The sequence below is a fragment of the Quercus lobata genome, chromosome 3 (genome assembly GCF_001633185.2).
Source record: "Quercus lobata isolate SW786 chromosome 3, ValleyOak3.0 Primary Assembly, whole genome shotgun sequence".
In the NCBI taxonomy this organism is placed as follows: Eukaryota; Viridiplantae; Streptophyta; class Magnoliopsida; order Fagales; family Fagaceae; genus Quercus; species Quercus lobata.
The window spans coordinates 29904999-30049177 of NC_044906.1; the positions used below are offsets into that span (position 1 = coordinate 29904999).

A 144179-nucleotide genomic window follows, 5' to 3' on the forward strand; every position below is an offset into this window, starting at 1 on the left:
AGAAATTTAGGACACAAACCCATAACACATCAAAAGGAATTGATTGTATGGAAATAACAAATATTAGCTACTTATAAACCAACAGCTTAACTATAAATCAAGCAAAAACCAAAAGGTTTTCTACGGTAACATTTTATAAAAAGCTAAAGCAATTTGGATAAAATATGAAAGCCAAAATATAGGTTACAATTGGATTTAAGAATTTAAAATCAAGTGATTTAAATAAACAATTACTAGTATAAATTTCTTTATAAGTATTTTGAAAAAAAAAAAATAATGGATTTGAGCTTATGGGTTTTACCCCAACAAAATCACTTGCATTATGAATTTGAATTAACATCATCACTTAATCATTTCAAACCCACATATTAATAAGTCTTAAATCCATCCATGCATGTCATATATAGAAATAATCAGTACTTTTCATTATTCAAGCCACTTCCGCTAAAAACTGAAAACCAATTCCTCCTTAAAAATTCCCATCCAAATGAACCAATATGAAGCTAATATCCCCATAAAATAGCAAGCCATAATTCCTTGGGAATTCTTACAAGCTATAGGTGATACTGTCAGAATATTGGTTAACATTTTGTAATAGCTGCCAAGTTGTATAATTGGCCTAGTAGTTAGATGGGAATTGTATTGGACATGCTGATATTGTATTAAGCACATGGCTTGGAAGCTGTTGGTAGTTAGTTACCTATACCTATGCTAACTGGCAAAGGGGATCAAAGTTAGCTACAACAGAGTTAGTTACCGTAGTTAGTCTTAGTTGAGCTTGAGGGTATAAGTCTGATTGTAACAGTAAGAGAAGGCATTGAAAATAAAAATTCCAAACGCTAAATTTGTTCTCTTATTCATCTCTAATCTCTTCCATCTTTCTTAGGAGACCCGGTTGTCTTGAAATCAACCAGAAACACCATTATCTGTTGTAATTACACAATATCTTAATCAAATCTTAACAGATTCTCACATTCAACAATTGATCTTCTCAAAAGCTACCATTCTAGGTAGAAATGGCAGTATCGGCCTAGCCACAAGAAACTCCTTGCACCATAACACAGGCAAAAAAAAAAAGGCTAGAATGATTGCTGATCATAGAGCAACAACTAGATTGACTTCATTTCTCATTCTCTCTCCCTGTGGTAAGTAAATTTCATCAGTCCCTGATCAGGAGTTCAATATACTGAGGTTTATGGCATTACAGCAATCTGCAAGATTCTATGACCTTTCCTTCATTGTTGGTGGGCAGCAAAGGAATTTCCTACAGGCCCCTTCAAAATGTGCATGAAAGAGATATTGATGAGGTGGGCTCTGCTAGTGCCTCCATCAGTATTGTTCATCCCAGTTGATGACACTGTGGATGCTCTGATTAAATGCATATGTTGCACCATCTCCCAAAAGTATCCATTTCATTGTTTTATTTAAAGAAAATCATTAAAAAAATTGCTGCCATGTCCAAGACTCCAAGTTATAACTGGCCACGTTCAATATGTATCAAACACTTATGTGGTTAGCCTTTCAAAGTGTCTGCCTCCTAGATTGGTCATCAAAAGAAGTCTAATTTTAATTTTTTGAGAGTTCGAGGGGTTGATGCAAAGAGTAGTCTTCATTTTTTAACAATCTAATACTTTTGAAAAAGTTACTACTTCTAATATGAAGATTAAATAAACATTAAAAAAATAAAAATAAAACCTCAGAGAGAAGACACACTGAACTAACAGTCTAACACCATCTATGAAATGTAAACATAGAATACAAATTGAAGACTTAGATAATTTGAGTGCCATCAATCTATACACAATTGGACCAGCTAATAATAAAAAAATATCTGAACCTGAAGGCCAACACACGCGCGCATATATATAATAAAACTTTATTGAGATGGAGGAGAAACTGCAATGGCCGACATATTATAATGCGAGGATGATACCTTTTTAGATAAAACTAAAAAAACGTCTACGACAGCATCGAACTCAAGAAACATCTAAAGGTGACTAATAGGTTGAGAACGAACCATATCTTTCCTGAAACTCTGGTGTGCTCTGTAAGAACTCCAACCCTGGATGAGTTGCTAAAAGTTCACGAAGAACAGGTTTGAAGTCATCCTGTTGTCAAGTTGGAAATTCTTAAACAATGGAGAAATAGGGATTATGGTAATAAGCCACAAAACATCAATAAAAAATCTGATAATTATTTAATACCAAAAATAATAAAGTAGTTAATGAATGCAACTGTATACAATGTTGCAAATGTATCTCACATTTTGAATTAAAAAAAAGAAGAAAAAAGAAGAAGAAAAAAAAGGAGAATAAATAGAGATATACAACAAAACAAATTACCTGAGTAAGGAATTTGATATCCGGTTGCTTCAAGATGGTATACATTTGGGTTGCTATATCCATTGTCAACTTATTTCCAATGACCCAGTACTGAACAAATGCATCCCTACAACCAAAAAAAAAAAAACGTTGCATAGTGCTCATAATCTATTGTTCCATAACTAGCAATGAGGCACAACAAAAGCTAGTGCTCAATGATACTAGAAACAGAAGGCACTTTGAAAATTTTTAAATAAAATGAATATAAACAAAAAACGCGTATTAAGCCTAAGATTGTGGTTGTAAGCCCTACTCCAGTCAAGTAGCCTTTCTCATCTGAGGAAATGATTGTAAATTATTGCTGTTGTGGTTGTTGTCTTCTTATTATTACTTTTAACCATATCATGAATTAAGATTGAAAGTGGGTAATATTATAATTAATCAAGTTATCATTCATAAAACTATAACTTGGTGTCCTTCACAGCAATTTAGTGTCCTTTTGTGTACAAGCTTTTGCTTTTAGCATTTAGCTTCATTTAGCCTTTTCTGTGCTTAAGTCAAGCTTTTTAAAACCTAACTTTTTTCTCACTTTTTCAAAGTACAAGCATACTCTAGCCCACTTTCAGCAAAAGAAAATCAACAAAAACCCAAACAAGCTTGTTTCAAACACACACTTAGCTGTGAACTAAATAAGGGCTTTCACATTCTAGGTTCTTTTTCTAAGTCATAACTGATGATGGAAATTAGACCAATTCATGGGTACGGATTCAAATTATACACATGGCACCACAAAAGATGCCATTACCATTGGGTTATCACTTGAACCCCTAGGATTATTCCAAGTTCTAACTTACAATAGGAAACCCTAATTGTTATTGACTTGGGAAATTCCAATTATTGAATTACAAAAATTATACTTTGAGAAGTTAAATAAAAATAATAATGAACCTAATTAACTACTAATACCTAAAATAAAAATACAATTGACTTCCAAAAAGAAATAAAGCAAAATTGAAATAAAATTTTCTTTGTGCTTCCTGCATCAATGGCAATTTCTGGCACACTCCTCAACTTGCACAGTCACTTGCACTAGTTGAATACACAGCAGCTAGGGGACTTCCAAGATGAGAAGACCGCTGCATGTCTCCATGACCAAAAGTTAGTAACATATACGGCTTTGCTGTGATAGTCAGGTTGATATAAATATCACTCCTTCAAAAAACATATATCATCCAAACATCCAATAGAAGTGATGCCTCTAGGGGTTAAGTGTCTCACATCTCTTATTTGCACCATTCTCTTTTTGAGATGCCTCTAGGGAGCAGCTTCTGTATATCAGAATGGTATTGATTTGCCTTGAAGTGGTCCCAGTAGGCCAGGTAGATAATATGGCTGAATTGACGGATATTTTATGTTGTAGAATTGGCTCTTTGCCAATGCCTTCGGGGGCATCTTTCAAGGCTATTATTGTATGGAATCCTATAATGGAGAAGATTAAATGCTTTCGAGCTTACATGTGTATTACCCCTTGTTCTTTACTATTCCAAAATCAATGGATGAAAAGATTAGAAAGGATTTAGGCAGTTTCTTGTGGGGTGCTTCAGAGGAGGTATTCAAATACCCATTGGTGGTGTGGGATAAGGTATGTTTTCCTATTGACGTTGGTGGCTTAGGGATTAGGAAGATTGGGAATTTCAATCAAGCATTGTTGGGTAAATGGTTATGGCGTTTTGGGCATGAAGTTAATCATATGTGGAGCCGAGTTATGGCCTAGAAATATGGGGACAAATGGGATGGATGGATTACAAAACCAGGTAGAGGATCACATGGATGTAGCCTATGGAGCAGTATTAGAGAAGGATGGGACACTTTTTTTTCCAGCATGTGGCTTTTGAGGTAGGTGATGGTGCTCATGTAAGGTCCTAGTATGATCAATGGTGTAGTCATCTTCATCTAAAAGATTTGTACCCTGGCTTGTTTGCCTACACAATTGATAGGGAAGCCTCAGTCTTTTGATCTATTGGATTCTCAATTGGATGGGGAGGTTACCAGCTGGAATGTATGCTTTCAAATGGATTTTCATGATTGGGAGGTGGAGATGGTGAATTCCTTCTTAAACCATATTCACTCCTAGGCATAGGTGCCTACCAGGGGGGTGATAAGATGAAATGGTGTCTAGTAGGGAGTGGAAGTTTGATATTTGTTCTTTCTATAAAGCTATCCGCAATGCTAATGGCATTAATTTCCCCTGGAAGAGCAAGGGTATATGGCAAGTCAAGGCCCCCCAAGAGGGCAGCTGTCTTTCTGTGGACTGCAGCTTGAGGTAAATTCTTACTATTGAAAACCTTGCCAAGAAAGGCTTATCTTTAGTAAATCGGTGATGCTTGTATCAGTGCAGTGGGGAAATGGTGAACCATCTATTGCTTCATTATGATGTTCCTTATGCTTTGTGGAATGAAGTACCTGTTTGGGGTTCAGTGGGTAATACCTCTAACAGTATCATCCCTTTTGTTTGAGTAGAGGAATTAGTTTAGGAAGCACTCTTTGGAAATTTGGAATGTAGCACCTTCATGTTTGATGTGGTTAGCGTGGAAAGAAAGCAATTCCTGCACGCTTAAGGATACTGAGAGCTCCCTAGATCAATTGAGATCCTTACTGATTCAAACCTTGTTTGAGTGGTTTTGGGCTTAAGGATTTTCACATTGTAATTCCAATTTTGAGTTTCACAAATCTCTTAGCTTTTCCAATTGATTCTTTGCAATTTCTGTAGAGACTTTATGTACATCATTGTGGACATGAAGAAATTCTCTTTTTTAATAAAACTTTATTACTTGTCAAAAAAAACCTGTAAAATGCCCCCACATTCACATTTCAAAGCCAATTTTCTCTTCTTGGGAACTTCATAATCTACATTGGATTCCTCCAAAGCCTCAAGTAATTCACCCATATTTCTGTACAGTGTCTAACACCTCAAGATTTCTGCTACAATACCAATCTGATACAGGATTCACCAAAACTTGGACTAAAATGAGAGACGAATGGCTTGGCTTGCTGTTGAATAGCTTATGCATGAATGGTTAAAACAGAAAGGCTTTGAGAAAATATTTTGAGTTTGATGGGGATGTCTAAGCAGTTCTTTTTATGTTCTGGAAGCAGAACAGAATTGAACTTTTAAAAAGCAGGAAAAGAACAAGAGAAAATGAAAGGAGAAAAAAGGAGGGGAGCAGGAAGAGAATGAAAGAAAAACCATGCAATCACACTAGAAAAATCAATGCAATTGCATGCAATCGTATTACCATGCAATTCAGGGTAATTCGAACTCTCAATTTCCTTGGAAGGGTGTTTGGAAACCTAAGATTCCTAAGCGAGTGGCCTTCTTCCTGTGGACAGCTGCTCACGATCGGATTCTCACGTTGGATAATCTCAAGCTTAGGGGTCGCATTTTGACAAATTGGTGTTGTATGTGTTGTTGTGATGGGGAGTCAGTTGACCATCTCCTCCTTCACTGTCCTGTTACTCATACCTTATGGACCTTCATGCTTCAGGCTTATGGTATTCATTGGGTTATGCCAGGATCGGTGGCGGGATTGTTGTCTTGTTGGCATCAGTGGCTCAGGAAGCACAACTCGAATATTTGGAATTTGATTCCAAGGTGCATAATGTGGACTGCCTGGTTGGAACGGAATCGTCGCTCCTTTGAGAACAAGGAGAAGACGTTGGATGAGTTGAAGGTTTTAAGCCATCGTAGTCTTTTTAAGTGGTCTCGTTGTTGGGGTTTTACTGAGTCTTCGTCTCTTCCAGAGTTTTTGTCTTCCCTTAGTTTTTCTATTTGATTTCCCTCTTCTTTGTTTGGCTGTTTGTTTCTTCTGTTTCTTATTGTTCATCATCATGAACATCTTGTATTATTCATCTTTTATTTATTAATAATAGTTCTTATATTACCTATCAAAAAAAAGAAAAATCAATGCAATTGCAACTACAAAGGCAACTGACCAATAAGGAAAAGCTTTAAAGCTAAAATTTCTCAAAGTCAAATGTGTCACAGCCCCAAAAAGCAACTTAGATCTCTTCTGTAAACTAAAAGCCCAAACAACCACAAGCTATATTTCCTAAATCAAATCCGGTCAAAATCCTGACCTAAATGGCAGAAACTTCTTTTTTTTTTTTTTGGGGGGGGGGGGGGGGGGGGGGGGTGGGTGGGTGGAATTAATATAATAAAATCCTAAAAGTTCAATCTTACAGAACTCTAAATAGATAGTGTTACAGGAATTCGAAACAGCAACTCACTATGGTAATTAGCTACACAGCAACCATAAACACTTGACGTTCAGCCAAAGAGGGTTCAGGTTGATCATACATACAGAAGATATGTTATGATAATTGTCTAACCAGATAATTAGACTCCATTCACAAGTACTCCAATGAACACAAATTGTGGTGTCAGACATGTTGATGTATAGCCATCTAATGCCTTGTTTTTTTAATAAGTAAATGATATTCTGAAAAAACTACCACATGAACAATACAAAGCACACGATAGCCTAAAGACTTGTATCCAAAGAATTACAACTAAAGGATATCAAATAGCATACTCAGTGACAGTTCCACTGTCGCTGAGACCCAGGACAGTTGACCATTCACAAAGTAATCCTAGAAGTGAAGCCTAAACTACACTTCCAAAACTTCAACAGCTTCAATGGTATGGGAATTCCACTCCCCCACTAGCCACATTAGACATGAAGGAGCTAAATTCCACACAGTGGACAAGCGTTTTACCAAATTAATCCCTCCAAACAACCAATAAATCAGATACTCTATGCAGCAGCACCAAATTAACTTCAAAGAGATGAAATATATAGGCCCCCAATGCATAGGCATAATAAAAAATGAAAGAGAAATGATACGTCCACAACATTTTTACAATAAATCTTAAGTGGCAGGTTGTTATTGGTTGTTATTGTTGGGTAAAAAAAAGAAATCTCAGTGGTAAGTTCAAATTTGAACCAATAACAACTAACCACCTATGATTTGTTGTCAAAATGTTATGAAAATGTTGTGGACGTAGCACTTCTCAAAATGAAATGACAAATTATCCATTGAATACCCACTACACCTACACAAACAGCACCAGTCTACTATTGTGATTCCTCTCTTTCTAAGATTATCATTAGTCACTTATCAAAAAAAAAAGATTATTATTAGTCAAAATCTCCCCCCATGCTGCTGTGATGCTGTCCACACAAAGAAAAGCTACCCTGCTTTGGGGATTTGCCACACCAACTTCCTCTCCATAAGAAAGAGATCTCCGTTAGTGTTTGCAGTACACCATAGTAAGACCATACATCAAACACCCCTGTACCTCACAAACTTTATCTCATTCTGTCAAGACCCACCTGCCTTGGCATATTTGAATACAGAAATTCAAGCATGGAAGCAACCAAGTCCAACTCCCAGTCATTAAACTATTTTATGAACCAGACATCCCAAAGCTTCTCCCTCCCTCGGTATTGCATTCCAAGTATGAAGATATGAAAGTGTCTTGGTCAACTACCAAAGAGTAAAATAGCTTTTGTTTCCCTGTACATCCACTCCCCGTGTACCAAGGTAGCTGTTTTTTATAAAACTTTGGATTATTTTTTAAATAAAGTTTACTTACCCATCAAAAAAACTACCAAAGAGTAAAAGGTCAGATACAGCTACCAAAATTGCACATGTTCTCCATTCCCCACCTCAAAACAGACGTGGCTATCAAATCCACCCTCCACTTGTTAACAAGAGAGCCTCAATATTCTTCATTTATCCTGATCTAAAGGTTAATTAACTATAGAAAAATTCTACTCAAATCTGCAAGAAGTTCAGTTTAGCATAACCTTAAACTTACGAAGGGGTAGAAAGATATCTACGCACCCCCAAAACTAAAGTTCTTATTAATGGTTGTAAGCTTCTAAGAAGTGACAGCATTTCTCTAATTAAATGCACCTAACCCAACAGAAGATGCTCAAAACCAGTGTTTGGGGAAGAGACAAGAAGTTTAATCATTGTCCAGATAAGTGGACAAAAGAGCATTCCCTAAAAGTAGGGGGAAGCAAGATCTCTGAGAGCTTCCAGTGGCAGAAAGAAAACCTTCAGACATTTGAGTTTTCATTGTAAAATACTGAAAGAATATTCTTTTCAATTTTAAAGAGAAGCAAACATAAGGTTATCCAAAATACTTAATAAAAAAAATTTATCATTACAATATAATAAAGAGCAGGGGAGATAAAACATAGTTAAACCCTGCTATTACTTTCTCCAACAATGACCAGAAGTGTATACCTTGTCACCAAACCAGTGCCATTAACGTCAATCTTTCTAAAAAGGGCCGTGGAGAAGAATGATGGTAGCTTGCAGACTTCCTTAGTTACTAATTTAAATTCTGACATTACAAAGAAAAAATTAGTAAATCAGTTCCAGAATTATTACCTAAACTAATAGCTTATGTATATCTCACCATGCATCTGGAGTCCATCCAAGTGCCCATGGAAAAACCGATTAATTCTCATTAAGCATTGCTCTTTTAATTCATTTGGTGGTGGACGACCATTTTGAAAGTAAAACTGCAAACATTGCTAGTAACTATGTTAGAAACTATCATCAACATACCCGAAATATCAGTTTAGCAGACAACACACAGACAGAAACAGCTAACTAGAGGATGGAAATAGCAAGTACTGCAGCCAGCTTATTTTGAACTGAGAAGATCAGAGTTTCATCAAACCTGAGGTATCAATTCTTTAACCGGCTCACTAACCACTTTCAGGGGTGAACTTAAAATAGAAGGTCCAGGCCTCTGTTTCATTATCCGAGGGGAACCAGATGAACTCCTCGGTGAAAGTGGAGGAGCACTGCCTGCAGGAAACATAGAAGGCAAAGAATTGCTTGTGGAAGCACGTGGACTAGAAGAATTTCCAGGGACGTTCAAGGGACCACCCGCCTTTGCTTCATTGAGCAATAATGTTACCTAAAACAAGAGAAGCATGAAAAATTAGATTACACCCCATACATTGGCTTTGAAAGGAAGTTCATGTTAGCTTTTTTTTTTTTTGATAAGTAAGAAGAAAATATTATTAATAAAAGAAAAGCAAGAGAAACACAAAGAGTTCACGGTAGTGAACAATGGAAAAAAGAAACAACAAGACAAAAACAGCCCCTAATCTATTCTAATAGAAGAAATAAAATCCGTAAGAGAAGAACAATCCGAGAAACCCCAACAACGAGACCAATCAAAGAGGGTCCTCTGGCAAAACTCTAATAACTGAACCACAGTTTTCCCCTCATCCTCAAAAGCCCGCCGATTCTGTTTAGACCAAATAGTCCACATTAAACAGCCTGGGACCAAATCCCAAATATCAGAACTATGCTTCCCAAGCCAATGAAACCAATAGAATAATAAGTCCTCGACTGAACCTGGCATGACCCAAACGATCTCAAACACCCGAAGCATATTCATCCACAAAGAATGAGCTATCAGACAAAAAAGTAATAAGTGATCCACAAATTTTATGTTAGCTAATTAGGAAAGCAAGAAATAATGGATAAAAGTACAGGCAAATTAAATTTACTAGGCCACCACATCATGCAAATCACCACCACCACCAAGCTACTACTAGCACCAGCAATAGAGTTACTAGCCACTTGCCCAACCAACCTCATATCACATAGAACAACTTAGGGAATTTGTCTATGTGGTGCTTGTCGTTGATTAAGGTTTAGGAGGGTTTGGGGACCTAGCATTTAGAATTGTAAAGAAAGGGTTAAAGCTCAAAATTAGCTAGAGTGATGAGTTTTTTTACACTATTTGATAGAAAACACACATGGGGCTTCATGATTTTGATCAATAAGAGGAAGGGCTTGACTGGAGTTGTAAGGAAGAAGGAAAAAAACAAAAATTATATGTTCATGGATTGTTAGAACAATACTATGAACAATACCACAAGAGAGAGAAAAGAGAGAAGAGAATATGAGAAAAATAACCAGAAGGCTAACATGCCTGAATACTAAAACACTAAATATTTTTATAAATCAAATCCATATATTCTTCAAGTACATTGAGAGTGTGTTTGTGTGTGTGTATATAAATAAATAAATATATATATATATACACACGAGGACTCTTTCTTGTACAAGTAGTATTAGGACCAATGTCTTAAAAACTAGACTGTTTAAGAACTAAAAAAAGAGAGATTCAAGGTTTTAAGGTCAGACCAGGGTTCAACCAAAGGTTAACTGTAATGATGTCATAAATAATTAAAGAATATGCAAATCCTACATCGAAAATTTGAGAGGGGAAGGCTTTAAAAATAAATGTTGCAAGCCTCGTATTGAAAGAATGAGGGAAGATACTATGATTCCACCTCAATTAATAAAAGAGAGGTTTTAATAAGAAGTGCTACACATCCCACTTTGGAAAAATAAAGAAAGATGTTATACTTCTTCCTCTATAAATAACACACTCCTTCAAGTATTTCAAGTATTGAATGCATGGGCTAACTTTTATTAGGCTTTGAATTTTCAAGTTAAATGAATAGCTATGGAGATACATGGAGGAACAAGACCATTTATGGAGAAAAACTGTAGATTATAATATGGAGCTTTTCTGGGTGGATGGTGTAGAGATGTTGCTAGAGGACTGGACTATATATGGGATGAGTCTTTGGAAGCATATAAGAAATGTATGAACCTCTGATCTTTCCATGACGGGGAGCTGGATTCTATGGTTCAGTTTTTAGAACTATTATATGCAGCCTGCATCTAAGAAACATGGACACTCGTCACACTCCTGCATGCAAGTTCTCTGTGTTGGGAGGAAAAAAAATATTTTATTTAAAAAAATTCCTCTGATTCTACATATGTTTTTAAAGATTTTTAAAGTTGTTAATTTGTTATTATTTTGAAAACATAAAAATATGCCTAATATATATATGTGTGTGTGTGTGCGCGCGCGCGCACGTGCGAGGGTTGAACAACCCCAGCAAGAGAGCAGTGGTGAAGAATGTGGGCAGGTTTTCTGTTTCTTGTTTACTGAAGAATGTGGAGGATGGCTTCCAGTGGGTTTTGAAAACATTTGATAAACAACAGAGGGCTACATGGACAAGATACAGTTGTGGTGGAATGGGTACAATTTCACTAGCATCCCTAGTTTTGTGTTAGCAAGGAAACTGAAAGCTCTCATGGAGGGTATGAGGAAGTGGAACAAGAGAAAATTTGGGGATGTGGGGTTGACAAAAGAGGAGCTTTTGATTGAGTTGCAATTGTTGGTTGGGAAGGAAGGTGGTGATGGGTTGTCCCAGGATGAACAAATTACAAGGGAGGAGTTGACAACTGCAGGCCTTGAAGCAGCTAAACAATGATAAAACTCTAGGTTTGGATGGTTTTACAATGGAATTTCGTAACACCGCTAGAGGGTCCTCGCATGTGAGGTTATGGCCCTTTTTAAATAATTTCATGATTATTGTAAGTTTGAAAAATCTCTTCCCTAAAAAGGTTAATACTTAGAATAATAGGGATTTTCAACCTGTTAACCTGGCAGGAAGTATTTACAAATTGGTAGTTAAAATGTTGGCTAACAAAATGAAAGTAGTATTGGAGAAACTAGTGCCCAAAACACGTGATGCAATTGTGAGAGAATAGTAGATTTTGGAATCAGTTATTATGCTAGTGAATGTCTTAAGAGTCAAATCAAGAGCATGATACCAGGATTGATATATACGTTAAGACTTTGTAAGGGTTTATGATCATGTGAGCTAAGAAGCATTATTATATTTGCATGGAAGAATAGGGTTTGGTGCTAAACGGAGGGGACAGATCCAATCAGATATTACATTTTTTTTTATAAGTAATAAACTTTATTGATATCAAAAAAAGGACATCCTAGTACACAAGAAGTGTACAGGGGTCAACAATCAAGAATAAAAATTACAAGAATCAATAAAAACAAGAAGAGAAGAGAATGATTGGTTTCGCAAAACAGACAACCAATCCAATAAAGTTCTAAAGAAAAAAAGCTTGAGGTCAGGTATGGATCTCTCAATATCATCAAAACATCTACTATTTCTTTCCTTCCAAAGACACAACATTTAGCAATGGCAAATGATTCTCCATATATTCCCATATTGATGACGAGCAAACCGGCCTAGCCAGCAAGCTAGAAGCCCGACAATTGATTGTGGCATAACCCAACTTACTCCAAATAAACCAAAAACCACAGACCACAAATCCATAGCAACCAGACAATGAAGAAAAAGATGGTCAACTGATTCCCCATTACACTTGCACATATAACACCAATCCAATATCCAAATCTTCCTTTTTCTCAAATTGTCAATTGTCAAGAATTTTCCCAAAGCAGCAGTCCAAACAAAGAAAGCTACTAAAGCAGGAATCTTCTGCTGCCAAATGCTTTTCCATGGAAAACAAAAATCAAGAGATCCCACTAGAAGACTATAATAATCTTTAACCATAAACCCCTTACTTCTATTTGGTTTCCAACACATCTTATCCTCCCCAACCCCCCTTACTGATGAGCCATATATTGTAACCATGAAGCTCCACATAGCATCCAATTCCTGAACATGAAAACCCCTACAGAAGCTTACATCCCAAAAAAGGACCCCATTAGTTAACTTCATAAGCTCAGCCACCCTTGCCTCTTTATTTCTGCAAAATCTAAACAATTCTGGATAATTGACAGCAAGAGGTGTCTCCCCACACCAATAGTCAGGCCAAAATTTTACCCTTGACCGATCGCCAAGATCATACAGAATGTAATGAGATAAGTAAGGCCATCCCCAACTAATATTTTTTCATAAACCAACACCATAAGGACCAGAAACAGAATTGGAACACCAACCACCCCATCTATAACAATATTTCACTTCTATCACTTGCCTCCACAGGGCATCCTTTTCAAGCCCAAATCTCCAAAGCCACTTCTCAAGCAAAGCTTTATTAAAAAGTCTCACTTTCCTTATCCCCAAGCCACCTGAAGATACAGGAGTACAAACAACAGCCCATTTAACCAGGTGAAATTTACGTTCATCCCCTACCCCCCCCCCCCCCCCCAAAAAAAAGAAATTCCGCTGAATTTTTGCAATTCGATTAGCCACAGCAGTAGGGATAGGAAATAAAGATAAAAAAATAAGTAGGTAAATTTGATAGAGTGCTTTTAATTAAGGTAACTCTACCTCCCTTGAATAAATACAAACGTTTCCATCCCACTAATCTCCTTTCCATCTTCTCTAGAATTGGGTCCCATATTGTCTTATCCTCGAAATTCCCTACTGGTGAATGGCTCTCCCATGGGTTTTTTAACAGCTCAAGCACCTAAGGAAAGGTAATCCTCTTTCTCCCTTGTTATTTATTCTGATGATGGAGGTGAGTAGGATAGTGTAGGATAGAGGCGAAGGGTTACATTTCTGAGTTTTGTGTTGGCAATGATTCTGTGGTTGAGTTAAAGATCTCTCCTCTGCTATTTATTGATAATACGAATTTATTCTGTGACACAGAGAGGGAGCAACTTACTTATATAACAATAGTACCAACTTGCTTTGAACAGTAACCAAATTTAAAGTAATCTGAGTAAGTGTAAAGCAATCCAGGTAGGAATGTACTTAAGGGTATAAATGAGGTGTCTAATTTGTTATGTTAGGAGTTGCCAATGAATTATTTCGGTAAGCCTTTAAGTTCCTTTTTCAAGGTGAAAGCAATGCGAAATTCCATTTTAAAGAAGATAAATTGACGATTGTGGGATGGAAAAAATTATATCTTTCCAAAAGGGGGATAAATGGCGCTAATTAAGAGTGTGTTGTTGAGTCTTCATACTTACTACCTATCTTTGTTTACCATTTCGTCCCACACGTCAAATAGATTAGAAAAATTGCAGAGAAATTTTCTCTAACATGGGTCAAGGGATGCAGTTGAAGTTTCATCTTGTGGATTGGAACACATTGTGATTCCCAAATGCATGCGGAGGCTTACAATTGCACAAATTGGGCAATTTTTATAGAGCTTTATTAGGAAAGTGGCTGTCACAGTTTGGGGAGGAAGAGTCAGCCTTAAGAAAGCAGATTTTGCAGTAAATTAAAGCATGGGGTGGAGGGGATGGCTGGATAACAAAGCCAGTGCATAGCACACATGCTTGTAGTTTATGGAAGGCTACTCGAGCAGGTGGACTACTTTGTTAGTAATATATGCTTTGATGTGGGAATTGGAGATAAGGCGCATTTTTAGCATGATAACACGCCTTCAAAGTTGGTCCCTCTCAACTCCAAATCTCCAATAATCATTATGAAACCCCAATCCACCTCCTCCAATGAAAAGATGCCCCTTCCCCCCCCCCCCCCAAAAACTTAAATTCCACTCAATGAACTTGGACACCACCTAATTCAACGACAAAAGGTCTCTTTTTAAGTTTTTCAAACTATTTAGCAATGTAAATGGCCATAGTAAAGGCAACATAAAGCATGTGGGAAGACTGGATAATATATTCTTTTACAAGAGTGAGCCTCAAATAAATAGAGTGTCTTCTAGCTTACAAGTCTCTTCTCCACCTTTCAATAACAGCATTTCACACTGTTTGTGCCTTAAGAAGAACCCAATAGCGACCACAAATTTTTTTTATTGGTAATTTACACATGCATCCTAGTCTTGAACCCATAAACTCACCCTCCACCTAGAACTTATAAGGGGAGAAGGTGCTACATCACTAAAAATTCACTTTGATTCAAATTTAACCTTAAATTTGACTCCACCTCAAGATAAGGAACTCCACATCAGAGGTAACCAAGTTGTTCAAGATTTTCCGAACATAAAATAGTATCATCAACAAAAAAAAAAAGTAAGATGGGAGATTTTCATAATTCCTCTGCTTCTGTCCCCAAACTTAAATACAACTATGAAACCACCCTCCAAGGCTTTAAGTAAAATCTTGCTTAGAATCTCCATGCCATTAAAAATATCCAAAACCCATAATCTGCTCCCCAACTTACAAACACCCATCTACTTTTCCTACTCCACCGAAAATGAAAGACGGGAATTTGAGAAACTAGACGGCTAAAAGTCCCATGATCTTTCTTAGTTACACTTACATATCACAATTCTGAAAACTAACAACCGAGTTCCCCATGAATCCAGATCCTCCCCTGTGCCTAAATGATCAACCAGTCCCTCCTCAGGCCATAAAATTCTCAATTCCAGCAAGTAAATCTCAATCAAATACCAATCTCATTAGTACCAGAAGTTAAAAACACATAATTACGCGCACAAATAAATACATACATTACTTCTCAATTTATATCCATACCCACATTTCTTTCTTTTCTTTTTGTTGATAAGCAACAGATATCGAATACCATACTCGTAAATTCTCAAATTAATAAAAAATGAACATAACCAAGGCTCAAATTCTCGAAAGCAAATTATACCTGACGAATAGAATCAGGAAGCGAAAGCCATTGCTCGAAGAGCTTCTCGGTAAAGACCGGATTGGATTTGAGTGCCAAAGGAGAAACCTCGGAGAGCTGCAAGAGGTCGGCGTCGAACGACGCCGCATCGATCACGATCTCCATGCTCGTCGTCATTCAATCTTTTCTCTCTCTCTCATCCAACAATTACCGAATCAGGGGAAACCCTACGGAGAATCCGCGATAGGCAGAAGAGGGAATTGAAATTGGAGATTCAAATGCGGTTTGGGAAGAAACCCTAGATCGCAGTGGGAATTGGAGGATCGGTGATTGGAGAGAGAGACAATGAGGGAAAGTTTTTCTTTTTTTCTTTTTTTTCTTTGTCAGAGAGTTAGAGAGAGATGGGATTGGACGAAGTGATATATGAAAGTGAGAGAGAGGAAAATGAGAAAAATTAGAAAGATTTTGTTTAAATGAAAACCTGAATTTGTGAGAAATTGGTTGAACAATAACTCACACGTGGCCAGTGCTGTGGGAGGAGGAGCCGTAGGTAAAACACGGTCTCCAATCACGTGCACTGTTTTTCTTTTCTTTTTTTTCTTTCTTCTGTTCCTTCTGTTGAATCGGAAGGGAACTTGTTAATATAATTTGAAAGTACAATGGTTCCAAGCATCATCATCGTAATTATGGTTTTATGGTTTAAAAATAATGGTATGTTTGGGATTCGCTTATTTTGTTGAAACTGAAAATTTTTTACTGAAAATACGGTAAATAAAATGAAAAGTTAGCTGAAATAATATAATAGGACCCATGAATAGTATCAAAAAGTGCAATAAGACCCATGAATAATAGCAAAAATAAGTTGAATAGTAAAATAAGTTGGCAAAATTATTCATGTCAAATGGACTCTAAGTGTGAGCGTCTTGGTTCAGATCCCAAATTAGATTACCCAATGTAAGATTCGATAGTACATCATAGACCTCGTAAACTATGGCAAGATCAAGAGTTGCTATTCGGTTTTTAAATAAGTTGATAACCACTTTGAGTGATATGTGCAAATGTCTACTAGTCTTTACTTTTTTTTTATATTTTTTTTTTTATGAACGTCTACTAGTCTTTACTTCTTAGTTTAGAGTTAAGGCATGTGCATGAGAAGGTGATTGGTACCAAAGCCCTTCCAATCTAGTTGGTCTTTGTTTTACACTATTTTACATTTTGACTATATAAAATGAAAGTTTACTTTAAAAAATAAAATAATAATAAAAAACCTAACATGTTTACTCCATTATTGCATTCATTACTAGAATCACCATATTTATATTCAAAATCAAGACTTAGGAAATGAAAGCAACCTATAGTCTACATATATTAGATTATAATTTATAATCATGGGTTGCATTAATCACATATGTGAAATTTATTTTTTATTTTTTGAGAGAAAAGATAGTCTAGGTAAAACACGGTCTCCAATCACGTGCACTGTTTTTCTTTCTTTTTTTTCTTTTTTTCTGTTCCTTCGGTTGAATTGGAAGGGAACTTGTTAATATAATTTGAAAGTACAATGGTTCCAAGCATCATCATCGTAATTATGGTTTTATGGTTTAAAAATAATGATCTGTTTGGGATCTGCTTATTTTACTGAAACTGAAAACTTTTTACTGAAAATACGGTAGATAAAAGTAAAAGCTAGCTGAAATAATATAATGGGATCTATGAATAGTACCAAAAAGTGCAATAAGACCCATAAATAGTAGCAAAAATAAGTTGTTAGAATTAATCATGTCAAATGGACTCTAAGTGTGAGCGTCTCGGTTCAGGTCCCAAATTAGATTACCCAATGTAAGATTCGATAGTACATCATAGACCTTGTAAACTATGGCAAAGATCAAGAGTTGCTATTCAGTTTTTAAATAAGTTGATAACCACTTTGAGTGATATGTGCACATGTCTATTAGTCTTTATTTTTTTTTTCTTTTTAATGAACGTCTACTAGTATTTATTTCTTAGTTTAGAGTTAAGGCATGTGCATGAGAAGGTGATTGGTACTAAAGCCCTTCCAATATAGTTGGTCTTTGTTTTACACTATTTTACATTTTGACTATATAAAATGAAAGTTTACTTTAAAAAATAAAATAATAATAAAAAACCTAACATGTTTACTCCATTATTGCATTCATTACTAGAATCACCATATTTATATTCAAAATCAAGACTTAGGAAATGAAAGCAACCTATAGTCTACATATATTAGATTATAATTTATAATCATGGGTTGCATTAATCACACATGTGAAATTTATTTTTTATTTTTTGAGAGAAAAGATAGTCTACTTATTTTATTAATTGAGAACTTGGAAAATCAGTACATACAAAAGCTCAATATCAGAATTCAAGCAAAAAGGAAAAAATAGCCTTGCTCTTTGGGCCAAAACATGCGCAACCGCATTACATTGCCTTATCACATGAGCGAAAGAAAAACTCGTCGGAGCTAACATGAGATAACGTGTACCTAGCCAAATGCCCAAATAGATGAGTTCTGTGAACCATCCCTCTGCAATTCCTTAATGACCAGCTCCGAGTCACCTTCAAAGTGGGATTCTTGCAATCCAATCTCCTTAACGAAAATCACAGCTCGCCTTGCTGCCAACATCTCCAAGCATTCCACGGAATGGGGCTGTTTCATTTTTTCTGCCATCGCAGCCACAACTAAGCCATTTGAATCTCGCACCACTACGCCCAAACCAGCTTCATCACTTACAGTAAACATCGCGCCGTCTAAATTTGTTTTATATTCACCTGGGTTTGGAGGTTGCCATTTACGCTACCTCACCAATTTACAGCTCGCTGGGTGCACAAGGCAAGAGCTATACAGCTGCATGACTAGCGCCACCAAATCTTGAAACAAGCCCTGTGAAGCTTCGTAGTGATTGACCCAGTAAAAGTCACTGTCCCAGACCTGCTTAATTGCTTAACAACCCCACAAAGCATGGTGCGTGTCCTCTTCAGCTCTATTACATAGGTGGCAAATCGGATTTGTCAACACTCTCCTCTTCACAAGGTGCGTTTTTGTAGGCAAACAATCTGAGCATGCTTTCCACATAAAATGTTTTACCTTCCCCGGCACTTTTAGTTTCCAAATACTCGACCAGAAACCAGTGGACAGAACTGAGCTTGAACCCGATGCTTCCTCATTCCTTGCTTCTTCGCACAAGGCTCGATATCCCGATTTTACAGAGTACACTCCGTTCTTCTCAATTGTCCAGTACAGGAGGTCCGGTTGTGGAGTATTACACAGCGGAATTGCCTTAATCTTTTGGGCATCGAAAGGCACCAAGCACTCATCAATTACTCGGCTTTTCCAGCAGCCCAGTCAATAAAATTATAGAATTGGAATTGATTACCCAGTTAGTTTCAAATCTATCAACTATTTAAAACCAAAATCGGTTGTTAACGTTAACTATCCTATTTATTCTAAATAAATCAACCGTTCAAGACCGGGTTTTAAGCTAATCAACCTTATGATGAATTTTGAAGTTATATATCACGTTTATTCCAAGGATTTAGGCCAAAAATCAAAAAAGCTTTTAGTTGATAGATCAATCATTATATCAACCATCGTGCCATAAATGGAAATGTTCAAATTTCAAAACTCGTAACTTAACTTAATCATTTTAAGTTTCTCAAAAAAAAAAAAAAAAAAAAAAAACTTAATCATTTTAACGTGTCTAGCTATCTAGCAATATGATGAACGGCAAAATTACTCAAATCTTTTAATATGTGAAAAACTACAATCGGTAGGAAACCTGCAATGACTTTTGCCTCTTCAATTAAATGACCATAAGCAGCAAAAGACACATTCACTCTTCAAAAAGTTGATAATAATCTCTAAATCTCCCTTTAAGATGATAGAAGAGAGTCTAATATCCCTGTATACAATCACTTAAAGTGTGATTTAGTAAGTGAATACATGACAACTTCGTATAGATGGTTGTAGTTAAACTTTATTCATATTAAACGATCACACACTATCCATTTTATGGAAATTATCCTCTTCTCCCATATTCAGATATTAATCATGCTTATAAAGGAGTTAATTTATGGAGTTTTAAATGTAGTTAACATATGCCACAGAAGGAAGGTGTACCCTAACTAGGACCATAGTGTACCCTTACTAAGCAAGTGTATGATCCTTAGTCCACATATTTCAAGGTATATATTTTAATTATAACTTAGTTACCTGAAATAGTACATGAGATTCATAAATAGTACCAAAAAGTACAGTAGGGCACATGAATAGTAACAAAAATAAACTAAATAATAAAATAAACTTTTTTTTTTTTTTTTAAATTTGGAGCCAAATGCACACTAAAAACTATGAAAAAAGGGGAAAGACTATGGTGCAGGAGTCTTTTAACTTTTTCCTAGTAAATCATTGTGATGCAATTTATATAGTTTAATGATTGAAGACACACAACAAAAAGGCTCTTATAAAGGGGAACCTTATTAAAAGAGACTTTATTTAGGAGGGATTTTTTTTTTTTTTTTTTTTTAATGAAAGGAGGGAAAGTAAAATAGAATTGTGTATCATGCAAGCCACTCCACGCAAAAACACTCGAATATTTGCATTTTTTTGTTTGATCAAGTGATCAAGCATTCTCATTGGTAGGTGTTGTGGTTATTTGTCATTGAGACCAGGAACTCTACTTAATGATGAGTCTACAGTTGGACCAAATAGAGAATAAAAAAGAATTTTAGTTATTGACTTTTGGATTCACTAGGATTGAAATCCTAATGACTTTATAAGTAATTTAATTAATAATTTTATAAATAAATAAAATAAAATTATTAGAGCTCATAATATATATTAAAAATAAAGATAGATAGTTGGAGAAATATGACTATTGAAAATATGATTGTTAATGATATATGAATATCGAAAATAATAATAAAGTAAAAAGATTGTGTAGGGATATGTGCATAGTAAATTAGCAATAATAGAAATATTGGAGTTTTTAGCTTGGATTTAGCTAGAACTTCTAAGTCACGTAACTATGAATTTCATGGAAAGTTATATCATAGTTTAGGATAAATGCTTGTGGCATGCTTACCACATGCAAGTCATTTCAACAAGGTATGAATGGTTTAGGTTTGAGTGGAACCACTTGGGTAGGCTTGTTTTTTTTTTTTTGGTTAAAAGGAGTCTGCATTAAAATTAGATAGCCATGAAAGGCATAGTAGTGGTAGAACACCTTAAATAGTAGAGACCATTAGCATCCTCATTAACAAGAGATACAATATCAGGGGCAGGGGGGTTAAACAAAATAACAAAATCCTCTTGCTGCGAGCATCCCCTCTTGGCCAGTCCATCAGCACACCTATTCACTTCCCGAATGGTGTGATTCACACTGATTTGTTGGAATCTGCTGAGAAGGTACCTGCAGTCATTCAAGAGGGAGGAGTAATCCCTGTTAGTGACTGAACTAGAGAGAACAAGATCAACTACCACTTTAGCATCAAGTTCAACTTCCCATTTGCAAAGCAAGCTGAAGCCCATATCGCAAAGCCCAAAATTCTGCTATAATACTTGTAGTGAATCCTATACTGTGAATGTACCCTTTGATCCAGGTACCTCTGTGGTCCCGAATTAATCCTCCGCCCCTTACTCTCCCTAGGTTTCCAAATGATGCTCCATCTATGCTAAGCTTGCACCATCCTTCAGATGGTTTATTCCATTTGACTTGAGAATTTACCATCTGTTTGGTTCAAAAGGATTTTCTAACGTAGTACACATACTCAATGGCTTGCTTCAAACACGACTCATGAAGGTTAGGGCTTAGAGTAGTGTTTTTAAAGACCATTTTGTTCCTGTATTTCCATAGGGACCTGATTGCGAAGGTGGACACTATTCTCCATGGATACCCATTCGCCTTTATTAGAGGATTACACATGCAATTGGCTTCAAGCCAACTATGGATATCTAGATTGAATGAGGAAATCAAATCAACAGGGACTCCTATCTTTCTCTAGAAGGACGTTGCAAAGGGGTAATCCCTCAACATATAAATAATTGATTCATTTTCAGTTTTGTAGAGGGGGCACACAGCCTTGCATTTTGTGCCTTTCGACATAATCACTTCCCTAACTAGCACACTGTTATGGTGGCATAACCAGAGAAAGTGACATATCTTTGGCAGTGTGTCAATCTTTTAAATCCAATTTCCCTTAAACCCAACATTGTGCTCTTCCTCGGGTCTTGCCAGAGTATATGCTGTTGCAATAGTGAATTCCCCATCTTTTGATGCTGTCCAGCTCATAAAGTCCTCTTTATTTCCATATAGCCGAATGGGTGTGGTAAGGATTTTTCCTTATATACATGGTGGCAGCTCAAATGAAGTAGCATTCCAATTCCATTCACCTCCTTGTCTCATCTCCTCAATTGTAATGTTCCGATCTGATTAATGGATCAGACCCTAAATAAGCTCTCTGACTGACTTACCCTTAACCGAGTTATTGGACCAGAAGCTTAGCTTAGATTTACTCCCCACATTCCAACCTATCCCTTTCATGAAAATAGGGAAACCCAGTTTGATTGCTTTCCAGTTAGCTGAACATGGAAGTTTGTCCAGATCCTTAGAATTTCTTCGAGCTTGAGTACAATATTTGTTCAATAAAATCTTCACCCAAAGGGATTCTCATTTATGGTACATTCTCCAATTCAATTTAGCCAATAAGGCTACATTTTTTGTATTTGCATCTTGAATGCCAAGTTCTTCATCTTTAGGTTTAATAATTTTATTCCAACCCACCATATGAGTTTTCTTTTTCTCTTGAGTGGTGCCCCACAAGAAATCTCTATTAATTTTATCTAGTTTGTCACAAAGATGAGAGGTCAACATTATTGATTTGACTAAAACTGTCATTCCAGCAAAGGATAGAAGTTGAGCTTTCCATCTTGACAGCTTGCTGATGGCCCTTTCTGCAACAAAATTGAATTGATTCCAATTTGAACCTTTATGCTTTAAGAGAAACCCCAGGTATTTCCCTAAGTTGTTCATGGCCAGGATATTCAGGTTCTCATAGATAGTAGACTTTAGGGCAGCTTCCACATTTTGCGAGAAATAGATACGGGACTTGGTTGTGCTAACATACTGCCTAGATTCACATCAAAACAGATCTAGCACCTCCTTTATGGATTCACTCCCTTCTTCACTGGCTTTTGCGAAATAGTATTAGGTCGTCCGCAAAGAGAATGTGTGAAATCTTTAAATTTCCTCGGGATGCTTTTAGGGCCCAATCCCCTTCCATACACTCCTTGTTAGTGAGGCGTCCAAGGGATTCCATGCAAAGAATAAAAAGATAGGGGAACAACAAATTGTCTTAACGGATGCCTCTTAAGGTTTTGAAGGTTTCCATCATACCTCCATTAAAAAGAATAGAAATACTTGTTGAGGAGACACAATTCATTATGAGGTTGATCAACTTATTAGGAAAATAGTAGGCTTGGAGAATTTTACGGATAAAATTCCATTCAAGTCTATCATAAGCCTTCTCTAAATCCACTTCGATGGCCATGTACACATCTTTTCCTTTTTTATTGTCAATGGAATGCATCAGCTCTTATGCAAGTAGGATATTATCTAGACCTCTCTTTCCTAGGACAAACGCAGCTTGGATAGGGGAGACAAGCTTGTTGAGGAGAGGACAAATTCTTCCTACGATAATCTTGGTGACAATCTTATACACTGAGTTATAGAGGTTGATGGGCCTATAATTACCAAGAGTCTTCGGAGATTGGCATTTTGGGACAAGCAAGATCAAAGTCCTATTCAAGTATTCAGGAATAGGCCTAGAAGCAAAAATGTTCCTTATCTCTGTACACACTGGGTCTTTGACATCATGCCAAAAATACTAAAAAAAGCCCGCATGGAGACTGTCTGGTCCAGGGGCTTTAAAAGACTTTAGTGCCCACAGGCCTGCCCTGATTTCTTCTTCCAAAACTTTTAGACAAAGCTTCCCTTTATCCTCCTTAGTCAGAAAGCAGCAAGAGAATTGGCTAACCTCTGATGAGAGAGTAAAGCAAACCAGTTTTGTAAAGAAAAGCTTTTTAAGTCCTTGACTCTCTCTTCCTCCATAATCCATTCCTCAACATTATCTTTAATGCATCTAATTTTATTCTGTGTCTCCTCACCACTGTTGATACATGGAAGAAGGAAGTTTTCCTATCCTCGAAGGTAGCCTAGTTAAGACAAGACTTAAGGGCCCAAAATTCCTCCTCCTGAAGCATAATGAGGTTTTAATCTTCAATCAATTTCTTCTCTAACTGAATAAGGAGATCACTAGGATTGTTGTTTGCTAATGCTTTTTGTGCTCCATTGAGTCTCACAAGCACTCCTCTATTCCTGGCAAAAATATTACCAAAGATATTCATATTCCAATGCTTGGCTTTCCCTGTGAAAACAGAAATTGCATTATTGAGAAAGTGTTCCCATGATTCTTTGACTACACTAGGAAATTTAGGGTGGAGTAGCCACATTGATTGGAATCTAAATGGTTTGTTCCTCATCATAGCAGGGGGGTTGGCTAGCTCCAGTAAAACAAGATAGTGATTAGAAAAGACCCTGGGGAGCTATGTCACTGATGCCTCCGGGAAAAGAAGCCTCCAAGATGGGTTAGCAAAACACTTGTCAATTCTCTCCAAAATTAAGTCCAACAATTGTCTCCGGTTGGACCAAGTGTACTTTGGTCCAAAGAAACCCAAATCCAAAAGGTTACAGGAATCCAGAGAATCTTTAAAATCCAAGGCTCTATTAAGATTGATGCTTCTACCCCTAAACTTGTCCTTGCCACTGAGAACTTCATTAAAATCCCCCAAAAGTAACCATGGAAGGCTATGCAATTGAGCTACTTGTGACAGGTTAGACCAAAGAATTTTTCTTTCTACTATACAAGGACTAGCATAGATAGTAGATAAAAGCCAGGAAAGGTTATTAGAACATACCTTCACAGTTCTATGAATTTCTTGTTCGACGGAGGAGAGCACTGATATGTCCACATCATCCTTCTTCCAGAGCAGCCATAAGCCCCCTACATACCCTATTGTATCAGTGACAAAAAACCCATCAAAAGGAAGATCTTCAATGATCTTCTTTGCTCTGTCTCCCCCAACTCTTGTCTAAGTGATCACAATGATAGCAAGAAAGTGATTCACCATTATTTCAATCACTCTCCTCTTGAAATTAGCGTTTAAAGCACCCTTACAGTTCCACAAAAGGACATTCATTTTGACAAAACTTCCATTTGGAACCTCACTTGATTAGGCATCATCAATGCTGTCTCCATCATGCTTCATCCCAACTGCTTTAGTAGGTCCTTGGAAGCTACCCAGTTTGGCTTCCACACCACCATGTGCTTTAGTATACCCAAAATGTCATCCCTGCAGCACAACAGGAGATCGCACATCCAAACTGAGGTTAGGATTTGGAATAGCTTCATCGTTAGGAAGTTCCCCATATGGGACGCCACTGTCCCTCTAATGCACCAACCATCCCGATTCGTCCAATTGAGGCACTACCAATGGCCTTCTTTGCTTGTTTAAGGCCTTTACATATTTCTCCATTATGAGGAGGATATCGACAAGAAACTTCCACCACTAATTAGGTGTTGAGCCCCAAGTTGGATGCTCCAATGCAAGATCCCCCGTTTTGAGGCTGGTTGGGGTGATTGGGAACAAATTCTTCCATGCTGCCCTTAATTCCTCCTTGAACCACCCCAGGGTGTCTGTTGGAGATGCTCTGATTTGTGCTATTGTCTCGTCTGGTTTCTTATGCTTCATTGCCCACCCTGTTTGAAGAAAAGCTTGGGGTACCAAGTAATGAGGATCCATTTTCTGAGCTAAAGAGATAATCAGAAGCTCTTCATATCGAAGTTGCTTTACTTCTTGAGTCAGAACTAACTCTTTTGAAAGCTTTTGTCTTTTTAGCTTTTGCAAGCTTCTTATCCTTCTGAGACTTAGAATGGATAGTAGACCTCACATCAATCCCACTCTTCCCCCTGCTCGATGCCGTGGCACAGATATCTATCTGACCTTTAGGATTTTCATTTTATTCCTTTTATGTGCATATCTCAACTTCCTTGGCAAGTACCTTGGGTCTTTCGACTTCCAGCTCTACATGGGAAATAGTTATAGAGTTATTCACGTTTTTGTCAACAACACTAGGTCCTATCTCTTTACTTGTTTGGACCAACTTGCCTTTTACTAACTTTTCCCCTTGTTGGTTAGGATTGTTAGTGTCACGTGCTCGTTCATTTCAGACTACCTTCTTTTTTCTCATTACCAGTATCCATGCACAAAAGTTGGGATCTAGTTTCTCGGTTTCAAGACTGTTCCTTAGGGTGGGGCTAGCTTTACTTTCATCCCTTCTTTCCATTTCCTTCGGTTTAACCTAATAACAATAGGTCTCTTGCTTATGACCAAGCCTTCTACAACAGAAACATAATGAACTAATGTCTTCATACATTACCCTTTGCTTTAACCAACCCATTCTCACAATGTTAATAAGTGGTTTTTCCAAGTCAATTTAGATGCATAACTTGGCATAGCTCCCTCTTGTTCCAAATGTTGTGAATGAGTCAATTCTTAACACTGGACCTATTGCTCTTCCAATCTCCTTCAAGACTGTTAAATCATAAAATTCTATAGGGAGGTTGAGGGGTCTGACCCACACTACTACTGATGAGAGGGTTGCCTTTGATGCTTTAAAGTATGGTTCCCATGGCTTGATAGCTAAGAAATGCTCTCCCACAAACCATGGGCCTCCCTTTAACACCTTATCATAGTCATCATCATTACTGAACTTGATGAGGAAAAAGTCCCTTCCTAAGTCCACACAATCCATTTTTGCCGATGGCTTCCATAAAGTATTGATCTTGAAACTGAGGTAGTTGAAACCTACTGTTCTACCATACACTTTCACTATCAAGGCCTTGGATCATGGTGCCTTTATCCTAAACTTAGTATTCTTGGATAGTTTGACATTAGCCATACCCTTTGTTAGATCCTCACACTTAGTATTTGAGTCTTCTTCATCTTCCCTGGCCTTTACAAACTGGAAAGCCTTAACATAGGCCTCGTCAATGGGCCGGGCCGGGCCAGCCTGACCCGTTTTTACTTGGCCCATGGGTCTAATGGGCTGGGCTTAATGGGCTGTTGACTAGTCAATGGGCTGGGTCGGGCCGGGTTGGAAGGAAAAACCCTAACCCATGGCCCTACCCATGGGCAATGCCCATTTGGGCTTTAGCGGGCTGGGCTAGTGAGGTGGGTTTAATGGGCTATCCATGGGCATTTTTAACAGGTCTTCAATGGGGTTATAAAAATTTAACCAAAAAAATTATAATTATATATTATTACAAACTATCAAATTGAACAATTAAATCTACTAAAAAGATTTTATTAAAAAAAATACTAAGACATACCTCTTAAAAAGGTACTAAAATAAGATTAATTAACTTTTATTGATAAGAATAAATAAGTACATTGAATTAAATATCAACTCTTAAAGGAAATATTTGAAGAATAAAATATCAATTCTTAAAGGAAATATATGAAGAATCAAATATCAACTCATTAAGGAAAGAATTTCTTCCAACCAACGATAAGCTTTTATTTTTTTAAGGAATTTCTTCTATAATTGTAACTTGTAAGGAAAGAATTGGAATTTATCAAAGGAAAGAATGACTTTCTTTCCAGAGGCACAGAGGTAAGGCAACAGTCATCTTAGTAACTTTGTTTTAAAAATCAAAGTTACTAGACTAATACCAAAATATATATTTATTATGCATATTGTATCACAATCATTCCAAGTATTTAGTGGTTAGGTGTGTGGTTTTAAAGTTTTTATAATGTCTAAAGTTCAATCCCTCACCCACCCAACTCCCGAATTATTTTGTTATAAATTTTGGGCAATGAGTCAGGCTAACGGGTCGAGCTACTGGGCTGGGCTAATGGGCCGGCCCACCGGGCGCCCATGGGTAAAGAAACCAACCCATAGCCTGTCTCATTGGGCTACTGGGCTGCCCACGGGGTTCAATATTACCGGGCTGGGCTGCCCATTAGCCTGGTGGGCTAGCGGGTTATTGGGCCAGCCCATGGGTCATGGGCTATTTGATGACCCTTACCTTAACATATGCTCCTGGTATTTCCCCAACCAGATTGTCTTTGTGGTTAACTATCTTACAGGGTTAGGTGAAAGCCTTCTCTCCACTACTACCCTTGAACTTTTTCACAATCCTATTCAGTTCTTCTTCTTCCTCGCTTGAACATTGTTTTATAGACATTATCTCAACTTCAATCTCTCTCAATAAATATTGGGTACACTTGGTTTAAGCTTGAATTAGAGCTTCTAGGAATTACTTGATATTAAGTGTGCATTTGGGTTCTAATTAAAATTGGCATTTTGCTTAAAATTTTCTATTATTTTCGAGTCTCACATGAGTCCTATAGCAAAAAAGTTTATTTTCCAGCTTCGGTAGCATATTTATTCACACGTGACACGCCTAGGTATTTTTTTTTTTTATTTATCAAAAAGCCACGACCGGGATGAGGTATTATTTATGAGTCCTAATCTATTTTTTCCTCACTTTTTATTATTATTAGCTCCATGTGCTATTCACTAGCTGTTGCTTTTGAGTAGTTGTTTGATTGAATGCCTAAGAGAGATATTGCTACTATTCTAATGGTTTAATCTTACTAATGAAGCCTGAAACTGGCTGCACATATTAGTGGGTGTGTCTAGATTTTTGTTAATGGAAAGCTATTTAAGCTTTCAACAATGAATTTTCTTTCATATTGTTGTGTTGGAATACATTAGAAATGAAACAATTGGATTTATCTAAACACCTTTATAAGAAGGGAAATCGGCAGTTCTTAACTCAGTTGCTTAAGTATGTTTCTAATCTGTTATCATAATTTGATTTTGTTTTTGCTACTCCTATGGATCTGCTTCCCTTGAGAGGACATGAGCATCAATTACTTTGAAGGAAGAAGCTTAAGCAATCTGTTAGAGACCTTACCGGTACCCCTACTATCAGAAAAATGAAATTGAGAAGAATATGAAGGAGTTATTATCTATTGGTTTCATTAGAGACAGTTATAGTCCTTTTGCTTCCCTGTTCTTTTAGTGAGGAAGGCTAATGGCTCATGGAGAATGTGTATAGATTATAGAGCTTTAAATTAACAAACCATTAAGGATAAATTCCCTACTCCTGTCATTGATGATTTGCTAGATGACTTATTTGGGGCTTGTGTGTTTTCTAAATTGGATTTAAGGTTTGGTTATCACCAAATTAGGATGAAAGAGCAAGATATCCCTAAAACTGCATTTCAAACTTATGAAGGTCATTATGAGTTTTTAGTGATGCCCTTTGGCTTAACCAATACTCCTTGTACCTTCCAATCTTTGATGAATATTGTTTTCAAGCCATTCTTGAGGAAATTTGTTCTTGTTTTCCTTGATGATATACTTTTGTATAGTAAGACCTTAGATGATCATGTAAGTCACCTTAGATTGGTATTAGAGGCTTTAGCTAAGCACCAACTGTATGCCAAGAAGTCTAAGTGTGTGTTTGCTTGTAAGGAGGTGAAGTACATGGGGCACCTCATTTCAGTTTAAGGAGTGAAGACTGGTCCTAGGAAAACTGCTGCCATGCAGCAGTGGCCTTTTCCTAAGGATGTTAAGGATTTGAGAGGGTTCTTAGGCTTCACAGGGTATTATAGGAAGTTTGTGGGGGAGGGGGGTGGGGGTATGGCTAAATGGTAGCACCATTAACTGCTTTGCTGAAGAAGGATTCTTTTGCTTGGACCCCAGAAGCTTCTTAAGCATTTCAGTTACTTAAGGATGCAATTTCTAATCCATCTATGTTGGCCTTACCAGATTTTACCAAAGCTTTCACTTTGGAGTGTGATGCTTCAAGCTTAGGGTTAGGGGTTGTTTTGATGCAAGATCAGAGACCTATTGCCTTCCATAGTCAAGCATTGAAGAGTAAGAACATTGCTCTCTCAACTTATGAAAAGGAATTGCTGGCCTTGGAGGTTGTTGTGAAGAAGTGGAGGCCTTATCTGCTTGGTAGGCCATTTGTGATAAAAATTGATCATCAAAGTTTGAAATACTTACTTGAACAGAGGGTGGGCACTCCAGCACAGCAGAATGGATCACTAAACTCCTTGGTTATGCTTTTATAGTGGAGTACAAACATGATAAGGAGTATTTGGAGGTTGATGCTCTTTCTAGAAGGGATGAAGATCTGGCTGGAGCTTCCATAGAACCTTTTGCTACTACTGTTGGCACCTTGTGTATGATTTCTTTTCTTACACCAACTTGGCTTTTTGATCTCAAGTCTATTTATGCAGCTGATCCTACTATCTAAAATATTGTTCAAGCTATTTAGTCTAGATAGGTTGCTCCAAAGGATTTACTTTCTGTAATGATTTACTATTTTATAAGGGCGGGTTGTACTTGGGCCAATTTAATGGTGACTTAAAGGCCAAGGTGTTGCAGCAAGTCTATAATGGTCCTTTGGGGGGTCACTCAGGTTATTTGAAGACTTTTCACAGGCTCAAGGGTTTCTATTAGTCTGGTATGGGGAAGGACTTGAAGCAATACATTAGGGAGTGTGATGTTTGTCAGAAACTTGAGAATGAGACTTGTTATCTTGCTGGTCTGCTGCAACCCTTGTCCGTTCCAGAAAGGCCTTGGCTAGATGTAAGTATTGATTTTGTTGAGGGTTTGCCTAAGTCCTAAATGAAGACTGTGGTGTTTGTGGTTTTGGATAGGTTAACTAAGTATGCTCATTTCATCCTTATCTCTCACCCTTACACTACTGCCAAGGTAGCTAACCTTTATATACAATTTGTTTTCAAATTGCATGGCATGCCTTGATCCATTGTTAGTGACAGAGATCCTTTGTTAGTGACAGAGATCCTATCTTTACATCTAAGTTTTGGTTAGAATTGATGAGATTGCAAAGGGTTGTCTTGGCTATGTCTTCTTCCTATCACCCCTAATCTGATGGCCAAACTGAGGTTGTTAACAAAAGTTTGGAACATTACTTAAGAGCTTTTGCAGCAAGTAGGCCACATTCTTGGGTTGAGTGGCTTCCATTGGTTGAGTTCTAGTTTAACATAAACTTCCATACTTCTATTAAACTTACTCCATTTGAGGCTCTCTATAGTTATCCTCCATCCAGAGTTATGGATTATGTGCCTGATACCACTTAAGTAAAGGCTGTAGACTTGTTGTTGAAGGATAGACAACAGCTTTTGTCCTTGCTCAAACACAACCTCAGTGTTGCTCAAGAGAGGATAAAATGGTATGTTGATAAGAAGAGATTGGACAAGTCATTTGCTATGGGGGATTGGGTTTATCTCAGGTTGCAACCTTATAAGCAAACTTTGTGCAGCATCAAAAACAAGGGAAGTTAGCTCCTCAATTCTATGGATCATTCTTGGTTCTAGAAAACATAGGACAAGTATCTTACAAGTTGTATTTGCCACAGAGCTCACTCATTCATCCTATTTTTCATGTGTCCAATCTTAAAGCTAAATTGGGCCAACATGTGTTGCCTAGGCCTACACTAACAACTGTAAATGCTGACTTGATCATCTCCCCTAAACCTGTGTAAATTCTGTTTGACAGATCACACTAGCTAAGGAACAAAATGATTACTCAGGTGTTAGTGCAGGGGCAAGGTGAGAGTAAGGACGATGCCACTTGGGAAAATTTATTTGATCTTCAGTAAAAATTTTCACACCTTGTGGGCAAGGTGCTTTAAGTGAGGGGGAATTGTTAGGATTGTGTATTAGTTCATTGAATTTAGGATTGCAGTGGCTTGTAGTAGTGCTGTTGTATTAGTTTACATTGTATACTTGTATTGATTGTCCTAGAGTTAGTTAACAAAGGAAGTTGGTAGGTTAGCCAGCTGTACAAGAGTTGGTTATGCACTGAGAGAGTTGGTTATAGCATATAGTTGTAGATTGTATAAAGGGGACTAGCAGTACTATTGTATAATCAATCAAGAATAATAACAATTGTTTCACTGTCTCACTCTTCTCTCTTTGTATCACTCTCTCTTTCTCTAGCGGCCCAACTGTCCTTGAGTTTAGCTACAACATTAGGAAAATACAATTGAGTCCTTGCAATCTTCTACCATGAAACTTATGTAATTACTTTTGTCTAAACACCACACATTGGTCAAATGACTCATAGGTTGGTGTTTCTACAAGGTTGTTTGCAAAGGCCTCATCAAGAACAATTTCATGTTTGAAGTTGGGGAAAGAAAAGTAACAAATACACAACGCTTCGTGAAAAAAATATAATACATGTGTGGGGGAATCTAAATAAGTTGTTTCCAAATTGACACTTAGAGTCTGTTTGGGATCTGCTTATTTTGTTGAAACTGAAAATTTTTTGCTGAAAATACTGTAGATAAATGTAAAAGTTAGCTAAAATAGTACAGTACGACTCATAAATAGTATCAAAAAATACTGTAGAACCTATAAATAGTAGCAAAAATAAGTTGAATAGTAAAATAAGTTCGCAAAAATAATTTTTTCTAAACGCACACTTAATATTAAACTGATTTTTTTTGTTTTTTTTTTTGTTTTATGCATATAAGATTATATATTATAAATTAATTTCCAATAGATAGACCTGAGTATTTTAGATTTTTCTACAGGTCTAATTCATTCCACGTCTAGCTTTCTAGCTTAATTGCATTTTGTGATTTTGACCATGTTTGAAACAGAGTTCTTAAATTATGAATTTTCCTTAAAAAAAATTTTATTTAAAAAAGAAAAAGAAAAACTCATATTTTATGGTGGTCACTCCAGACGATATATTGAATTGGGCATTCCCTCGCACTTTTCCTGACGTACTTTCTCCGCAACCAAACAGAAACAGAAAACTCTCTCACCAGATTGAATTTCAAAATCACAAATTCCATGGATCTCTTGCTCCAATTCCAACACATCCTCGAATCGGACCCTCTTATGTAAACATCATATACCTCTCATTTTTTTTCCCTTTATAGCAAAATATTGAAAATTTTACTTTGAATTTCATTTTTGGAGTCTTACAGAGATGAAATGGGATTTGTACACCCGACCCAATTCGCAACGCTGACTGAAGACTCAACAGGCGATACTGCGATTTCGGATGGTACAACCTTTTGGTGCAGAGATCACAAGCTGGGCGTCTCGACCCAGGCTGTTCTGCCATTGTACAATGCGGCCAAGCGTGCGTTTATTGCGGCAATGGAAGAGTACAAGAGACTCGGCGATGATGGGTTGGAGAGTGAAGTGATGAAGCATAGTAGAGCTCTCTTGTTGCTCAGCTCCGATTTCGGCACTGCCTGGAACTCAAGGTCCCTTATTATAATTCAGTTTACTTATTTGAGTTTTTGGTAGAATCGGTAATTTATCATGGTGTCAGCGTCTCTACTGTACCTTGCATTTAAACAAGTTAAAAATGGGCCCACTTATCTCAATAGCTTAAACTTTTGAGAAAATTAGTAATTTAATAACCACAAATAAGCAACTGTGCAATGTAGCATGAGGTGATTCACTATAGGGCCTAGGCGAAGCTTGTGATGTTGTAGAAGGTTTTAACTTAGAATCCATGCTTCGGCGAAGGCAGCCAATCAGTTTATGTCTTCACTATCTTGATTAGTGTGTATTGCATATAATTCATTTACCATTTGCCAAGTAAGTCTTGGTTGAACACTAGAAGTTCACATATAGTATGTATGTCAATTGACCAAATGAAAATTATGCCCTTCTCCAATGCCACCCTATAGAAAATCGCTCACCATCTACAGCCGTGGAATTAGTGATACGAATTCAATAGTAGTAAGTTTTACAGATTCTCTCTTTTAAAATGTAAATCTCTAGGAGTATTTTGTACACACTTCCATAAGTTATTATTTGGACAGGCCATGGAGGGGTTCGTGCCTCATTTGTCATGGAGGGCCTTTCTATAAAAAACTGACTGACTGCAGACCCTGCTCTGCTCTTGCATAACTTTGAAGTGTATTTGTGTGTATTTTAATTCATTGAATTACTTTTTTATCTTTTTTTTTTTTTTTGATAAATAACGTAAGACTATTATTAATAAAAGAAAGATTGCCAAACTGAGTACATTGGGGATGTACTATGGGGGCACAAATCAAGAATCTAAAGAACAACGATCAATAAAAATAGAAAAGGAAGAACAAGAAAAGTGGGAAAAGACCACACTCCATTCAAAGAGAGTGTGTAAGAAAAAAGACTTAATCTCCAGCAAAGAACGTTCACAACCCTTAAAGCTTCTAGCATTCCTTTCACGCCAAATGCACCAAATCAAGCAATGAGGCACTAAATTCCAAATATCACTGTGACGATGTCGCGCAAACTTTCCTTGCCAAGCCTCAAACAACTCAAGAACAGTATTAGGCATAACCCAATGAATACCAAACAAGCAAAAAACCAATGACCACAACTCCCTAGCTATGGAGCAACGAAGTAGAAGATGATCCACCGACTCTCCACACCTCTTACACATATAGCACCAATCAAGCACTATCACTCGTCTTTTATGGAGATTGTCAGTTGTTAAGATCTTCCCTAAGGAGGCAGTCCAAGAAAAGAATGCCACCCTTGGAGGAACCTTCGATTGCCATATCATTCTCCATGGAAAGAAAACAGGAGTAGGAGGGTAGAAGGAGCTATAATAACCTCTAACCTCAAAGCCTTTATTACTTGCAAGCTTCCAACAAAACTTATCTAGGCCAAACTCCCGCACTGTCGAAGAATAGACTAACCCCATAAACCGGTCAAAGGCTTCTTCTTCCCAATCTTGTGGTGGACGATGAAATTGTACATTCCAGTGAAACCTCCCTACAGACCAACCCATAACTTCAGCCACCGAGGAATCCTTTGACCTAGTAAGGCAATAAAGCTCCGGAAAGGCCTCTTGGAGAGTACAATCCCCACACCACACATGCTTCCAAAATTTCACTCTAGTACCATCCCCCACATCATAAACAAGGAATTTAGTGATACGGATTCAATAGTAAGTTTTACAGATTCTCTCTTTTAAAATGTAAATCTCTAGGGGTTCGTGCCTCATATTTGTCATGGAGGGCCTTTCTATAAAAAACTGACTGATTGCAGACCCTGCTCTGCTCTTGCATAACTTTGAAGTGTATTTGTGTGTATTTTAATTCATTGAATTACTTTTGTATCTACTCCTATTACGATGTCTTACGCATAATGCAGGAAGCTAGTTGTGTCTAAGAAGCAGCAGCTCTCAATGTATATGGGTGAACTTCTGTTGTCAGCTCTTGTTCTTTCGTGTTCACCCAAAAGTGATCAGGCGTGGAGTCATAGGTAACATAGTTTTTAATGGTTTTGTATCATTTCTACAAAGCACGATATTCACATGTCATTCCCGTTGGTTAGTTTTGCCTTAAGGGTTAACATTATCAACTTGATCAATAGAACTTAGGGGGCCAATCTTTCTTTTTGTTCTTTAATTATCTCCTTGTTGATACACAGGGTTTTGTGTTTATTAATCTGATTTTTCACCTGGCCAAAATTTTTAGTTTTGTTCACATTCCTTTCTGATAGTATTCTTACTTTTCTGCCTCCCTGTTATGGCTTTAAGTAATAACACAGAGTTCTTGTGCACATTGTCAATTTGCAGGAGATGGGTGATCAAGTCAATCAGTGGAAAGTGTTCAGCTCTGCAAGAGATTTTGGGGAAAGAATCTGAGCTGGTGGAAAAAATAGCTGAGGTTTAAAGTCAGTTCAGGAACACCGTACTATTAAATTATGAAGGTTCATATATACATTTCATTATTGGAAAAACTCCATTCTCACATTTGCTGTGTTTGCTTGTTTCCCTTAAACACTACCTAGAGTAAACAAGAACTTCAGTTTCAAAAAAAAAATTTGGATGAGTATGATTCAAGATTTGATAGCCACTAGGATGCTTCTCTGTTGAGTTATCTAGATCTAGTTCACCAAGAAAGCACTCAATACCTGTGAACAGAAATAGAATGCATAAGTGTTTACCTTGCTACTGAGATATAGCTGGATTGTATCTTCTTATGTTCTGAAAATTCTAGCTACAAATGGGCAGGTGCATCTATCTTGATGGAGGTGAAACTATTAAGTCTCAAGATTGGAGTTCACAATGCTGTTTTCCCTGGATTATGATTCAGTTCTAAGTTTGCCTCAAAGCCAAACAAAACTGATCCATGCACACCTAAGATGCTGCTACATGCCACTGCCTCTGTGGTTGGTTGTCAGCCATAACAATTAGCACTGCTGGCGGCAGATGATCCTAGTAGTTTTTAATCTTCTGGGATGACAAATTACAGTATTGAGGTTGTATTTAATTGCACAGAAAAAGAGATGAAAATGCAGTTCCTTCTTTTGTCTCCCACCTTTTTTGTGTTATTTTTATTTTTCTTTTGGACCGAAAGAAATTGAGCTCAAACTGTTGAATGAAGCTTGATGTTGTTAAGCTTTGTTTCCAAGGATTTTGCGTGATAAAAATTAAACTTATATAGCCTGTCTCTTGAAGAACTGGCATCCCAAATTGAAGGTGGAATTCCCTGTGCAGAGTTTGGACCATCTAATTATTCATTTAACGGAGTGCATTATGTGATGACCCTTAGGGGAGCTAGTTTATAGTCTTTCTAGTTGACTACTTGACTTTCTTCTTTAATTAGAACTTTTGACCATATCATTATGCAAATGTTTCTTTAGCTTCTGCAATTGTCCATATATATTGGTGGTTTACCTATTGACATTTAGGCTTTAGCACACCTTATTTTGTTGGCATATCTGTCATGCTATGATGTTGAGGGAGAGTGTTCCAGGAAGAAACCTAACAATGTTTTAAGTTGACTTGCAGAGATCAAAAATGAACTATCGTGCATGGAACCATCGTTGCTGGCTTGTTTCATACATGACAAGAGAACAGGTGCTACATGAGCTAAAGAAATCCAGAAATTGGGTGGCGTTGCATGTTGCTGATAATTGTTGCTTTCATTATCGCAGAGTGAGTTTTCTTATGAATTTGAACAAGCTCCAATTTAAGTTCTTTGTCCTAACTCCCCACCCCCCAACCTTTTTCCAAAAAGGAGAAATCTGGTAATCATGAGACTAGGGGATTCCCACTTTCCTCGACACAAAGTGAAGGATGAGGTTCGAGTCTTTCAGAATATCTTAATTTTGCTAGCAATATGTCATCATTAATTTATTTCATTTAATCTATAAAACTTTAGATGTTTGACGCATGACAGATGGTTGTGATAACCGGTTATTTTCTGTTGCTTAACTGTTTGAAGAACCATTTACGTTCACTGAAAGAGTAAGCCAATGCTTGGAGCAACTGGACTTTTAATTATCTTTTGATGGTTTCACAACTAATTTTTCTGAAAATGCATTGATCCCTAAATGAGATGTTCTTAATCAACAAATACACGACATTGTTTAATTTTAAGGTGGAAGAAATAGTTTCAACCATTGTAGCTGTATATGCTTTTGTATTCCTAGAGTGATAAGAACACAAGGCTGGACTGGAACACCATATTCTTCAAGAGAGAAAAAAAAGTCATTAACCTCAAGTGAGAGAAAGATAGTGCTAATGTGCTTTAATTATCTTATTTGGAGTAAGGCACTTATAATTTCTTACATGCTGACTGTGATGAGCTGGGATTTCCTTACTTATCTCAATTTAACTTGCAATCAATTTTGCAGCGGCTAATACTCCGGATTTTGAAAGACTCAAAACTTGAAAATGCATCCCCTGGTTACTTTGTTGAAGTTTCTGAAGTATGGAAGGTGAAAATATTTTTTAACGTCTACGCATCATTACAAATTTTATTCATTTCTACAAGAAAGTTTGCTCTATATGCTCTTATCATTATGAATTGTATTCCATTTCTCCCTTCTCTCATTCCTGGGATCCTTATATGAGTGAATGTCAGCTTCAGGACAGTATTCTTTTTCTAATTTACTTTAGTTGAGTGATCTAAGTGATTTCATTCATAAGTGTTGGTGTGTGTCTTGTATTCCTCCCGTACTTGGGTTGCACCCCTTTTGTGCTTTATTAATGAACCTTTTACTTTAAAGAAGTTGCTTAGGAACCATAATTGGGTTCAACTTTTTTGTTCTGATTCGTTTGTAGTTCTAAATACTGAGATAAATTAGATTATAAAGTTATAATGTAACTTCCTATTAGTTTAAGCTTTTGGGTATCAGTGGCATTATTGATTCATTTTTCTTAATAAATAAGCAGTCTTTATGGGTGATTGCATGTGCTACACACTACATGAAATAGAAATGGGGCTGGGTGATTCATTAACAATGTTAGATAAGCACTAAGACACTAATGTAAAATCCTTTCATGCCCAAAGCATATTATCTTAATTATGTGACTGCTTTTAGTTACAACTGCTGTTACTTACTGTTTTAGGATTTGTAGATTGCAACTGTGCTTTTTAAATGTCTTGAATATTTATACCAAGTTTTTTTTTATTTTTATAAATGTCCTGACAATGTTGGTGTGACAGGAAGAGCTCGATTGGAATGAAATGTTGATAAAGCGTTACATAGGAAGAGAGGTATACGCCCTTAACTCAAAGCAGCTCAACTATGCCTTAATCCTATTGGTGATGACTTAATGGAACCTTCTCAATTTTTCTTTCTTTCTTTTTCTGATAAGTTTGATCAAACCTCTTCAACTAATATAGCTCTGCCACTCATATTGTTTTCATCCATTCTATCATATCTGAAATCATACTCATGGTCACTTCTCTTTACCTATTTATACACTTCTTCATTATGTCTACCTATGTTATTTTCAGACTCCCTCTACCTTTTTTTACTCCTTCAACCTAAATTGAAAAAAAAAAACACCCTTGGCATGTACTTTTTTCTTTGGACTGACTATAGTGTCACACGGGTAGGATATTTTTTGAATTTTTTTATGGACAAAGTTTAGCTACAAAATTAGTTTTAGTCTTAGACTACAACTTTACTTAATAAAATAAATATTACTACATATTTTGAAAATCTAATCATTGAATTGCATGTTCTTTACATTCTCAATACACATGTTAAATTTTGTGTCAATCAGATATTATTTACCATATGATTTATAAGCTTATATTTTATGTATAATTTTAAACTACGAAAATTTTTAATTTAAACAATTTATTGATGACATAACTATCAATATTTAATTTTCTAGAAATTTTACAAGTAGGGAGGATATAAGAAGATGTAATCTAATGATGGATTTGTCAAAATTTACCTCTAATAAAAAGATATTAAGTTTGGTTGTAACCTTAAGTTATAACTAATTTTGTAGTTAAACTTTGTCATTTTTTTATTATTAATTGGCAGACACTTTATGTAGGAGATGATTGTTCTCAACCCTGAAATTGGTGGGGTTAAGCTTGGTAATAGTACATAGATCTGAAAAAGGATTTGTAGTCTTCCTGTCACCTTAATGTTTGCAGATTGCAGTGTGATAACATTGATAATCTGTACTAACTACACATTGTCTAGCCAAATCCAATTCTCTCATTTGTGGATTCTTGCCCCAACTAAAGAAGATATCTGATTGTTGTATTGTTTTGATGCGGTTATCCAAGAATCAACTAAATACCCATGGTCTCTGTTTTACACTATACTAGCATTTCAAATACATAACAACCCCTCACCACCAGAAAAAGAAGCATTTTTAAGAACTGTAGTCCACCAACATATGAGTTATTGCATTATGAGACTTTCTTATTGCAGTACCTTTGTTCATGATGTCATTTCTTCGGTCAAAGAAATGGAGTCTTTGTAACAAGAAATTTTGTGGTCTGATTATATATTAAAAGAAAAAAAAAAAAGTGGTTCCATGCGGGTGCTTGACCTTTTTTTAAATACTCCATTAATGATCCTATTATTTAAGAATTTTTATCTAATGACTTTCATTTCAAACAGGCACTTTGGCTTCATCGCCGCTTCCTCTCTTTGTGTTGGATGAAGCAATTTGCAACCAATCTCCATGATGTATCCTACCATTCTGAGCTAAAGACTAGCACAAGTATCAACTTCAATTCCTTTATTGATAATGAGTTGCGTCTCCTAAACTCTTGCTCAACTATTCCAGATAATGACTTTGAGGATTTCCAAGCGCAAGCCTCATATTCTGCCACTTACATATTATGGCTGACAAAGGTAAATTATCTTTTGTCTTTTTAATTTCCATTTTGTCTTGTCGGCTGAATGCTTAGATTTTCGTTATGTGCATCAGCAAATCCCAGAGTTTTGGTTTGAATTCCAAGAGAAGCTTGCAATAGGAAATCTAAAGACTATGCTAAGCAAGGTGTGCCCAGAAAGGTCACTCCTTTGGGATTCTTTAATAGACTAGATGGAAACGCCTGACTAATTTGTGAGGGAGTAAACATTATCTTTAACCCTGTCTAACATTTCTCATCTTTTTTTCTTTAATTCTTTTACCTTTTTTTTTCTTTATATTTTTACCTTCTTTTTCTTCTCCACTTGCTGGTTTATGTAGCGATGATATTAACAATGTATGTTATTTGGTTTTCAATTTATACTTTAAAATGGTGTAGATTATGTTAGTATGTGATGAACACTTTCGGTATATTTATTTTATATTATAAAATTAATAATTATCCTAAATTGGAATATTGAAATAAATTGATATCACAATATTTCGTTTGAATATTTTACCAAAAAAAAAATATTTCGTTTGAATAGACAAACTAAAACGATCATTAAAATAGAATTGGTAACTTTGGTTTTCTCATGGTTGACAATGACTGAATTACTAAAAGTAAACTAAAAAAATTAAGAGAGGATAGTGAACAAATAAATAAAGTATACTTGGATGTGAGTTGGGTAGCATAACAATTTATCAAGACCGAGTTTCTTTGTAGTAAAAATTGTGGCTATCAAATGACATATCCAAATATGCCATTGAACGATGATCACAAATGGTGAGATCAACAATGGGAGGGATGCTATGCACAACAATGGTTCTAGTTCGATCGTCTCTCTCTCTCTCTCTATCAAACTAACCTAAGCTTCTCTCTCTTCTTTCCATTGGGTTTAGATTATTAATTTTGGTATTTTAAATTTCATGTGTGTTTTTTGTTAGTATATTAATGGTAGAATAATTGAGGTATTAATTTGGCACGTGTAAAGCTCATAGAGTAAATTGACCAAAATAAAAGTTTTTAAAAGTGTAATGGCAACCACCTTAAAGCTCAAGGGGCGTGCATTTTTACCACACTTTTGTACTCAACCTTTTACTCAACATACAACTTTTGCTAGCAAGCCTTTTTGCAAGTAATTTGTTGATTAGTGTAGTAATCATTGATGACATGCAAATTAGTTGTATTTGGTAAAATCTGTTGTAATTGATCAAGTTGAATAAATATTATCTACTAAATGTTGTAAGTGTGGCAAATTTGAGTTAAAACACATTTTTGATGTAATTCAATCCTTATTTTTTAGTGTCTAAATTAGTATTCAACTTCAACTATTTTTAAGACGCTCGAAAACTGCTCAAGATCATGAAAGCTCTGCTGCCTCGACTATGGGCTTGACTCCATGTGATCGATCATGCTTTAATGAAGCTTGAAGCTTGACTCATGCTTGACATAGCTTAACCAATCAAGTTGTGGGATTTCAGAAATTGAATTTTCAGTTTTAGCCCATGATGACTTGACCCACTTGGGACCTATGCACTAAGATTCCCAAAGGTATACAAGCTTAATTTTAGAGCCATCATCATAAGTAAGAGAACACACAGATTAGGTTATTGACGCCGAAAGAAAAAGAGACACACATATTAGGTTATTGACGCCAAAAGAAAATTCAAATCATCTTGCTACTAATGCTCATATGGATTATTATTTAATTTTTTATTCTCCTTAGCCTTCCAGAAATTCCTTTGGATTGCAAAATTCCTTTAGAGCAATCCATTTGATAGATCTCAGGTGAGAAAAGTTTTGTAGCAAATGAATAGTTTGCAAATCTAGAAGGTATTTTTTATGGTAAGTACACATGTAACTAGTGTGTCTTGAACCCAAAATATCACTCTTGAACTTACTCTAACAAGGAGAGTAAGTACCATTTGTGCTACAGCTCATTAGCAAGTTCTTTTTTATGATCTTTACCTCTTTATTTTTTGGTCAAACATTCATAATATCACAACGAGGCATGGGATTCTATATATGTCACCTGCAAACTATCTTAATTGAAAAATAAAGAAAAACAACATATTGTTGGGACATTAGAAGTTCTAAAATGTTCACGTTTTGTCTAAAGGTCTGTTTGTATTGGGCTTCCGCGTTTCAGGCTTTTTTTTTTTTTTTTTTTAATTTTTAAACCAGCATGTTATGTACTGTTCATCAGCCATGAACAGTGTATTTAGGCCAATGAACAGTGCCAAACAGTAAAAAAAAAATTTATTGTTTTCGATTTTCAGCAAAATAAGCTATATCCAAATGCACACTAAATTGAATAATTCGTACATTAGTAAAATAAAAATCACGCAAGCAATCAAACATGAAAACTCACACCATATTTTACGTGAAAACCCCCTATTGTAGAGTGAAAAACCATGGGATAAATCCAAATAATTCACTATAATCAAATAAAGATTACAACACTTTAGATAATGCTCACAACTTTAGTTCTCAACAAATCAGGAGAAATATAAGAAGTTTAAATCTCTGAGATTAAATATAATGTCACCACAAAAAACCAGAACTTGATCAAGTACTTACCTCACTGTCATGTATCATTATGCGATACAATATGCAAGCTACACTACCATTATGAAAACCACCATGAAAAGGTGAATGCTGTAGACATTTTCAAAGGTGCCACTAAGACTTCCTGTTTTCCTTATTATGGTGCTAAATAAATTATCAGTTATTTGCATGACCATTTCCCTCTTAAGCAAAATGCAGTTACCCATATGGACCATAGTTTAGAGTTCAACCTACAATAATAAACAAGTTGAAGGAATAAGAGAATAAAACAGATAGCATAAGACAATTTTGTCATGATTTGCAGGTAAGATTATGTTGAAGTATGAAACATACACTCTAGTGCAACTTCTAGGATCACTACCTCCATAAAAAATAGCTCAGTGCTTGTTGGCTACAGTTTGTTTCGCATTACCCATTTTCTTCTACAGATTTTGAAATAGCAAAAAATGAAAGCCAATTTCCATTTTCACTAAATTTCATTCTGTTTTTTTTTTTCTACAATACTCCAATTTCTTCTACAATGCTCCAATTCATAATTAATCTCTTAAGAAAAGAATCAAATTAAGATTACAGCCTAGTTATAAGGAACTTTCTTTTCAATAGGTCGAAAATATATAAAGGTAAGCTAAAGGCTAGTTCGACAAATGCTAAGCATTTTCTGTTTATGCATTGCATTAGATGTAACTAAGCATATTTTCTGTCTATGCAAAATCTTCACGTAAATTATTAGCCATAGGCCCAAATAAATCAGACTTGTACTCTTGCTATGGTTTGGCCTTATTCCTAACTACATTAGTCTGTGTCTAATACTAAAAATTTAAATTGCAAGCATATCTTGAATTTTAGTTTTACAAATTTGCAGAAAAGTAAAGGCAATTATGGATAAACTAATGTGGTGCATTTTAAATGGAAATTTGATTACTAATTCAGACATAAAAGCAAATAAAATAGAGTACATTAATTTGTTTGGTGTTCTATAATTACATATATCCTCAAGGAAAAAAACTAAACTTTCGAGTAAACTCCTTGAGTGAGACATGATGGAATACAAAAAGAAAAGAATTCACAAAAAACCAATAAGAAATTGATTCTATTTCTCTACCAAGAAGACTCTGATCTAATGAACCCAAAACATTTAACATCTTCATATCTAATGGCGGTCATTCTATGCATTCCCACATGCCATGAAACACTTATACCTCTTAGACAATGAAAAGGCAAAATTTATCGACTTATGAACTTAATAAATAGCAACTACGTAACCCTATAACATTAAGACTAGATGATCAGCAGGAATTATAGGTTCAAGCTATGAGGGCTTCCCTCTTTCTTCTTAGAATTAATTATCACTTGTTGATTGAAAACAGGTTTCAAGAATACAAAATTATGGATGGAAGGCCGAGTAAAGGTGTTATTTAAAAATTAACTAGTTTGCTTTTCATATGCCACTAACCCAGATGGACTACTAAAGAAGACTAGATTACAGGTTATTTATATTTATAAAATAAAATAAAATAAAAAAAATAAAAAAAACTAGATTACAGGTTAAGCTTGTTAGCAACATCTTTGAAGTTATAACAGAACATTTTGTACATTAAGCCTTTTGCACGATGGTTAGATTGAGTGAGGCCAAATGAGAACAGAGAATTTTGCAATATGTTACAAATGAGTGAGACCAAAGCATTCCTATGCCCTTGATGTTGGAAAAGTTAGACTATGGGTTAAACAGCAAATGCAACAGCATCAGAAGAAGAGAAAGAAAAATTTCATGTCATTCCAAATTGGGCAACTTCCAACAAGAAAAAAAAAAGGGTTTGGGGGGGGGGGGGGGTTTCTCAGCCCATGTCAATCCCCTCCACTCCTAGTGCTAACACCCCACTCTTACCCTTCTTCCGTGGTAGGAAACTCCTAAGTCCTAAATCACAAGGACAAGAAATCTACATTGTTTTGTATCCAATCTTTGAAATCAGTACCCTAATTCTATGTTTGGATGGAGGGAGAGTAGACGGGTAGTAGAGGGGAGGTGGCCAGAAGGAGGCTGGAATTTCCAGCAACCTCCCTCCAACCAAACATAGGGTTAACCATGAAAATAAGCAAACTAAATTCCAAACCCTAAAACTTAAGGGTAGAATTTTCATAAGTTGAAAATTGTTGAAATATAGATGTCACCTATCACCTTCCACCATATAATATGGATTACTCAGAAATGTGCCATTATAAATGTTAGGACTTTTTGTGGGTGGACAATTCCATGACAAATTATTTGTAACTATTGATCTTAAATTTCATCGTTTTCATGTAATTATGTGGATTGTTATTTGTATTGGGCTGGTTGTAGAGATTTGCCACTGTGGAAGCTTTGTCAAAATAAATTTGACACTTAAAAGAAAAGTATTTTGTCAAATACTTTGTGATAAATTTCACCACACTCGAATAAAATACACAAAGGAGTAATCAATAAAATAGAATTTTTATTGATGCTTAATACATTACGCACACTTTGCTACACACACCATTCTTCACTATTTCAATCACTACTTATTTCCTCACACTTATTTGCTATCTCCCTACACTTCTAATTAAATAGCTATATCACTTCTTTCTTATTAGATGCCTTACATGCATAATTGTAGAAGCTATATATAGAACTTACAAAGGAGACAAGAAAACAGAGCATTAAAAGCTTCCACCTAAAAGCAATTGAAACTATTCTACAAAGTTGCAATTGTTGAAATCATGGAGAAGAAAAGTCAAGGAAAGAAGATCTTTCCTTATTAGAACTCAGCCTCCCACGTTATTAGCATTCTTCACTGTTTCTCCACACCTTGCTTGTAGTCACACATGCAAAATAGTTGAAGAAATTATCACCGGCCCAGTGCTAGAGTTGGCGATGACTCTCACATTGGTGAGGTGAAGTGCTACAAGTGTTGAAATCGAAGTTGGAAGCGGCAGAATTTCACTCCTATGAAATTGGCAGCATTAGGCAAAATGTGAAGTGAATCAAATTTTGAAAAACAGTTGGATAGAGAGTTCGCCTCTCTATTCATCTCCCTCATTACAAGAGGAACTGTGAGAACCACTCCTATGAAATTGGCAGCATTAGGCGAAATGTGATTAACTTACAAGCATTCACACATTTCTGTGCTAATATGGATTTCTCTAACAAAGTCGTGATTAACTTGTTTTTGAGAGATAAGCAGAATAATTAATTAATAAGTTATTATAATTTGGAAGAAATTACCTGACTGGATCAGGCTTTTGCAACACTTAATCAAGCCGAAAATGAACTTTGGCGACACAAACACACACACAAATCAACATTGATAAATCTCTACTTGTAGCTAGAATTTGTGAACCTAGAAACGCAAAGATCATTGGCCCTCTTCTTCGTCCTCAAACTCCTCTTCTTGGTCAAACTCTTCATCAGACTCTTCCTTCATCATCTGAAATGAAGAAAATGGGCAAGATCCACATGAACATTAAACCGTAAATGAAATAACCTAATCAAATTATTGAGAATTTGATAAATTCATCAACCTACGTTGTTAGTAATTATTTCCCAACGGGAAATTTTGGCAGAAAATAAGAATAATAATTGATTTATCATTATTTTTTGGGCAAAATTAAAGGAGCCCGAGAAGAAGTAGAAAAAGTTACCTGATAGAATAACCTCTTGACTGTCTCTTTGCACTTCAATAAAATCAATCATGATGTTTGGGATATGGGAAATCTTGGCGTAGTCCTCTCCTGTCCCTATTTGGTAACGTTTGCTGAGAATTGGACTGCTATGCACCTCAAACTCCTGCAATGAAGTTTTAAAAAGGAAGCCTGGCAAGGACTTTAACTTTGGGCAGTCGTAAATTTCCAACTTTTGAAGACAGGGCATTATAATAATACAATCGTCCTCTTCTTGTCCTTCAATCCCAATCCATTCTTCCCACTTGTGCAAAAAATAAAAGTGGAGAGTTTTCAAATTTGGGAATATTTTGATTATGCCGTCTTTCTTGTTTTCAGATTCTATTCCCAAAAATTCAACACCCACCTTTTTGAATGGAAAATCAGTAGCACCTATAAGATGATATTCAAGGATCTGAATCTTACCTATAAGTAAATATTCAAGGAACTGAAGCTTTCCCAAAGGAGGTAAACGCTCTAAATTTAAGCCAGAAGACAGAGTAAGGCTTTTCAATTTGGCTAGGGACATCATCCAATTAGGGAACATTGTGGTGCCCTGGTACCGATCAATTTCTAAGTTCTCCAAGCCTGGAGGTGGCTCTAAGGCATTCAGAACTGATACATCAGTCTCCATTCTTCCTCCATGATTCTCTACGTTCTCTTCAGAAAAGCGCAAATACAAATCACAGAGGCCTATCTTTTTTTTGAGCTCTGCATTCTCGGCCTCACACACATCTACCACGTTCCCCAGCCCATATATTTTAAGAGTTCCTTGAAGGTGGTTCAAATATTTTAATTCTCCGAGTTCACATCTTTGGCTATCATCCCTGCCACCCACACAGAAATAACTTAATTTTCTAAGAGAGCTCAATCTCCCAATCTCTCTTGGAAACTTAAACCTAAGGCTCCAAATATCATCTTCATTCAAAATAAGATGTTTTAAGTTAATCAGTTTACTCATCCCCTGAGGTAATTTCCTGAGCGCATTTTCAAAAGTAATTGCAATATTCAAAATTTGTAGATTGCAAAGATTACAGATGGTTTCAGGCAATATGTCTCCTCCGGAGTAATAACATATTTTGAGATATCTTAAATGTAACAAATTTCCTATAGCATCTGGAAGTTTCATTGCCTTTGTCCCACGTTGATAACTCAAAGTTAATGTCCGTAACCGTTTAAAATGTTGGAACAACTTGGACAAGTTATGAGCTCTAAGACCAACGAAAATGAGGGTGCGTAGATTTTTTGTGCTGTAGATGGACTCAGGAATTTGAGCATTTTGTGGAATTTCTAAATACAAATGTCGAGCATTTTGAAGATTTGGCCTGGACTCTTCGTAACCATTGATTGTGATGCATTCATTTTTTGCCATGAATTGTGCCAAATCATGCACTATATCATGCATCTTGAACCTCATAATATTTTCTTTATATCCATAATCCCTAAAATCTTGGAACAGAGAGCGAATGAGTAAAATTTCTAAGTATTCTCTTGCCACAATTCTCTCCATGTTTGCATTTGACTTAATATAACCTTGTGCCATCCACATAGATACCAAATCTTCTTCAGAAAAGACATAATCTTTTGGAAAGACAGCACAATATGAGAAACACCGTCTCAGTGGTGAGGGCAAATCATAATAACTCAGTAACAATGGTGCAAAAAGACCTCTTTCAACGTCTTGTAATTCCCACAATCTACTACAAAAAACCATCTCCCACTGTTCCTTGTGACTCTTGCAGCGCATGAGACTCCCTAGAGTCCTTGCAGCAAGGGGCAAGCCTTTGCACTTGTCTGATATTTTCCTACCAATCTCTTCTAAATCCTTATGTTGCTCAAAATCCCTGCCAAAAAATGCTATTGTACTAAAAATCGACCAGCAGTCATTATTAGACAATTCCTCCAAATTGATCCTTTTTGCACTTCCCATAACATCTGCAACTTCACTTTTACGTGTAGTGACTAGAATTCTACTGCCTTGGGCAACATTTTGGAGTGCAAGCCTGAATGGCTCCCACAACATAGAGTCTTCAGTCCACACATCATCAAAGACAAGAAAAAGCTTCCTTCCCTGAATCGTTTCACACATTTTATCCATTAGACTTGACCATTGAGTAATGTTGGAGACATCACCTCCAAAAGCTTGAATGATTGCTTTGGCAACCATAAACTTATCGAAAGGATCAGAAACACAAACCCACCCTTTTTTCTCAAAATGGGCCGAATTCAACTCACTATCATTATAGGCTAGTTGAGCAAGAGTGGTTTTTCCAACACCGCCCATGCCCACTAAAGAGATGACATGTGGGCTTCTTTCTTCTTCATTACCCCTGCCCAATAGCATGTTCACTAGATCACCCTTAACCTTATCACGACCTAGAATGTTCGAAACATCAACGTGGGAATCAGTTGGTGGTCTCACAACTTCTTCATTGCCACTAGTCAGTACAAACTGGTACATATCTCCCTCTCTGTGAATCTCATCTAACTTTTCAGTAATTTTCTTTATCTTAAGAGCAATATCACGATGCTGAGAAACAGTAGAAACTGAGGAATTCAAGTTGGTTAGGGACAATACCTTCCTCCTCTTAGCAGTACTAGTTTCAGCTTCTTCTTCTTTCTCAATATCTGCTTTGATCTTAGCAGTGTTCCACTCATCCAACACGTCGTCCATCTCGTAGGATACGTCGTTGAGCTTTTCTAACCAAAGCTTCACAGCTTTCTCCTTCACTTGCCTTTCCTCTGCATCGTTGAGCTTTGCCTGGATCTCGTGGAATTTGCGTTCAAGCTTTTTGACTTCTTCCTTGACATTTACAATCGACGCAACCTCTGAAGCAAAAAGCGAACAAAGCTGGCCAGTGAACTCTGAAGCAATGAGTGAACCAAGCTGGTCCACGATGGTAGAAACAAGAGCCCAAGCCATACTTTGGAAATGGGATTTTTGTTTTTTTTTTTTTTGGGTTTTTTGAAAATCAAGAATAGGAACTCTTTTTGATTGATAACACAAACACAAACACAAAGAGACTACTGATGAAAGAGCAAATTGTTGATTGTGGAGAAGAAACGCAGCCAACAGATAATGTCAATCAACTTAGGGTGTCTCAGAGGGCCCACCTTCACAGTTGCCGGTGTGTAAAGAGAGTCTACCTTCACATGTAGTCAAATAAATCCAATCGGTACCGTACAGATTTGTTCACATTTGAAAAGGAACCTGTAGTTCACATTTGTTCACTGATTTTATTTTACCCACCGTTTAGATTATGCTTCACATCCTTTTCAAAATTGGCTTAGACAGCTCAGTTCCCTTCAAAAAAATAAAAAAAGAAGCTAAATTAATCAAGCATAGTTCTCGTGGGAGATTTTAACGAATTAATATCGAAGGTGGAAAAATGGTCAGTAAGCCCATTTTACATAATAGGCATTAAGATATTGTTTGAATGAATTTTATATTTTGGGTTTTTAGTAGACCAAAATTCCCTTGATGTGTTTTTGTATTTTTCTCTAAAAATAATAATAATAAATTACTTGATGTGGCGTAGAAATTACTTTCCAGTTTTCATGTCCCCCTACCCAGAAAATAGAAACCATATGAAATCAAAATTATTTTCTTAATGGGATTAGTGCAACACCAATTTGGTTCTCATTCCCAAATATTTTCGAATCCACTACACTTTCTTAGAAGCTAAATATAGCACTAGAATTTTCACTGATTTTTGGATAATCTTGTCACAAACATTTAGTTTGGGTTGGGTATGGACTAAAACTAAGATCCAAAAGTGGGTTGTGAATAATTTGGTGATGGGATTTTGAGCTTGAAGGAGGTTGTAGTGATTCTAAATCTCTTGTTTAATTAAGTGTAAGCAATTGAGATGTTTGGTTTTGTTTGGATGACAAGAGAATAAAATTATATTCCTTTTTATTTTTTTAGTTTTTTTAAGCTTTTTAATTTTTTTTAATTGACTTTACATTACTTGTTGGCGTGGGATGATTTGATTGGGTCATCTAGCATACATAACATGCTTATATGTTACTTAATGAAGGCGTGGATCGAAGGGTTCCCATTTCCCAATCCAAAAATTGGCAAAATTAGGAAACCAAATTAAATTTTTTAAAACTTTAGGGGCAAAATAAATATGAATCCAAACTTTATGGCCTGTAATTTACAATTTTATATTAAAAAAAAAAAAATCTATATACTTTTTAGGATCATCAAAGAACTCAAATGGGTAGCATGCTGCATGGAGATTTGAGTCTTGAAAGGGATTTTTCTTTTTGACACTGATCAGATTTTTAAGCCATATACAAGATATTTAATTGAATTTTTTTATTATTAATCAGCAGACTCTTTATATTGGAGAACCTTTGATTGTTCTCAACCCTGAAATTGGTGGGGTACAACTTGGTAGTAGTGCGTAGTTCTGAAAAAAGGATCTGTAATCTTCTTGTCACCTTAATGTTTGCAGATTGCAGCATGATAACATTGATAATCTGTACTAACTACACATTGATAATCTTCTTCCCCCTACTAAAGGAGATATCTCATTGTTGTAATGTTTTGATGCTGTTCTCCAAGAATCAACTAAATACTCATGGTGTTTGTTTTACATTATACTAGGCATTCCAGATAAATAACAACCCCCCACCCGTAGAAAAAGAAGTATTTAAGAACTGTAGTCCACCAACATATGCTTTATTGCATTATGAGCCTTTCTTATTGTAGTACTTGTGTTCATGATGTCATTTCTTCAATCAAAGAAATAGAGCCTATCTTTGTAACAAGAAATTTTGTGGTCTGATCACATATTAAAAGAAAAAGAAGAAAAAAAAAAAAGTGGTTCCTTGCTGGTGCTTGACTTTTTTTTTTTTAAGTATTCCATTAATGATCCTATTATTTAAGAGTTCTTCTCTTATGAATTCATTTCAAACAGGCACTTTGGCTTCATCGCCACTTCCTTTCTCTGTGTTGGATGAAGCAATTTGCAACCAATCTCCATGATGTATCTTGCCATTCTCAGCTAAAGATCAGCACAAGTAACAGCTTCAATTCCTTTATTGATAATGAGTTGCATCTCCCCAACTCTTGCTTGACTGTTCCAGATAATGACTTTGAGGATTTCCAAGCACCAGCCACATATTCTGCCACTTACATATTATGGCTGACAAAGGTAAATTATCTTTTGTATTTTTAATTTTCCATTTTGTCTGGATGCTTAGATTTTCGTTATGTGGATCAGCAAATTCCAGAGTTTTGGTCTAAATTCTAAGAGAAGCTTGCCATAGGCAATTTGTAGACTATGCTGAGCAAGGTGTGCCCAAAAAGGTCATTCATTTGGGATTCTTTAATAGACTAGATGGAAACGCCTGACGAATTTGTGAGGAGTAAACGTTATCTTTGACCCTATCTGATGTTTCTCATCTTTTTTTCTTTAATTCTTTTACCTTTATTTCTTTTTATATTTTTACCTTCTTTTTCTTCTCCACTCTTGTTGATTCATGTAGCGATGAACACTTTCAGTATATTTATTTTTAGCAAGATAACACGCCTTCAAAGTTGGTCCCTCTCAACTCCAAATCTCCAATAATCATTATGAAACCCCAATCCACCTCCTCCAATGAAAAAATGCGCCCCCTCCCCCCCCCCCCCCCCCCAACAAAAAAAACACCATAAATTCCACTCAATGGAACTCGAACACCACCTAATTCACGACAAAAGTGCAAGAGGAAGGCATGGGCTCGTTGGAGTCAGAGCAATAGTCGACGGCAACCTTCGACGGCGCGTGGATCGGCGGCCAAATTTCAGGCCGCGCGTGGAGGAGCGTGAGATCGAAGATGGAGGCCGGCTTCTTGGGTTTTACAAATCAGAGGGCCGACGAAGAGAACCGTAGAGTTGGTTTCGTGAACCACCAGTCGACGGAGAAACTGTGACGGTGCGTGGATCGACGACCACCGCGCGTGGTGACATGTGTAGGTGAAGATGGAGTTCACCATTAGTGCATTTATTACTAGAATCACCATATTTATATTCAAAATCAAGACTTAGGAAATGAAAGCAACCTACAGTCTACACATATTAGATTATAATTTATAATCATGGGATGCATTAATCACACATGTCAAATTTATAAATTCAAACCAGTCAATAAAATTATAGAATTGGAATTGATTACCCAGTTAGTTTCAAATCTATCATATTTAAAACCAAAATCGGTTGTTAACGTTAACTATCCTATTTATTCTAAATAAATCAACTGTTCAAGACCGGGTTTTAAGAGCATCCGTAGCAGCCGTGTCAAATGTGCCAAATGCCAAATATTTGGCACATCAAACACAAAAAACCCCATTTATCAGATGTTCCAAATCTTATTATTTTTGCCACATGTGAACAGTACCCTCACAAATTTGCCACTGTACGGACACCTATGGCATAAGTTTTTATTATTATTTTTATTCCACTTTCTCTCTCATCTCTCCGTCAGTCTCACCCTCAAACCCCAATCCTCTCCTCTCAAACCCCACTCTGTCTCTCTGTCTCCCACTCCCTGTTTCTCTCAGTGTTGTCGCCCTGCTCGACCTCGGCACCTTCGTGCTCACCAAGACGCTGACGTTCGCCGCCGCGTTCTCTGCCTTCAAAGATCTGATCCTGTGGCTCATCGCGCTCGCTTTCTTCTTCGCCCGCGGGTTCATCAAGATCGGGCTTGGGAATCGAATCACTCACCAGCTTGTCATTGGTGCGAATTTGACTTTTAACACGATCGGGTGGACCGATTGGGCCAAGGCGGCGATCGTGCCTGGGTTGGTGTCGTTGATTGTTGGGGTGATTTGTAATGGGGTCCGGTGGTATGGGTGTGGGGTTTTGATTTGTGGGAGTGGGTTTTGGGTCGTGGTGGTGCAGTAGCGGCGTGGGGTCGTGGTTGTGATTGGGTATTGATCAATCAAAGATTAATAGAGCAAGAAACACATCCAAAACCTTAAACTTTTTCAACAATGGTAGAGATTAACAGCTCTTTGCGACAAACCCATCCAAAAAATCCCACACTCCAAACTTTCTTTCATGCCCTCGACCCCATATCTCTCGTCCTCTCTCAAAATTCAAACTCCAACCAACCCATCCCTCTCAAACTCACCACAGAGAGCTTTATCATGGAGAAAGGACCCAGGTACGATTTAATTATGGTTCTATGGGTTGTGGGGCCTGGGGCTTCCGATTTGGTGTTGATGGGCTATGGGTTTGTTTTGAATTGTGTTTTGGGTTGTGGAGGATGTGGTGGTTATGTGGTCTTGGCTGTTGGTTGTTGGTAGCAGTGTGGTGGCTATTGATTGTGATTGATAAGTTGGAAATATTATTTTAATGTGTAGGAAATATTATTTTAATGTATAGAATTGAATGATAAAACATCTGATAAATGGGATGTTGTAAAATGATGTGGTAAAACAATAAAGTAGGTATTTAATGTGGCAAAATGGCATAATTTTTGCCACATCTGCTGTGGATGCTCTAAGCTAATCAACCTTATGATGAATTTTGAAGTAATATATCACGTTTATTCCAAGGATTTAGGCCCATTGATCATGTGAAACCATTCAAACTAAAAATCAAAAAAGCTTTTAGTTGATAGATCAATCATTATATCAACTATCATGCCATAAATGGGAAATGTTCAGATTTCAAAACTCGTAACTTAACTTAATCATTTTAACGTGTCTAGCTATCTAGCAATATGATGAACAGCAAAATTCCTCTATCTTTTAATTTGTGAAAAACTACAATCAGTAGAAGAACCTACAATAATGACTTTCGCCTCTTCAATTAAATGACCATAAGCAGCAAAAGACACATTCACTCTTCAAAAAGTTGATAATAATCTATAAATCTCCCTTTAAGATGATAGAAGAGAGTCTAATATCCTTTTATACAATCACTTAAGTGTGATTTAGTAAAGTGAATACATGACATCTTCGTATAGATGGTTGTAGTTAAACTTTATTCATATTAAAAGATCACACACTATCCATTTTATGGAAATTATCCTCTTCTCCCATATTCAGATATTAATCATGCTTATAAAGGAGTTAATTTATGGAGTTTTAAATGTAGTCAACATATGCCACATAAGGAAGATGTACCCTAATTAGGACCATAGTGTATCCTTACTAAGCAAGTGTACGATCCTTAGTCCACATACTTCAAGATATATATTTTAATTATAACTTAGTTAGTTGAAATAGTACATTGAGACTTATGAATAGTACCAAAAAGTGCAGTGGGACCCATGAATAATAACAAAAATAAACTGAATAATAAAATAAACTGGTTTTTTAATTTGAAGCCAAATACACACTAAAAACGATGAAAAAGGGGAAAGACTTTGGTGAAGGAGTCTTTTAACTTTTTCCTAGTAAATCATTGTGATGCAATTTATATAGTTTAATGATTGAAGACACACAACAAAAAGGCTCTTATAAAGGGGAACCTTATTAAAAGAGACTTTATTTAGGAGGGAAATTTTTTTTTTTTGATGAAAGGAGGGAAAGTAAAATAGAATTGTGTATCACGCAAGCCACTCCACGCAAAAACACTCGAATATTTGCATTTTTTTTTGTTTGATCAAGTGATCAAGCATTCTCATTGGTAGGTGTTGTGGTTATTTGTCATTGAGACCAAGAACTCTACTTAATAATTAGAGTCTACAGTTGGACCAAACAGAGAATAAAAAAGTTTTTTTTTTTTTTTTGGAGAAACAATAAAAAAAAAAGATAGATAGTTATTGACTTTTGGATTCACTAGGATTGAAATCCTACTAACTTTATAAGTAATTTAATTAATAATTTTATAAATAAATAAAATAAAAATATTAGAGCTCATAATATATATTAAAAATAAAGATAGACAGTTGGAGAAATATGACTATTGAAAATATAGTTGTTAATGAAATATGAATGTCAAAAATAATAATAAAGTAAAAAGATTGTGTAGGGATATGTGCATAGTAAATTAGCAATAATAGAAATATTGGAGTTTTGAGCTTGGATTTAGCTAGAACTTCTAAGTCACGTAACTATGAATTTCATGGAAAATTATATCATAGTTTAGGATAAATGCTTGCCGGATGCTTACCACATGCAAGTCATTTCAACAAGGTATGAAAGGTTTAGGGTTAAGTGGAACCACTTGGGTACATTTGTTTTGTTTTTTTTTGGTTAAAAGGAGCCTACATTAAAATTAGATAGCCATGAAAGGCATAGTAGTGGCAAAACACCTTAAATAGTACAAACCATTAGCATCCTCATTAACAAGAGATACAATATCAGGGGCCGGGGGGTTAAACAAAATAACAAAATCCTCTTGCTGCGAGCATCCCCTCTTGGCTAGTCCATTAGCACACCTATTCGCTTCCCAAAAGGTGTGATTCACCCTGATTTGTTGGAATTTGCTAAGAAGGTACCTGCAATCATTCAAGAGGGAGGAGTAATCCCTGTTAGTGATTGAATTAGAGAGAACAAGATCAACCACCACTTTAGCATCAAGTTCAACTTCCAGGCAAGCTAATCCCATTTGCAAAGCAAGCCGAAGCCCATCTCGCAAAGCCCAAAATTTTGCTATAATACTTGTAGTGAATCCTATACAGCGAATGTACCCTCTGATCCAGGTACCTTTATGCTCCCGAATTAATCCTCTGCCCCCTACTCTCCCTGGGTTTTCAAATGATGCTTCATCTGTGTTAAGCTTGCACCATCCGTCAGATGGTTTATTCCATTTGACTTGAGAATTTACCATCTATTTGGTTCTAAAGGATTTTCCGACACAGTACACATACTCAATGGCTTGCTTTAAACACAACTCATGAATGTTAGGGCTTAGAGTAGTGTTTTTAAAGACCACTTTGTTCCTGTATTTCCATAGGGACTAGATTGCGAAGGTGGACACTATTTGCCATGGATACCCATTCGACTTAATTAGAGGATTACACATGTAGTTGGCTTCAAGCCAACTATGGATATCTAGATTGAATAAGGAAATCAAATCAACAGGGACTCCTATCTTTCTCCAGAAGGACGCAACACAGCCTCGCATTCTATGCCTCTAGACATAATCACTTCCCTAACTGGCACACTGTTATGGTGGCATAACCAGAGAAAGTGACATATCTTTGGCAGTGTGTCAATCTTCTAGACCCAACTTCCCTTAAACCCATCATTGTGCTCTTCCTTGGGTCTTGCTAGAGTATATGTTGTTGCAATAATGAATTCCCCATCTTTTGATGCTTTCCAGCTCATAGAGTCCTCTTTATTTCCATATAGCTGAATGGGCATGGCAATGATTTTTCCTTATATACACGATGGCAGCTCAAATGAAATAGCATTCCAATTCCATTCACCTCCCTATCTCATCTCCTCAATTGTAATGTTCTGATCTAATTGATGGATCGGACCCTGAATAAGCTCTTTGACCGACTTGCCCTTAAACCAGTTATCGGACCAGAAGCTTAGCTTAGATTTACTCCCCATATTTGCTAATGTTTTTTGTGCTCTATTCAGTCTAGTAAGCACTCTTCTTTTCCTGGCAAAAAGATTTCCAAAGATATTCACATTCCCATGCTTGGCTTTCCTTGTGAAAACAGAAATTGCATTATTGAGAGAGTGTTCCTTTTCCCATGATTCTTTGACTACACTAGGAAATTTAGGGTGGAGCAGCCATATTGATTAGAATCTAAATGGTTTGTTCCTCATCATAGCAGGGGGGGTTGGCTAGCTCCAGTAAAATAGGATAGTGAGCAGAAAAGACCCTGGGGAGGTGCGTCACTAATGCCTTTGGGAAAAGAAGCCTCCAAGATGGGTTAGCAAAACACTTGTCAATTCTCTCCAAAATTAAGTCCAACAATTATCTCCGGTTGGACTAAGTGTACTTTGGCCCAAAGAAACCCAAATCCAGAAGGTTACCAGAATCCAGACAATCTTTAAAATCCAAGGCTCTATTAGGATTGATGCTTCTACCCCTAAACTTGTCCTCGCCACTGAGAACTTCATTAAAACCCCCCAAAAGTAACTATGGAAGGCTATGTAATTGAGCTACTTGTGACAGGTTAGACCAAAGAATTTTTCTTTCTACTATACAGGGACTAGCCTAGATATGGTAGATAAAAGCCAGGAAAGGTTATTAGAACACACATTCACAGTTGCATGAATTTCTTATTTGGCGGAGAAGAGCACTAATATGTCCACTTCATCCTTATTCCAGAGCAGCAATAAGCCCCCTGCATACCCTATTGTATCAGTGACAAAAAACCCATCAAAAGAAAGATCTTCAATGATCTTCTTTGCTCTGTCTCCCCCCCAACTCTTGTCTCAGTGATCACCATGATAGCAGGAAAGTGATTTACCATCATTTCAAGCACTCTCCTCTTGAAATTAGTGTTTAAAGCACCCCTACAGTTCCACAAAAGGACATTCATTTTGACAAAACCTCCATTTGGAATCTCCACTTGATTAGGCATCATCAATGCTGTCTCCATCATGCTTCATCCCAACCGCCTCAGTAGGTCCTTGAAAGCTACCTAGTTCGGCTTCCACACCACCATGTACTTCAGTATACCTATAATGTTGTCCTTGCAGCACAACAGGAGATCGCACCTCCGAACTAAGGTTAGGATTTGGACAACACTATCCCTCTAATATGTCTATAACTTTCCTCTTCTGCACCAACCATCCTGATTTGACCAATTGAGGCACTACCAATGGCCTTCTTTGCTTGTTCAAGGCCTCTGCATCTTTCTCTGTTATCAGGAGGATATCGATAAGAGACTTCTACCACTGATTGGGTGTTGAGACCTAAGCTGGATGCTCAAATGCAAGATCCCCCGTTCTGAGGTTGGCTAGGGTGATTGGGAATAAATTCTTCCATGTTGCCCTTAATTCCTTCTCGAACCACCCCAGGGTGTCTGTTGGAGATGCTCTGTTTTGTGCTATTTTCTCGTTTGGTATGGGGATTACTTGATTCTTGTGCCTTATTGCCCACCCTGTCTGAAGAAGAGCTTGGGGTACCAGGTAATGAGGATCCATTTTCTGAGCTAAAGAGATAATTAGAAGCTCTTTGTATCAGAGTTGCTTTACTTCCTGTGTTGGAACTAGCTCTTTTGAAAGCTTTTGTCTTTTTAGATTTTGCAAGCTTTTTATCCTTCTGAGACTTAGAATGGATAGTAGACCTGACTTTAATCCCATTCTTCTCACTGCTCAATGTTGCGGCACAAATATCCATCTGACCTTTAGGATTTTCATCTTATTCCTTTTGTGTGCATATCTTAACTTTCTTGCCAGGTACCTTGGGTTTTTCGACTTCTAGCTCTACATGGGAAATAGTTATGGAGTTATTCACGTTTTTGTCAACAGCACTAGGTCCCATCTCTTTACTTGTTTGGACCAACTTGCTCTTTACTAACTTGTCCCCTTGCTGGTTAGGATTGTTAGTGTCACGTTGAATGGTGCAAAACTGCAAGTGCACAGTATCGTAGTTTTATAGTAAATTGATGAGAATTGTATCGTTCTCAGGGATTGGTAACTTACTTTTGACAAATACCAAAATTATGCTAATCTCAATTTTATCTAAAGAAGTCACTAAGGTTTTTTTTTTTGATAATTGGAATTCAAAATAAAATCAATTTAAATAAAAGATACGCAGAGGAAAAGAAAGATGTTACTTGAAAATCAACTACATGAGAAAGAAACTTCTAGGAAATCGATTTCACCTAATCCCTCACTATGCTTTACTCATCTAGCTAATTGAATTTAATTCTCTCTGTTTGTTAGCAATCTCCAAACTCATCCAAAAGCCTCTTTCGATAGTCAATTGGAAACATTCTTGTTCATTATTTTACACAATAGTATGAAATTTAATAAAGCAAGAAAGCATTAAGACCAACGATTTTAATACTACATAGGTTAATACAAGTCTTTCGATCTCTATATTTACCTATGCTGAAATATTCAAGATCTATCCTATAATCCCCTCTTTCGACAGCAAATCACAAGATTAAAATCATCTAATTAATGGCCAGTTAATTAGAAGCAATAAGCTTAGAATAAATCAGACAAACATGAAGAGAAATTGTTCAAATTAATATAGAAAAACAAGCATAGTTCGGAACTAGATTACATCGTTTTCTAGACGTTTGAGTCTTTTCGGGTCAATAGAATAAAGAAAATTTAGTTCATGCTAAAAATTAAATTCAACATAAAAACACTTGAATTCACTATAATTTTTCTGAGAAGATTTGAAGGAAAAAATGAACGCAAAAGAATCTTTTTCGGGTCGGGTCAGTGTCTTTTCTGCTTCAGCAAACGGGTTGGGTCAAACGGGTCTGACCCATTTTGCCATGTCTAGTTTTCCTAGAATAAAGAAAATTTAGTTCTCTTTTCTTTTGTTCTCTGTTCAGCCTCTCTTTCTTTCTTTTCTTCTGTTTCAGCCCTCTTTCTTGTTTCTGTTCAGTGCCTTTTTTTTTTTTCCTTTCTGTTTAGCACTCATTTTCTTGTTAAGCACCTCCTTTTTGCTTCATTTAGCGCCTCGTTTTTGTTGTCTTCTTGTAGCACTACGTTTTTTCTTTTCTTTTCTTTTTGACGTGTTGCCCTATTTTTTCAGCCCAAAACACTTTTTCAGCCCAATAACTTTTTCAGCCCAAAACGTTTTTCAGCCTTCTTCTTTTTATTTTTGGTTCAGCGCCTCCTTCTTTTCTTCTTTTCATCCCTTCTTTTTTTCTTAAGCACCTCATTCTCTTTTTCTTGCCAACTTCCAAAGCCAAAAATATTCTCTTTAGCTGCTTCACATCTCTTTTATTTGAGTAAATCTTTATTTTCTTCAAATCTGGAATAAAATTTAGATAACAAAAATCAAGTCTAAAATCAACAAAATAAATAAAATTATACTAAAGTTTAAAGTTGAAAAGTGATAAATTACACTCAATTATGCAAGTCATCACACGTGCTCATCCATTTCGGACTACATTCTTTTCTCTTGTTACCAGCATCCATGCACAAAAATTGGGATCTAGTTTCTTGGTTTCCTTACTATTCCTTGGTGTGGGGCTAGCTTCACTTTCATCCCTTCTTTCCATTTCCTTTGGTTTAACCAATGCCTTCATACATTACCCTCTGCTTTAACCGACCCATTCTCACAATGTTAATAAGTGGTTTTTCCAAGTAAATTTGGATGCATAACTTGGCATAGCTCCCTCTTATTCTAGATGTTGTGAATGAGTTGATTCTTAACACTGGACCTATTGCTCTTCCAATCTCCTTCAAAACTGTTAAATCATAAAATTCAATAGAGAGTTTAGGGAGTCTGACCCACATTGCTACTGATGAGAGGGTTGCCTCCGATGCTTTAAAGTATGGTTCCCATGGCTTGATAGCTAAGAAATGCTCTCCCACAAACCATGGGCCTCCCTTCAACACCTTATCATAGTCATCATCATTACTTAACTTGATGAGGAAAAAGTCCCTTCCTAAGTCCACACAATCCATTTTTGTCGATGGCTTCCATAAAGTATTGATCTTGAAAGTGAGGTAGTTGAAACCCACTATTCTATCATACATTTTCACTATCAAGGCCTTGGATCATGGTGCCCTTATCCTAAACTTAGTCTCCTTGGATAGTTTGACATCAGCCATACCCTCTGTTAGATCCTCACGCTTAGTATCTGAGTCTTCTTCATCTTCCCTCACCTTTACAAACTGGAAAGCATTAACATATGCTCCCGATATTTCCCCAACCAGACTGTCTTTGTAGCTAACTATCTTACGGGGCTGGGTGAAAGCCTTCTCTCCACCACTATCCTTGAACTTTTTCACACTCCTGTTCAGTTCTTCTTCTTCCTCGCTTGAACATTGTTTTGCATACATTATCTCAACTTTAATCTCCCTTAGTAAATATTGGGTACACTTGGTTTAAGCCTGAATTAGAGCTTCTAGGAATTACTTGATATTAAGTGTGCATTTGGGTTCCAATTAAAATTGGCATTTTGCTTAAAATTTTCTATTATTTTCGAGGCTCACATGAGTCCTGTAGCAAAAAGTTTATTTTCTAGCTTCGGTAGCATATTTATTCACACATGACATGCCTAGGTATTATTTTATTTATTTATTTATTTTAATTTTATCAAAAAGCTACGACCAGGACGAGGTATTATTTATGAGTTCCAATCTATTTTTCCTCACTTTTTATTATTATTATCTCCATGTGTAGTTCACTAGTTGTTGCTTTTGAGTAGCTGTTTGATTAAATGCCTAAGAGAGATATGACTACTGCTCTAATGGTTTAATCTTACCAATGAAGCCTGAAACTAGTTGCACATATCAGTGGGTGTGTCTAGATTTTTGTTGATGGAAAGCTATTTAAGCTTTCAACAATGAATCTTCTTTCAAATTGTTGTGCTAGAATACATTAGGGATGAAATAATTGGATTTATCTAAACACCCTTATAAGAAGGGAAATCGGCAGTTCTTAACTCAGTTGCCTAAGTAAGTTTTTGATCTGTTATCAGAATTTGATTCTATTTTTGCTACTCCTATGGATCTGCCTCCCTTGAGAGGACATGAGCATCAAATTACCTTGAAGGAAGAAGCTCAAGCAATCTGTTAGAGACCTTACCAGTACCCCTACTATCAAAAAAATGAAATTGAGAAGATTATGAAGGAGTTATTATCTATTGTTTTCATTAGAGACAGTTGTAGTTCTTTTGCTTCCCCTGTTCTTTTGGTGAGGAAGGCTAATAGCTCATGGAGAATGTGTATAGATTATAGAGCTTTAAATCAATAAACCATTAAGGATAAATACCCTATTCCTGTCATTGATGATTTACTGGATGAATTATTTGGGGCTTGTGTGTTTTCTAAATTGAATTTGAGGTTTGGTTATCACCAGATTAGGATGAAGGAGCAAGATATCCCTAAAATTGCATTTCGAACTCATGAAGGTCATTATGAGTTTTTGGTGATGCCCTTTGGCTTAACCATACTCCTTGTACCTTCCAATCTTTGATGAATATTGTTTTCAGGCCATTTTTGAGGAAATTTGTTCTTGTTTTCTTTGATGATATACTTGTGTATAGTAAGACCTTAGATAATCATGTAAGTCACCTTAGATTGGTATTGGAGGCTTCAGCTAAGCACCAACTATATGCCAAGAAGTCTAAGTGTGTGTTTGCTTGTAAGGAGGTGAAGTACTTAGGGCACCTCATTTCAATTTAAGGAGTGAAGACTGATCCTAGGAAAACTGCTGCCATGCAGCAGTGGCCTGTTCCTAAGGACGTTAAGGATTTGAAAGGGTTCATGGGCCTCACAGGGTATTATAGGAAGTTTATGTGTGGGGGGGGGGGTTGTATGGCCAAATGGCAGCACCATTAACTGCTTTGCTGAAGAAGGATTCTTTTTCTTGGACCCTAGAAGCTTCTCAAGCATTTCAGTTACTTAAGGATGCCATGTCTAATCCACCTGTGTTGGCCTTACTATATTTTACCAGAGCTTTCATTGTGGAGTGTGATGCTTCAAGCTTAGGGTTAGGGGCTGTTTTGATGTAAGATCAGAGACCTATTGCCTTCCACAGTCAAGCATTGAAGAGTAAGAACATTGCTCTCTCAACTTATGAAAAGGAATTGCTGGCCTTGGTGGTTGTTGTGAAGAAGTGGACGCCTTATCTGCTTAGTTGGCCATTTGTGATAAAAATTGATCATCAAAGTTTGAAATACTTACTTGAACAGAGGGTGGGCACTCCAACACAGTAGAAATGGATCACTAAGGGCCCGTTTGGTATATGTGTTTAAAAACTCCTTGGTGAAATGCTGTTTAAAAACTGAAAATGGTTGTTTAAAACTACAAACCAAACACCCCCTAAACTCCTTGGTTATGCTTTTATAGTGGAGTACAAACACGGTGAGGAGTATTTGGTAGCTGATGCTCTTTCTAGAAGGGAAGAAGATCTGGCTGGAGCTTCCATGGAACCTTTTGCTACTGCTGTTGGCACCTTGTGTACGATTTCTTTCCTTACACCAACTTGGCTTTTTGATCTCAAGTTATTTATGCAGTTGATTCTACTGTCTAAAATATTGTTCAAACTATTCAGTTTGGACAGGTTGCTCCAAAATGATTTACTTTCTGTAATGATTTACTATTTTATAAGGGCAGGCTATTCTTGGGCCAATTTAATGGTGACTTGAAGGCCAAGGTGTTGCAGCAAGTCTATGATGGTCCTTTGGGGGGTCACTCAAGTTATTTGAAGACTTTTCATAGGCTCAAGAAGGGTTTCTATTGGTCTGGTATGGGAAAGGACTTGAAGCAATACATTAGGGAGTGAGATGTTTGTTAGAAACTTAAGAATAAGACTTGTTATCCTACTGGTTTGTTGCAACCCTTTTCCATTCTAGAAAGGCCTTAGCTAGTTATGAGTATGGATTTTGTTGAGGGTTTGCCTAAGTCCCAAATGAAGACTGTGGTGTTTATGGTGGTGGATAGGTTAACTAAGTATGCTCATTTCATCCCTATCTCTCACCCTTACACTGCTGCCAAGGCAGTTAACCTTTATATGCAATTTGTTTTCAAATTGCATGGCATACCTTCATCCATTGTCAGTGATAATGATCCTATCTTTACATCTAAGTTTTGGTTAGAATTGATGAGATTGCAAGGGGTTGTCTTGGCTTTGTCTTCTTCCTATCATCCTTAATCCGATGACCAAACTGAGGTTGTTAATAAAAGCTTGGAACATTACTTAAGAGCTTTTGCAGCAGATAAGCCACATTCTTGGGTTGAGTGGCTTCCATTGGTTGAGTTCTGGTTTAACACAAACTTCCATACTTCCATTAAACTTACTCCATTTGAGGATCTCTATGGTTATCCTCCACCCAGAGTTATGGATGATGTGCCTAATATCACTTAAGTAGGGGTTATGGACTTGTTGTTGAAGGATAGACAGCATCTCTTGTCCTTGCCCAAACACAACCTCAGTGCTGCTCAAGAGAGGATAAAATTGTATGCTGATAAGAAGAGATTGGACAAATCATTTGTTATGGGGGATTGGGTTTATCTCAGGTTGCAACCTTACAAGCAAGCTTTGTGCAACATTAGAAATGAGGGAAGTTAGCTCCTCAATTCTATGGACCATTCCAGGTTCTACAAAAGATAGGATAGGTATCTTACAAGCTGGATTTGCCACAGAGCTCACTCATTCATCCTATTTTTCATGTGTCCAATCTCAAAGCTAAATTGGGCCAACGTGTGCTGCCTAGGCCTACACTACCAACTGTAAATGCTGACTTGATCATCTCCCCTGAACTTGTGTAAATTCTGGTTGACATATCACACCAACTAAGGAATAGAATGATTACTCAAGTGTTAGTGCAGTGCCAAGGTGAGAGTAAGGATGATGCCACTTGGGAAAATTTATTTGATCTTCAGCAGAAATTTTCGCACCTTGTGGGCAACGTGCTTTAAGGGAGGGGGAATTGTTAGGATTGTATATTAGTTCATTGAATTGAGGGCTGCAGTGGCTTATAATAGTGCTGTTGTATTAGTTTACATTGTATACTTATATTGATTGTCCTAGAGTTAGTTGACAAAGGAAGTTGGTAGGTTAGCCAGCTGTACAAGAGTTGGTTATGCACTGAAAGAGTTGGTTATGGCACATAGTTGCAGATTGTATAAAGGAGATTGGCAGTACTATTATATAATCAATCAAGAATAATAACAATTGTTTCACTCTCTCTCTGTATCTCTCTCTCTTTCTCTAGAGGCCCAGTTGTCCTTGAATTTAGCTACAACATTATGAAAATACAATTGAGTCCTTGCAGTCTTCTACCATGAAACTTATGTAATTACTCTTGTCTAAACACCACATAGTGGTCAAATAACTCATAGTTTGGTGGAATAGGATCACAGTTTGATTATAGGTTGTTAAGATCACTAAAGACAAAAGCAGCATTCCTAAATACCCTATATCTTCCAAATTCTTAACAAAACACATTTAAGTAATGGCCATTGAAATCAAGAACAATTTCATTTTTCCTTGGTTTGATCTTTGGATTTGGTGTTTCTACAAGGGTGTTTGCAAAGGCCTCATCAACAACAATTTTATGTTCGAAGTTGGGAAAAGAAAAGCAACAAATACAAAACTTCATGAAGAAAATATAATAGGTGTGAGTGGGAAGGATTTTCTTGAATTTTTTGGAAAGTTTAGGTTGCGTTTGGAACAAGTTTATATTGGAAAGCTTCTTTACTATTTATTTTATTTTTGCTACTATTTATAAATTTCATTGTATTTTTTAGTACTATTTATGAGTTTCATTATACTATTTAAATTAACTCTTAATTTTATTTACAGTACTTTCAGTAAAAAAATTTTAATTTCAAGTAAAACTTTAAAAAAAAAATTTATTAAAAAAAGAAAGAAAGAAAACTCATATTTTATGGTGGCCACTCCAGACGATATATTGAATTGGGCATTCCCCCTCACTTTTTCCTGACGTACTCTCTCCGCAACCAAACAGAAACAGAAACAGAAAACTCTCTCACCTGATTGAATTTCAAAATCACATATTCCATGGATCTCTTGCTCCAATTCCAACACATCCTCGAATTGGACCCTCTTATGTAAACATCATATACCTCTCATTTTTTTTTTCCCTTTATAGCAAAATATTGAAAATTTTACTTTGAATATCATTTTTGGAGTCTTACAGTGATGAAGTTGGATTTGTACACCCGACCCAATTCGCGACGCTGACTGAAGACTCAACAGGCGATGCTGCGATTTCGGATGGTACAACCTTTTGGTGCAGAGATCACAAGCTGGGCGTCTCGACCCAGGCTGTTCTGCCATTGTACAATGCGGCCAAGCGTGCGTTTATTGCGGCAATGGAAGAGTACAAGAGACTCGGCGATGATGGATTGGAGAGTGAAGTGATGAAGCATAGTAAGGCTCTCTTGTTGCTCAGCTCCGATTTCGGCACTGCCTGGAACTCAAGGTCTCTTATTATTCAATTTACTTATTTGAGTTTTTGGTAGAATCGGTAATTTATCATGGTGTTAGCGTCTCTGCTTTACCTTGCGTTTAAAGAAGTTAAAAATGAGCCCCACTTACCTCGACAGCTTAAACTTTTGGAAAAATCAGTAATTTAGCAACTGTGCAATGTAGCATGAGGTGATCCACTATAGGGCCTAGGCAAAGCTTGTGAGATTGTAGTAGGTTTTAACTTAGAATCCATGCTTCGGGGAAGGCAGCCAATCATTTTATGTCTTCACTGTCTTGATTAGTGTGTATTGCATATAATTCATTTAGAAAGAGTTTCAAAGATTTCACCTCCAAATCATGCACTGATCTAGTGACGATTCAATTTGAACAGATTTGTCCATTTGAAAATCCCATCACCACACCAAAAATGTATTCAGGTACCATTTCCCTAATCAAATTGACACACCCCTCACTGCATCAAAGCAAAACTCACTCCAAGCAGCACCATATTTGTTATCAATCACTACCCCCCACAACATGCCCCTTTCCTACACACAACGCCATAACCATTTCCCAAGTAAGTTTCCAAATCCCCAAATCCCCATTTTGAATAGGTTCACATATAATATGCATGTCAATTGACCAAATGAAAATTATGCCCCTCTCCAGTGCCACCCCATAAAAAATCCCTCACTATCTTCAGTTGTGGAATTAGTTATACGAATTCAATAGTAAGTTTTACAGATTCTCTCTTTTAAAATGTAATTCTCTAGGAGTATTATGTACACACTTCCTGTTTAGATGAGGTATGTACTCCATCGAGGGGTTCATGCATCATATTGAATAGAACCCAATTTCAAGCATGGGTTTTTCTACAATGAACTGACTGACTTCTGACCCCTCTCTGCTCTTGCATAACTTTGAAGTGTATTTGTGTTGTATTTAAATTCATTGAATTACTTTTGTATTGCTTCCATTATTGATCCTCACTCCTATTGCAATGTCTTATGCATAATGCAGGAAGCTAGTTGTGTCTAAGAAGCAGCAGCTCTCAATGTATATGGGTGAACTTCTGTTGTCAGCTCTTGTTCTTTCATGTTCACCCAAAAGTGATCAGGCGTGGAGTCATAGGTAAAATAGTTTTTAACTGTAAATTAATTGTTTTGTATCGTTTCTACAAAGCACAATATTCACATGTCATTCCTGTTGGTTAGTTTTGCCTTAAGTGATAACATTATCAACTTGATGAACAGAACTTAGGGGGCCAATCTTTCTTTTGATTCTTTAATTGTCTCCTTGCTTGATACACAGGGTTTTGTGTTTATTAATATGATTTTCCACCTGGCTAAAGTTTTTAGTTTTGTTCACATTCCTTTCTAATAGTATTTTTACTTTTCTGCCTGCCTGTTATGGCTTTAAGTAATAAAACAGAGTTCTTATGCACATTGTCAATTTGCAGGAGATGGGTGATCAAGTCAATCACTGGAAAGTGTTCAGCTTTGCAAGAGATTTTGGGGAAAGAATCTGAGCTGGTGGAAAAAATAGCTGAGGTTTAAATTCAGTTCAGGAACTCCGTACTATTAAATTATGAAGGTTCACATTTACATTTCATTATTGAAAACCTCCATTCTCACATTTGCTGTGTTCGCTTGTTTCTCTTAAACACTACCTAGAGCAAACAAGAACTTCAGTTTCAAAAAACAATTTTGGATGAGCACGATTCAAGATTTGATAGTTACTAGGATTCTTCTCTGTTGAGTTATCATTATTTAAGATGGTACAAGCTATCTAGATCTAGTTCACCAAGAAAACACTCAATACCTATGAACAGAAATAGAATGCATAAGTGTCTACCTGGCTACTGAGATATAGCTGGATTGTATCTTCTTATGTTCTGAAAAATCTAGCTACAAATGGGCAGTTGCATATATCTTGTTGGAGGTGAAACTATTAAGCCTTGAGATTGGAGTTCGCAATGCTGTTTTCCCTGGATTAATGTGTTTTGTTCTCAAAAACTTGAGAACTAAATCAATAATAGCCTTTTCTTTTCTCTGGTTTGGTTATGATTCAGTTCTAGATTTGCCTCAAAGCCAAACAAAACTGACCCATGCACACCTAAAATGCTGCTACATGCCACTGCCTCTGTGGCTGGTTGTCAGCCATGACGATAAGCACTGCTGGCAGCAGATGATCCTAGTAGTTTTTAATCTTCTGGGATGACAAATTACAGTATTGAGATTGTATTTGATTTTACAGAAAATGAGATGACAATGGAGTTCCTCCTTTTGTCTCCCACCTTTTTTGTGTTATTTTTATTTTTCTTTTGGACCAAAAGAAATTTAGCTCAAGCTGTTGAATGAAGCTTGATGTTGTTAAGCTTTATTTCCAAGGATTTTGCATGATAAAAATTAAACTTATATAGCCTGTCTCTTGAAGAACTGGCATCCCAAATTGAAGGTGGAATTCCCTGTACAGAGTTTGGACCATCTAATTATTCATACGACAGAATGCATTATGCGATGACCCTTAGGGGAACTAGTTTATAGTCTTGCTAGTTGACTTCTTGACTTTCTTCTTTAATTAGAACTTTTGACCATAGCATTATGCAAATTTTTCTTTACCTTCTGCAATTGTCCATATATATTGGTGGTTTAACTATTGACATTTAGCACACCACATTTTGTTGGCATATCCGTCATACTATGATGTTGAGGGAGAGTGTTCCAGGAAGAAACCTAACACTGTTTTAAGTTGACTTTATTTTTTTTTTTTTTTGGGTGCAGAGATCAAAAATGAACTATCGTGCATGGAACCATCGTTGCTGGCTTGTTTCATACATGACCAGAGAACAGGTGCTACATGAGTTAAAGAAATCCAGAAATTGGGCGGGGTTGCATGTTGCTGATAATTGTTGCTTTCATTATCGCAGAGTGAGTTTTCTTATGAATTTGAACAAGCTCAGATGTAAGTTCTGTGTCCTCACCCCCCCACCCCTCCCCCTCCACAAACCTTTTTCCAAAAAGAAGAAGAAATCTGGTAATCATGCATAGACTAGGGGATTCTCACTTTACTTGACACAAGGTTGGGATTGTACAAATTGGAACAATATACACCAAAACTTTGAAGGATGAGGTTCGAGTTCACCATTCCTATTATTTCTAGGCTTCCAGTCTTTCAGAATATCATAATTTTGCTAGCAATATGTCATCATTAGTTTATATCATTTAATTTTTAAAATTTTAGATGTTTGCAGCCTGAAATATGGTTGTGATAACGGGATATTTTCTGTTGCTTAACTGTTTGAAGAACCGTTTACAGTCACTAAAAGAACATGCCAATGCTTGGGGCAACTGGACTTTTAATTATCTTTTGATGGTTTACAACCACTTATTTTTCTTAAAATGCATTGATCCCTAAATGAGATGTTCTTAATCAACAAAAAAACGATATTGTTTAATTCTGAGGTGAAAGAAATAGTTTCAACCATTGTAGCTGTATATGCTTTTATATTCCTAGAGTGACAAGAACACAAGGCTGGACAAGAACACCATATTCTTCAAGAGAGAAAAAAAAGTCATTAACCCCAAGGGAGAGAAAGATAGTGCTGATGTGCTTTAATTATTGTATTTGGAATAAGGCACTTATAATTTCTTACATGCTTACTTTGATGAGCTGGGATTTCCATACTCTTCTCAATCTAACTTGCAATCGATTTTGCAGCGGCTAATGCTCTGGATTTTGAAAGACTCAACCTGTAAACTTGAAAATGCATCCCCTGTTTACTCTGTTGAAGTTTCTGAAGTATGGAAGGTAAAAATATTCTTTAATGTCTATGCAATAATCATTACAAATTTGTATTCATTTCTGCAAGGAAGTTTGCTCTTTATGTTCTTATCATTATTAATTGTATTCCATTTCTTCCTTCTCTTATTCCTTGGATCCTTATATGAGTGAATGTCAGCTTCAGGACTGTATTCTTTTTCTAATTTACTTGAGTTGAGTGATCTTTGTAATTTTCATTCGTAAGTGTTGGTGTATGTCTTGTATACTTCCCATACTTGGGTTGCACCCCTTTTGCACTTTATTAATGAACCTTTTACTTATAATGAAGTTGCTTAGGAACGATAATTAGGTTCCAATTTTTTGGTCTGCTTGGTCTGTAGGTATAAATACTGAGATAAATTAGATTATAAATTTATAATGCCACTTTCTACTAGGCTGAGCTTTTTGGTATCAGTGGCATTATTGATTCATTTTTCTTAATAAATAAGCACAGTGTTTATGAGTGATTGCATGTGTTACACACTACATGAAATAGAAATGGGGCTGGGTGATTCAAAAACAATGTTAGTTAAGCACTAATACATTAATGTAAAATCCTTTCACACCCAAAAGCAAATTCTCTTAATTATGTGACTGCTTTTAGTTACAACTGCTGTTACTTATTGTTTTAGGATTTGTTGATTGCAACTGTGTTTTTTAAATGTCTTGAATATTTATACAAAGTTTTTTTTTTAATGTCTTGACAATGTTGTTGTGACAGGAAGAGCTTGATTGGAATGAAATGTTGATAAAGCGTTACATAGGAAGAGAGGTATACACCCTTAACTCAAAGCAGCTCAACTATGCCTTAATCCTATTGGTGATGACTTTATGGGACCTTCTCAATTGTTTTTTTCTTTTTCTGATAAGTTTGGTCAAACCTCTTCAACTAACACAGCTCTGCCACTTGTATTGATTTCATCCGTTCTACCATATCCCAAATCACTTCCTCATGTCTACCAATGTTATTTTTGGACTCCCTCTACCTCATTTCTCTTTCAATCTGAATTAAGAGTAAACACCCTTGGTATGTACTTTTTTCTTTGGACTGACTATAGTGGCACATGGGCAAGATGTTTTTTTGAATTTTTTATTATTATTAATCAGCATACTCTTTATATTGGAGAACCTTTGATTGTTCTCAACCCTGAAATTGGTGGGGGTAAAACTTGGTAGTAGTACATAGATCTGAAAAAGGATCTGTAATCTTCCTGTCACTTTAATGTTTGCAGATTGCAGAATGATAACATTGATAATCTGTGCCAACTACACATTGATAATCTTCTTCCCCCTACGAAAGGAGATATCTCATTGTCGTATTGTTTTGACGCTGTTCTCCAGGAATCAACTGAATACTCATGGTCTCTGTTTTACATTATACTAGCATTTCAGATACATAACAACCCCCCACCCCCAGAAAAAGAAGTATTTAAGAACTGTAGTTCACCAACATATGAGTTATTGCATTATGAGCCTTTCTTATTGTAGTACCTGTGTTCATGATGTCATTTCCTCAATCAAAGAAATAGACTATCTTTGTAACAAGAAATTTTGTGGTTTGATCACATATTAAAAGAAAAAGAAGAAAAAAAAGTGGTTCCATGCTGGTGCTTAACTTTTTTAAAGTATTCCAATGATCCTATTATATAAGAGTTTTTATCTTATGACTTTCATTTCAAGCAGGCACTTTGGCTTCATCGCCGCTTCCTTTCTTTGTGTTGGATGAAGCAATTTGCAACCAATCTCCATGATGTATCTTGCCATTCTGACCTAAAGATCAGCACAAGTGACAGCTTCAATTCCTTTATTGATAATGAGTTGCATCTCCTCAACTCTTGCTCAACTCTTCCAGATAATGACTTTGAGGATTTCCAAGTGCAAGCCACATATTCTGCCACTTACACATTATGGCTGACAAAGGTAAATTATCTTTTGTCTTTTTAATTATCCATTTTGTCCTGTCAGTTGGATGCTTAGATTTTCGTTATGTGCATCAGCAAATCCCGGAGTTTTGGTTTGAATTCCAAGAGAAGCTTACAATAGGAAATCTAAAGACTATGTTGAGCAAGGTGTGCCCAGAAAGGTCATTCCTTTGGGATTCTTTAATAGACTAGATGGAAACGCCTGACCAATTTGTGAAGGAGTAAACGTTATCTTTGACTCTATCTGATGTTTCTCATCTTTTTTTCTTTTATATTTTTTTCTTCTCCACTCTTTTGTTGATTCATGTAGTGATGATATTAACAATGTCTATTATTTGGTTTTCAATTTATGGGCAAGACTTAGGTACAGTACTAAGATACTGTTCCTTAGGTTCTGCTCTTAAGATTTTGTCATGTAGATTTTTTCTTATAGGATGGAAGTGTATTTTTTAGTTAAGTAGTCACATGGTTGAATCTTAAGAGAGGATCCTAAAGAATAGCTCTTAAGGTACTGTATTTAAGTTTTATCCTTAATTTATACTTTAAAATGGTGTAGACTATGTGAGTATGCGATGAACACTTTCTATATATTTATTGTGTTATAAAATTAATAACTTTTTTAAAATGGTATATTGAAATAAATTGATATCACAATATTTTGTTTGAATAGACAAACTAAAACAATCATTAAAACAAAATTGTTAACTTAGGTTTTCTCATGGTTGACAATGACTAAATTACTAAAAGTAAACTAAAAAATTAAGAGGCGAAAGTGAACAAATCAAATAAGGTATACTTGGATGTGAGTTAGGTAGTACAACAATTTTATCAAGACCTAGTTTCTTTGCAATAAAAATGGTGGCAATCAAATGGCATATCCAAATATGCCATTGAATGACGTGGCGAGATTTTTAGTTTGATCGTCTCTCTCTCTCTCTCTCTCTCTCTTTCCTTTGGGTTCAAATTATTGATTTTGGTATTTTAAATTTTACCACGCGTTTTTTGTTAGTATATTAATGGGAGAATAATTGAGGCATTAATTTAGCACATGTAAAGCTCATACAGTAAATTGGCCAAAATAAGTCTTTCAAAGTGTAATCATCACCACCTTAAAGTTTATGGGGCATATAAGTATTTTTCCCACAATTTTGTACTCAACCTTTTACACAAAAATCAACTTTCGCTAGCAAGCCTTTTTGCAAGTAATTTGTTCATTAGTGTAGCAATCATTGATGACATGCGAATTTGTTGTGTTTAGTAAATTCAGTTGTAATCGATCAAGTTGAACAAATATTATCTGTTAGAGTCAAATGTTGTAAGAGTTGGCAAATTTGAGTTAAAACACATTTTTGATGTAATTCAATCCTTAGTTTTTAGTGTCTAAATTGGTATTGAAGGACTATTTTTAAGACACAAGAAAATTGCTCAAGATTATGGAAGCTCAGTTGCCTCAACTCTTGGCTTGATTCCATGTGATCGATCAAGCTTTAATGAAGCTTGACTCATGCTTGACATAACTTGATCGATCAAGTTGTTGGATTTCAGAAACTGAATTTTCAATTTTAGCTTATGATGACTTGACCCACTTGGGACCTTTGCACTAGGATTCCCAAGGGTATAAAAGCTTAATTTTAGAGTCATCATCACAAGTGAGAGCACACAAATTAGGTTATTGACGCCAAAAGAAAATTCAAAATCATATTGCTACTAGTGCTTGTATGGATTATTATTTTAATTTTTACTCTCCTTAACCTTCCAGGATTTCCTTTGGATTGCGAAATTCCTTTAGATAGCAATCCATCTTATAGATATGAGATGAGATATGTTTTGTAGCAAAGGAACAGTTTGCAAATCCAAAGGTATTTTTTATGGTAAGCTACACATGTAACCAGTGAGTATTGAATCCAAAATCTCACTCTTGAACTTACTCTAACAAGGAGAGTAAGTATTATTTGTGCTACAGCTCCTTAGCTAGTTCTTTTTTATGATCACTACCTCTTTATTTTTTTGGTCAAATATTGATAATATCACGAGGCATGGCATTCTATATATGTCACCTGCAAACTATCTTAACTATAAAATAAAGAAAAAACAACATTGTTGGGACATTGGAAGCTCTAAAACCTCCACGTTTTGTTTAAACTGAATAATTTAGAGATTAGTAAATATAAATCACGCAAGCAATCAAACATGAAAGAATACACCAAATTTTACATGAAAAACCCTCTAGTGTAGAGTGAAAAACCATGGGATAAATCCAATCAATTCACTATAATAAAATAAAGATTACAACACTTAAGATAATGCCTACAACTTTAGTTCTAAAAAAATCAGGAAAAATATATAAGAATTTTAAATCTCTAGGAATATACATAATGTCACCACAAAAAACCAGAACCTGATCAAGATCTTACCTCACTGTCATTTATCACTATATGATACAATATGCAAGCTCTACTACAACTATGAAAAGGTGAATGCTGTGCACACAGTTTCAAAGGTGCCACTAAAACCTCCTTTGCATGACCATTTCCCTCTTAAGCAAAATGCGGTTACCCATATGGACCATAGTTTAGAGTTCAACCTGCAATAATAAACAAGTCGAAGGAATAAGAGAATAAAACAGATAGCATAAGACAAATTTATCATGATTTGCAGGTAAGATATTGTTGTAGTACTAAACATACACTAGTGCACTTCCACAGTTTGTTCATCACCCATTTTCTTCTATAGATTTTGTAATAGCTAAAAACATGAAAGCCAATTTCCATTTTCACCAAATTTCATTCTGTTTTTTTATTTTTATTTTTTATAGAAAGTATGCAATTCTCCAATTCATAATTAATCTCTTAAGAAAAGAAGCATATCTTGAATTTTAGCTTTACAGGTTTGCAGAAAAGTAAAGGAAATGATAGATAAACTGTTGTACATTTTAAATGGAAATTCGATTACTAATTCAGAGATAAAAGCAAAATAGAGTACATTAATTTCTTTGGTGTTCTATAATTACATATATCCTCAAGGAAATAAAATAAACTGTCGAGAAAACTCCCTAAGTGAGGCACGAAAAAAATATGCGCAAAGAAGTCACAAAAAACCAATAAGAAATTGATTCAATACCAAGAAGACTGATTGTTAATCCAACTAATGAGCCCAAGACATTTGACATCTTCATATCTAATGGTGGTCATTCTATGCACTCCCTTATGCCATGAAGCACTTATGCCTCTAAGACAATGAAAAGGCACAATCTCTTGACTTAGGAACTTGATAAATAGCAACCACGTAACCCTATAACATTAAGACTGGATGATTAGTAATTATAGGTTCAAGCTATGAAGGCTTCCCTCTTTCTTTCTAAAATAAAAGAGAATTATCACTTGTTGATTGAAAACAGATCTCAAGAATACAAAATTATGGATGTAAGGCTGAGTAAAGGTGTTATTAAAAAATTAACTAGTTTGCTTTTCATATGTCACTAACCCAGATGGACTACTAAAGAAAACTAGATTACAAGTTATTTATATTAAAATTTAAAATAAAATAAAAACTAGCTTACAGGTTAAGCTTGTTTGCAGCATCTTTGGAGTTATAACAGAACATTTTGTACATTAAGCCTTTTGCACAATGGTTAGATTGAATGAGGCCAAATGAGAACAGAAAATTTCGCATTATGTTCCAAATGAATGAGACCAAAACATTCCTATGCCCTTCAGGGATGGAAAAGTAATTGACTATGGGTTAAACAACAAATGCAACAGCATTAGAAGAAGAGAAAGAATAATATAAAGTTACCTTCTTCCTTCTGATTTTTTTCAAGCATATTACTGACTAATTTGGATGTATCCATTTTTTCATGTCATTCCAAATTGGGCAAATTCCATTTTTTAATGAGTAGCCACCTCCCGTCTACTCTCCCTCTCTCTCCCTCCACCCAAACATAGGGTAAACCATGAAAATTAGCAAACTAAATTCCAAGCCCTAAAACGTAAGGATAGAATTTACATAAGTTGAAAACTATTCAACTATAGAGGTCACCTGTCACCTTCCACCATATAATATGGATTACTTAGGAAATGTGTTTTAGTGGTTGGAAAATTCCATGAAAAATTAATTTGTAACTATTGATCTTAAATTTTATCGTTTTCATGTAATTATGTAGATTGTTATTTGTATTGGTCTGGTGAGGTGAAGTGCTACAAGTGTTAAAATTGAAGTTGGAAGTGGCAGAATTTCGCTCCAAAAATGGCAGCATCGGGCAAAATGTGATGCAAAATTAAATTTTAAAAAAAAGTTGGATAGAGAATTTGCCTCTCTATTCGTCTCCCTCTCATACGAGAGGAACTGTGAGAACCTGAGATAATTCTATTATTTCTTCTATGCTATTCCAACCCATACCCTTACTATATAAGGTTCCATATTCAACAAATTTTGCACACCCAATTCCTATCTGCAGAGCTAGAGAGGATTAAAAAATCTAAATCTTTAACTCTCATCAATTTCTCTACCTTCTCCCTCTCAAATTGTCAAATTTCATAAGAGGAGATTAAGACCATCACATCCATTGCTACCTTCAGAGTTTTGGTGTTGATTGGAGCTTGGGAATCATTGGAACAGTCTCAAAATTGCCAAGGAGAATTGGAGATTGTAATTGGAGAGGCTCAATTGCAGATACGGAGGCTCAAGTACATGGTTACTACTTAGCTTGGAGGGTTTTCTAAGTAATATGTACTATAACTATTCTCATTAGCAGATCATTTGGTGTTGTGATGCCACAAAGAGATTTTTCCTCTTCATAAACACTTCGGTGTTCTTGTGGGTGATTGATTTTTTGTTTATCCATGCATGCTTATGTTAATTGCCTAATTATGTAAACAATTGGTGTTTGAATTATATATTTAGCATAAGAATGACATTTGCAGTAAAAATCGGAGCCTAAATTGTTTGAATTACATTAGTGCAATTCTCAATACACTTGCTGCAATATGAAATGAAAAAGCAGTTTTTTAAAATTTTTTTTTTTCCCCTCAAAATGTACTGATAAGGAAAAGCACATAGATGATTGAGCATAAATATCGAGATAAACCTTACATTAGAAGAGTGTATAATCGAAATCGAACAAAGCCAATGTATTTGTAGTTTCTTCTTCTTGCCTGATGGATGGTCACCCACTGTACTTCGCACTCTTCCATGTAACGAAACACTTTAAACTGTAAGACAAGAAAAGAGCACATGTCAAGAGTTGAAAAATAAAGATAAAGAAGTATGGAGTAGGGACAGATCCTAGATTGCTTTTCATGTGTCACCAAATCAGATTGACTACTAAAGAAAACCAGCATGCCAGATTAAGCTTTTGTGCTGCATCTTTGAAGTCATAGCACAGCTTTCTACAAAAAGTCCTATGATATGATGTTAGGATTGAATGAGGCCCAAAGCGCAAGAAAGATTTTTCATGGATGTCTAAACTGAACAAGGGCAAAATATTTGCTTGAGCACAAATTATGCTTTCTCACATTTCAGAATTTGATGTCTGGTTTAAATGAGGCCAACAAAGTAAATTTTTAGCACGAGGTTTTTACAGACGGACAAGGCAATAAGAAAAAAACCATCTCCCAACAGAAGATTAAGAAGAATATGTAGATATATACCTTCCAATAAAAGAGAAGATAAGAAACAACAAACTTCTAAATTTCTCATCACATCTATTATATATATCACTGAAAGAAAACAAGAACAATATGCAGTGTAACAATGGTGGAAATGAAAGAACAGAGAGAGAGAATTTGTGAGATTGTAAAATATCTGCAACACTAACTGAATAATTCACTGTGTACATCACTCTATATATATAGAGTTAGAGATAGCTTAAGCTAACCAACTAACAATAATTTCACAAAGTTTGGGGGTAGTTACACTCTAATTACACACGTGATTAATGTGTTATTAGCAGGAAAAATATCTCAGCTGCTACTCTCTGTGGAAGGAACTCTGATGCTCATAGAGGAAGACAATGCCAGAGGATAAAATGACATTGTGTAGTGTTAATAAACAACAGCTGGCTTTCTGTCCAAAACGTCACCGTTTATATTAATGAGATACAGTGCCGTTTTGGTGTTCAGACATAAATACCATTGAGTAAAACTAGCCGTTAGGCACTTCCTCTATTCTTCTATCATCCCCCCTCAAAACTTTGTGCATCACTGTGAACAAGGTTTTGGAACTGAGAAATTGAAACCGAGACATGGGCAAACTCTTGGTGAAAATATCAGCAAGCTGATCATCAGTTGAAACATACTTGACCTGAAGATCCCTGCAAAGAACACGCTCTCAAACAAAATGATAATCAACTTCTATATGTGTTGTTCGTGCGTGGAAGACAGGATTAGTGGCAATAGCAAGGGCAGGGACATTATCACACCAGAGTTTGGGAGGAATAGCAAGAAAAATGCCCAAATCTTTAAGAATTTGTCGAAGCCAACAGAGTTCAGCAGCTGTAGAAGCTAGAGCATGATATTCAGATTCAGTGGATGATCTGGAAACCATGAGTTGCTTCTTTGCACTCCAAGTAATGGGATTAAAACCAAATACACAAGAAAACCAGAAATGGAACGATGATCATGAGAGTCACCAGCCCAATCTGAGTTAGAAAACGCAGAAAGAGAAAGGGGTCCAGGCTGAAGATGAATACCAAAGTGTTGAGTGCCAACAAGATATCGCAGGATGCGTTTAGCGGCTACAAGATGAACATCCGTAGGAAAAGACATGATTTGACATACTTGATGCACAGCAAAACTCAGATCAGGCCTGGTAAACGTGAGATAATGCAGTGAGCCAAAAAGACTACAATATACATGTGGATTAGGTAAAAGAGAGCCCTCATCTGGTACCAATATGATATGAGGGACACAAGGTGCCTTGGCAGGCTTGGAATTAAGCATATTGTGCTTAGTGAGAAGGTCAGTGATGTACTTGGCCTGATTGATGAAAAGTCCCTTAGGAGTGCAATGGATGTGAAGGCCAAGAAAGAAATGCAAATCACCCATATCCTTTAATTGAAAGGTTTGGCTCAATTGGTTGATAAGAGACTGAAGAAAATCTGGAGAATTGCCAGTGAGAACAATGTCCTCTACATAGACAAGCAAGTAAACCAGCATTTTGCCATGACGAAGAATGAATAAAGATGAATCAGCCTATGAGGATTCCAAGCCCATGTGGAGTAGTTGAGTGGAAAACCTCTCAAACCAGGCCCGTGGAGCCTGCTTTTGACCATAGAGGGATTTTTGAAGCTTACACACATGATTTGGGAACATGGAATCCACATAACCAGATGGTTGGACCATGTAAACCTCCTCTTTGAGATAACCATGTAAGAAAGCATTTTGAACATCAAGTTACGTCAAGGGACAATTGAATTATACAGCAAGAGATAAGATGATCTTCACTGTGGGAGGCTTAATCACAGGACTAAAAGTTTCATCAAGTCCACACCATACTGTTGATAAAATCCCTTAGCCACAAGTCTTGCTTTGTAATGACTAATGGAGCCATCGTTGTTGCATTTCAATTTGTAAACCCACTTGCAGGCAACAACATTCTGATAGGGATGAGGAGAAACGAGCACCCAAGTACACTGTTGTTCAAAAGCTTCAAACTCTCCATCCATTGCCTTGGACTACTAAGGATACTGAACTGCAATTTTGAAGTTGGGAGGCTCCAACTCTGTATTGTCAATCTTAGCAGTAAAGGCCTGGATAGCAGTGAAGGCCTTGGGTTTGTAGATTCCATTTTCAGATCTAATGGTCATGGAATGAGTATTGGTTGGAACAAGAGCTAACGCTGCAGAAGTGTTTGTAGTTGGCACAGACAGAGTAGGTTCTGCAGATGGGACAGATGTAGTGGGTGCTAAAGCAAGTAAAGGTGATGAAGATGTGTGCATTGAACAGTAAGACTGTGGAAGATGTAGTGGGTGCTAAAGCAAGTAAAGGTGATGAAGATGTGTGCATTGAACAGTAAGACTGTGGAAGACTGAGATGGGGAAAGGACAGGTGAGGTGGTTGGTATTTGGGAAGGAAGGACATGTGCTAAGGTCAAGAGAGGATCGGTAGTAGTAGACTAAGCAGGAGACTGAGTAGACTGTGAGGGTTGAGTGTGCTGAGAATTAGTAGGAATAGATGGAGGAGAGGTTTCCAAGGACTGACAGACATGGGAAAGAGATGAAACCCAATTTGAGGAAGCTAAAGAATCAATGAATAAAGGGGATTTCTCATGGTATAAGAACTCAAGTTCATTGAGCAACACATGTCTAGTAATGAATATTCTGTGAGAGGATGGTTCAAGAAAGATATAGCCCTTGGAATAGGCAGGATATCCGAGGAATATACAAGGCTTGGTGTGTGGTTGCAGTTTATGAGTGTTATAAGGTCTGAGCAAAGTAAAACATGTGCAACCAAAAGTCCTAAGATGGGTTATATCTGGTTTGGACTTGTATGGGACTTCCCAAGGTGACAAATTGTTTTAAGAGAGGGGTAGGAAGCCTATTTATGATGTGTGTAGCTGTGGAAACAGCATAGGACCAATAAGAAAGGGGAAGATGTGAGAGAGAGAGCATAGTAAGGGAACATTCAATGAGATGTCTATGCTTTCTTTTTGCTGTAGTGGTGTGTGTGTGGACAAGAAAGATGAAGAAGAATGCCTTGTGTGGAACAAAAATCATTGAAAGCTTTGGAAGTAAATTCACCACCACAATCAGTTCTAAAAATTTTGATTTTGTGTTCAAGGATATTTCCTACTGTGGCTTTAAAGTACTTGGATATGTTAAACACATCAGACTTGAATTTAAGCAGATAAACCCAGATAAATTTAGTAAAATCATCAACAAGACCAAATAGTATTTGTAATCATTGATGGAAGCAACAAGAGCAGGGCCCCATACATCACTATGGACCAATTCAAGAGGTCTAGAAGATTGGAAAACAGAATCTTTGAAAGGTAATTGATGCATTTTGCCACTGAAACAATGTCTGCAGTGTGTAACAACAGAATTTTATTTGTTACAGCATCTATACAAGGAGTTTTATTGAAGAAAAGTGAAGACAAAGATGAACTAAGTACTCTATCCCTAGGATGACCTAGTCTATGATGCCACAGCAGCAATTTATTTTATTTCTGGGCATGGAAAGCATGGTTGTGATGAGATTGAGGCTGAAATGAAGAAGATGTGAGCTGTGTAGATGAAGCTTGAACAGGTTTGGAGTAGATGGGATAAAGTCCATTCTTACTCAAGCCCTTGTAGAGGATTCTCCCTGTAGGAATATCCCGGATATGGAACTTATATACATCAAAATGGCATGAACAGTTGTTATGAAGACAAAGTTTATGCACTGAAAGGAGATTTGATGCAACTCTAGGAACATGAAGAACATTTCTAAGTTGAAACTTGTGAAATTTGGTACTGAGGGAAGAATTACCTGTATGGTTGATTGGGAGAAATTGACCATTTCCAACTGCTATCTGACCAGGCCCTTTGTAATGAGATTGGACTGACAGATTGTTGAGGTTAGCAGTGATATGGTCTAATGCTCCTGAATCAGTGAGCCAAGGATCTGAGTTGCCAATTATTGCAGTATTGGATGTTGTTGCCATAGCTGCCAATTGATTTGGTGGATTCTTGCCTTGGAATGCAAAATCCATTCTGTAATAGCAATCTATGGCCAAGTGTCCCATCTTGCCACAGATTTGGCATTGTGGATGAGTATTTTCAGTCTTATGATTCTGATTTTGTGACTAATGCTGTGGTGAGAAATTGTTGTTGTAGAATCCAGAATTGTTACCACTGTTGCCTTGCGAGTGAGGTGTGTAGTTGTTTGATCTACGACTGCCTCTACCTCTATTGTAATTGTTCCTTCCTCTTCCTCTTGCAGATCCTTGATTCAGATACATATTGGACTGTGAATTGCTTCCATTGCCATTTGGCTTTGAGTTGGAGGCAAACATTGCAAGGGAATGTGGAATAGAATCTGAATTGTCCATCATTGCTCGTTCTTCACTCTGCAACATAATTGAGAGTTGCTCATAGGAAATAGGATCACTTCTAGTATGAATTGCAGAACAAAAGTGTGCAAATTCTTTAGGTAGACCTCTAAGAACCATGCAGATCAGTACCTCATTGTCAACAACTAACTGCAAGAAGCTTATCTCTAGCTAAAGTTTTCCACACCTCCTAAGCATTTATGATCCCAACAACTAAAGAAAACACCTAAGGTGTTAGTGTTGAGTTGATCAAGGAAAGCAGAGCTTTATCTCTGATCCTCCATGTTTGGAACTCTGGAGTCACTGTAGTTGTTGAATTTCCTTGAGTATCAAGAAGAAAGGGACATGGTTGAGAAACCGAGTCATCAATGTGCTCAATCAATGAATAAGATTCCAGAATAGTCACCAGTTGGTGCTTCCATGGAATGTAGTTGCTGTAGTCAAGTTTGATAGACATCAAATTTGAAATTTTAGAAAGGAGAAGTAATGGTGATTGTGAAAGTATGGTGTGGCTAGTAGAGGGATTTCCAGTGTTGCTAATTGATGTTGTGGTTGCAGTAGCTGTGGAAGCCATGGTGTTTGGATCTGATACCATGAAAGAAAACAAGAACAATATGCAGTGTAACAATGGCGGAAATAAAAGAACAGAGAGAGAATTTGTGAGATTGTAAAATATCTGCAACACTAACTGAATAATTCAGTGTGTACATCACTATATATATATATATAGTCTAAGATAGCTTAAGCTAACCAACTAACAATAATTCTGCAAAGTTTGGGAGTAGTTACACTCTAATCACACGTGATTGATGTGTTATTAACAGGAAAATATCTAGCTCTGGGAAAAATATCTCAGCTGCTACTCTCTATGGAAGGAACTTTGATGCCCCTAAAGGAAGACAATGCCAAAGGATAAAACAACATCGTGTAGTGTTAATAAACAACAGCTGGCTTTCTGTCCAAAATGTCACCGTTTATATTAATGAGATACAGTGCCATTTTGTTGTTGAGACAGAATATATCCGGTGAGTAAAACTAGCCATTAGGCACTTCCTCTATTCTTCTATCAATCACCACTGGCAACCTTTTTTTTTTTTTACAAATTTATAACAATGTTACATTGATGGCTATTGCACAATTTTGTACAAATTGGACAACATGTTCTGCAGCACTAGCAACTAGCAAAAGCAAAAGCAAAATAAAATGAGAAGCAAGATGGAATTAAGTTTAGACAAAAGAAAAAGTTGTTATTCAAAATAAAATAAAATTAGAAATATTCAAACAAGGCCAATATGCAAATAATAAAAATCCACTTGTAAAAATTTCAGTAACATTCATTCTGAAACTTTTTTGCTTTTCAATAGATAAGCTTACAAGCATTCATACATTTCTAATATGGACTTCTCTCACAAAGTTGTGATTAACCTGTTTTTGAGAGATAAGCAAGATAATTAATTAATATTTTTATTCTAACATGGAAGAAATTACATGTGATTGGATAAGACTTGCAACACTTAATCAAGCTGAGGATGAACTTTGGCAACACAGACACACACACAAATCATCATCCTGAAATGAAGAAAATGGGCAAAATCCAGATAAACATTAAACCGTAAATGAAATAACCCAATCAAATTATTGAGAATTTGATAAATTCATCAACCTACGTTGTTAGTAATTATTTCCCAGTGGGAAATTTTGGCAGAAAATAAGAACATTAATTGATTTTTTTTTTTTTTTTTTGGGCAAAATAAAAGGAGGAACTGGGAAGAAGCAGAAAAAGCTACCTCATCGAACAACTTCTTGACCATCTCATTTTATTGTTTTCATGTTATTTGGATTGTTATTTGTATTCGGCTGGTGAGGTGAAGTGCTACAAGTGTTGAAATAAAAGTTGGAAGCAGAAGAATTTCACTCCGAAGAAATTGGCAGTGTCAGGTGAAATGCGATGCGAAATCAAATTTTGAAAAACAGTTGGATAGAGATTTCGCCTCTCTATTTGCCCAAGAGGAACTATGAGAACCTGAGACAATAAAAAAGCTAGAGATATCAACAATGCTCTTCTTTCAAAAATCGCATGGATGATAGCATCCAAACGAGACAGCCTCTGTATGTCCATCCTAAGGAGCAAATACAAAGTTCAGTCAGACTGGCTATTCAAGGAGCCATTATAATCAGCTTCTCCAATTTGGAAAGCTATTGAGGGAGTCAAGCCTATCATCATCAAAGGGGCTTGTTATGCTGTTGGCAATGGATCATCTATTAATGTATGGAAAGACCCATGGATTCCTTGGGTTGATAATTTCAAGCCTAAGCCTAAACATATTGATGCACCCCTCACTCATTTGATGGTATCGCAACTTATAGACCATGCCCAACATCAGTGGAACACAAGCTTGGTGCAAGACACATTCGACCAACAATCAGCTCAAGCCATCCTTAACATACACATCCCTCTCAGATTTAGGCCTGATAAGCTTATCTGGACTCCAAACAACAAGGGTAACTTCACAGTCAAATCAGCATACTGGTCAGCTCTGGACTCGGATAACTATCTACCTCAATCCAACCTCCCTTGGAAAAGACTATGGAATCTCAAAGCCCCGGAGAGAATGAAGATGCTGCTTTGGAGGATAGGCACCACTACACTCCCAACTAAGAAGAATCTTTGCCAAAGGATGCTAATACAAGATTCATGCTGTGCTCTATGTAAACATGAACTTGAATCTCCTATTCATCTCTTCATCGAATGCCCCATAGCCAAGGCGCTTTGGCTCTCCTGCTGTTGGGGCTTAAAGCCTGAGGAACACTCAATTCAATCCCCTGAATCCCTCATCAAACTGATCCTTGATCCACCCAAAGCGCCTTGCCCTGAGGAAGACCAGTGGCTCATTCCCCTTAATATGGCTTTTATCCTGGATGAAATTTGGTTCCTTAGAAATCAATCTCTTCACAAGGGGTCCCAGATTGATATGCAAGCTGCAATCACCAACATCCAATGAAAGTTTGCTTAATTCTCAACCTTGTTCCTAGCAGAGAAACCACCTGTAACTCATCCAGCACAGGTAGCCTCTCAGCTGTCATGGACTCCCCCCACACCCTCCGGGGAATGGATTAAAGTCAATACAGAGTAGTTGTTGCCAGCAACTATAAAGGTGAAGTTCTTAAAGTCTGGACCAAGATCATTCCTCCCTGCTCTCCACTTCTAGCAGAAGCAACCACCATCCTATGGGCTGTGCACTTGGCACTTTCTGAAACATGGAACCGAGTCATTTTTGAAGGCGATGCTAAAGTCTGCTTCGACTCCCTTTCCCCCCCTTTTCCAGCGCCAGACTGGTCCATCAGCAGCATCATCACCAACATATTATATATTTCTGAGTCTTTAGTAGTTTTTCCCTTGCTTGGGTTAAAAAAGAGTGTAATAGAGCAGCCCATAAGGCAGCTAGATTGTCTCTTGCTTCCCTAAAATGTTTTTGTTTCAATAATCACAGTCAGCCTGTCGCCTTAGCGTCTGTTTGTAAAGCTGACTGCTGTCTAGTTTAATTCAATAAAGATTGAAGATTATCAACCAAAAAAAGAAATGAGAACCTGAGACAATTCTGTTATTTCTTCTCTGCTATTCTAGCCCATACCCTTACTATATAAGATTCCATTTTCAACAAATTTTGCACAACCAATTCCTATCTGCAGAGCCAGAGAGGACCAAAAAAACCTAAATCTTTAACCCTCATCAATCTCTTTACCTTCTCCCTCTCAAATTGTCAAATTTCATAAGAGGAGATTAAAACCATCACACCCATTACTACCTTCAGAGTTTTGGTATTGATTGGAGTTTGGGAATCGTTGGAACAGTGTCAGAATTGCCAAGGAGAATTGGAGATTTCAATTGAAGGCTCAATTGCAAGTACGGAGGCTAGTGAGAAGAAAGGATTTGAGTAATCAATTGCTAGCAGGAGTTGGAGGCTCAAGTACGTAGTTACTACTTAGCTAGGAGGGTTTTGTAAGTCATTTGTGGATCGTTTGGTGTTGTAATGCCCTGGAGAGTTTCTTCCGCCTTGTTCTTGGGTTTTCCTCTTTGTCAACACTTCGGTGTTCTTGTGGGTGATTGATTTTTTGTTTATCCATGCACGCTTATGTTAATTGTGTAATTATGTAAACAATTGGGCTTAAATTATATATTTAGCATAAGAATGACATTTGCGGTAAAAATCGGAGCCTAAATTGTTTGAATTAGATTAGTGCAATTCTCAATACACTTGCTGAAATATGAAATGATAAAACAGTTTTTTTCTTTGGCCTTTTCTCAAATGTGCATTCCTGCATGAAAATAATAAAATATGCTTCATCACAAAATGAACTTCCCCAAGTTTTAGGATCTGATGTTTGGATGGAGAAAATGATAAGGAAAAGCACATAGATGATTGAGCATAAATATCGAGATAAACCTTACATTAGAAGAGTATAAAATCGAAATCAAACAAAGCCAATGTATTTGTTGTTTCTTCTTCTTGCCTGATGGTCACCCCCTGTAATTCACACTCTTCCATGTAACGAAACATGTCAAGAGTTGAAAAACAAAGATAAAGGAGTATGTACAGATCCTAGATTTCTTTTCATGTGTCACCGAATCAGATACTAAAGAAAACCAGCATGCTAGATTAAGCCTTTGTGTTGCATCTTTGAAGACATAGCACAGCTTTCTACAAAAAGCCCTATGATATGATGTTAGGATTGAATGACGCCCAAAGTGCAAGAAAGACTTTTCATGATGTCTAGACTGAACGAGAGCAAAATATGCTTTCTCACATTTCAAAATTTGATGTCTCGTTTAAATGAGGCCAACAAAATAAATCTTTAGCATGAGATTTTTACAGATGGGCAAGGCCGTTAGAAAAAAAAAAACCATCTCCTAATTGAAGATTAAGAAGAATATGTAGATATACCTTACAATAAAAGAGAAGATAAGAAACAAAAAACTTCCAAATTTCTTTTCACATATATTATATATATCACCACTTGGCAACTTTTTTGTTTTTTTACAAATTTCTAACAATGTTACGTTGATGATGGATACTGCACAATTTTTTACAAATTGGACAACAATGTTCTGCAGCACTAGCAACTAGCAACTAGCAAAAGCAAAATAAAATGAGATGCAAGATGGAATTAATTTTAGACATAAGTTATTCAAAACTAGCCTCATCACACTCGCTCTGTGGCGTGCAATGAGGCTCTTTTATTTTTATTTTTTATTTATTTATTTATTTTTTTGGGTCTAGTGTCATAATATTCCATTCATCTCAATTTTTAGATTATAACCCAATCGAACAAACAAACAAAAAACTTGGAGCTGTCATTTAACGATGTCATCTCAATTTTTTTTTTTGTTTCATTCTTGTTGTTACTTGTTAGTGCAAAATGAGCAAGATGTTTGAAACTCTTGGCCCTCTTGGCTTGGAATGGTGTTTCAGCAAAATCATGGATTCAGAAAAAAAAAAATATATATATATATATATATATACCTACCAAAAACAAAGGGAGATTTGAAAAGGTAAAACAAAAACAAAAAGGTGAGATTAGGGATTAAGAAAACTAGAAATTCAAAAAAAACAAATACAAAAATACAACAACCTGAGATTAGGAATTAAGGAATCCGGAAATTAAAAAAGAAACCGTGAGGCTTGATAAAGAAAAAAAAAAAAGGTTTGGAACGTGGTTTTGAAGGAAATATACAAAGTGGACTGAGATTTTTTTTTTAAAAAAAAATTGGATAATTTTGTTTTGAAGACACGGATTTGTAGAAGAGTGTTTTATTTTGTAGGCATTTTGAGTGGAATTAGAGATATAGTTTTATCGGGTTGTCCTCAAATTTTGTCTCTGTTAAACCTAGGATCTAGGAATATTTCTAAACCATATAAAAGTCTAGTTCAAAGAGGAGAATCCTATTATAGATGATATAGATAAAATAAAATTAGAAATATTTTAACAAGGCCATATGCAAATAATAAAAATCCACTAAAATTTCAGTAACATTCATTCTAAAACTTTTTTTTTTCTTTTCAATAGCTAATCTTACAAGCATTCACACATTTCTATGCTAATATGGATTTCTCTAAAAAAGTTATGAGTTGTGATTGACTTGTTTTTGAGAGATAAGCAAGATAATTAATTAATATTTTATTATAACATGGAAGAAATTACCTGTGACTGGATCAGACTTCTGCAACATTTAACCAAGCCAAGAATGAACTTTGGCAACACACACACACACAAATCAACATTGATAAATCTCTACTTGTAGCTAAAATTTGTGAACCTAGAAACGTAAAGATCGATGGCCCTCTTCTTTGTCATCAGACATGCTCTTCTTCATCAAACTCTTCTTCAACATCCTTGTATTCCTCAAACTCTTCTTCATCATCCTCTTCGTTGTCAACCTCTTTGTGGAAAAAGTTTATTTTCCTGAAATGAAGAAAACAGGCAAGATCCATATAAACATTAAACTGTAAATGAAATAGAGAGGTGTAAGCATTGGAGTCGTTTTCTTTATATTCAAATAAGTAAGATTTGGTGACATGTTATGTGAGTACAGCAAAAAATTACAATGAGAATAACCTAATCACACTACTGAGAATTTGATAAATTCATCAAACTACATTGTTAGTAGTATGAATATTAATTGATATTATTTTTTGCAAAAAAAAAAAAAAAAAGGAGCCGAGAAGAAGCAGAAAAAGTTACCTCATAGATAACTTCTTGACCATCTCTTTGCACATCAATAAAATCAATCCTGATATTTGGGATGTGGGAAATCTTGGACCAGTCCTCTCCTGTCCCTCTTTGGTAACGCTTGCAGAGAATTGAATAGCTATCCACCCAAAACTCTTGCAATGAAGTTTTAAAAAGGAAGTCCGGCAGCGACTTTAACTTTGGACAGTCGCAAATTTCCAACCTTTGAAGACAGGGCATTATAATCATACAAGCTTCCTCTTCTTGTCCTCCAATCCCAATCCATTCTTCCCATTTATCCAAACACATAAACGAGAGAGTTTTCAAATTTGGGAATATTTTTATTACACCATCTTTCTTGTTTTCAGATTCTATTCCCAAAAATTCAACACCAACCTTTTCCAATAACCAGGTGTCACTTATATGTAAAAATTCAAGAAACTGAAGCTTTCCCAGAGGAGGTAAACGCTCTAAAGTTGAGCCAAACCTCAGATTAAGCCTTTTCAATTTGGCCAAGGACACCATCCAATTAGGGAATATAGTGGTGCGGGAGCACAAATGAATTGTTAAATTCTCCAAGCCCGAAAGTGGCTCTAAGGCATCCAGTACCGATACATCCGTCTCTATTCTTCCTCTATAATTTTTTATGTTCTCTGCAGAAAAATATAGATCCAAATCATAAAGGCCTATCTTCTTCTTAAGCTCTGCATTTTTGACCTCACATGCATCTACCACATTACCCAGCCCATATATTTTAAGAGTTCCTTGAAGGTGGTTCAAATTTTTTAATTCTCCGAGTTCACATCTTTGGCTGTCATCCTTGCCACCTATAGAGAAATGACTTAGCTTTGGAAGAGAGCTCAGTCTCCTAATCCCTCTTGCAAACTCAAACGGATGGGTCCAATAACCTTCCAAAATAAGATGTTTTAAGTTAATCAGTTTACTCATCCTCAGTGGCAATTTCTTGAACCCATTTTCACTACCAATTGAAATATTCAAAATTTGTAGATTGCATAGATTACAAATGGTTTCAGGCAATTTGTCTACATGGCAATTAGATATTTTGAGATACCTTAAATGTATCAAATCTTCTACTGCATCCGAAATTTCCTTTAGTTTACCATATTGACCACTCAAATTTAATGCCCGTAAACGTCTAAAATGATGGAACAACTTGGACAAATTATGATCGCTATAACCTACAACAATGAGGGTGCGTAGATTTTTTGCGCTATAGATGGACTCAGGAATTTGAGCATTATTTGGAATTTTTAAATACAAATGCCGAGCATTTTGAAGATCTGACCCCAACTCTTCGTAACCATTGATTGTGATGCATTCGTTTTTTGCCATGAATTGTGCCAAGTCATGCACTATATCATGCATTTTGTACCTGATAATCCTGTCACTATATCCATAATCCCCTAAAACTTGAAAGAGAGAGCGAATGACTAAAATTTCAAAGTAATCTCTTGCCATGATTCTCTCCTTGTTTGCATTCGACTCAATATAACCTTGTGCCATCCACATGGATACCAAATCCTCTTCACAAAAGATATAATCTTTTGGAAAGACAGCACAATATATAAAACATCGTCTCAGTGGTGAGGGCAAGTCATAATAACTCAGTAACAATGGTGCAAAAAGACCTTTTTCAACGTCTTGTAATTCCCACAATCTACTATAAAAAACCATCTCCCATTGTTCCTTCCGACTCTTGAAGCGCATGAGACTCCCTAGCGTCCTTGTAGCAAGAGGCAAGCCTTTGCACTTGTCTGATATTTTCTTGCCAATCTCTTCTAAATCCTTACGTTGCTTAGAATCCCTGTCTGAAAATGCTATTGTACTAAATATTGACCAGCAGTCATCATCAGACAATTCCTCCAAATCGATCCTTTTTGCACTTCCCATAATGTCTGCAACTCTACTTTTACGTGTAGTGACTAAAATTCTACTGCCTTGGGCAGCATTTTGGAGTGCAAGTCTAAATGGCTCCCACAAAGTGGAGTCTTCAGTCCACACATCATCAAGGACAAGAAATAGCTTTCTTCCCCAAATTGATTCACACATTTTATCCATTAGACTTGACCATTGAGTAGTGTTGGAGTCATTATCTCCAAAAGCTTTAATGATTTCTTTTGCAACCATAAACTTATTGAAAGGATCAGAAACACAAACCCACATTTTTTTCTCAAAATGGGCAGAATTCACCTCACTATCATTATATGCTAGTTGAGCAAGAGTGGTTTTTCCAACACCACCCATGCCCACTAAAGAGATGACATGGGGGCTTCTTTCTTCTTCATTACCCCTGCCCAATAGGATGCTCACTAGATCACCCTTAACCTTATCACGACCTAGAATGTTAGACACATCAACATGGGAATCTGTTGGTGGTCTCACAACTTCTTCATTGCCACTAGTCAGTACAAACTGGTACATATCCCCCTCTCTGTCAATCTCATCTAACTTTCCAATAATTTCTTTTATCTTAAGAGCAATATCTCGACGCTGAGAAACAGTAGAAACTGAGGAATTTAAGTTGGTTAGGGACCATACCTTCCTCCTCTTAGCAGTACGAGTTTCAGCTTCTTCTTCTTTCTCAATATCTTCTTTGATCTTGGCAGTGTTCCACTCATCCAACACGTCGCCCATCTCGTAGAATACGTCGTTGAGCCTTTCTAACCAAAGCTTCACAGCTTTCTCCTTCACTTGCCTTTCCTCTGCATCGTTGAGCTTTGCCTGGATTGCTTGGAATTTGAGTTTAAGCTTTTCGACTTCTTTCTCGACATTTACAATGGCCGTGACCTCTGAAGCAAAAAATGAACCAAGCCGATCCTTGAACTCTGAAGAAATGAGTGAACCAAGCTGGTCCACGATGGTAGAAACAAGAGCCCGAGCCATACTTAGAAGTGAAACTCTCTTTTTTCTTTTTTCTTTTTTTGATAATCAAGAAAATGAACTCTTTTTGATTGATAGCACAAATACAGACACAAAGAGACTACTGATGAAAGAGCAAATTGGTTGAGGATGACGATTGTGGAGGACAAACCCAGTATGCAGATGTAGCTGCTCCAAAGGACCAAAACCAATGACCAAAGCTGTTTACTCCACCCGGAAATTAAGTTTATCTCAGAGGGGCCACCTTCACGAGCTCGTATGTGGTCTACGTGGTATATGTGCCGGGTCTCTCACACACTGGTGGGTCCCAAAGTATGTGGGCCCACCTCTGTGTGAGAGACCTGGCCGGGTGAAAGATATAATTTTCGCTCCTTTCACATGTGTTGGTCAATAACCGTAAAACACGCATCCACCGTCACGGATTCAGAGAATATTAAAAAAAGACAATTTAGTTATAAAATTAGTTGTAACTCAATATCTTTTTATTAGAAGTAAATTTTGATGAATCTATCATCAGATTACATCTTTTTCTTATATCTTTCATACTTGCAAAATTTCTAAAAAATTAAAAATCAATAACTATGTCATCAATAAATTATTTAAATTGTAAGTTTTTGCAACACGTGCTCAAAGGTTCTTCTATTTTTTTGGATAAAGATTAATAATTTGCATCTATTATATAATTTTGAAATATATATATTTTTTATTTTTCAAACAAATAAAAATGATAAACTTTAGAGATAAGTAATATCTTTAATTTATTTTTTGAATATGAAGGAAAAGAATTCTAAATTTTAGGAATTTTCTTTTTGATTCAAATGAAATTTGTTATTTAATATTTATAACCCTATTTTTAAATGATATTACTCTTCATTAATGAGGATATTTTTAAACCACATAAACGTCCACTTTAAAGATGGGAATCTTATTATATATAGTACTAGCCTCTGAGCATACGCATTAGAAGCTCTTCTATTTTTTTGGGTAAAGGTTAATAATTTACATCTATTATAATTTTTGAATTTTTTTTATTTCTCAAACAAATAAAAATGATAAACTTTAGAGATAAGTAGTAGCTGTAATTTCTTTTTTGAACATGAAGGAAAAAAAAATCTTAAATTTTATTTTAGGAGTTCTCTTTTTGAACTCAAAATGAAATTTGTTATTTGTCATTTATGATCCTATTTTTAAATGAAGTTATCCTTCATTAATGAGAGTATATTTTAACTAAACAAAAGTCCAGTTGAAATAGAGGAATTTTCTTATATATAGTATAAATATAGTAAATAATATCTGATTGATACAAAATTTGACATATGTAATAAGAGCATTTAGTAGAACATGCAATTCATAAAGTTTTAGCCTTCTAGGCTATAACAAGTTTTATAACTAAACTTTGTCCTATTAAAAATCATGAAACATATACAAAATTTAATTAAATTTTTAATAATTCAGGGGCCGTTTGGTAACATTGTTCTAGTAACGTTGTTTGTATTTTTTGGAAATATATGTGAATGAAAAAGTATATGAAAATGCGTATAATATTGTTTAAAAATTGAAAATATTTGTTTAAATATATGTACCAAATGGACCCTCCAATAATTGTAGCCTTTGGAAAAAAAATTTAGTGGTATCCCTACCACCTTCATTCACTGTAGTTAATTAAATCCACGCGGTATGATCTATCCACCAACCCAAAAAATAAAAGAATTTCCCTACTTTCTACAAAGTAATGAACTTTTTTATTTTGTACTTTTTATATTTTTATTTTACTTTGTCTCTGTACTCCATGATATGGGACCCAGAAGAAAATTACATTTAAATCCATTCTGATGCTTATGCTTCACCACATTTCAAAATTGGATTAGACTGTTCCCTTCAAAAAAGGAAGGAAAAAAAAAAAAAAAAACTAAATTAATCAAGCATAGTTCTTGCGGGAGATTTTAACGAATTGCTATCGAATGTGGTAAAATGGTCTGTATGCCCATTTTACATATTAGATGCATTAAGATATTGTTTGCATGATTTTATATTTTGGGCTTTTAGTGGACCAAAATTTCCTTGATGTGTTCTTGCCTTTTTTTTTAATAAAAAATAATTAAATAATAAAAAAAATTTACTTGATGTGGCGTGGAAATTACTTACCAGTTTCCATATGTCCACCTACCTAAAAAGTAGAAATCATATGAAATCAAAATTATAATTTTCTTAGAGCATCAACAATAAAGGTGTTAAAAAGCCTCTGTGGGGGTAAAGTTCACCAGTCAACAGTGGGCCTTGGCACCCATGCGGGGCCCAATCATGACAAGAAGTGAGGACATGGCCAGAGGGCTTCCAGCCCAACCCTGTTGGGCCGGGCCAGGCCTGTTTAAGAGGCGTCCGAGGAGGAACGTCTCCTCGGACGCATCAAGTGGGACTCCAACACAAACCCTTCACATAAAGGGAAATCGTCCCAAATCGAAGGAAAATGCTGAACGTACAGGGGGGCAACCACAACTGCCGCATTAAATACAAGAAAGCTACTTTTTCAGCCGCATTAATGTGGAGAGGACAGGAGAACAGTACTATCTTGGCCAGTGCAACTCACAGAAAAGGAGGATGATGTCTTATGGGACAGGCACTCAAGTAGAGGCCCAGACGATCAACAAGTGTAGGGCCATTATCATTCGAAGGATGCTATATAAGAGAAGAAAACCCCCATGATCAGGGGATCGGAAGCCAGAGAGAGCAAAAAGTAAGGAAAAGAGAGAGAAAAAGAGAGAAGTTCTATAAGAAAAGTTCAAGTTGTTGTTTCATGAACTGCTATCCCAGGAAGCTTAATAAAACGTTCCCACGTTTACATGGTTGCATGGCTTACTGACAATTACGTGCACTCTGTCTTGACCTAGTTCTTCGACCCACTCTCTACAAATTCATTGTTGAGGGTCTTTTGGGCCAGAGTTGCCTGCTCACTGGGCCTGGGCTCCAAAATCCGCCCTTACAATTGGCGCCGTCTGTGGGAAGAATTTGTGTCTCGACAAGTCAACGGCAAGAAATGGAAGGATTAGGCCCGCGCCAAACTGGACATGTAGATTCTCAACGGCAGGACAATTTTCTAAATGTCGAACGAGGGAACAACCAAGATAACAGACGAGAGGGAAGCGTGAACACCTCTTATACGAGTAAAAGCCGTTCAAAGGGGAAGGGTCATGTATCCCCTGAAAAAGACGATCGAAAGGCTTTACGAAAAGAGATTGATGACTTGAAGAAAAAGTTGCGCCGAGCACAGCGGAAACGTCCTTTACCCTCCTCGGGCTCTAGCAGTGACGGGGATAATCAATATCGACGAAGATCAAGCACCCCCCCGAGCGAGACCTTTTCCTACGAGGAAGAGAGACCCCGTAAACGCAGCCACAAGAGCCCATCTTACCAGGGCCTGGCCAATGATGCCATGAGTAAGGCCCTGGATCGCATCTCCCAGTCGCCGTTTACCCGCAGGATAGAGAGGGCAGCGCTACCTCAGCGGTTCCATCAACCAACGTTCGCTATATACAATGGTCGGTCCGACCCAGTGGAGCATGTGAGCCAATTTAATCAGAGGATGGCCGTCCACACCAGGGATGAGGCGTTAATGTGTAGGATATTCCCATCTAGCTTGGGGCCTATGGCGATGAGATTGTTCGATTCCCTCCAGCCGAATTCCATAGATTCCTTTAAACAGCTGACGCAGGCTTTCGGTTCCCGTTTCATCACCAGTACTAGAGTCCCTCGGCCCCTCGATTCCCTCCTATCCTTGTCCGTGCGGGAAGGAGAGACGTTGAAGGCCTACTCGGATAGATACTGGGAAATGTATAACGAGGTCGAAACCGAAGGGAAATATGATGACGTCGCTATTAGTACGTTCAAAAGGGGCTTGCCGACCGAGCACGGCTTAAGAAAGTCCCTCACTGGAAAGCCAGTCACCAGCATGCACCAACTCATGGACCGAATTGACAAGTATAAAAGGGTCGAGGAGGACCAGAATATGGGGAAGGGTAAAGCGAAGGTCGTCCCTCAGGAGAGGAGGGACTTCAGGTCGGAACGGTTTAACAACAGTAACAGGCCAAGAAGGGACTATGTAGAGCAGTCCGGATCTACTGGGGCTCAGGCAGTCCATGCCGTGTTCCGAGAACCTCCTTTCAAAATCCTAGAGAAGGTGAAGTATGAGCCTTTCTTTCAGTGGCCGAACAAGATGTCTGGCGACCCTTCGAAGCGTAATCAGAACCTGTATTGCGCATACCATTAGGAGCCCGGCCACACTACAGATGATTGCAGGAACCTGAAGAATTATTTAGACCGGCTCGTCCGAGAAGGGAAGCTGAAACATCTGCTGCATCGCTCTGAAGGATGGCAAGAACCATCAAACAACGAAACTAGACAAAGTGCGTTGAGGCCACCCATTGGCACAATTAACGTCATTCTCGCCGCACCTGGAAGGACAGGCCCTGTCCCCTTCAGGGTAATGTCAGTGAGCAATCTCCCGACTAAGCCAGATGACAGGGAACCCAAGAGGGTTAGAGTGGGCGCCACGCCATTGATTGGGTTCATGGAGGAAGACAAACAAGGGACTATCCAACCCCATGATGATGCCTTGGTCGTGACGCTCAGGATAGGAGGTTATGACGTCAAAAGGGTGTTAGTTGATCAGGGCAGCGCGGTGGAGATAATGTACCCTGATTTGTATAAGGGAATGAACTTGAAGCAGGAAGACCTGTTACCATACGATTCCCCCCTGCTCAGCTTTGAAGGAAAGGTAGTCATCCCAAAAGGCATGATTAGGTTGCCTGTGCAAACAGACTCGGAGGTGGTAGAAGTAAACTTCATTGTCGTGGATGCATATTCCCCTTACACAGCCATCGTGGCCCGGCCGTGGCTTCATACCCTAAGGGCTGTCATCAACCCTGCACCAAAAGGTGAAGTATCCATCGGGAGGTCAGATCAAAGAGATAATAGGGAACCAGGGGGTTGCTAGGCAATGCATGGTGTCGGCAATCTTGCGGAAGCAGGATCGCGTTACTTCCACGTCGGCCGAGAGCGGCTTATAGCAGCTAATGACTACGGTCCCAGCTGCGAGCAGTGGAGGACCAGCCATGGAGGTGAGCTGTGAGGAGTTGGAGAAAGTACTCGTCGGATCTGACCCAGAGAGGTTTTTTCAAATTGGCTCGGAATTGCCGCCCCAAGAGAAGTCAGCACTGACTGCCTTCCTCCGACAGAATTTAGACGTGTTTGCTTGGGACCCCTATGAGGCCCCCCGGGGTAGACCCAGATTTCATCTGCCACCGCCTAAATGTGAACCCGGCCATAACCCCTAAGAGGCAAGCCCCTAGACGACCATCGAAAGAGCATACTGACGCCGTGATAGAAGAGGTCACAAGATTGAAGAAAGCAGGGGCTATCAAAGAGGTCTTCTATCCCGAGTGGTTAGCCAACACGGTGGTGGTGAGGGAGAAGAGCGGGAAATGGCGAGTCTGCGTAGACTTCACCGACCTAAACAAAGCATGCCCGAAGGATCCCTTCCCTATGCCCCGGATAGATCGGTTGGTAGATTCGACTGTCGGACATCCCAGAATGAGTTTCCTAGACGCTTTTCAGGGTTACCACCAGATACCCTTGGCCGCCGAAGACCAGGAGAAAACTGCTTTTGTCACCCCAGTTGGGAATTATCATTATAAAGTAATGCCCTTCGGCCTAAAAAATGCCGGGTCAACCTATCAGAGGATGATGACCAAGATGTTTGAACATCAGATGGGTAAAAACATTGAAGTGTACATAGACGACATGGTGGTTAAAAGTAAGCTGGCTCCCAACCATATTGATGATCTCGGGGACGTTTTTTAAACACTAAGAAAGTATAAACTACGGCTGAACGCGACCAAATGCTCATTTGGAGTGGGATCTGGAAAGTTCTTGGGCTATATGGTGACTCACAGAGGCATCGAGGCTAACCCTGACCAAATAAGAGCCATTCATAACTTGCAGCCTCCTCAGAACCCAAAGGAAGTTCAGAAGCTTACTGGCATGATAGCAGCTTTAAACCGTTTCATTTCGCGCTCAGCAGATAGATGCAGGCCATTTTTTCTCCTATTGCACAAGTGGAAAGGATTTGAGTGGGATGAGGAATGCGCTACTGCTTTCCAACAGCTAAAGGAGTACCTCACCCAACCACCGATTATGTCCAGTCCCGAGGCCGACGAGGTTTTGTTTGCCTACATAGCAGTGGCTCCACATGCAGTAAGCTTGGTTCTGATCCGAGAAGACAACGGCACACAGCGACCAGTCTATTACGTTAGCAAATCGCTGCAGGAGGCAGAAACCCGTTACCTCCCCCTCGAAAAGGCTATCCTGGCCATCGTGCAGGCCACGAGAAAACTGCCCCACTATTTTCAAGCACACACGGTTGTGGTGTTAACTCAACTCCCCTTAAAATCCATCCTACGCAGTGCCGATTACACAAGTAGAATTGCAAAATGGGGAACTATATTGGGCGCTTTTGACATTAAATACATGCCTCGCACCACTATAAAGGGCCAGGTCCTCGCGGACCTGGTGGCAGAGTTTGCGGAGCCCGCATCAGAGGGAAAGGAAGTGTCGGACTTACTGGGGGCTGATGAGAAGATGATCAACACGGTCTCCCAGCATGAAAACACCTGGTGGAAAGCGCACGTCGATGGCACAACGAACCAAAGGGGCTCAGGGTTAGGACTTGTCCTGCTCTCACCTGAAGGGATAACCATAGAGAAGTCATTGAGACTCGGGTTTTCAGCCACGAATAACGAAGCCGAATACGAAGCACTACTGGAAGGAATGGGAATGATCCGGAAGTTGGGGGGAAAATCCGTAGACATGTTCTCGGATTCAAGACTTATTGTGGGGCAGATAAATGGGGACATGGAGGCAAAGGACGAAAGAATGCAGGAATATCTAGTTCGGGTTAAGCACCTACAGTCCCAATTTCATCACTTTCGCTTGACGCACGTACCCAGAAGTGGGAATACTCATGCTGATTCTCTTGCGACGTTGGCTCCCTCCTCGGCTCAACCCCTACCTCGAGTCATTTTGGTAGAAGAGGTCCTCCGTCCATCAACAGAAAGGGCCAATGGGATTGGAATACATAACGTCAGGGCAGGACCGAGCTGGATGGACCCTATCGTTCTATACTTAAAACATGACACCTTGCCAGACGATAAGGTTGAGGCTGGCAAAATCAGGAGAAAGGCTACCCGATTCTGGTTATCGGAGGACTCCAAGCTTTACAGACGCTCGTTTTCAGGGCCGTACTTGCTATGCGTGCACCCAGAGGCTGCAGAACTCATCCTGGAGGAGTTACATGAAGGAATTTGTGGAAGTCACACGGGGGGTAAGTCTTTGTCTCACAGAGCCTTAACGCAGGGTTATTGGTGGCCGAGCATGAAAAAGGAAGCCATGGATTACGTGAAGAAGTGTGACCAATGCCAGAGATTCGCTCCGAGCATACACCAGCCTGGTGGAGAGCTAAACCCGATGTCCAGTCCCTGGCCGTTTGCACAATGGGGCCTAGATATACTCGGTCCATTCCCCAAGGCAACAGGGAACAGAAGATTTCTTCTTGTCGGCACCGACTACTTCACCAAATGGGTAGAGGCGGAGGCGCTGGCAAACATTAGGGATGTCGATGTCAAGAAGTTTCTCTGGAAGAATATAGTCACCAGGTTTGGCACCCCGCACACCCTGGTGTCGGACAACGGGCTACAGTTTGATAGCAAAGCTTTCAGAAGGTACTGCAGCGAGCTGGGAATTGTTAACCGGTATTCCACGCCAGCTTACCCCCAGAGTAATGGCCAAGCAGAAGCCGTCAACAAGACCATATTGAACGGACTGAAAAAGAGACTAGATGACTCAAAAGGAAGATGGGTAGAAGAGCTAGCCCATGTCTTATGGACATATCGCACCACGCCTCGTAGGTCCACAGGGGAGACCCCTTTTTCACTGACCTACGAGGCTGAGGCCGTCATTCCACTGGAGGTGAACTTCCCAACCCAGAGGATCACCACCTTTTGTCCCGCTACCAATGACAAACTTCTAGAAAAGAGCTTGGACCTCATCGACGAAAGAAGGGAAGGCGCGATGGTCCACCTAGCTAACTATCAGCAGAAGCTCAAGCAAGGCTACGACGCCAAGGTGAAGCCCAGGCCCTTGGTGCCTGGAGATCTAGTACTGAGGAAAGTCTTGGGCAATGCGAGGAACCCCGCATGGGGGAAGCTCGGACCAAATTGGGAGGGACCGTACCGCATCACTTCCGTAGCTGGCGTAGGAGTCTACTATTTAGAAGACTTGGATGAACGTGTAGTCCCACGCCCTTGGAATGTAAACAACCTGAAAAGGTACTGTTATTAATGAAAGATGTAAAATTTGATGCCGTATTGCTGTGCAGTTACTTGATCGACCCAAGTTCTGCCTGGCTCCTCGGACCACAGGCTTGGGGGAAATTAACTGCAAAACGGTTCTCACCCAGAGTTAAATAGAACCCAAGTCCTGCCTGGCTCCTCGGACCACAGGCTTGGGGGAAATTAACTGCAAAGGGTTCTCACCCAGAGTTAAACAGAACCCAAGTCCTGCCTGGCTCCTCGGACCACAGGCTTGGGGGAAATTAACTGCAAATGGTTCTCACCTAGAGTTAAACAGAACCCAAGTCCTGCCTGGCTCCTCGGACCACAGGCTTGGGGGAAATTAACTGTAAAGGGTTCTCACCCAGAGTTAAACAGAACCCAAGTCCTGTCTGGCTCCTCGGACCACAGGCTTGGGGGAAATTAACTGCAAAACGGTTCTCACCCAGAGTTAAACAGAACCCAAGTCCTGCCTGGCTCCTCGGACCACAGGCTTGGGGGAAATTAACTGCAAATGGTTCTCACCCAGAGTTAAACAGAACCCAAGTCCTGCCTGGCTCCTTGGACCACAGGTTTGGGGGAAATTAACTGCAAAGGGTTCTCACCCAGAGTTAAACAGAACCCAAGTCCTGCCTGGCTCCTCGGACCACAGGCTTGGGGGAAATTAACTCAAAACGGTTCTCACCCAGAGTTAAACAGAACCCAAGTCCTGCCTGGCTCCTCGGACCACAGGCTTGGGGGAAATTAACTGCAAAACGGTTCTCACCCAGAGTTAAACAGAAACCAAGTCCTGCCTGGCTCCTCGGATCACAGGCTTGGGGGAAATTAACTGCAAATGGTTCTCACCCAGAGTTAAACAGAACCCAAGTCCTGCCTGGGTCCTCGGACCACAGGCTTGGGGGAAATTAACTGCAAAACGGTTCTCACCCAGAGTTAAACAGAACCCAAGTCCTGCCTGGCTCCTCGGACCACAGGCTTGGGGGAAATTAACTGCAAATGGTTCTCACCCAGAGTTAAACAGAACCCAAGTCCTGCCTGGCTCCTCGGACCACAGCCTTGGGGGAAATTAACTGCAAACGGTTCTCACCTAGAGTTAAACAGAACCCAAGTCCTGCCTGGCTCCTCGGACCACAGGCTTGGGGGAAATTAACTGCAAATGGTTCTCACCCAGAGTTAAACAGAACCCAAGTCCTGCCTGGCTCCTCGGACCACAGGTTTGGGGGAAATTAACCAAGGTTCTCACCCAGAGTTAAACAGAACCCAAGTCCTGCATGGCTTCTCGACCACAGGCTTGGGGGAAATTAACTGCAAAATTTCTCACCAAGAGTTAAACAGAACCCAAGTCCTGCCTGGCTCCTCGGACCACAGGCTTTCTCACCAAGAGTTAAACAGAACCCAAGTCCTGCATGGCTTCTCGGACCACAGGCTTGGGGGAAATTAACTGCAAAATGGTTCTCACCCAGAGTTAAACAGAACCCAAGTCCTGCCTGGCTCCTCGGACCACAGGTTTGGGGGAAATTAACTTTCTCACGAAGAGTTAAACAGAACCCAAGTCCTGCTGGCTCTCGACCACAGGCTTGGGGGAAATTAACTGCAAATGGTTCTCACCCAGAGTTAAACAGAACCCAAGTCCTGCCTGGCTCCTCGGACCACAGGCTTGGGGGAAATTAACTCAAAACGGTTCTCACCCAGAGTTAAACAGAACCCAAGTCCTGCCTGGCTCCTCGGACCACAGGCTTGGGGGAAATTAACTGCAAAACGGTTCTCACCCAGAGTTAAACAGAAACCAAGTCCTGCCTGGCTCCTCGGATCACAGGCTTGGGGGAAATTAACTGCAAATGGTTCTCACCCAGAGTTAAACAGAACCCAAGTCCTGCCTGGGTCCTCGGACCACAGGCTTGGGGGAAATTAACTGCAAAACGGTTCTCACCCAGAGTTAAACAGAACCCAAGTCCTGCCTGGCTCCTCGGACCACAGGCTTGGGGGAAATTAACTGCAAATGGTTCTCACCCAGAGTTAAACAGAACCCAAGTCCTGCCTGGCTCCTCGGACCACAGCCTTGGGGGAAATTAACTGCAAACGGTTCTCACCTAGAGTTAAACAGAACCCAAGTCCTGCCTGGCTCCTCGGACCACAGGCTTGGGGGAAATTAACTGCAAATGGTTCTCACCCAGAGTTAAACAGAACCCAAGTCCTGCCTGGCTCCTTGGACCACAGGTTTGGGGGAAATTAACTGCAAAGGGTTCTCACCCAGAGTTAAACAGAACCCAAGTCCTGCCTGGCTCCTCGGACCACAGGCTTGGGGGAAATTAACTCAAAACGGTTCTCACCCAGAGTTAAACAGAACCCAAGTCCTGCCTGGCTCCTCGGACCACAGGCTTGGGGGAAATTAACTGCAAAACGGTTCTCACCCAGAGTTAAACAGAAACCAAGTCCTGCCTGGCTCCTCGGATCACAGGCTTGGGGGAAATTAACTGCAAATGGTTCTCACCCAGAGTTAAACAGAACCCAAGTCCTGCCTGGGTCCTCGGACCACAGGCTTGGGGGAAATTAACTGCAAAACGGTTCTCACCCAGAGTTAAACAGAACCCAAGTCCTGCCTGGCTCCTCGGACCACAGGCTTGGGGGAAATTAACTGCAAATGGTTCTCACCCAGAGTTAAACAGAACCCAAGTCCTGCCTGGCTCCTCGGACCACAGCCTTGGGGGAAATTAACTGCAAACGGTTCTCACCTAGAGTTAAACAGAACCCAAGTCCTGCCTGGCTCCTCGGACCACAGGCTTGGGGGAAATTAACTGCAAATGGTTCTCACCCAGAGTTAAACAGAACCCAAGTCCTGCCTGGCTCCTTGGACCACAGGCTTGGGGGAAATTAACTGCAAAGGGTTCTCACCCAGAGTTAAACAGAACCCAAGTCCTGCCTGGCTCCTCGGACCACAGGCTTGGGGAAAATTAACTGGCTCCTCGGACCACAGGCTTGGGGGAAATTAACTACAAAATGGTTTTCACCCAGAGTTAAACAGAACCCAAGTCCTGCCTGGATCCTCGGACCACAGGCTTGGGGGAATTAACAATAAACTATTCTTTGCCCAGTGTTAAACAGAACCCAGGTCTTGCATGGCTTCTCGGCCGCAGACTTGGGGGAAATAACCACGACATTGTTCTCCCTAAGTGTTAAATAGGGCCCAAATCCTAACTGGCTCTTCGGACCAGGGGCTTGGAGAAAATAAGGTTCGCAGCTAATACAGCTAATTATTAACTATCGTTCCATTCACGTATTCATTCACTTACGTTCAGTTGTCAGCAGTTAGCAATGGAATAGACATCCATTCATAATGGAAAAAAAAAGAAAAAAAAAAAAAAAAAAAAAAAAAAAAAAAAAAAGGGAGGTAAACAATAATATTTGAAAGAAAATAACCTTTATCATTAAAATCCCAAAAGTAATTCTGTTTACAAACCCTGATGAGGCAAAACAAAACGGGATACAAAAGGCGAGACTAACAAATCCTACACTAGTCTCCTAAGGGCCCTGAGCAGGATTGGGCTGATCATCGGCTACTTGGGTCCCCGGGGCAACCTCCTTGGCTTGTGCAACAATCTCGTTGATGTAAAGGCTGTCCTCGGGTGGCTTGTCCTGCACTGCTCATTGCCCCCAGCCTCGAGAATAGAGGAGTCAGTTGGAAGAGGCTCTTTGGAGGCGTCCTCGTCAGGAATTTCGCGTACATCCTCTGGAAAGAAGATGTTCTCAGCCTTCTTGAGATCAGAATCCGCTGGAACATCTGCCCGATCCAGGGCTACATTCCAGGACGTGGTGATGTATTCCCTGCAGACAATGGCTACCTCCTCGGCAATCCTAGCCTCAGTATCACGCACTGCACGCTCATACGAGGCCGCTACAGCCTTCTCAGCAGCCTCCTTAGCCAGACGGGCCTCCTCCTTGGTCCTTGCAAGCTCAGCCTTGAGCGTAGAGACCGCCTGCTGCTCCGCCGTAAGTTTCTCCTCAGATTGACGGAGCTTTACGCGCAGCTCCTCAGCTTGCTTTTCGGCATTCTTAACGCCGGCCTCTGCGCTCGCATGAGCCTTCTTCACCTCCTTCATTTCTTTATCCTGACGCTCAAAATCCAGTTTGAGGTCAGCAGTAGCCTTCTCAGCGGCATAGCGGGACTGAGCCTCCTTATGCAAGTCCTCGCGAGCCTTCTTGGCCCATTCCTCCGCAACAAAAATTTGTTAAGTAACCTGCGCCCAGAAGTAAATAAAACCCTATTAGAACGAGACGATAGTAGGGTGCACAATATGGGGACGAGATAGAAGATTCTACTTACCATAGCCATGTCCCTCTTCAATGACATGAAAAGTTCTGGCTGACGAGTCTTCCTGAGCCCCTCCATATCACGAGGCAAGAGAAGAGGTTGCTGCAGGGCATCAGCCAGGTAGGATGCCTACTCTTGTTGGGATTCCCATAGGGTAGCATCCCAGGGAACAGGGGCGGCGTCCAGTTCGATCCGCGGCGACCATATTCGTTGTTCCCTACGAGTGGCTGCCTCGTCTCGAGTATCAGTGGACCTAGTCCTCTTATCACGGGGCTCCCTCGTTTCTTTGCCCTTCTTCTGGGGCCTGGCCTTCTCGCGGCCAATCTCTCCCTCCTCCGGTTCCTCTACCTGCCTTTTTCGCCTTAAGTTAGGCATAGGCTGCAGCGGCGCGTCCGACGAGGAGGGAGGGAGAGGAGGAGCAGGAGCCTTATTAGCAGCTTGTTCCTTTGGGACATCCTTAGAGGACTGCCCCTTGCTCCTGTTTGATAGAAGGCCCCTGAGGCCTGTCCTCGGCTTCAAGTCCATTCCTTCTTCTTCAACTTCTTCGCTGGTGTCAACTTGTGCGATGACTAGACCAGTATCAGGAGCCGCTGAAGCACGGTCTAGATCGGCGTCGGAGTCTGAGAGCTCTACTACCTTGGCCGATACTTCTCCTTCCTCGGGAAAATGGAACTGGTCTATTTGTTCTTCCAAGGATGAATGCGAAGAACTAGCCTCCTCTTCCGGGATAACCACTGGGGGAAAGGCACGTTGGGGAGGCAGCTGAACAGGAGGTAAGTCTGTTGAAGCGAGGAACCCCGATATGGATACATCAATACGTGCCAATAGGGGGCTGCCAGCCCTTATAGCTTGGCCGGGGTCCACCAAGGATCGAGTGAGAGGAATGTAGTCCAAAATCAGAGGAGCCGACCGCAATTGTCCGTCCTCACTCACGAAAATCTCAGATCGCAGGAGGAAGTTTAGAGCCGGGACGTTGACACAGCTCAGCCGAGGAGATGTTCGCTCCTTGTCTGCAAAGGCCGTTAAAGGGTTTGTGTTAGTCCGAGGAGGCATGCAACCAAACCAGCAAGTTTAAAAAGGAACAGAAAGAAAAGCAAAAAGGGGGAAGAGCTCGAAACTAAGGTCCTCCCCATGGAAGCTAAATCTATGACACCCCACCTGGCTCTCCTGCCCTAGTCGGACAGTGAAGGCCATCATGCCATGGTCCGGAGACGATCAGATGGTCGTCCTTCAAGCCTTTGCTGGACTTGGGAAGACAGGATATCAACCTCACTTCGTCAGTCCTGGACTTTAGGTAATATGAGTCGTCGAGCTTATGGCATTCATAAAGATGAATCACGTCGTGCCATGAAAGGCCGAGGTTCATCTGGTCGTTTAAGGCGTCGGCGTACCCCAGGATCTGGAACAGGGTCGCGGTGCACTGGTGTGGGGCCAACCTATGACAACGTAGGTAGTCCCTAGTTATTCTCCCCATTGGAATCGTCATTCCTCCTTCCACGAAGGTTATCATTGGAATTGCGACTTCCCCCGTTCTTTTCCTGAAAAAAATTTCCTCCAGGTGGCAATACTCTAAACCTACCTCCGGTGGAATACGATACTTCGCCCTGAAGCCCGCCATACCGGCCGGAGTATTTACCATTTTTTCAAGCCTACCCATCCCCTCTAATCCTAGACAACGTGAAGGCAGTCTGCCTAATGAAGAATAACGAAGGAGAAGCGTGCACTTACGGGAAAGCGCTTGACGGAATCTTCAAGAGAACGGCGGCGAAGGTAAGAATGCGCTGAAGGAGAAGGTTCTAAGGTGTTCTGAATACTGGAGTGTTCGTCAAAAGCGAGGAAGGAACGCCTTCCAAAGCTTTATATACTCAGAGGAAGTTGGACAGACACACTCTCGCCTAGAGTAAATGAAATGTTGTCCACCGTAGATCCGGTTTCCAACCGTTGGATTAAGAGAGCGTAAAGCTCCAAAAGCTGCGGTTACTTCCCCCGGGGCCAATGAATGCCTGCAGCATTAATAAGGCACATGAGGGCACGCCTCCGCACGTGCAAAACAGAGGTCCCCAGTGAACCATCCAGTGGGTATCAAAATCCCACCTCTCCTCCTCGGATCAAGAAGAAAGAGTCGGAATTTTGAGGGGCTATTGTGGGGGTAAAGTTCACCAGTCAACAGTGGGCCTTGGCACCCATGCGGGGCCCAATCATGACAAGAAGTGAGGACATGGCCAGAGGGCTTCCAGCCCAACCCTGTTGGGCCGGGTCAGGCCCGTTTAAGAGGCGTCCGAGGAGGAACGTCTCCTCGGACGCATCAAGTGGGACTCCAACACAAACCCTTCACATAGAGGGAAATCGTCCCAAATCGAAGGAAAATGCTGAACGCACAGGGGGGCAACCACAACTGCCGCATTAAATACAAGAAAGCTACTTTTTCAGCCGCATTAATGTGGAGAGGACAGGAGAACAGTACTATCTTGGCCAGTGCAACTCACAGAAAAAGAGGATGATGTCTTATGGAACAGGCACTCAAGTAGAGGCCCAGACGATCAACAAGTGTAGGGCCATTATCATTCGAAGGATGCTATATAAGAGAAGAAAACCCCCATGATCAGGGGATCGGAAGCCAGAGAGAGCAAAAAGTAAGGAAAAGAGAGAGAAAAAGAGAGAAGTTCTATAAGAAAAGTTCAAGTTGTTGTTTCATGAACTGCTATCCCAGGAAGCTTAATAAAACGTTCCCACGTTTACATGGTTGCATGGCTTACTGACAATTACGTGCACTCTGTCTTGACCTAGTTCTTCGACCCACTTTCTACAAATTCATTATTGAGGGTTTTTTAGGCCAGAGTCGCCTGCTCACTGGGCCTGGGCCCCAAAATCCGCCCTTACAGCCTCAAACTCCAAAAAATGTCCAACATCAATGTTGCCAAAGCCAAATTTTTTGGCAACTTGCTACTGTGAACTGTCAAAACTAGCAAGTTTTGTAAACAAATACTATCTATTAAGGTCAAATGTTGTAAATATCACGAGGCATGGCATTCAATATATGTTACCTGCAAACTATCTTAACTGAAAAATAAAGAAAAACAATTGTTGGGACATCGGAAGTTCTAAAACCTCCACGTTTTGTTTAAACTGAATAATTCAGAGATTAGTATATTACAAATCACGCAAGTGATTAGACATGAAAGAATACACCAAATTTTATGTGAAAAACCCTCTAATGTAGAGTGAAAAACCATGAGACAAATCCAATTAATTCACTTTAATAAAATAAAGATTACAACACTTAAGATAATGCCTACAACTTTAGTTCTCAACAAATCTGGAAAAATATAAGAATTTTAAATCACTAGGAAGAAATATAATGTCACCACAAAAAACCAGAAGCTGATCAATTACTTATCTCACTATCATTTATCACTATATGATATAATATGCAAGCTCTACTACCACTATGAAAACCACAATGAAAAGGTGAATGCTGTAGACAGTTTCAAAGGTGTCACTAAAACCTCCTGTTGTCCTTATTATGGTGCTAAATAAATTGTCAGTTATTTGCATGACCATTTACCACTTAAGCAAAATGCGGTTACCCTTATGGACCATAGTTTTGAGTTCAACCTGCAACAATAAACAAGTTGAAGGAATAAGAGGATAAAACAGATAGCATACGACAATTTTGTCATGATTTGCAAGTAAGATTATGTTGTAGTACTAAACATACACTCTAGTGCAACTTCTAGGATCACTACCTCCAAAAAAAATAGCTCAGAGTCTGTTGGCTACAAAGTGTATCGCATTCCCCATTTTCTTCTATAGATTTTGTAATAGAAAAAAATGAAAGCCAATTTCCATTTTCACTATATTTCATTCTGTTTTTTCTAGAAAGTATGCAATGCTCCAATTCATAATTAATCTCTTAAGAAAATAATCAAATTAAGATGACAGCCCAGTTTTAAGGAACTTTCTTTTCAATAGGTTGAAAATATATAAAGGTAAGCTACAGAGTTTCAAAAGGCTAATTAGACTACAATTTCTGTTTATGCATTCCATTAGATGTAACTAAGCATATTTTCTGACTATGCAAAATTTTCACGTAAGTTTTCAGACTTGTACTATTGCTATGGTTTGGCCTTTATTGCAAATTGCAATTAATCTGTGTCTAATACTAAAGATTTAAATTGCAAGCATATCTTGAATTTTAGTTTTACAGATTTGCATAAAAGTAAAGGCAATAATAGATAAACTGTTGTGGTGCATTTTAAAATGGAAATTCAATAACTAATTTAGAGATAAAAGCAAATAAAATAGAGTACATTAATTTGTTTGGTATTCTATAATTACGTATATCCTCAAGGAAACAAACTAAACTGTCGAGAAAACTCCAAGAGTGAGACACGATAGAAATAAAAAAAAAAGCAAAGAAGTCACAAAAAACCAATAAGAAATTGATTCAATACCAAGACTGATTATTAATCCAACTAATGAACCCAAGACATTTGACATCTTCATATCTAATGGTGATCATTCTATGCACTCCCCCATGCCATGAAACACTTATGCCTTTGAGACAATGAAAAGGCACAATTTACTGATTTAGGAACTTGATAAATAACCCTATAACATTAAGACTAGATGATTAGCAATTATAGGTTCGAGCTATGAAGGTTTCTCTCTTTCTTCTTAAAATGAATTATCACTTGTTGATTGAAAACAGGTTTCAAGAATACAAAATTATGGATGTAAGGCTGAGTAAAGGTGTTATTAAAAAATTAACTAGTTTTCTTTTTCATATGTCACTAACCCAGATAGACTACTAAAGCAAACTAGATTACAGGTTATTTAAAAAAAAAAAAAAACCTAGATTATAGGTTAAGCTTGTTTATAGCATCTTTAAAGTTATAATAGAGCATTTTGTACATAAGCCTTTTGCACTATGGTAGATTGAATGAGGCCAAATGGGAACAGAAAATTTTGCATTACGTTCCAAATGAATGAGACCAAAACATTCCTATGACCCTGAGGGTTGGAAAAGTTATTGACTATGGGTTAAACAGCAAATACAACAGCATCAGAAGATGAGAAAGATGAATATAAAGTTACCTTCTTCCTTCTGCTTTTTATTTTTTATTTTTTATTATTAACATATTATTGACTTCTCAGCCCATGCCCATCCCCTCCACTCCTAGTGCTAAAACCCCACTCTTCCCCCTCTTACATGCAGGAAACTCTTGAATCACAAGGACAAGAAAACTACATGGTTTTGTATTCAATCTCTGAAATCTGTACACTAATCCCACCCTCTCCCTCCCCCCAAACATAAGGCAACCATGAAAATTAGCAAACCAAATTCCAAACCCTAAAACATAAGGATAGAATTTACATAAGTTGAATATTGTACAACTATGTCACCTGTCACCTTCCACCATATAACATGGAATACACAGGAAATGTGCCATTATGCATGTTAGGACTTTTAGTGGTTGGACAATTAGATAAAAAAATTATTTGTAACTATTGATCTTAAATTTTATCATTTTCAAGTAATTATGTGGGTTGTTATTTGTATTGGGATGGTGAGGTGAAGTGCCACAAGTGTTGAAATAGAAGTTGGAAGCGGCAGAATTTCACTCCTACCAAAATTGGCAGCATTAGGCAAAATGTGATGTGAAATCAAATTTTGAAAAACAGTTGGATAGATAGTTCGCCTCTCTATTTGCCTCCCTCTAGTACAAGCAAAATTGTGAGAACTTGAGACAATTCTGTTATTTTTTCTCTGGTATTCTAGTCCATATCCTCACAATATAAGATCCCATTTTCTACAAATTTTGCACACCCAATTCCTATCTGTAGAGCTAGATAGTACCAAAAAACCCTAGATCTTTAACCCTCATCAATCTCTCTACCTTCTCCCTCTCAAATTGTCAAATTTCATGAGAGGAGATTTAAGACCATCACACTCATTACTACCTTCAGAGTTTTGGTGTTGATTGGAGCTTGGGAATCATTGGAATAGTCTCAAAATTGCCAAGGAGAATTGGAGATTGAAATTGGAGGCTCAATTGCAGATACGGAGGCTAGTGAGAAGAAAGGATTCAAGGAATCAGTTGCTAGTAGGAGTTGAAGGCTCAAGTACATAGTTAGTTAGTTACTACTTAGCTTGGAGGGTCTTGTAAGTAATATGTACAACTACTATTCTCATTAGTGGATCATTTGGTGCTGTGATGCCCCGGAGAGGTTTTTTTGCCTTGTTCTCGGGTTTTCCTCTTCATTAACACTTTGGTGTTTTTATGGGTTATTGATTTTTTGTTTATCCATGCATACTTATGTTCATTGCCTAATTATGTAACAATTGGGCTTAAATTCTATATTTGGCATAAGATTGACATTAGCAGTAAAAATCAGTGCCTAAATTGTTTGAATTAGATTAGTGCAATTCTCAATACACTTGCTGCAATATGAAATGATAAAGAAGTTTTTTTTCTGTGGCCTTTTCTCAAATGTGAATTCATTCGAGAAAATATGCTTCATCACAAAATGTACTTCCCAAGTATCAGGATCTGATGTTTGGTTAAAATGAGGCCAAAAGACGGTTAAATATTTAGCTTGAGGTTATTATGGAAAGAGAAAATGATAAGGAAAATCACATAAATGATTGAGCAGAAATATTGAGATAAACCTTACATTAGAAGAGTATATAATCGAACTAACAAAGCCAATGTATTTGTAGTTCTTCTACTTGCCTGATGGTCACCCCCTGTAATTCACCCTTCCATGTAACAAAACACTTCAAACTCTAAGACAAGAAAAGAGCACATGTCAAGAGTTGAAAAATAAAGATAAAGAAGTATGTACAGATCCTAGATTGCTTTTCATGTGTCACCAAATCAGATTGACTACTAAAGAAAACCAGCATGCCAGATTAAGCTTTTGTGTTGCATCTTTGAAGTCATAGCACAGCTCTCTACAAAAAGCCCTATGATATGATGTTTGGATTGAATGAGGCCCAAAGCACAAGAAAGATCTTTCATGGATGTCTAGACTGAACAAGAGCAAAATATTTGCTCAAGCACAAAATATGCTTTCTCACATTTCAGAATTTGATGTCTGGTTTAAAATGAGGCCAACAAAGTAAATCCTTAGCATGAGGTTTTTATGGACGGACAAGGCAGTAAGAAAAAACTATCTCCGAACAGAAGATTAAGAAGAATATGTAGATATACCTTTAAAAGAGAAGATAAGAAACAACAAACTTCCAAATTTCTCATCACATATATTATATATATCACAAATATATATGATATAACAATGTTACGTTGATGGATATTGCACAATTTTGTGATTAACTTGTTTTTGAGAGATAAGCAGGATAATTAATTAATAATTTATTCTAATATGGAAGAAATTACCTGTGACTGGATCAGACTTCTGCAACACTTAATCAATCCAAGAATGAACTTCAGCAATACAGACACACATAAATCTCTACTTGTAGCTGAAATTTGTGAACCACAAAGATCATTGGCCCTCTTCTTCGTCATCAGACATGCTATTCTTGGTCAAACTCTTCTTCATCATCGCTGAAATGAAGAAAATGGGCAAGATCCACATAAACATTAAACCGTACATGAAATAACCTAATCAAGTTATTGAGAATTTGGTATATACATCAACCTAGATTGTTAGTAATTATTTCCCAGTGGGAAATTTTGGCAGAAAATAAGAATATTAATTGATTTTTTTTTTTTTGGAGAATTGAGCTGCTATTCACTTGAAACTCCTGTAATGAAGTTTTAAAAAGGAAGTCCGGCAGCGACTTCAACTTTGGGCACTGGTGAATAACCAACTTTTGAAGACGGGGCATTATAATAATACAATCTTCCTCTTCTTGCCCTTCAACCCCAATCCATTCTTCCCACTTGTGCAAACACATAAACCGGAGAGTTTTCAAATTTGGGAATATTTTTATCATGCTGTCTTTCTTGTTTTCAAATTCTATTCCCAAAAATTCAACACCCACCTTTTTTAATGGAAAATCGTAACCTATCCCTAAATATTCAAGGAATTGAAGCATTCCCAGAGGAGGTAAACGCTCTAAATTTAGGCCACCTCTCAAAGTAAGCCTTTTCAATTTGGCTAGGGACATTATCCAATTATTAGGGAACATTGTGGTGCCACAGTACCAATGAATTGCTAAATTCTCCAAGCCTGGAGGTGGCTCTAAGGCATTCATAACTGATACATCAGTCTCCATTCTTCCTCCATGATTCTCTAAGTTATCTCCAAAAAAATTTAGATCCAAATCATGAAGTCCTATCTTCTTCTTGAGCTCTGCATTCTTGGCCTCAAATGCATCTACCATGTTCCCCAGTCCATATATTTTAAGAGTTCCTTGAAGGTGGTTTAAATTTTTTAATTCTCCGAGTTCACATCTTTGGTTATCATCCTTGCCACCTACATAGAAACGACTTAATTTTGTAAGAGAACTCAATCTCCCAATCCCTCTTGGAAACTCAAACTGATGGGTCCAATAACCTTCTTCTTTCAAAATAAGATGTTTTAAGTTAATCAGTTAAGATGTTTTAAGTTAATCAGTTTACTCATCCCCTGCGGTAATTTTATGAACCCATCTTCACTACCAACTTTAATCTTCAAAATTTGTAGATTGCATAGATTACAGATGTTTTCAGGTAATCTGTCTCCATGGTAATTACGTATTTTGAGATACCTTAAATGTATCAAATTTTCTATTGCATCCGGAATTTCCTTTAACTTACCATATCGACTACTCAAAGTTAATGTCCGTAAACGTCTAAAATGCTGGAACAACCCGGACAATTTACGATCACTATAACCTACAAAGATGAGGGTGCGTAGAGTTTTTGCGCTATAGATGGACTTGGGAATTTGAGCATGATTTGGAATTTCTAAATACAAATGCCGAGCATTTTGAAGAATTGACCCCGACTCTTCGTAACCATTGATTGTCATGCATTCATTTTTTGCCATGAACTGTGCCAAGTCATGCACTATATCATGCATTTTGAACTTCATAAAATTGTCAGCATATCCATTATCCCCCAAAACTTGGAGGAGAGAGCGAACGAGTAAAATTTCAAAGTAATCTCTTGTCACGATTCTCTCCTTGTTTGCATTCGACTTAATATAACCTTGTGCCATCCACATAGATATCAAATCCTCCTTAGAAAAGAAATAATCTTTTGGAAAGACAGCACAATATGAGAAACATCGTCTCAGTGGTGAGGGCAAATCATAATAACTCATTAACAATGGCCCAAAAAGACCTCTTTCAACGTCTTGTAATTCCCACAATCTGCTATAAAAAACCATCTCCCATTGTTCCTTCCGACTCTTGAAGCACATGAGACTCCCTAGAGTTCTTGCAGCAAGGGGCAAGCCTTTGCACTTGTTTGATATTTTCCTACCTATGTCTTCTAATTCCTTACATTGCATAGAATCCCTGTCAGAAAAGGCTATTGTACTAAAAATCATCCAGCAGTCATCATCAGACAATTGCTCCAAATTGATCCTTGCTGCACTTCCCATAATGTCTGCAACTCTATTTTTGCGTGTAGTGACTAGAATTCTACTTCCTTGGGCAGCATTTTGGAGTGCAAGTTTGAATGGCTCCCACAACGTGGAGTCTTCAGTCCATACATCATCAAAGACAAGAAAAAGCTTCCTTCCCCGAATCAATTCACACATTTTATCCATTAGACTCGGCCATTGAGTAATGTTGGAGTCATCACCTTCAAAAGCTTGAATGATTGCTTTGGCAACCATAAACTTATTGAAAGGATCAGAAACACAAACCCACCCTTTTTTCTCAAAATGGGCTGAATTCAACTCACTATCATTATATGCTAGTTGGGCAAGAGTAGTTTTTCCAACACCACCCATGCCCACTAAAGAGATGACATGAGGACTTCTTTCTTCTTCACTACCCCTGCCCAATAGGATGCTCACTAGATCACCCTTAACCTTATCACGACCTAGAATGTTTGACACATCTACATGGGAATTAGTTGGTGGTCTCACAACTTCTTCGTTGCCACTAGTCAGTACAAACTGGTACATATCCCCCTCTCTGTCAATCTCATCTAACTTTAGCATAACTTCTTTTATCTTAAGAGCAATATCACGACGCTGAAAAACAGTAGAAACTGAGGAATTCAAGCTGGGTAGGGACAATACCTTCCTCCTCTTCGCAGTACTAGTTTCAGCTTCTTCTTTTTTCTCAATATCTGCTTTGATCTTGGCAGTGTTCCACTCATCCAACACGTCGCCCATCTCATAGGATACGTCGTTGAGCCTTTCTAACCAAAGCTTCACAGCTTTCTCCTTCACTTGCCTTTCCTCTGCATCGTCGAGCTTTGCCTGGATTGCTTGGAATTTGAGTTTAAGCTTTTCAACTTCTTCCTCGACATTTACAATGGACGTGACCTCTGAAGCAAAAAGTGAACCAAGCCGGTCCTTGAACTCTGAAGCAATGAGTGAACCAAGCTGGTCAATGATGGTAGAAACAAGAGCCCGAGCCATAATTGGAAATGGAACTCTTTTTTATTTTTGATTTTTTTTTGATAATCAAGAAAAGGAACTCTTTTTGACTGATAACACAAACACAAACACAAAGAGACTACTGATGAAAGAGCAAATTGCTGATTCTGGAGAAGAGACCCAGTAAACAGATGTAGGCTGCTCCAGTCAAGACCTGGAAGTGCAATCAAATTAATAGCTTTTGAAACGATAAAATGAGATATTTTTTAGAAACCAATGTTCTTACTCCATGCAGAGGAATTTTTTTTCTAAATAACAATAAATATTAAAAAATTTAGTTAATTGTCACATTTCAAAACAATTTTGAAAACTAGCATCTCGAGTGTCTAAAACTCGAGTTCCAAGATAAAACTCGAGTTTTTAAGTCTCGATTTGTAAGTGGATTAAGTTAAAGTGGGAAAAAAATCAGGCTGAAAATCGAGTTTTAAAAACTCCATTTCCATTAATTGAGAAAAAACGCCGCTATAGGTCTGTAAAACGTCACTATAGGTCTTAAAAACGCCACTATAGGACCCCTAAACCTGTACTTATAAAAATTTTTTTGCAGAAAAACGCCGCTATAGGGCTTTAAAACGTCACTGTAAGGCTTAAAAACGCCACTATAGGTAAAATTTTTTTGCATGAAAATCGAGTGTTAAAAACTCGAGATCTATATAAGATTTTCACACTTACAAAACGAGTCTTTTGGACTCGAGTTATAATGTGGATTTCGAGTTTCTAAAACTCGAGATGTTAGTTTTCTTAATTGTTTGAAAATGTGCCTAACTTACTATTTTGAATGGCTGAAGGAATCTGATATGCACAATACCTCCCACGCAGAGATTAAGTCTAAGTTGTCTTAGAGGGCCCACCTTCACATACGTCTGCTTCAAAAAAATTATCTCATTTTATCATTTTAAGACTACTTTACCAATCATATCATACCATTTTACAATACAGATTCATTCAATCAAACCACTGGGTTCCGTTATGACCCAATTTCAAACAGAATGAGTCATCATTCTGATGATGAATCCGAGTTTTCAGGGATTCTTGACATTTATGTTCATCATGCTAGAAACTTTCACAACATATGTATCTATGATAACCAAGATGTCTACGCAAAATTTTCTCTTGCTTATAACCCAGATGAGACTCTCTCAACTAGAATCATTAAATGCGGTGGTAAAAATCCAGATTTCAATGAGAACTTGAGGTTGAAAATCACCCAAGTTGATGCAGTCCAGAAATGTGAAATTTGGATGCTCAGCAGGGCCAGAAACTACCTGGAATGACCAACTTCTGGGATTTGCTTTGGTCCCAACTCCCATCTCCATCGTTGCTGCCGCCGCCGCCGCCGCCTTCAAACTGAGAGAGAGGAGTGAGTGAGGCGAGAAAGAGGAGAGAGAAACGGAGAGAAGATAGAAAAGAGACAGAGAGGAGAGAGAAAGGGAGAAGAGAGGGGAGTGGGTGAGAGACGAGAGACGGAGAGAGAGTGAGACTCAGAGTGAGTAATAAAATAGGATATTTAATTTGGGTACGAATTCTAAACACGCGTCTAAGTACCACACTTAAACTCTTATTTTTTTATTTTTTTTTTTAGAAAACCTAAACTCTGGTTGAATTTATACATAGGTATTAAAATTAATTAGGTGTGGTTATATTTATTCTTAAATATTTATGTAATTATCTTATCATATTTAAAAAAAATGTAATAAGATAATTATAGAATTTAATTTAATTTAATTTTAGGTTAAACTACATTGTTAGTCCTAAAGTTTACCTAGTTAGCGTTTTTGGTCTTTCAAGTTTTGAATGAGCATAGTTAGTTCCTTAATTTAAAAAAAAAAAAAAAAGAGTACTATTGATTATTTTGTTAATATTTTTTTTACTTATGTGTTTAAGGGAAGATTGATGTCGCATTTTTTTAGGCCTCGTTTGGGAGGAGGGAATGGAATGGAAATGAATGAAAAGAATAATTTTAGAATATTCTTCCATTCCCTTATTTGGGAGTTTTAATAGAGGGAATGGAAAGCTCATTCCCTTATTTGGGAGTTTAAGTGGGAGTGAATGGAATGGGTATGAGGGAACACTCATTCCTTTCTATTCCCTTAAAATCTTAAATTTTCATTCCCTTCGAAATTGGGAGGAATTGGAGGGAATAGAATTAAATTTAATGATTTTTTTACTAAAACTCCTAAAATACCCCTATATATTTAACTTTTTATTTTAAAATAGGGGTCTTATAGTAATATTGTCATAAAATGATTCCATTCCATTCCCTCCATGTTGCTCCCAAACAAGATTACTTACATTTCATTCATTTTCATTTATTTCCATTCCTTCATTTTAAAACATCCAATCAAGGTTACTTAATTTCATTCCTTTCCATTCCCTTATGATCATTTCATTTCATTCCCTTATGAGCTCCCAAACGGAGCCTTAATGACAGAAATATGTCATAATTGTGCCACATCAGTTATTACTCAAAAAAAAAAGTTATTAAAAACGGAATTGCCACATTAGATATATTTTTACTAATTCATTTTATTTTTAAAAATTAAACACAAATAAGAATAAATAAAATAAAAAACTAAAACATCCAAATCTTCAAAAATCCCTAATCTCATCATTGACTCTAGACTTCTTCCTCACAGCAGCTCCAATCTTGAACTGCACCCAAATTGGGGATTCAGCTTCATCATCTCCCATAGCTACGTCTTGAAAACACTGAAATTCTCACCTCACCCTCCAGCAAAACACATGCATCTAAGCATTTAACTAGCCTCTCCCCTTTGACTTGTTGATCTGAACTTAAGATTCTAAAATTATGCATTCCACACAAACCTCTCTCCATTGCTGCCTACTGCTACTTGTTTTTTAAAATATGGTTGTCTTAGTTTTTAGTTTTTTTTTTTTTTTTTTTTTACCTTTTAAATTCTTTTTTTAATCAATTTTTAAATTCTTATCGATGTTTAGTTTTGGAAAACTAATATGATTAGTAAAACTAAATCTTATGGGGCAATTTAGTTTTTAAATAACTGATGTGGCACAACTATGGCATTCGCAATGTCGTTAAAAAAATGCTACATCAATATTTTGTTAGACACATAGGCAAAAAAATAACTCATGTTAATGGAAGGACTAATAGAACTTATTTTTTCAACTTTAGGGACCAATTGTGCTCATTCAAAATTTGAGGGACCAAAAGCGCTTAGTATATAAATTTCAAGGACCAACAGTATAGTTTCGCTTTAATTTTACAATCAATGAACAGTAGAGTGTATAAGAGCATCTTTAATAGCTTCTCCAAATATTTGTATTGTTTAGAAAATGAATAGTTACATTGACTAGGCTCTCTATCCTTTCTCTATCTCATTTAAATATTATTTCTTTAAATCTTTGGGTGGTCTTTTTTTTTAATGGATCTCTTGAAGAACTTGAGGTAAAAATATAGTGAGTTGTTAGTGTTTATTATAATTTAAAATTTATCAAATTTATGGTATTCTTGTACTAGTTTTTTTTGTTTTTTTAAATCTAAAATTTACCAAATCTATCTTAGTCTTGAAATTTATCAAATTTATGTGATCTAGAATGAATTTAGCTCATTAACTTTTTCTCTTAAAAATTCATTACTTTTACCTTTATTGGGATTATTATTATTCTTTTTTTAAGAGAATTTTATTTATTATTATTCATTAATTTATCATTAGCCTTTTTTTTAAATTTTTCTAAAATGAAAAAAAAAAAAAGTATCTTATCGTAATTTTTTCTAATTATCATAACCCAATTTTCCACCACACACGGACACATCCCTTTCATATTTACACCTCATTGTTTTCACCACACACATTCCTTTATAATTACAAACCAATTCTCCACCACATACCAAAAGTTTTTTTTTTTTTTTTTGAGAAGCCAGATCAGAGACCTGGGAAACTTTATTCATCAACCCAAAACTAGTGAACATCATGCAAAACTAAAGGGGAAATATCAGTTGGCAAACATGCAACCATACCTGAGCCCCAACGTTTGACTTAGCTTTCTTAACAAGAGCATCAGCCACTAAATTACAATTACGAATAACATGAACAAAATCCACAAATTGAAAAACAGAGGAATGTAAACAAATATCATCCAAGATGTTTCCAAAACTAGCCAGTTCACCCGCACCGTGAAGAAGAGCATTGATGATGACTGCAGAATCTCCTTCAAACACAACTCGGGTGAGGCCAATTTCCAATGCAAACTGAACAGCCTTCAAGCATGCTCAGGCTTCTAAATCTGCCACGGACTGGGCCATTGGAATGGGCGAGGACAGAGCACCCATAGCTTCACCATCATGATTACGGGCAATGATCCCAATGCCTGCCAAGTATGAGCGACGAAACAAAGCAGCATTGAAATTTACTTTGAAACACTGGGGATCCGGAGGTTGCCACTGCTGCATGTGAGGAGGACGGGGCGATTCAGGCACATCGTTCTAAGCTTGAAGAAACTCCTGCAAATAACTACCTGCAGAACTGCAAATACTGGCCACTGGAAGAGGCGGGTGACCGAACTGGACTGCATTACACCTATTCCATAGTAACCACACCATGATCACGAAAATCTCTGCTCTAAACTCCTCTTTGTTGCACAGAAAACTGGAAAGTAGCTCAGTGACGGAAGTGGGATGTGGTGGTGCAGTTTGGTGAAACCAATCCAACGTAGACCAGACACCTGAAATGGCTTCACAATACCAAACCGCATGAAGAGAGTCTTCAAGAAGAACATTACACAGTGCACAGGATGCACTAGGTACAATCTAACGCCGATGAAGGTTCACCATTGTTGGCAGAGCATTGTTACAAATTCTCCACACAAAGTGCCTGATTTTGTTTGGGACCCGGAGCTGCCAAATGCCCTTCCAAAATTTTTTCTGGGCTTCAGGATTAAAACCACCTACACTAGAAGATGCATCACAGGAAACCAATAGTTTATAAGCATTACAAGTAGTGAACGTACCAGACGGCGTGTGTGCCCAAATAATGCGGTCAACAAGGCGTCGAATGCTCAAAGTAATACCCAGAATTATTTCAGCTTCATGAGGCGGAAACAGTTGCTGCGCAGCCTCTGTTTTCCAAGCAACGGTGTCTTGATCTATCAAGGTACTAACTTTCACATCCGGAACCAAAGAAGGAAGGGGTGAATGACTGAACAATTTGCACGTCCAGGCAGCCACCTATCCTCCTTAATTCGTACAGCCTCACCTATCCTAATGCGCCAAACCATCCCTTTGCATATCACATCTCTTGCCCCAATAATTCTCTTCCATGTGTAGGACCCTGACTTGGACTCTTTGGCATCTAATATGGAGCAATCCAGGAAAAACCGAGCCTTAAACACTTGATGACAAAGAGATTCAGAATTATTAATCATTCTCCACACTTGTTTAGCGAATAAAGCATCATTAAATTTTTCAATTTCTTTGAACCCCATGCCACCAACTTCTTTTACTTCACATAATTGCTCCCATTTTACCCAATGAGTTTTCTGATGCTCTCCTTTATAACCCCACCAAAATTTGCGAATCATACCCTCCAGTTCTCTAACAAGCCCCTTAGGGAGTTTAAAGCAACTCATGGTATAGGTTGGAATCGCCTATATCACTGCCTTAATTAGTACTTCCCTACCTGCTTGAGATAGGAGTTTTTCTTTCCACCCTTAAAGCCTTTTCCACACCCTTTCTTTAATGTAGATGAAACTCTGTTTTTTTGCTCTACCCACCAATGTCGGCTAACCCAAATATTTTTCAAAGTGGCGAATAGCAGGGACACCCAACATCTGTTGAATCCGGGCTTGAACCTCATGAGGGGTGTTAGAGCTAAAAAATATATTAGTCTTCTCACGATTAATTTTCTGTCCTGAACCCCTCTCATAGATTGCTACGATATCAAGAATCTTTTGGTACTCTTCTTTTTTAGCATTGCAGAATAACACACTATCATCTGCAAAAAATAAATGTGAGACTTTTGGTCCATTTTTACAGATAGCCACTCCCCGAATTTGCCCATCCATTTCTGCTTTATCCAGCAAACTTTGTAATCCCATGGCACACATAAGGAAAAGGTAAGGCGACAGAGGATCACCTTGGCAAAGACCACGACTGGGTTTGATATTACCAATAGGTTGCCCATTAAGAAGAAAGGAATAGGAAACCGAACTAATGCAAGACATAATAAGCCTTACCAGTCGTTCTCCAAGCCCAAGATGCCTTATTGTTCGTTCCAAAAACTCCCATTCAACCTTGTCATAGGCTTTACTCATATCAAGCTTGAGTGCCATTTGACCCACCTTCCCATTTGTTTTCCTTTTAAGGTAATGCAAAGTTTCAAAGGCCACAAGTACATTATCTGAGATAAGCCTACCCGATAAAAATGCACTTTGAGATTTCGGAATAGTCCTGGCTAGAAACTTTTTCAAACGGTTCACCAAAACCTTGGAGATCAACTTATAAACCACATTACACAAACTAATAGGGCGAAAATCGGCAACTCTTTTTAGGTGTTTAACTTTTGGAATTAGGGCAATAAAAGTGGAATTTAGTGACTCTGGGACCACACCAGAATTAAGAGCATTAAGCACCATTGACGTTACATCTCCACCCACAATATGCCAAAAAGACTTATAAAAAATTGGGGACATACCACCAGGTCCAGGGGCAATAAGAGGAGCCATCTGATCAAGAGCCAACCTAACTTCATTGGCATGGAAGTCACGACCAATCAACCCAGCATTCTCCTCTGATATAGCCGGGTGAATGCCATCCAAGATCTCATCAAAACCTGAAGGATTAGAGGTGGTGTAGATGTCTCTAAAATAATTCTCAATGATGCTACCCATTTGGCCTTCATCTTCCCTCCACACTCCATCACCATCCTCCAAACCAGCAATGAAATTACGGCGATTCCTTTGGTTTGCCATACAATGGAAAAACCGAGAGTTGCTATCTCCTTCCTTTAGCCAAGTATTCTGGGACCGCTGCTTCCACATGCATTCTTTCCTATTTTTCAACCTTTGGATCTCTTCCCTCAGCATATTGATTCTCCTCGGGTTAGTTCTATAACTACCACCTTCTTCAACCTCCTGCAACTCTTTAAGCTTCCTGTTTAAGGAATTACGAACATACCCAAAACAATTTTTATTCCACACCTTCAAATTAAGCTGACAAGCCATAATCTTCTGCTGAAAGCCCCACACTGATTCAGACACAGGTTGTTCACCCCAAGAATCTTTAATCACTGCTTCACAAGATTGGTCTTTTAGCCACATTGCTTCAAACCGGAATGGTTTGCCTCTCCTGTAAAACCGCTTGAATTCAGAGTCTGAACAGAGCAGTAGCGGTTTATGATCTAAGTGAAAGGCATCTAAATGATGAATACGGGAGGTAGGGAACCGCAATATCCAATCAACAGTGGCTACACCTCTGTCCAATCGAACCCATGTATTTTGGTCCCCTGGTCTATGATTACACTAAGTAAAAGGGTACCCATTAAAACCAAGATCTTTCAGTCTACAAAAATCCAAAGCATCCCTGAAACTCTACATTTGTCTCTCCGGTCTATCCAACTATCCTAATTTCTCCTCTGCAAACAAAATTTCATTAAAATATCCCATGCAAATCCAAGGCAAAGATGAACGTTGACTCAAATCCCTAAGTAAAGACTAGGAGTTTTCCTGGCTGGCAGTATCAGGGTCTCTATAGAAACCTGTGAACCGCCAGGTGTCATCCACTCCTTGGTTGATAAAAGCATCAATGTGGCGATTGGAAAAGGACTGAACATTAACATCAAAATCCAATTTCCAATACAAAGCAAGACCGCCACCTGTATTGACACGAGGTACAAAGAACAAGTTAGTAAAATGTATTCTTCTACCAACTCTTTCTAAAGTAGGTTTATCAGCTTTTGTTTCCATTAAGAAAACCAAATTGGGATCTATTGTAGTTACTAGGGCAACTACTTCATCCTCTGTCTGTGGGTTCCCAAGCCCACGACAGTTCTAGCTAAGGCAACTCATTGTGACTGGTGGTGCTAGGACCCAGCAACCACCTTTGAAATTTGGTCATCCCCCTGGCTACCATAGCCCATGCATTGCTTCTTCCCATCTATTTGAACATCTATCTCCATGCACATACCCCACCTACCAAAGTCATTTTTCTCACCCTCAGTATCAGGTCCACTACACCCTTTAGTTCCTTGATCAATCTTCCCCCACCTCACGTGCTAATCTCTTCCACCCCTTGTAGATTGCGGTGTGGGTTTTGAAATGGCTGAATCAACATCCAGCAACCTCGAGTGTTCAGCATTCAGTCCATGTGAGCCCTTGGCAGCAAGCTTATTTGGAGCTTGGTAACCCGTGGACTCATTAATAGACAATTCAATGATATTCTTCTCTAACTTTGCTGCTTGAGGCTCTAAACACACCCTACAAACACTAGTAGCGATACTTTCACCATCTGAAGAACAACCACGGCCTGCCTCATCATTTGTGGATGCAACTGGTTTGGACACTGCCACATGCTTCGCTTTAGTGCAGTCCCCCTGTTTGTCAAACCTCGAGCCTATCCTAGAGTTTGATTGAGAAGACACCCCACCCGTTGCACCATGGTCATGAGATCTACGTTGCTTCTGTTTTAGCCAAGGAGCCTGCTTTCGGGCCACGCCTGAAATCACAGCCACTGTCTTTCTTGTTGTTCGAAAAGAGTCAGCCCTTAACCAATCACCGTATTGTTGATCCTCCCTTCTCAACCAACCCATACCTTACAGCCAAACCTCACATTCTTTGCCCCATGACCAACTCTCCCACACCAATAACAAAATTTGGGAGTCTCTCAAATTTTAAGCCCACCCATCCCGCAAGTTTACCTGCATTCTAGGGCTTACAACAGCGAGGCAGAGGTCGAGAAATATCAAGCTTAATCCGCACCCTTAAGAACTCACCCCCTGTTTCGTCGTCTTTCGGGTCCGCCACCTGCACCACTGTACCCAATGTGCTTCCTATAGTCTCTCCAGTTTCCTGAGTAACAAGGTCAGGTGGTATATTGTGTATTTGCATCCAAAAGGTAGTGAAAGAATAATCCAGCAATGGCGCCGACTCGGCATCAATGGCCTTTTGAAAGACCACCAAGTGTTTGTCATACGACCAAGGTTCAAATTCAAGAACCCGTTCCAGATCAAGAATATCTTCAAACTCAAACAGCAGAATGTTGTCGCCAATGTCCTGAATCTTAAGCTCTCCAATCGGTTTCCACAGGGGTTTAAACGAGCCACGACATCGACATTCAACACCCTCTTTGTAAGGAACTTACTTGCCAACCTTTGGACGATCAACGCCCTTTGTTGTGATACTTCTGCCCCATGTTCTTCTTCCTCCGACAAAGAAAACCTCACCCACATCTCCTCTAACCCAGCCATGAATACTTGTCCAACCACAAGAAAAACATAGCCACACCACGAACCAAACTCACAAGACCCACTGTCCTATCAGACTCTAAAGAGGCTGAAGGGTAATAAAAAACCTAGACAAAGCTAGGTACAAAATTCTACAGGCGGCTTGGCAGAGTAAAACCCTAAACCCTAACTGACCAGAGAAACTTGAAGAAGCCGCATACCAAAAGTTTAGAATAGAAAATATCTTCATCTCAAACTCAAAGACTCAAATAAAGAGCTGAAACTATTCAGCAAAAAAAAAAAGGGGGGGGGGATTTTCTTTTGCAATTTAACACCATTTTCTAACAATTTCGTTAGTTAACAACATTTTCAAACTATTTAGAAAAATATCATCTCAAGTCTTTTATATTTGAGTTCACTGTAGAAACTAGAGATCTATATGCTGGCAACGCTGATGTGGAATTTTAATCCACGTGGAATTCCTTGAAGCAATCTCCTAGTGCCCATCCAAGGTCGGCTCTATAGGTGATGCAATTGATGCAATCGCCTAAGGCCCCCACTTGTAAAATATATATATATATATATATATATAAATATATATATATTTATCTATATATTTTAATTAAAAAAATTTTTAAGCACTTATATTGGTCAATAAAATGCATTAAAAAGGCCCTATTGTATCCTAAAATGCAAAAGATTAAAAAGGAAAAAATAAATATAGTCAGACTTCAGCTAACAAAATTAAATTTTAGGAGACAAGTTTATTAACTCATTCTTAAAATATGCTAAAATCAAAATTAATACTAGACAAATCCATTAATAATGCAACGTAATTGTCTTGAAATATGCTAAAATAAATATTATAAATTTCAAAAACAAAAGAAAAACCTCCCATCTCTCTATCTCTGTGCCTCTCCATCTATATTTTTACGGTCTTACCTTTCTTTTCTTCATCTTCATCTTGATTTTTCATTCTTGATCTTTTTTCATAAACTCATTCAGTCAATCAATCTAGCTTGAAATTTTTCTTTGTTGATTCCAGCGTACCAGTCTACCAGTCTGCAATCACCACCAGAGGTATTCTTCTTCACTTCTTCCCCTCTTTCCCTTTGTGACTTTGTCTTTCCGAAAATGAAGACTCAGAACTTAAATTATATATATTTTTAGTTTGTTTCACACTTTCACTGCACAATTGTTTGATGGGATGGGACACGTCTTTTCTTTTTTGCTATAATAGCTTTTCTGCCCCTGCAGCCCCTCTTTGTACCCTTTTCTGCCATGATAATTGATAAGAGTAGGACACGTTTTTTCTTTAAAACTTAGCCATAGTTATAGGATGATAGGACTTAGGAGTAGTGGAGTACAAGCTGGTTGGTTTCTCACACTTTTTTTTTTATCTGACACTTTATTTATTATTATAAATTATTATACTAATTAATAATTTGATGTATATTATATCAACTCATTTGTATTATAGTGATACAAATTTATTAAACCATGTATTAAATTAATTTTTATTTGTGCAGGTTTAAACTTTAAAGTGGTCACGACTTTAGAAAAATTGCAATAACTAAGTTCTGTTGTTCTATACTTTAAATTTTATTTTTAGTTAAATTATCATTTTTAATTATAAATTGTGTTTTATTTAATCTTGAAAGTTTTCTCAAACATGATGTTTATTATGATATTGATGGCTTAGATTTATGTTCAAAACTAATAGTTTTAAAAGAAGTTGTGCAAATAGATGAAAATACTCCAACTAATGTACTTAATTATTTAAAAAGACTAAATTCTTTTCCAAATACATATATTGCTTATAGAATATTACTAATCATACTTGTTACGGTTGCATATGTAGAAAGAAGTTTTTCAAAATTAAAATTAATAAAATCTTATTTAAGAACTACTATGTCACAAGAAAGATTAAGTAGATTAGCTATATTCTCAATTGAAAAAGAAATGTTAGAGAAACTTAAATACAAAAACTTAATTAGTAATTTTGCATCTCAAAAAGCAAGAAAAATAGATTTTAAATAAAAAAAATTCAATATATATATATGAAAGTTCAAAAACATGTACAAAAACACCTTTGAACGTTTAGACCCCCAAATCACAACTTAATCAATTCAAGCAATATGTCAAACAACTAGTGTGCGGAAACTTAACATATGCTATCGTACGAAATTGATTAAATACTATCTAAGCCATAACAGATTAAAATCCACAGCAGATAAATAAAAGGCAAAGATAGAGAGGAAGGAAGATGCAAACACAAAGACAACATGCGATGTGTTATCGAAGAAGAAACCGAAGCCCTCGGCGAAAAACCTCTCCGCCGCCCTCCAAGCGGTAATCAATCCACTAGAAAATATAGTTAGGATACAAGGATAGCAATAGACCCTCCAAGCCTAATCTACCAAGTGCACCTAAGCCCTCCAAGCTTCTTGCTCCAACGAGGTTGCGCCGAACCTTTTTCTTTTCTAGCTTTCCGGATTCCGCTACTAGACCGTAGCATCAACCAATGTAGATTGGCTCCTTCCTAACTGCTTCCCAGAAATCCAAACAGCAGTCTCACAATGATGATGATGGTGAGAACCTGGTTTGGTATAATGCCTCTCAAGGATTTAACAATGGAGAGGAAGAGAGTTGAGGAATTTGAAGAGTCTCTAAGGTATAGATTGTGTGTGAATCAATCTAGTTTTTCTTTAGGGTTTCTCTCTCAAAATTCTCTCTGGAAGCTCTCTTTCAATCGTGGGTAATAAGGGTATTTATACTGGAGTGGAGAGGAATGTGAAACGTCAGGTTTTTACAAAACAGGGGTGGCTCGCGGCTTGACCTCGCGGCTTGACTAAGTCGCGAGATCCAGTCGCGAGATAACCGTATGGCCAGTTGTCCTGTTTTGTCCTGTAGTGCTCCAGCTAGCATGACTGTTCATCTTCCAGCATGCTTGGCACGTGTGTGCTTCTGGCGGCTTGCAGCCGCGAGACACCCGCGAGTCCCAGCCGCGACTCTCTGTTTTCTTGCACACTCTTGAGCAAACTTCACTCTATCTCACTCTCTACCCTTACATCAATCCCACCTAAATACATGGTTACTAAATACTGAATTACAAGCAAATTTGGCACGGAATAAAGCCAATTAGATGGTTGAAAAAAAATTCAACCTTACAATCTCCCCCTTTGGCTATTCCGTGACAAAACCCTAAAACAGACTCTAGACTTAACATGTGAGTTGGGAACAGTTGAACAAAACTCACTCACACCTAACTCTAGAAGCTGTGAAGCACTTGAATCATATGAACATAATACTCCTGAAACACAACAATACACCATGATCATTGTAAGCAGAAAATTATAAAGTGCATATGAAACAGGCAATATGTGATCAAGCAAAGATGGAGTTATCAAACAAACCATGGCTTGATCAACCAAGTGAACACCACAAGGTAGTGATCACAGTGCTCATTCACACTTGGAATGAACACAAGGACATACAAGTTAACAAGTACAAGGCAAGACACTTGTATGCTCAACACTCAACCAATGCATATCACACAAGGCATATGCATCTAGGAACAATCCTACAAGGGCACAAGAGTGACAGTACATAAACCAAAATGCATACCATTTAGATTAAAGTACTGATTTCAACAAAGCATAAAGGCTGCAATAAGCAAGGTACATACCATAAAGCCTACAAACTATGCAAAAGACATAAACCCTAAAAGCTTACACAAGCACATGGGTACACAACACAAACATCCTGAATAACATCATCAAAATATATTAAACTTTAAACCAAGAGTATAAGTTAAGAGTTAGAAACAATACACCAAAAACATAGTGTATCAAACCCATAAAACCACTAAGAGTATGTTTTCAAACCCATAAAACCACTAAGAGTACTTAAAACATAAATATATATATAAACAAAGTCTTAGAGTTTGACATGACTCCCCCTCAACACATTACTCCCCCTTAAGGGCTGCGCCCCCTTAAGAGCTGCTTTTCTGCTTCTCAATCGATCATCAATTTCATTATCAACAGAAACATCTCCCCCTTTTTGACAGGAATGGCCAAAGGGTCAGTGTTCAGGCTAAGTGGTGAAGCTGTCAAGTTTTGCAGACAAAACATCAATCTGATCCTGCATAGCTTTCATCCTCTCAGAGTGCTCAGTCTGGACTTCTCTGATCCCATCAAGTCTTTCCAGAATGATTTGGAAAGCATCTGGAGGTGTATCTGAAGAAGTTGATGCTCTGGGTCTTTTGCCACTCCTCCTGGGTGTTGAGGTTGATGCATGCCCTGTTGCCTCTGCTTCAGTCTCCATTGGGACACCTTCTCCTTCATCGCCTTCATCTTCTTCTCCTGGAAGCCTAACACTTATCCTTTTGCAGGTAAGCTTGTTAATTGCAGAAGGTGTGGACATGGGACTGATGTCTTGTGGGATAGGAACACCCTTCCTTCTAAAAATCCTCATTAGCAAACTGGGAAAGATCAACTTTGGCCTAGAGGTTGTTCTTGTCTCATCCACAATGGTGTCATATATGTGGGAACTTATGTCTATGAAGTTCTTTTCTTTGAGATCCATCAGAAAGACTGCTCTAGCACAATTGATGGTAGTCAACTTCTTAATGGGATAGAGGTTAAACATCATGATGATTGTTAGACACCTCATGTCCACTGGAAAGGCAGTGGTATTCAAACATTTTCCTTCTCTCTGCCCACCTATTCTTTGTTGGACTGTTTCAATGGAGACACTCCTATCCTTGTAGTTGATAAATTCCTCATCATCTAATCCTTCAAGTCCTAATGCATCATCTATGACATGAGCATCCAAAATGAATTCTTTACCTCTAACCCAGCAACTTAACTCATTCTCCTTTATCACAGCATTTGAGTAAAATTCCCTAATCAGGGGTTCACACACTACAGGGAAATCACTCAGAAGTTTTTCCCATCCTCTTCCTTCAAAACAACTTGGGATAAAGGTTTGTCTCAAATCCTCCAAATCTACAAATCTTTCTTGAATGATTCCTACACTCATGAAGTTATCCCTGTATCTCTCAAAATGATGAACTGACCTAAATAGCTTAGAATCCATTTTCAACCTTTTGTCAGCCTTCTTTGCAGGAGTTTTCTTCTTAGGAGGTGAGGGAGCCATCTGTGATCAATCAGAAGAGGCCACAACAGTACAGAGCAATATATGTGTAAAACAAGTCAGTCTCATGTAATTATCAAAGAGATATCATCCATACAAATGAACTTGAAGCATTTAAACACAAGCTACTTAGATCAATCACATGAGAAAGCAAGCCTAAGATAGGAAATACACATAAACGCATCAGATATAGAAACTAACTTAAAGGCAGTTATAAGTCAATGAGACAAAAACTGGAAAATGACATGTCACATAAACAGTATTGTGAAGCACACATATGCTCCCAAAATATTAACACAAAAGAGCAGACATATTTAGCATATTAAACTCATAGCCCAAAAAGGAACTATTTGAAATAACTCAACAGCTCAAAGTTCAGTTAAAATCAGAGAATCACATAGCTAAGCACAGAATGAAGAGTAATAGTGGAACAACTAAGAATAAATCATATTCTAGCAGCAACATTCGCAATCTAAGCAAGAACAAGGAGCAAAATCCGAAGCACAAACCCATTTCTAAATCACAAATATATGCGAAAAATCAAGGGGAAAAGCACAAAATCAAGTAGAAAAGAGTGCAAAACTGAAAACCCATACCTGTGACTTGAAGATTTTGAGCTACAAGTATGCAACAATGAAGGTTGGAAATGGGAGCACGAAGTGTTTGGGAGGGAGAAGATGAACAGTCACAAATATTCGAGGGAAAACTGAAAACAAGTTTTAAAACTGCACCTGTTTCTGCCAAACACGCGAATTTCGCGACTGGATTAAGTCGCCACACAGTCGCCAGCTCAAGCCGCCAAAGCACTCAAGAACAAAATTTTGAAAATTTTTCTAAGTGTTTTTCGCGACTGGAAGATCCACCCGTGAGTAAGTCGCGAGATGAGCCGCGAAAATCTCTGAGTGAACCTCGCGACTGGACCTTCCACTCGCGAACAAGTCGCCAAAAATGACCAGCGAAGGTGCGACTGAGGCTCGCGACTTGACATACCCGCGACTGAGCCGCCAAAACAGGGCAAAACTGGATTTTTGAAATTTTCAGATTTTTCAAACAAAATACTTTCCAAAAACACCTAAAACACTCAAAAATCTTTTTGTGCTTGAATTAACAAAGATTGAGCATGTGAAAATACATTTTATCAAGTACAATCACACAAATGAATATGGCATTTATTGAACATAAACTTGTGTGTTGTGTGTGGATATCAACAATGAGATAGTCCTTCGTCTAATGTGAAGCTTCAATGATCAATTCAACCAAGGCATACACAATTAGCACTAGATCATGTGACCCATCTCAATTATAGAAGTATGTATATATGACCTCCCACAAAACTTGATAACATGATTTGGAGCTTTACATTTGACTCCACTTTCAATCATAACAATTGATCTTTTTGATCTTTTGAGTCAATCACCTCTCATTGTGGGAGTGATATATGATATTTCACTTTAATGAATAAGCCTTTGGCTTTTTGAATAAACATTCACTTCAATATATGGTCGCTTACCCTTTTTCCTAGTCAAATACTAGAATGTGCGACAGGCTTTTGCAGCTCAATATCTCTTTTCATTTGGAGATTTACATTTGGTGAGCTCTTTTTAATAAAACAAAAATAAAGAGTGGGAAGATATATAGACACAAGTCTATGCAAGTCTCAAGATCAACAAAACCATTCACTAATCATTCATGACAAGTTTGAAGATTTATTTACAACAATCACAAAGATTTCAATATTTTTCCCACAGTGATATAAGTGCATGAAAACAAGCAATGCTCGAGAATGCACAAAGCCATTAGCACAAAGGTACAAGGCAAAACAAGTTTTGAGACAAAAACTCAACAAAGTCAATCAAGCTTTTTGATTTTCTAATTTTTATGTGGTTTTTGGATTTTTGACACAATAGACAAAAAGATTGATACGACGAAATTAAATATATTCACAAGTAGACAAGCAAACAATCAAACAGCAAAAATAGCAAGCAAAACAAACAAACATAGTCACAAAGCATAGGAAGTATTAATGCATGGACATGTTGTAATGCTTATGCATGAGTACCCTTATTCACCCTCACGTCACTTGCGTTTGGGGTGATTTCCTTATAGGATTGGGTACGGGAGTTAGGGCTTTCAAACCTTCGTGAGAAGCTTTCCAAACAGTTGGTGAATGCACCAATCATCTTCATCACGTTCATCATTCCGGGATCACCATTCTGATCTCTAGATTGATCTCCAGCCCAAATTCTTCTCTCATTTCTAGGTCCTCTTGACTTTTGAGGGGTTGCACTATTCTTTGCTCTCAGCTTTTGGCAATTTGGTCGAGTATGCCCTTGAAGTCCGCAGTAGTGGCACACATAAGTTCCTCTAGGACCTCTTTGTGGTCGAGGACGTGACTTGGCACGAGATTCAGATCTGCCTACAAACTGATTGCGAGGGTTTAACATCCGTTGGTTCACCAAATTCTTCTTCTCCTCCACCTTGAGCTTCTCACCAGTAAGGTTAGTTACAACTGGATCTTTAGCCTTTACAAACTTCACTTCTTTATTGACATTTCCAGACGAACTACCTTCTCCGGTATATCCCAATCCGGATTTGTCTGAAAAGCTCTTTTGAGATGAGATAACATCATCTAGCTTCTTGGTGGTGACCCTCTCTACTCTAGCATTTGCTTGCACAACCTCACTCTCAAGAAATCTTACTTTTGTGTAAGCTTCGGACAACTCTCCATTCAGAGTTTCTATCTCACATTTGGCCTCCCTATATCGGATTAGGAGACTTTTGTAGTCCTCCTCAGCCTTCTTCATTTTTCTCACAGCAGCCTTGGCCACCCTTGTGTATTCCCCGGACTTCTCCAAGAGTGAGTTGTAATTCTCCTGAAGATTTGCTGTGCTTCCATCTTCTTCAGCATCCGACTCTTCAACAATTCCTAGTGATTCATCATCACTATGTTCTCTAAGGTCTTGCACAAGCAGATTCAGTTCATCTGACGACTCAACATGAGCAATAGTCATAAAAGCCGAATAGTTCCCCTCTCCATCACAGCTCTCTTCAGATTCAGAGTCAGACGAATCCGAGTCACTCAAGGTCGTGGCATACACTTTACCTTTCGATTTCAAATAATTCGGACATTCCTTCTTGAAGTGTCCATGCCCGTTGCATTCGAAACAAGTGACACCTTGTGTAGGTTGTGATTCCTTTCCATCTTTCCTTTTGAATTCCCTTTTCTCCCTTCCAGAACTTTGGAATTTTCTTTTATCATCAAATTTGCCATTATTTTTGAATTTCAAAAACTTTTTGAAATTTTTGACAAGGTATGCAACATCTTTGTCAACCACATCTTCTCCCGATGAGTCTTGATCTTCCATCTTCTCATTAATGGTCTTTAGAGCAAGAGATTTACTCTTCCGTTGATTGGGCAGCGACATCTCATAAGTCTGCAGAGAACCCACCAGCTCTTGCACTTTGATGTCATCGAGGTCCTTGCTCTCTTCAATTGCTGTCACTTTAGCTCGAAAACTTTCCGGCAATGATCGAAGGATCTTCCTTACAATCTTCGAGTCCTCCGTTTTCTCCCCCAAGTTGAACTTGCTGACAACCACTTCATTTAACTTCCCATAGAAAGAGTCAAAAGACTCATCCTCACTCATTTTGAGCTCCTCAAACCGAGTGGTCAGCATTTGTAACTTGGTGTCTTTCACTTTCTTCGTGCCTTCATAGGTAGTCTCTAAAATCTCCCATGCTTCTTTGGCCACGGTAATATGAGAAATCCTGTGAAATTCATCTGGAGACACACCACAAAAAATAGCATTGAGTGCTTTACTGTTAGCATTAGATACAGCAAGTGCTGCCTTATCCCATGTGGATTTGGCTGCCTCTGGTTTGGTCCAACCAATCTCAATAGCATCCCAAACGGATTCATCAATAGAACACAGAAAAGCTCTCATTCGAACCTTCCAAAAAGCATAATTACTACCATCAAAATATGGAGGTGCATTTAGGGATTGAGACCTATCCATCTCAAAAGGGAGTCAAGGATCACACAATGGTAATGAAACCAATATCAGTGTACCCGCTCTGATACCAATTGAAAGTTCAAAAACGTGTACAAAAACATCTTTGAACGTTTAGACCCCCAAATCACAACTTAATCAATTCAAGCAATATGTCAAACAACTAGTGTGCGGAAACTTAACATATGCTATCATACGAAATTGATTAAATACTATCTAAGCCATAACAGATTAAAATCCACAGCAGATAAATAAAAGGCAAAGATAGAGAGGAAGGAAGATGCAAACACAAAGACAACACACGATGTGTTATCGAAGAGGAAACCGAAGCCCTCGGCGAAAAACCTCTCCGCCGCCCTCCAAGCGGTAATCAATCCACTAGAAAATATAGTTGGGATACAAGGACAGCAATAGACCCTCCAAGCCTAATCTACCCAGTGCACCTAAGCCCTCCAAGCTTCTTGCTCCAACGAGGTTGCACCGAACCTTTTTCTTTTCTAGCTTTTCGGATTCCGCTACTAGACCGTAGCATCAACCAATGTAGATTGGCTCCTTCCTAACTGCTTCCCAGAAATCCAAACAGCAGTCTCACAATGATGATGATGGTGAGAACCTGGTTTGGTATAATGCCTCTCAAGGATTTAACAATGGAGAGGAAGAGAGTTGAGGAATTTGAAAAGTCTCTAAGGTATAGATTGTGTGTGAATCAATCTAGTTTTTCTTTAGGGTTTCTCTCTCAAAATTCTCTCTGGAAGCTCTCTTTCAATCGTGGGTAATAGGGGTATTTATACTGGAGTGGAGAGGAATGTGAAACGTCAGGTTTTTACAAAACAGGGGTGGCTCGCGACTTGACCTCGCGGCTTGACTAAGTCGCAAGATCCAGTCGCGAGATAACCGTATGGCCAGTTGTCCTGTTTTGTCCTGTAGTGCTCCAGCTAGCATGACTGTTCATCTTTCAGCATGCTTGGCACGTGTGTGCTTCTGGCGGCTTGCAGCCGCGAGACACCCGCGAGTCCCAGCCGCGACTCTCTGTTTTCTTGCACACTCTTGAGCAAACTTCACTCTATCTCACTCTCTACCCTTACATCAATCCCACCTAAATACAGGGTTACTAAATGCTGAATTACAAGCAAATTTGGCACGGAATAAAGCCAATTAGATGGTTGAAAAAAAATTCAACCTTACAATATATATATATTATTTGATTAATATTTAATTATAAAAAATGCCCTATTTAAAATTTTCGCCTAAGGCCCTAAAAGTTGTTGAGCCGGCCCTGCGCCCATCTTTGTTAAAGTGGTTATCTAAGTGTGAAGAAGCAATTGTTTATGGCGCCCATCTTTTCAGTGTGAAGAAGCAATTGACAGAATTAGGTGGCAGCAAAATATTGTTGAAGAAGCATGCAAGTTGACAACTCAATAGCCAGGTGTCATTCAAGGAGAAATGAAGCATTCCTGAAGCTTGTCTTGTCTTAATGTATATTCAGCAAAAAGGATCTTCTTGTCTTTAACATATATTCCTTCTTTGCTCAAATTATCTTCCCCATTACAGGAGATTTGCTTAACTTAGGTGTTGGCAGTTTAAAACCAAAAAAATAAAATTCTCAACGAAACTCAAGTTCCAAGTTTAAGGGTAATTCCTTAGTGTGTTGCAGACTTGCAGTTTAAAAGGAAGAAAAACATTACAGTAGAAAAAAATTATAGTGGAACTCGACTCTTTAAAACTCAAGTTCCACATGAATAATTTTCCACCTCAATTTTGCCAGCACATGGAACTCGAGTTTCTAAAACTTGAGTTGCTACAGTGAACTCGAGTCTAAGAGACTAGAGATGTTAATTTCCTAAAAAGTTTGAAAATATTGCTAACTAACAAAATTGTTAGCAAAATGGTGTTATTTTGCAAAAAAAAAAAAAAATCCAAAAAAAAAAAAAAAAGAATTGTGTTGATACTGTATTTTGGAACACCCTTTCCAAATAACAATAATATTTTAACAATTTCATTAGTTGCCCAGTTTTGAAAGTATGTGTGAAACTAGCATTTCGAGTTTTAGAAACTCAAGATTTAATTAGAACTCGAGTTTCTAAAGCTCGAGTTAAGTGTTTTTGTGCTACCCTTAGTTGGACAAAATTGCCATGTGGAGCCACGTAGAAATTGAGTTTATAAGACTCGAAATCTGCAGAATAAAAACAAACACAACACTTTCAAACAGCTCATTACAAAATCCTCAAAGTTCAAACATTCACTTACTCGAACACCCTTTCGCTCCGCCCTCTCAAACTCACTCACTCATTCATAAAGCAAATTCGTAGACTAGTGCTGAAGCAAATTCGTAGCCCACTGTCACGAAGGTAGTCTCTCAAGCATCGTAGCTCATTGTCAATGCCATTCGTAGCCCACCATGCCGAAGGTACTCTCTCTTTCTTCTCAATACTTTGTCGTTTTTGCTTCTTAGATTCGTTTGTCTGTCTCTCTCTTTCTCCAATTTTAGATTTTGGAATTTCATGATGTGACCTAGGGTTTTTCGAATCTTTTTGGGTTTTTTTTTGTGTGTTTTTTTTGTTGGTGTTCTGAGAATATGGTTATGTTTTGGCAATGACATTAGTTTTTATGTGATTGTTAAAATTTAAAAAAAAAAATTTAATGTGGTATTTCAAGGAAACCCAAGTACCCATTTTTGGATTTGATTCAAAGATGGCATTTTGGAACTTTGATTCACTTTTGAGGCAAATACTTTGCTGAAATATTGTTTACTAAGCTTATTGGGTGTGGATTACTTTGCTGAAATACTTTGCTGGAATTGATCTTACTGAAAGAAAATTTTCATTAAGATTGATAGCTTCATGAGTTTGCTCTGGCAGCAACATGTATATGACTGAGCTCAATGGACAGGAGTTCCTCTGCCTCCCAGTGACCAAAAAAATTGTTACTTCTTGCACAGGATACGAAACACCCAGTTTAATAGTTATACATGAATCCTTTTAACTATTTGTTTTCAACCTGGTTCTTTGAAAATCTGTAAATCTTATCTTCACAAGAAAAATGAATTATCTGAAAGCTGGAATTTGAAACTCTGGATGATAAAATGGGGTATATCCAATTTTGTCTCCTAACAATGGACTTTGTTGATTATGAACTTTATGCATTTTAGTAGAATATCTTTCAATGGAATTTCAATTATTGTCATAGTTTTATTTCGAGGTTGAAGATATTTTTGTTCTTTGTCATAATAAAACATATTATGAAGTGAGAATAATGGCATAATATTAGAATACATAAATGTCTGTTCTTGTGGCCTGTTTGGTTGCTTAGAAAGTATGGGTTAAGATAAAAATATTTTTGATAATTTTTCTTTAGTATATTATTGTGTTTCTTAGGACTCCCTCTAGGCAGCAATATGGCATGGGGAGTGACTATTTTTGCTACATGAACATTCGAATCCAAGCCAATGGTTTTACCTTTTTTTTCCCCTCTGGTGAAAAGCAAAAAACAAGAAGAGCAGCAACAAGATTGACATTTCTATTTTTGCCCTTAGATTCTTGAAACTACGTTTAGGAAAGAAAAAAAAAAAGTTTGAATAGCCATTTACCATTAATTTATGCTTAATTTGAATTGAAGTCCTCCCCCACCCCCCTCCCCCCCAAAAACTGTCATCTTGAAAATTCGATTATCCACCATGTTTTAAGTCTTACACTCAAAATATGTCCTTTATGAATGGTTCTGTGGACTTGTTATGGTTTTAATCTTTTCTTGAACGTCCTCCATGATCTTCTTGTGACATTTGAAGATTTCATTTTTTGAAAAATATGAAACAATCTTTGAAATATGAGAGCACAAATAAGATAATTGTAAGTTTTAAGGGCATTTACATTTCTTTATCTTCATTTGTTTGGATTTTAAAAGTGAAAAAATCTTTCCTTTTAGGGGAGCCCGTTACAAATCTATAAATCTATTGAGTTTCTATGAAAGGTACTTGATGATGCCAAAAAAATCACCAGTGGGCCACTCGATTCCAACATGCTTGATACTGGACCTGCCCAACACAGAAAAAGATCTTACAGAGAGTACCGGTGTGTTACCGGCCAAAGACCCTCCGAAGGTTAAGTCAGAAGAGAGCTCCAACAATGTTAGAGAGTATGAGCTTTAGAGAAATTGTGCGTACCTTTTTCTTAAGGGTCTTTGGGTGTTTATAGTCGCGTAGGGCCAGACTCCTTTGCTTGTGGAACAAGTCTTTTCCTTATGGGGAAGATACGCATTAATGCGTGTATATTCTAGAATTCTACTCATGTTGGGATTCTACAAACCAGGGCTAATCGTGTGTCGCAAGTATTTTCTATTTAAGGTTCCTTGGAGACCACATAATAATGGGCTAGATGCCACGTTGCCGTTCGGTCTGTACATGACACGTCTATCCGTGCCACCTCCATCCAGATAGCTCCGTCATGCATAATTTTTCCTCTTCAGTTGCCCCCTTCACCCTATGGGTCCGTGATCTCAGAGTGGAAGGACCCGTGGGGTGACGGTTCGATTTGGATCCTGAGAGACTTGTCAATCTTTGACAGGCTGGCCTAAAATTATTTATGGCGCAGGGGACTTAAATTTTGACAAAGACCCTTTTGGGTGACAAGGCTCGTCTGTCCTCCCGTAGGTAGGAAGACTTCGAATTTTCACTAAGGCACTCGTGGGCGACTTGGTTGGTCCTTCCACCCGTAGGTAGTAGGACTTAAAATTTTCACCAAGGCACTCGTGAGTGACTTGGTTTGTCCTTCCACCCGTAGGTAGAAGGACTTAAATTTTGTATCAAGGTACTTGCTGATGGCTTGGTTAGTCCTTCCACCTGTAGGTAGTAGGACATTAAATTTCGACCAAGGCACCCGTAGGTGACTTGGTTCGTCCTTCCACCCGTAGGTAGAAGGATTTAAATTTTGTACCAAGGCACTTGCTATGGCTTGGTTTGTCCTTCCACCCGAAGGTAGGAAGACATAAATTTTGACCAAGGCACTCCTGAGTGACTTTATTCGTCCTTCCACCCATAGGTAGAAGGACTTAAATTTCGACCAAGACACTTGCTGGTGGCTTGGTTCGTCCTTCCACCCGAAGGTAGGAAGACTTAAATTTTGACTAAGGCACTCGTGAGTGACTTGGTTCGTCCTTCCACCCGTTGAGAAGGACTTAAATTTCGACCAAGACACTCGTAAGTGACTTGGTTCGTCCTTCCACCTGTAGGTAGAAGGACTTAATATTTGTACCAAGGCACTTGCTGGCGGCTTGGTTAGTCCTTCCACCTGTAGGTAGTAGGACTTTAATTTTCGACCAAGGCACCCGTAAGTTTCGACCAAGGCACCCGTAAGTGACTTGGTTCTTCCTTCCACCTGTAGGTAGAAGGACTTAAATTCTGTACCAAGGCACTTGTGAGTGGCATGGTTTGTCCTCCCACCCTTAGGTAGGAAGACTTAAATTTTGACCAAGGCACTTGCTGGTGGCTTGGTTCGTCCTTCCACCCGAAGGTAGGAAGACTTAAATTTTGACCAAGGCACTTGTTGGTGTCTTGGTTCATCCTTCCACCCATAGATAGAAAGACTTAAATTTTGACCAAGGCACTTGCTGGTGGCTTGGTTCGTCCTTCCACCTGAAGGTAGGAAGACTTAAATTTTGACCAAGGCACTTGTTGGTGTCTTGGTTCATCCTTCCACTCGTAGATAGAAAGACTTAAATTTTGACCAAGGCACTTGTGAGTGACTTGGTTTGTCCTTCCACCCGTAGGTAGAAGGACTTAAATTTTGACCAAGGCACGAGTGCCTTGGTTTGTCCTTCCACCCATAAGTAGAAGGACTTAAATTTTGTATCAAGTCACTTGTGAGTGACTTGGCTCGTCCTTCCACCCGTAGGTAGAAGGACTTAAATTTTGTACCAAGGCACTTATTGGTGGCTTGGTTTGTCCTTTCCACCCGTAGGTAGAAGGACTTAAATTTTGAATGAGAATTAAGTGCCGTTGGCATCCTTGATCGTCCATACCCTTGGTTGTCGATCCATCCTATTGGGATGAGGATTAGGTGTCCGTCGGCTTCCTTTTGTAGTGTTTAGCCCTGAGGTCTTGCTGCAGCATTGGCATTTGTCGTATGCTTATACGTAGGATTGGGCATCCTTCTGCATTGTAGGCCATTGATACACTACCCTCGGGACACGTGATGCCCAAACTTTCAACCTTCGAGATGCGTTGTAGTCCTCTATTAGTGTCCCATTCTTAAGGTATTTTGTCCATCTACATTGGGTCGTGGACTTGCTGACGTAACTGAGTGTTACCTCGTCATCAATTTTTTTTTTTTTTTTTTTTTGTCTGTCCACTTTGTTCATGGACATGCATCGCCAATTTTTTATTTTTTTTTTTTGTGGTGTCCATCCTCTTTTGTTCATGGACATGCATCCGTCCACTTTTTTTTTTTTTCATGGACATACATGCATCTGTCCCTTTTCTTTTTTTTGCTGTCCACTTTTTTTTTCATGGACATGCATCCGCCCCCCCTTTTTTTTTTTTTTTTTAGTGTCCGTCCACTTTTGTTGATGGATATGCATCCGTCTTTTTTTTTTTTTTTTTGGGTCCGTCCACTTTTTTTTTTTTTTTTTTTTATGGACATGCATGCATTCGTCCCTTTTTCATTTTCTTTTTTTTTTTGGGTCCGTCCACTTTTTTTTTTATGGACATGCATGCATCCATACCTTTTTCATTTTTTTTTTTTATGGACATGCATCCGTCCCCCCCCCCCCCCCCCCCTTTTTTTTTTTTTTTTGTCCGTCCACTTTTTTCATGGACATGCATGCATCCGTCCCTTTCTTTTTTTTTTGGCGCGGATTTGTTGAGGTGACTAAGTGTTACCTCGTCACCTTGTTGGTCGTTCACTTGGGGTCGTGGACTTGTTGAGGTGACTAAGTGTTACCTTGTCACCTTGTTGGTCGTCCACCTTAGGTCGTGGACTTGTTGAGGTGACTAAAGTATTACCTCGTCACCTTGTTGGTCGTCCACCTTGGGTTGGTGACTAAGTGTTACCTTGTCACCTTGTTAGTCGTCCACTTGGGGTCGTGGACTTGTTGAGGTGACTAAGTGTTACCTCGTCACCTTGTTAGTCGTCCACCTTGGGTCATGGATTTGTTGAGGTGATTAAGTGTTACCTCGTCACCTTTTTGGTCATCCACTTGGGGTCGTGAACTTATTGAGGTGACTAAGTGTTACCTTGTCACCTTGTTGGACATCCACCTTAGGTCATGGACTTGTTGAGGTGACTAAGTGTTACCTCGTCACCTTTTTGGTCATCCACTTGTGGTTATGGACTTATTGAGGTGACTAAGTGTTACCTTGTCACCTTGTTGGATGTCCACCTTGGGTCGTGGACTTGTTGAGGTGACTAAGTGTTACTTCATCACCTTGTTAGTCGTCCACTTGGGGTCATGGACTTGTTGAGGTGACTAAGTGTGGCGATCGTCCACCCATAGTTGACTTTGGTCATACGTCTACCTGTAGGTGACTTAGCGTAGTGACCGTCCATCCATATGCGACTTTGGTTACGCATCTACCCGTAGGTAACTTAGTATAGTGACCGTCCACCTGTAGGCGACTTTGGCCATGCGTCTACTCGTAGGTAACTTAGTGTAGTGGCCGTCCACCTGTAGGTGACTTTGGCCATGCATCTACCCGTAGGTGACTTAGTATAGTGACCGTCCACCCGATGCGTTGTACAAATATTTCTCGTCTATTGTCCCCCTTCCATGTTTGCCTTCGCTACTTGAGTTGATCATCTCTCAGATTGTTCATCACCTTGGCGACTCTGATGGTTGGTACTACCTCGGAAATATTGTAGAAGGGTAGGCGGTATTGGTTGTTCGCTTTTTTTTTTTTTTTTAATCACAAGTAAAGTAAATATTTTTCAGGCATTCAGTATTCTAAGGGTGAGGTAGCTTCTGCCCATCAAGTCTCTCTTATAGGGTGGTTTTCGTCCAAAAGGCGCCTTTTTCTTGGAGAATTGGTCTTCCGTCTTGCTGGGTTGCTCCAGTTCGCTACAACTTCTCTTGGCCTACAAGGATCTCTATTTGTTCTTTCAGATCATAACACTCCTTTGTGTCATGTCCATGTTCATGGTGGTAATGTTAACATTTGGTGCTTTGATCGCTTGCTGGGATCCCCATTCATCCTCCTCGGCCATTCCAACATGGGGTCGTCTTTGATAAGTGTAAGTATATGGTCGATAGGAGCGTTTAGTGGGGTGGAGCGAATGGGTCGGCTGTTAGAGTGTCTAGGCCTCTTGCCTTCTCTTTGGCCAATCGTTCGTCGTCCTACAATATTGTAGTCGTCAGTCTTCTCTTCTATTTGCTTTTCCCTTCTGTAATATTTCGAAAGGGTGGATAGTGATTATGACCACTTCTACGTTGATCATGCGATAAGACTTGATGTTCTTGCAGATGCTTAATTTGCATTTCCAACGCTTGGTTTTGTAGCATAAGAGCTTTATTTTATTGAGTAAGTCGCTCGATCGTAGCCGAGAGTGTCTGCAGTTGCCATTCTACAACAGTGGGGGAATTACCAGTTTCTTGGTTGGCTGATGCCATTGATCGAGTTTGGACCATATGACCTTTTGTCTCAGGGATAAAGCAATGACTGATTACTCGTATTTCCCACAGACGGCGCCAACTGATGATGCCGAAAAAATAACCAGTAAGCCACTCGGTTCCAACAGCTCGATACCAGACCTGCCCAACACAGAAAAAGACCTTACAGAGAGTACCGGTGTGGTACCGGCCAAAAACCCTCTGAAGGTTAAGTCAGAAGAGAGCTCCAACAATGTTAGAGAGTATGAGCTTTAGAGAAATTGTGCGTACCTTTTTCTTGAGGGTCTTTGGGTTTTTATAGTCGCGTAGGGCCAGACTCCTTTGCTTGCGGAACAAGTCTTTTCCTTATGGGGAAGATACCCGTTAATGCATGTATATTCTAGAATTCTACTCATGTTAGGATTCTACAAACCAAGGCTAATCGTGTGTCGCAAGTATTTTCCATTTAAGGTTCCTTGGAGACCACATAATAATGGGCTGGATGCCATGTTGCCGTTCGGTCTGTATATGCCACGTCTGTCCGTGCCACCTCCATCTAAATAGCTCTGTCATGCATAATTTTTCCTCTTCAGTACTTTATCTTCTTCTTTATTTAACTTTTTTATTTTTATTTTTGTGGCTGAGGGCAAAAGCTAGTTATAGTTTTATAAGTTGGGTTGTGAATATGATGCAACGTTAAAGCGAAAGAAGGGTTAGTGTATGACAAAAATCTAAAATACCTTGAATCCACAAGGTTGATATCTGCTATCCACCTAAAAAATAAAGAATAAAAGATTGATATTGTATTGATTGTAGACTTCCTTCTTCTTTTTTACTGCTTAAGGGCCAGTTTAAGGAGTCCAAAAAACCTATTCTGAAAGGAAAACAATTTTCAACAAATCTTATTAATATACAATCATATAAATACTCCATTTTGCCTAAAATTCTCCTCAAAACTCTCCAAAACAAGGAAATAAAATCCTATGCCAAGAAATTCCAAAAATTGAAAAGTCCTATTGTAAGAATAGGAGTATGGTTTATGACATTAATGTCAGACTTGAAAAAATTGGTCAATTTTTCATATTTTGTGGTATCCTCTACACAATAGACACAATTTATAAAATTTCAAGGTTAAAATCATCTTGAATACAAAGTATATGATATATAGTTTTGTTTATGGATAAGCTTCCTTAGACTTTTATCCTTACTTTGTTTTCTTTAACTTTATCCTTTTTATGTTTTTTTTTTTTTTTTTTTTTGAGTGAGTGTTCCCAAGAGATTGCCTTTCTTTTGGATAAGTGAGTGGCCTAAAGAGAAGGGGAAAAGGGGAGAGTCAAACTAGTCGCCTCTGTTTTGTGAAGCATGTTCCAGGGCTGAGTATACTATGGGTTACTTAGTTTGCTTTATGTTCTCCTTATGCTATATACATCCAATATAATTCAAATATTATCCCTAAAATGATACATAAAAGGCAAGTGCACATATATGTGTAACACACTGATGGATATTCCCACAATATCTTGTTTTTTGCAAGGTAACCCTTGCACTTGTGGGGATGAATATCATTTTATTTTCTAATCTCATACATAATGGATGAAAGTCCAAATAATTTAAAATAAGTTTCAAAGGAATAAGTCTCTTTGAAAGGAGATTTTTCCTTGTTAAGGAGAAGAAAGCTTATCCTTCATACTTTAATAGTGCTATCTTTAGGTATCTGTGAAATAGATAATGGTTGACTAAGTTGTTCAGTAAGATCTAAGAAGCCTAACAGCTTGAAAGAGAAGTATTGTTACCTGCATGCTGCATATCCTTTGTTTGCCCTGCCCTTTAAACAACCAATACCAAAATATTCTAGCAAACAAGCATTTCAAGAGCCATGCCTTGCAAATTTATTACCTATATCGCAAGGATGCATTATAAAGAGTGAAATATTTGCACGCAAGATTCTTACTCTGTACCTTCGTGCTTTGCTTCAAGAACAAGTCAGCATCTCATTTTTTCACTTATTTTATAAAGCCCACACTAAACTTCCAAGTAATTTAATAAATAATGCCAAAAACTTTATGTGTTCAACTAAATTACTTA

The 144179-nt window shown here is 38.0% G+C and overlaps 6 protein-coding genes across 20 annotated transcripts in view; 1 reads left to right on the forward strand and 5 right to left on the reverse strand.

Annotated features, from left to right (window-relative positions):
- Positions 1-16259, reverse strand: part of LOC115981311 (serine/threonine protein phosphatase 2A regulatory subunit B''beta-like) — a 22514-nt gene extending 6255 nt beyond the window's left edge. For both annotated transcript variants that reach the window (XR_004089354.1, XM_031103464.1), the window contains exons 1-6: positions 15782-16259; positions 9079-9321; positions 8812-8917; positions 8637-8736; positions 2343-2448; positions 2018-2108 (exon numbers count right to left, since the gene is read on the reverse strand). Coding sequence is in view for 1 of the 2 variants with exons in the window: in XM_031103464.1 (XP_030959324.1) it covers positions 2018-2108; positions 2343-2448; positions 8637-8736; positions 8812-8917; positions 9079-9321; positions 15782-15937 (802 nt within the window). In the remaining variant the exon portion in view is untranslated. The remainder of the gene's footprint in view (positions 1-2017; positions 2109-2342; positions 2449-8636; positions 8737-8811; positions 8918-9078; positions 9322-15781) is intronic.
- Positions 16260-32631: 16372 nt separating this feature from the next.
- Positions 32632-72425, forward strand: LOC115981440 (protein prenyltransferase alpha subunit repeat-containing protein 1-like). Of its 10 annotated transcripts, XM_031103589.1 has the most exons (10): positions 32636-32803; positions 32891-33175; positions 35067-35177; positions 35494-35584; positions 36712-36858; positions 37560-37643; positions 38375-38425; positions 39801-39869; positions 39970-40037; positions 40114-40206. In XM_031103589.1, exons 1-9 carry the CDS (start codon positions 32754-32756, stop codon positions 40030-40032), a joined length of 951 nt encoding a protein of 316 aa, XP_030959449.1. In that variant the 5' UTR covers positions 32636-32753; the 3' UTR covers positions 40033-40037; positions 40114-40206. The 10 variants fall into 10 exon arrangements, 9 of the variants coding, with proteins under 9 accessions (XP_030959446.1, XP_030959445.1, XP_030959442.1 ...); XM_031103582.1 differs by having other exon boundaries at positions 32635-32803; positions 39801-40037; positions 40114-40427; XM_031103583.1 differs by having other exon boundaries at positions 32883-33175; positions 39801-40037; positions 40114-40427.
- On the reverse strand, positions 44448-49482 carry LOC115981438 (putative disease resistance protein RGA3). Its single transcript, XM_031103573.1, has 3 exons — positions 46265-49482; positions 45849-46050; positions 44448-45569 (listed from the first exon to the last, which is right to left on the reverse strand). The coding sequence occupies exons 1-2, from the start codon at positions 49203-49205 to the stop codon at positions 46031-46033; spliced, it is 2961 nt and encodes a 986-aa protein (XP_030959433.1). The 5' UTR covers positions 49206-49482; the 3' UTR covers positions 44448-45569; positions 45849-46030.
- A 1838-nt stretch (positions 72426-74263) lies between the features above and the next one.
- On the reverse strand, positions 74264-91906 carry LOC115981439 (putative disease resistance RPP13-like protein 1). Of its 5 annotated transcripts, XM_031103577.1 has the most exons (7): positions 88787-91906; positions 88247-88507; positions 83534-86585; positions 81484-82063; positions 78146-78326; positions 77108-77226; positions 74264-74600 (listed from the first exon to the last, which is right to left on the reverse strand). In XM_031103577.1, the coding sequence occupies exons 1-2, from the start codon at positions 91676-91678 to the stop codon at positions 88478-88480; spliced, it is 2922 nt and encodes a 973-aa protein (XP_030959437.1). In that variant the 5' UTR covers positions 91679-91906; the 3' UTR covers positions 74264-74600; positions 77108-77226; positions 78146-78326; positions 81484-82063; positions 83534-86585; positions 88247-88477. The 5 variants fall into 5 exon arrangements, with proteins under 5 accessions (XP_030959437.1, XP_030959435.1, XP_030959436.1 ...); XM_031103575.1 differs by lacking the exon at positions 78146-78326 and having other exon boundaries at positions 83534-86571; XM_031103576.1 differs by lacking the exons at positions 78146-78326; positions 83534-86585.
- A 21021-nt stretch (positions 91907-112927) lies between these two features.
- Positions 112928-116335, reverse strand: LOC115980703 (putative disease resistance protein RGA3). Its single transcript, XM_031102926.1, has 2 exons — positions 116203-116335; positions 112928-114861 (listed from the first exon to the last, which is right to left on the reverse strand). The coding sequence occupies exon 2, from the start codon at positions 114668-114670 to the stop codon at positions 112928-112930; it is 1743 nt and encodes a 580-aa protein (XP_030958786.1). The 5' UTR covers positions 114671-114861; positions 116203-116335.
- Positions 116336-117526: 1191 nt separating this feature from the next.
- On the reverse strand, positions 117527-120541 carry LOC115980704. Its single transcript, XM_031102928.1, has 4 exons — positions 120169-120541; positions 119432-119677; positions 118935-119125; positions 117527-117589 (listed from the first exon to the last, which is right to left on the reverse strand). The coding sequence occupies exons 1-4, from the start codon at positions 120539-120541 to the stop codon at positions 117527-117529; spliced, it is 873 nt and encodes a 290-aa protein (XP_030958788.1).
- Between the last annotated feature and the right edge of the window lie 23638 nt (positions 120542-144179).

Excerpts from the sequence above, each read along its gene's own strand:
- LOC115981439 (XM_031103578.1), bottom strand. The coding sequence starts at position 91,678 with ATGGCTCGGGCTCTTGTTTCTACCATCGTGGACCAGCTTGGTTCACTC. Across the intron at positions 88,508-88,786 it reads GTCAAGAAGTTATCTATGAG|GAAAATAAACTTTTTCCACA; the intron begins GTAACTTTTTCT and ends TCTTCATTTCAG.
- LOC115980704 (XM_031102928.1), bottom strand. The coding sequence starts at position 120,541 with ATGAGTTGCTTTAAACTCCCTAAGGGGCTTGTTAGAGAACTGGAGGGT. Across the intron at positions 119,126-119,431 it reads CAGTATTTGCAGTTCTGCAG|GAGATTCTGCAGTCATCATC; the intron begins GTAGTTATTTGC and ends TTGTGTTTGAAG. Across the intron at positions 117,590-118,934 it reads AGTCAAACGTTGGGGCTCAG|TTCAAGATTGGAGCTGCTGT; the intron begins GTATGGTTGCAT and ends ATTTGGGTGCAG.
- LOC115981438 (XM_031103573.1), bottom strand. The coding sequence starts at position 49,205 with ATGGCTTGGGCTCTTGTTTCTACCATCGTGGACCAGCTTGGTTCACTC. Across the intron at positions 46,051-46,264 it reads TCAAGAGGTTATTCTATCAG|ATGATGAAGGAAGAGTCTGA; the intron begins GTAACTTTTTCT and ends TCTTCATTTCAG.
- LOC115980703 (XM_031102926.1), bottom strand. The coding sequence starts at position 114,670 with ATGGGCGACGTGTTGGATGAGTGGAACACTGCCAAGATCAAAGCAGAT.
- LOC115981440 (XM_031103581.1), top strand. The coding sequence starts at position 32,754 with ATGGATCTCTTGCTCCAATTCCAACACATCCTCGAATCGGACCCTCTT. Across the intron at positions 70,083-70,815 it reads AAGTTTCTGAAGTATGGAAG|GAAGAGCTTGATTGGAATGA; the intron begins GTAAAAATATTC and ends TTGTTGTGACAG. Across the intron at positions 72,015-72,091 it reads ACACATTATGGCTGACAAAG|CAAATCCCGGAGTTTTGGTT; the intron begins GTAAATTATCTT and ends TATGTGCATCAG.